At 53.9% G+C, this 121,101-nt stretch overlaps 3 protein-coding genes across 10 annotated transcripts; all 3 read right to left on the bottom strand.

Moving 5' to 3' along the window:
* Positions 1-1,349: 1,349 nt before the first annotated feature.
* LOC311214467 (sulfate transporter-like) lies at positions 1,350-31,044 on the bottom strand. Of its 3 annotated transcripts, XM_084295045.1 has the most exons (8): positions 30,508-31,044; positions 29,805-29,900; positions 28,589-28,822; positions 28,470-28,492; positions 27,901-28,043; positions 22,018-22,246; positions 5,222-5,875; positions 1,350-2,864 (listed from the first exon to the last, which is right to left on the bottom strand). In XM_084295045.1, the coding sequence occupies exons 7-8, from the start codon at positions 5,861-5,863 to the stop codon at positions 1,359-1,361; spliced, it is 2,148 nt and encodes a 715-aa protein (XP_084151171.1). In that variant the 5' UTR covers positions 5,864-5,875; positions 22,018-22,246; positions 27,901-28,043; positions 28,470-28,492; positions 28,589-28,822; positions 29,805-29,900; positions 30,508-31,044; the 3' UTR covers positions 1,350-1,358. The 3 variants fall into 3 exon arrangements, with proteins under 3 accessions (XP_084151171.1, XP_084151172.1, XP_084151173.1); XM_084295046.1 differs by lacking the exons at positions 29,805-29,900; positions 30,508-31,044 and adding an exon at positions 28,955-29,043; XM_084295047.1 differs by lacking the exons at positions 22,018-22,246; positions 27,901-28,043; positions 28,470-28,492; ... (1 more) ...; positions 29,805-29,900; positions 30,508-31,044 and adding an exon at positions 8,660-8,704.
* A 61-nt stretch (positions 31,045-31,105) lies between these two features.
* PPARGC1B (PPARG coactivator 1 beta) lies at positions 31,106-79,848 on the bottom strand. 6 transcript variants are annotated; one of them, XM_084295043.1, is made up of 14 exons: positions 79,718-79,848; positions 51,750-51,923; positions 49,641-49,853; positions 47,670-47,786; positions 46,106-47,255; positions 45,644-45,680; positions 45,266-45,330; positions 44,102-44,861; positions 43,394-43,469; positions 42,531-42,652; positions 42,154-42,308; positions 40,296-40,395; positions 33,707-33,810; positions 31,106-33,415 (listed from the first exon to the last, which is right to left on the bottom strand). In XM_084295043.1, the coding sequence occupies exons 1-14, from the start codon at positions 79,799-79,801 to the stop codon at positions 33,384-33,386; spliced, it is 3,189 nt and encodes a 1,062-aa protein (XP_084151169.1). In that variant the 5' UTR covers positions 79,802-79,848; the 3' UTR covers positions 31,106-33,383. The 6 variants fall into 6 exon arrangements, 2 of the variants coding, with proteins under 2 accessions (XP_084151169.1, XP_084151168.1); XM_084295042.1 differs by having other exon boundaries at positions 31,106-33,810; XR_014618843.1 differs by lacking the exon at positions 31,106-33,415 and having other exon boundaries at positions 33,682-36,335; positions 37,457-40,395.
* A 15,300-nt stretch (positions 79,849-95,148) lies between these two features.
* ARHGEF37 (Rho guanine nucleotide exchange factor 37) lies at positions 95,149-104,346 on the bottom strand (the record flags this gene model as incomplete). Its single annotated transcript, XM_084295117.1, has 12 exons — positions 95,149-96,004; positions 96,361-96,533; positions 96,924-97,119; positions 97,316-97,444; positions 98,276-98,605; positions 98,973-99,083; positions 100,479-100,583; positions 101,125-101,255; positions 102,184-102,383; positions 103,212-103,359; positions 103,568-103,691; positions 104,143-104,346. The coding sequence occupies 12 exons, from the start codon at positions 104,344-104,346 to the stop codon at positions 95,795-95,797; spliced, it is 2,061 nt and encodes a 686-aa protein (XP_084151243.1). The 3' UTR covers positions 95,149-95,794.
* Positions 104,347-121,101: the final 16,755 nt, after the last annotated feature.

Raw genomic sequence — 121,101 nt, 5'->3', positions numbered from 1 at the left:
CAAACTCCCGTGGGAGAAACCACCCTCTTCCAAATGTGTATGGTGTGCTAGGTATAGTTGGCACTCAGTTAAAAAAAAAAAGAAAAAAATTAAAAAAAAAGTTAATCTTTCAATTATACTTTCATAATTGTATTCTATTGCTGTAAGAACAGAGAAGAGCCTTCCTACTCAGTGCTTCTATTTTAGAGTGAACAACAGACACTCTTTACGGTTCTGCATAATTTAAAATCAAAATACAAAGTTTTATTTACACTAACATGGTGAACAGCTTTCAGCAGAATCCTCTCTGGCTCTTTTTCTGTACTTTCTGGCCTACCATCCCCATTCCAAAACGTCCATGACTGAACATGTGTAAAGGGTTTATGGTCCATAAAACCTGTATTCACACATAAAGTCTGTGTGACATAGACAGATGCTGGCTAGTCTATGAGGCCCTTTTCATTTTGGCTCCTGTGACTCTGCCTGGCTTGTAAAACTGGCTATGAAGAGCTACAGTGTGTTGAGACCCATGAATTACAGATCTCCATATCTAATGTTCACAATTCTGAAGTGCTCCTAAACATTAGGAAAATGAATGATTGACCATAAGCATGAATCATACTTCTAAACAATCTTCTCTGAATAAAAACCCTTCCAGATTATCCAAAGAGAACCAAGCTAAAGAGACAATCTTTCCTGGCATGTAAAAACCTGCGTAGAAATTAGAAAATCATGTCCCTGTTGATTTGGCTGCATTAGTCTGTCAGAAGATGACGACAAAGCATTTAGAGGTGATAGGTAGTTATAAGCTATTCGTTAAGACTTTTTTCCTGCTTGTCTAGATTTTACTTACCTAGCTGTCTCAGAATCACCAGCTAAGGACTACACATTACAGACCAGAGCCAACAGTCCCCGTCAGTCATTCCTTAAAAATATAAAGGTGTGATGATATGAAAAAGCAATACCACAACTAGAGACAAAAAATATGTTGCTTTGTAGCACTTTGCTAGACAGGATGCCCAGGCTCCTTCAGGATCTTGTCCCATCCAGACAGACTTCAATGCTGATGATTAAAACTCGGGGGGCGAACAGAAACGGAAATTTGATGACAGAAGAGAAAGGAGATGAAAATCCACATGAAAACTCTTCAGTTCACAGACTGGTCACAATCAAGTTAAGAATTGCCTTCACTCAGTACCACCTATTGAATCATTACACCTGGCAGACAAAGGAAAGCATTAAAACACACTGCACAGTAACCAATGTGTTACCAACAACCCTGCCTCTTTCCATCTGAGTGCACATATGTTTCATACACAAACACACAGACCACACCCATTTTTTTCCAGACTTTGTTCCAATTTCCTGCCTTCCTCCAGCTAGTTTTTAGAAGCAGAGGTCCCACTGTGCTCCTGCACACCCAATGCGAAGTCCACAGCATGGTGCACGCTGTGGAAGAGAAGGTGGTCCTCGCCCTCTTTGAAGAATTCTCCGCGGATCAGGGAACTCCTCACCGAAGGATTGCACTGAGCCAGTAGCACCTGGACATCTATCTCCTTGTAGTCCTTGCAGACCTCTTTGAGCGTGCGTATTCCTGCCGTGTCCAGGAACTGTACTGCACAGCAGTCGATCACTATTGTGTGAAACCCCAAGGGTTCAGAGACAAGCTCCAAGGAGATGCCGGTTTGGTTGCCACCAGAACCCATCTCTTTGTGTCTAAGCATTCTTTTTGCTGCCTTTTTCTTTGCTGCCTTCACCTGGGCTGGGTTGACTCCAGTTTGCTTGTACAGTGTGGATTTGAAGCACTCTTTGTTGATATAGTAGAGGGGTGCTTCGAAACGGAACACCATGACTCCTGGCTTAGTTTGCAAGTTCTTGTAAGCAGACAGGGATTCGTATGTTTCAGACTCTGCCACCCAGCCAAGCAAGGGTGCCTCTGGTTTCTGAGTTCGGAAAATGACACAGAGCATAGAGAAGCAAACGCCAACCAAAAGACCAATCTCAGTACTGATGAGTGCTGAGGACGCCATAGTAACTATCCAGATTATTGTGTCCACCCTGCTCAAATGCCACATTTTTGGCAGGTCTTTGAACTTTCGCAGGGCTCCTCTGAGGTTTACAATAGTTATGACAGCAAGGACACATTTCTGAAGGGAATAAAACAATGGTGCAATCACAAGGAGGACTATTAGGATTAACAAACTAGTCACTATGCCAGAAATCTGGGTCCTACAGCCTGTTGACTCTTTGACAAGAGTCTTGGCAAGAGCTGCACTTGTTGTGAAGCAATGGAAGAAAGAGGGAATGATGTTGCAGAAGCCAATGGCATACATTTCCTGGTTGGCCCTCACGGTATAACCATGCTTCTTGGCAAACATCTCTGAGAGGGAGACTGTGATGGCAAAGCCAATGATGGCTATGGGGATTGCATCCAAAGCCACATTAGGAATCAGGTTCCATTCTGGAGGTCTGGGTGGCAGAAACCCAGTTGGGATCTCTCCAGCAATGCTCGAGCCATATGTTTCTCTCAGCTTCCCTAAGTGAGATGCCAGAGTAGCTGCCACAACCACAGCTAATTCAATTGGTATTGGAGCCTTAAGCCTGGATTTAAAGTGTTCGTTAAGCTCTTTGGTTGGGATAAGAACAAGAAAGCACAAGAAGCTGGTGATGAGATCACAGATGTTGGTTTTGTGTATGTTTCTGAAGATGTTTATCCATGTGGTTATGACGGAGCCAACACCACTGCTCCGTGGAATGTCCAGACCCAGAAGATACTTAGCTTGTGAAGTCAGGATGGTAAAGGAGGCACCCGTGACAAATCCGCTGAGCAACGAATCGGAGAGGTACACTGAGACAAAGCCCACTTGAAAGAAACCCATGGCCACCTGCAAGGAATCAACCACACAAAACAGATTAGGATCCAAACCTTGCACAAGTCATCCCTGTGGGGCTCTGGAGGAAAGTGGGATAAAAAGAGCAGCATATGTGGCCTTGGAGAACAAGGCATGGTGTCAACATGGAGCAGAGAGTCTCCATTGTTCAGCTGCTCTTTTTGCACTGCACTTAAACGAACTGCATTTCCAACACAGAGAAGGCTTTTTTAGAGGTCACGGAGGTCTCCATACTCTGAACATGTGCCTACTGTTTACCCATTGGCTCAATGTACCTCTGCCTGCCTTAGTGGGCAAAAAAGGAACACAAGGGAAAAAGCATTTGAAATACTAGCCACTTTTGCCATTTCTCTCACAAGTTCTTTTGATTTCTATGTACTTTTCAGGGATCCGAAACCTATGCTTTTGTCTGTCTCCCACTCAAGCTCACAACCTGCTATAAAAATACAGCTTATGGCATACCAGCTGCCCCTTGCACTGTATAAAGCTTGGCCCATCTGGCTCAGAAAGTATATGAGCTGCCCTTGTGATGCAGATTATATATGAATATATAAAATATATGAAAATACATATATATGAATAGAGATAATTTTTTGTCATTTGTCATTCATTTTTTATTAATGTTAGTCAAACGGAAAAATCCTTGGTGCTCTTCCACAGGAATGAGTGGTTTTATGGATACCTACCCTGTGTGTCTTCACACCTGGTAAACTTCCCTTCCTTCCCACCACCCTTCATGCAAAACAGAGCACAGACTTTCTCACAGCAGCTACAGAAACTTTTTGAAATCTCAACAGGTTTTTCTAGAAACCTTTTAACTTCCCGAGATGGCCAACAGGGCTGCCTACACTGTTATCTGAAGACAGCAGGCCAGAACTTACACATATTAAACATTAAGCAGTGTCATCTTGATATATTTCATTAGGTAGTTAAGGCTAATCATGGCTGGAAACTTCCTAAGAATCTCAAAACATTACTGAAGAGAAGGCAAGTTTGGAGCATGGACTGAATAGACATGGGTTCAGCTCCAGACCTATAGCAGGCTCCTCCACAGTCTAGGTAATTCATTTAATTCAAGGTTTTCCCAGCTGTAAAACCAAAGTAGTGATAATCATCTTACCTAACTGTGTTGTAGGCAACTGATGTGACCAGGTTTGCTTTTTGTAATTTGATTGTAACGTTATGAATACAAAGAGAATGTGAGTTTGTTTGGAGCTTCCCATTAAAATTAAACTAATAAAAATCGAGTGTGTGAAGATCTATTGGTTGGCAGGCTGAGAGACAGCAAGTAAAATATGCTTAACATTCAGAGTGACTGAAGATAAAATAATTTGACTTTTCAAATAAAGAAACTTAACTGTACCTTCAAAGTTCAGTGCAAATCACAGCTCCAAAACTGCTTACATCCTACAGTGATAAATCCACTGTACACCAAGCGACATAGAACATTTGTGAAATTATTCAACACTATCTTTCAGTACAAGAAAAAGTCCTAGGTAATGCCTAAAAGCAATGGTTTAGAGTATCAAAGGTATGTCTCCTTCTCCTCTCCTCTACAATTTGATTAGCTACCAGCAGGGATGCCACTGCAGGAAGAAATGAATGTGAACTCACGAAATGAAATATCACAGCTCTGCAGTACTGTTAAAATTAAATCCATCCTAGTTAATGCCTGACAGTCTAAAAACAAAGATATCTGCTTTAATTTCAGCAAGCACGCAATTCTATGAAGTAAGCAGAGACAAAATAGTAAAATATTGTTAAATAATGTATTTTGATATGGTAATAACTAAAAGTTTTGTTTCAATACAACACTATTTTATCTCAGTAGCATCCTTTTCATACAATGACATCAATTTGGCTTTGAAAGGGCAGACAGCAAAGTTTTACAAGCACATCAACAAATGAAAAGAAACTGGAAATAGCTTTTCTGTTCAGATTATTTTTCGATAAAAGAAAAGCCAAATGACCCAAGTCTGGAATTAAAAGCTGACACACCACATTTTGGCCCAACAAAATGGAGGCCCAAGATATAAGCCAGTTCCAGGGCAAGGCAAGGAAGGTGGTGAGCAGAAAGCTACAGGAACAGCAGGTGTTGTCAGGCAATGCTCCAGTGCAAGTCCTTACAGTTCCCACTATGGTAACAAAGCAAGCACAAAATGCTGTTTAGAAAAGGAGAGGACAAAGACAAGTTTCTTGCACCACAGTAACTTGAGACCTCCAGCCTACCCTTCGTCCACTCGCCTGAGATGCAGGGAACATGTGCAACCCCAGCAGACAGCCCACAGGAACAATCACTTAGAGAATTAAAACTGTTTCCACAGAATACCTGTTTGTCCTCCTTCTCTCACCTGATAAACTCCAGCTATGAAGGTCATGGTGGCTCCCACTTTTATTGCATAGCAGGTTTTATCACAGAGCAGGATCTGCGACGTCTGGTTCAGAGGCACAATGGTGGTGTTTACCTGCATGACTGTATCCGTGTGGGCACTAACAGTGGCTGCCTCCAAGTCGTAGCCAGCTCTCTGCACTTCACGATCCACTACTTGGCCCACCATCAGGCAAAGTGCACCAAAGATACCAACGGAGATGTGGTGAGAGGTTCCAAATATGGAATAAATAATGCCTGCGAAAAAGGACGTATAAAGGCCGTAGATAGGCTCCTGTCCAGCCAAGAGAGAATAGGCAATTGACTGTGGGACTAGTAAGACTCCCACAATCACACCAGACATTAAGTCTCCCAGAAGGCACTCTTTTAGTTTGTATTTAGGAAGCCATTGCAAGATGGGAAAGAGACTGAAAACACAGTCTTTAACTTTGGCTGGAGTGCAGCTGCAAATTTCCTTTGCTCGCTTAACCATCAGAGCCTTCAAGTCCTTCTTCTCCTCCTGAGGTTCCAAGAACATTCTGTGATGGAAAACATGCTTAGCATCATCTCCCTCTGGCACTTCTGCCACTGACCGGACACTGCTGAATTCTGCCGTGGCTGCCATCTTGAGGACTGCCTAGGAACACAAAGAAGGAACATTTTGACTAAATGAATGTGTTACGTCAGACTTTTTAAATGGAGTCGGATCAGTAGATACGAAAAGCAAGGGCCAATAGTCTTGGTTAAGCACAGAGAAAGCAAGTTCCAATCAAACTTGGAAAGAGCCTCCTCGTTACAACCCCTAAAACAAGGAATCATCTTCTCTAGGAAGGAAGCTGATATCCTGTAGAATAAACCTGCTGCTGGTAAAGTTGTGAAATGGAAAAGAATGCAAGAGCATTCTTAGAGAGGCTTCCTTGATAACAATGCTCTTTGCTGTCTGTTCCACAGTTCAACGACAGACAAGGAGTTTTATTGTGGTACAACAGTCACTTCAATTCAGTTGCTGAAAATTAACTACAATTAGTGTATTTTTTGTATTGCATAGCTTGGTCTAAACCTCATTTATTTACGCATTTATTAATGTATTTAAACACAGTGATTACACTTGCCAAATATTGTAAAGATTTGCCACCTGAAAAGATTTAATGCTTACACAATGACTTTATTTCATCTAATCACATTTTTTAAATGCTAGTTTTCAAGTAAATTACATCTAACCAAAAGAATACAAACAAGTGGAAGGCATATTAAGGGGGACAGTGTAAGGCAGGCAGCACATTTCTGCCAGAACACATGCTCTAATACAGACTGTTTACATACCATAAAGCAAGGTGATTATATCAAAGCACATTTAGGAACAGAAACAAATTGCCTGAATGTGAGAGACCAAATTCTTGATGAGACAAGTCCTAATGAAACTTTACAATCCCAACTGCGATTGCCTGCACTGCTGTGTTGTCATACAGCACTGTCAGTTTCTGGAAAACATCCAGTACGGTCCAGAAAACTCTCTTTCCATCACAATACGTGTTACCACCAGTATGTTGAAGTCATCAAATTTCATCCAGAAACACACTCTGGTGCTGCAAGTCAAGGTCAGACACTGCAGCAGAACTCTGAAAGTCTTTTTGAACACTGCCTTTGTAGTCACTGAGTGCTAATAACAACCTGCCACTTAGGTATTAATTATACCTTCTCTATGCAGTGCAAACATCAACCAAACTAATATTTGATGCAATGTTTACAACTGAATTAACTATCACATCTATCAGAGCTAGCCACACTGAGCATTTTAAGTATACATCTCCAAATTTATTCACTTAATCAACATCTCACAAGTAGCTATGAAACATTTACTGCTACTATCACTTCAGAATGAACCTCTGAAAAATGTATGTGGGAAGAAGTGAGAGAATTTATGTGTGGTGCTTAAACTGCCGGCTTCTCCTGCAGCCTGAAACTGATCTTCAGAGCTGTGCAGAGAGGAAATTACTTCTCTTAGACTTTGTTCTAATCAACTGAGTGTTCAATTTTTCTTCTTCTGTTCTAGGTTTGCACACTGTCACAAGGGGGTATCCAGATGTGGACCACACACATAATGGTTTACAAACAGCCACATCTCTAACAGTCTGTTTGCTCAAGAGATGAACAGCTTTTGGTTCTTCTGGCTAGAAACAGCAACCCAAGTAGTCACTATCTTAAAACACCCAAAGCATAGAATACTAAGCTTATCAAAGGACCCACAAGACAGTAGGAGCAGCTACAGACCCACTTCTCTTTCCAGACAAAAGCATTCAGGGATTTCTATAGTAACCTCCTAATTAGAAAGCAACTCAACCTGACTGATCCAATTCTTCCACATTACGCCACAGCGTACTTCTCCTTAGAGTCTCTGTTTTGCAGTCTATGCCCCAGTTTCCTGGAAGTTCAAGCCTGAGGTACCTGTTTGGTTGCAAAAAAAGCCTGTCAAAACAAAGCTTTACAATTATATTGAACCAGGTCAACCTTCCCCACTGTTCTGAACAGTTATTAGCAGCCCAAATTCCCAAGACTGTCCTACCAGGCTACAGCTTGTACAGGGCTACTTAAAATCAATACACACTACATAATGCGGATAGATAGCCAACAAGAAATACCAGGGGCTGGTATTTTAACCCCAAAAGGTGCTTTCGTTCACTCCAAACCCAGAGACAGAGAGCATCTCTCTGACAGGTAAGCTCCTACATCCTTTCACATAGCCAAACACTGCTCCCTTTTTGCTGGAGGCCCCTGGACGCTACTGAAAGGCAGCTTTGTTTTGAACAGAGACCTCCCTAGCCCCAGAACTGTAAGTAACGCCGTTGTATCAGGAGGGGTGGATTTGCTGCACAAGGTGGGGACTGTATGCTTTCCTGTTATCATGACCTATATAACCCATACTCTGTTATACTTTGGGGCAGACAGAGCAGCATTGCCTGGTCTCAGACACTTCACTAACACCTGGCTCCTGCTCTCCCCACCCAGCAGGTACTTACAGCAAGGTGTCAATGCTTTTCTCCTGCTCCTGCCCTGTTCTGTACTCCCACACCTTCAACTCTATGCCTACCCCATCTGAAAGCCACATGGGGTCTGCAGGGCAGGATCTTCAAACCAGAAAGAAGACTTAGCACAACAACCAAGGAGAGCGTGCCTCTTTGTGGTTGCAGTACTGAGAGCAGGCTGAACAGCAGCTTTGGAAAATTCACATTTAAAAAAAAAAAAAAAAAAGAAGGCTAATGCACTCCTGTGTTAGGTGAGACCTAAGTGGAAAACGTCACAATTTGAACTCAAGTCCTATTTTTGGCATCTATGTCTTTCTATTGGTCCTGACCCTTATAAGTTAAAGAACTGTGAGTTCTGCATCCGAAGATTAGTCCACCCAGAACTGTAATATATTTACATTTCTAGGGGTAAGTTTCCAAATGCACTTATTAGCCTTCTTATCTGCTCCTCTTGGACAAGTCAATCACCTAGTATAATACACAGAAAGAGAAGAAAGCATTAGTTTTGCCTATCTGTGGTCCTAATTATTGCAGAATTCCATCTTAGTGCCGCCTAGCCACAAGGAATTGCTGTACCACATACCTAAATACACCGCATAACGACAAACGTCCTTTGATTAACATCTTACAGTCCACTATCTATAGCATGCTTTAGAATAATTATATGGTTAGCATAGCTGTATGAAGGACTTGGATCTTTACAATGAGAACTTTATGGTGCAAGAAGTGACTTACTCAAGCTCATGCAAGGATCACTTCGAGGACAATGCAAACTCCCAGCACACATCCTCACAATCCAGATATCTAATCTGACCCACCCAATAGTTATTGCAAAGTCCACTTAGGAATTTTTTATAGCACATACAAGAAAAGAGAATAAAATGAATATAGCATGCAAAAGCAAGTGTCTGCAGCACCCAGCACAAGCACATTCTGTATTTGTATTTGCTCAAGCCGTTTTATTCATTTCACAAGCACAGAGTTACAAATCAAAAAGCCTTCATCCAATGCTCAGCATACTGAAAAGCTAGGGGGAAACTCACCTCCACGCTATTTTTTACGTGTAGCAAATTAGTTAGATTATTTCATCTTCTGACATTTTAGTAAAAAAAAAAAAAAAAATAGCAATGAAAAGCCTTCTGATTCCTCTTACCTTACACAGGACTTCCAGACAGCTTACTGAAATCTGAGAATTTTTCTTAATCCACCAGGAAACTCAAACATGAAACCCAGCTAGTTCAATTTAGCTCTGTGTAGTGTCATAAAATGTCTGCACAGTAGATGGTACCTGTTTTTTTTGGTTGTCTCAACCATACAAAAATGCTCTAAGTGAAAATCTTCTTGGCTACCAAATTGCAGGCTTATACTGGATTTTTGTGTTCACCTGCATAACAGCTTTCTGTACGAGGCATGAAAAGGGCCTTTCATCACACAGTCACAGCCTCTCAGGATGTCAGGACACTATGAAATGACACAATTTTCAACACTGTTTCACCCAATTCTGTTTGAAAGCATTACTCCTGAAACCATTTAGCCCAACCACACTGAATAAAAATGGATTTTGTTCTTAAAAAAAAAATAAAAAATAAGATCTGTATGCTGAATGATATTCTGCATATTTAATCTGGAAAAGATACTACTGTGTTTTTTATTTTGAAAATTGCTATTTTCATACAGGTCATTTGTATGCCTAGAATTCACTTTTATCTGCTCCTTTTGGCCTCAGTAAGATCTTCAGGGGTTGTCTGATTGCCATGAAAGCTCTACATAAGCAAAGGATACGGCACAGAACTGTGGAAATTTCCAGTATCTCTCCATCATGTTATCAAGCAACTGCCATAAAATCAAGCTATGGGGACGTACTGCACTCCTGAGATCCAATGACTTTTACAGACTATTTCTGAATCCCATGTGGGCCTCTCTTACTGATCCCTTTATATGTTAGAGGTGAACTAACATCTGCCTAATGCTTGTCTTACTGGAAACTACCTGCAGCACAGGGCTTGGATGCCTGGGACTGTGTCCCAGAACACAGTCACCCTTACAGTAAGAGACTAACGGACTGTGAAGCTCACTCGAGGTCTGGAATAACTTACTTCAAGCTTAAATGTAAGACCTGAGTAATTAAGAGTAGAAAATAAATGAAAATAAAAGCGTCATTTCTATAACACCGATATTAGTTTTCCAGATTATTTCTCTAAATTTCATTTGAATGTATTGCCACTGTATGCTCTCACTATCCAGCCTCATGTACCCACCTGCTAGATGTAAGAAGTTTCAGGCATGCACTTGAAAACTAATGCATAAACACATCATTTGAAGAGGCATGATCATTTTTGAAGAGACGTAGAAGAGAAATGAGTAAATTAGAAATCCAAGCTCAATATGAACTGAACAGGAGCAAGGATACTACCTCAAGGTCCCTGCAAAATTTCACCCTAAGAATATAAGAGGAAAGCATATCACTACATTTTGATAACGAAATCTTCACACTTACTCCTTTTGGACAATAGACTCAGCTGTTAGCAAATAACTTCCTTACTGTTGTGGATCAACAAGGAAATTCAATACTGCCATGATAACGCCAAGATAGGCACCAAAGCAGCACTGCATAATCCTTAACACTTTCAAACAACACGTTCAAGATACAAACATTCATTTCTACTGAGATCTTTCTGAGGAGCGTAAAAAGACATACCACCTTTATCATGCTTAACCAGCACAGCTGGGGACCGAGCTACCAGGATAATCACCAAACTTGAGCTCATGCACAGGAAAACATGCTGCCACACGTGAAGACAGATAATAAAACACTGCTTGCATGAAATATGGGATCTCTTCCTATGTCAACGACAGTTCAGCCAGGTGACAATGCCCCTAGGTGCTGAGCCCACTCTGTGGAGAGAACAGCCACCCATCTCTGCCAGGCAGCTGTGTGTCCCGGGCGAAACACACGCTGCCTGCCCTGCCCTCGCGCCGCAGATCCCCTCGGAGATAGCCAACAGCTGCCTCCCACATAACCCCACCAGCCTTCTACTTTGGCACGGAGCATTTCCAGCAACTCGCTTCTGTGTCGGGACCCTCCGTCTGCCCTTACCATTAGTCTGCGAGGTCAGAGCACCCAGGGGCTGCGCTCAGGGCCAGACATTGAGCTGGGCACGCAGAGGAAGCTCTGCCCCGAAGGAATTTCCGCAGCAGCTAACGCCAGCTCATGAGGAACCCGCTCCCTGCGTGGCTCAGCCTGCAGCCCTGCCACCCCAGCACGGCACGGGAGGCTCCCTGGGCCCGGGCGGACGGTGCAAGTAGCTGAGAGTAAAACTGAAAACCTGTAAAAAAATACTCACTGAAAAAAAAAAAAAAAAAGGAATATCCACGCACTCGTCACACTCCTGAAATTGCGATTTCTGCTGAGAACGCGTGTAGCGGTGTGGAAGCCAAGGAAGGTCTGAGCTGCCAGGATCACGAAGGGAACCGTGCTGTCCCCGGGGGGCTCAGTGCCACCCCCCGACCTCAGCCGCGTTTCGCCTCGCTCTGGCCGCGCTCCCTGCCCCGCTCGCAGCTCCGCGGCTTTCATTTTCTCTTTCCTGCCGCCTCGCATTATTTAAAACCCCGCACCAAGAGATGCTCCGGGAAGCGAGGTTGCGAACACCGAGCCCCCTGGAAGAGCCGGGGCGATCTCACACCGCCAGCCCCCTGCCCTCAACCCTTTGCCCTCAGCCCCTCCGCTGCGCCGCACTCACCACGGGGCCGCCGGCGGCCGCGGGCAGGACGGGCTCGGCTCGGCTCGGCTCGGCTGGGCTCCGGCAGCTGCTGGAGGCTCGGCAGCGCCGGCCCGGCCCCACGCCTCGCCCCCGAGCCGCCTCCCCGCCGAGGGGCCGGGACCGGGAGCCGCCGGCCGGGCAGAGCCGTCCTTGCTGCCAGCGGCGCCCGGCCCCCGGGGCCCCCGGCCGAGGAGAGCCGAGGGGGCGGCGGGGAGGTCGGAGCCGGCCGGGACAGCCGAGTGCCCCGCTCGGCAGGACGGGGCCGCTGAGGGCGAGGAACCCGGACAAAATGGCAGTTGCGAGCCGCGGCCCAGCCCCGCCGGGTGTTAGCAGCGCCCGGGCTGAGCTTCCCACCCCACCCCCGGCTCCCTCCTGCTGCCCTTCGGTCCCACCGTGAGGGCCCTGCCCTGGTGGTCCTGCGTGGGCTGTAGGGATAGTGTGTAGGGACACCGTGTGGGGACATTGGTTGATCCGTGTGGGGGGTTGTTGGAACCCTCACACGCACAAGGCGTGTGGGAAAGCAGAAGTCTTGCTCTTGGAAACAACCAGGGCTATGCTGGCAGCAAGGAGATAAGAGCAGGCCTAGGGGTTGTCAGCATGAGATTTGGGGGCCGCACTGTGGGGCTGTGTGGTTCTGAGCCTCCTGGTGGGATGGCCAGAGGGCCTGAGGTGCGGGAAGACGGCTAGAGGACACGAAGGGGAGAAATTCTGAAACTACAAAGGAGCACGCATAGTGCTAACACAAGACTGGAAGTGGCTGAAAACCTCGTCTTCCAGTGTATTCCACCTGTGGCATAGAGGTAACGGTATTTTGTGTGCTGGGTTACGCTTTAAGAGCCAAGCACCTGCCTGCTCTGCCATGAGTATAAGGAGTTAAAAATGTGCGCTTTTACTTAATTGGCTTTTTCCATGGCAAAGGCACTAGTAATGCTTCAGTTTTTACTTTCTAATTCTTTCCAAGTATGTTCTGAATTATGAGAGGCCTGAAAAAGTCTAGTGCAGAGAGTGACTCATATTAATCCTTTCCACAAAAAGAAAAAAAAAAAAAAACAGAAACAAACAAAAAAGGAATTCTAGTGAAGAATCCATGCTTTAGTTAATTAAGTCACACCAACTTTAAAATTGAAAGATTAATAATCTGTTGGTAACTTCAGGTAAACTGACCTAAAACTTGTCACGGCTATAACTGTTAGGGATACCGTAACAATTTCTTAAGGAGAAAATGACCTCGCTGTGCTTTGGGGTACCACTAATATTCATTAAAAAAATAGCCAGTCTTTTGAAGACCTTCATATTACTTACTTCAGTATCCAGATCTATCTGGGAAGTATGTTCAGCTGCGACGAACACAGGATCTCTGGCCATTTCTGTATTTAAAAGTACTAGTTGTCCAGTCAAATGTTCCATACTCTTTTTTTTTTTTTTCCTTCTGAACTAAAGAGTCATGGTCAGATGAGCTGTACCCAGCCCCGATTACCTTTCCTTCACTGTTTGCACAGAAAAACATACATTATCTGAAATCGAACATTGCCTAATATTTGCATTTCATGTGGAACCTTGATCCACCAAATAGCACATCAGTGTATGACTGGAGAAAGCGACACTAACGTCAAACCTGTAGATTCCATGTGTTTTGGTGCTACACAGATGATAAAAATCTTGTTTTCGAGGGCTGTCATTCTGTAGAAAACAGCATACTTCACATGGTAAACATCTAGTTAAAACAAGATTTTAACTAGAAATGATGGTAAGTGGAAGATGCAAGTTGAAAAGGAAAAAAAAAAAAGTTACCTTCCTCTCCACTAGCTATCTGCTGTCAAAATCATCAGCAGCTCTAACTTCCCAATCTTTTTAGGGATTAACACAGGAGGTTTAATGGAGTTTGAAGTATATGGTGACTCCAATACCATCAGAGCAAACCATTGTGCGGACTGACAGCTATTATAAAAGCATTTAGAGACTGCCTTTGTGTAGGAGCTCTGCAGAAACCTAATACCACAAAACAAAGAGACAGTCTTTATAGCCTTTTCATTGTCTTTAGAGGCATTGGCTGTGGAACAATTTGGATCATCAAATATATCATGTCATCTTGAAAAAAACAAGGCAATAGTAGCTTCATGGAACACAAATAAAAAAAAAAATGTTATTAAAGAAATAATTCCCAAGTACTTTTTTTTTTTTTTTTTTTTTTTTTTCAGAATCATCACTATTGTTATTTTTGTCCTTTTAACTGGATATGGACAATTGTTGGATTGTGTTTTTTCTTCTTTCCTTTTTATTGTACGCTGATTTTCTAAAAAGTGGGTACAAAATTCAACTAAGTATTTAAGATGAGTAACTTCCAACTGCTTTTCTTTTCCTAAGGTATATTAAGTTTTGTGGTTAATTCATTTCTGTGCTTAGGGAACCTTTGGCCTTGGAGAAATGTGTCTGGGGATTTCTCATGCCAAGAATCTTGCCAAGAAACTTGGTCTGAGGCTTGCTGATGTACGAACACCAATATGTGCCACCTCCCCATCCCGCCTAGTCTACATGTCCAACCTGCTGCCTCTGTTTCTCCAATTTGCCCCATCATTTTTGTGATAGCAGATCTCCAGAGAGCAGTTTGTTGGCCTGCTAAATAACCTGAAAAACCCCGGTGGACCACTCCATCTTGTTCCAGCATGCACGTAATCCTGCACAGCCCCGCACACAGCACTCCTGGTCCCCTTTTGCTCAGCAGCTCTCGTATAGTCCTGCTGTATCCTGGTCTCCTCAGCACCCCGCTAGACAGGCTACATGCAAAGACTTTGTCTTCTCTCTCTGCCCTGTAAAAAACAATGCTGTGTAGCAAGTCTCCCAATTCTTTTCAGTCCTTGCTCAGCTTCTAGCTCAGCTCTATCCTCCTGCCACCTCCTCACTCCCTGTCCTGTCCTCAGCAGGCTTGCCATGCCTGCAGCTCCAGTGTGGGACAGGTGGGCTATGGTGAAAGCTGCTAAAAATGTGTCTTCTTTTCTCTCTTTATCCTTGCTTCCTTGTCATTCACTGGGGTTCAGGCCTGCTTTTGCAAAATGTTGATGAAATTTGGAGATGAGGAAGATGGGCAGTGCCAAACTTGCTTCCCAGAGACTTAGGTCTGTATCTGCTTTTCACAGCTTGTGCAGACCTGCCTCCCCACATGGGCAGCCTGTCTGGTCTCCCACAAGAGGACAGGTATTGCTTGTGAGAGACCAGCCGGAGATAAAAGACACAGTTAGCGCCCACCCATGCACCCTCTGCCGTTCTCTTTCAGCAAGGTCTCACTTCCCCTTCACCAGCTTGCTGGTGCAGCAGTGGGTGTAGGATCACAGCGGCAGGGCTCAGCCTCTCCTGCCTCTTTGCTGCCAGGTTGCACAGACACGAACATCAGCCCTGGAGACACTCCCCTGCCTGCAGAGAGTGGAGGAGTTCCTGCAGCAGCTGTGCCACATTGCTCTCTGCTCCTCCCCACAGGATGGGATAGCAGGAGAAGGAGCCGAGGCAGCCAGCTAGGAGCTAGGAGCCAGTCTAACTGGGGACGAGGAGCGTGGCCAAACTACCTGGTTGAGCATCAGGAGCTGAAAGGTGGAGGCTAGGCACAGGGGTGCCAGCAGCTGCTTGCGGGTCTCCAGGCTTGCCAGCAAGGAAGCCCTGTTCAGCAGGCTTTAATTCCTCATTAACTGAACACCACCATGCTGGTGCTACTATAGTAAACATCGGTAGGCAATGGAAAGGAGAATAGGGACAAAAAGCAAAAGTAATGTTAAGTTACCCTGAGCTTCTTGAACATGAGCCTTTTGGGGGAACAACTGAGGGGCTAATAACAACGTTCTGCAAGACAACCTGAATTCTGTGTGCAAAACCCAAGTGGCACCCATGGGGTCTGGTGTCCAACCTGCTGGTCAGAGCAAGCCCTAGTGCCAGACACATGAAGGTGTCAATATGGCATGTCTGACTTGTTTAGAAAACCCATCAGACTAAGTAACAGAAAAATGTGTGTTCTAGCTTTTGAAATGCACTTTATCTATGTATTTGATTATAAATTCAGCCACATCACACAATGCTTGGCAAAACCAAAAAAAGAGCCATAAAATCAGCTACTTCACTCTCCTCTAAAGATTTCCATCAAAAATGTGACAATGCCAAGTAAACTGATGTGGATGGAGTGAAGAGAGCATAATAAATAATCGAAGTTGTAATTAATCAGAGTCTGTAAGTAATCTAAATACTTGGGCCATAAAGATACTAGAAAGAAATTAGCTCTGTCCGTATCTCAGGACTACATATCACACTGTGCTGTGTTGCTATCAAGAGTGTTCTGCACAAATAGCCGTGCAGAACTGCTTCACCCTCAATGTATGCCATAGTCCGATAAGGTCTCCTAGAATCAACAATTAATTAGGTATTCAATTTTTTGCATTGTTGCGGGATAGAAGGCCTAGTTAAATAATTACTGGACTCCAGTGTATTTTCTTACACTGCTTTCATCAAGTCTTTCACTTCTCTTTGCTTCTTCAAGGCTAATCCGAGGAATATTAAAAGTATGACTAGTCTGAAATTCAGAGGAGTCCATTTTTGCTAATCCTATAGCAGGTCAAATATATGGGGAAATAAACTGCAGCATCAGCCTTTTATCTAACTCAGAAAAAATGCATCTCTAAATATTAATTTTCATCCCCAAGCTTTGTGAGCCTGTGGCAGTATCGAAAAATGTAATTTTTTCCAAGCTACTTGAAATCCTTTGCTTTTGCCATATAGCGGCTGTTATAAAGTCCTTATCTCCTCCATCACGTTAATTTAGCCTACGATAGAGCCACCTCTTTCTGCGTCATTTTGGCAACCATTTACATCAGCCACAAATTCGAGTCCAGTAAGCTGAGCAATGAAGAGCTCCATGGACTTTTCCCTTCAAATTAGATGATTTTCAAGTTCCAGAAAACTATTGTCTTTGTTTTGGTCAATAAATCCCATTGGTTTTAGTTAATCTAAGTATTTTAATCTTAGTGGGGTACTGTATTATCTGTGATCAATGCTTCAAAGGCAGCATTAGGACTGCCTAGTGAGGGCTGCAGAGCTCTTCATTGAAGCACAAACAGCTTTTTCCCGGCCTGGTTTGGAAGTACTCGTCTTGGCTTCTGCTCCTAGCTGTTCTGAACACCTCTTGTGAATCTGACTCCACTCGTGAGAACTGGACAGCTGTGTATGGTAAGGGTTTCTGGGAGGACCCTTCTCTAAACAGGTCACAGAAATTTCTACCAGGGGCTTGGAGTTTCTGGAAGCCAACTGCTGGCATTAGAGGAAAGGCAGAGTCAGTGCCTCATCCTTCCTGGGGACAGTAGCATCATTTTTCCTCCAAGACTGTCAGAAATGATGTTTAAAAAATGAGAGCAGCTTGCAAGCGAGGAGGTAGCTATCTATCCTGAACATGCAGGAGAGCAGGAGCTTCTCAGCATCCTGCAGCTAGTTGCCTTTCACTCTGCTAGGGAGGGGAAAAGCTGTACCCTGGCTCTCCCACAGCATCCTGTGGCTGGAGGCATGGGAATATGTGTTTGTAACATGGGTTTATGCCGGGAAAATGCTGAAGTGGTATGGCAGATTGGGATACAGAGGTGCTGACATTTCCTAAGTGTAGCCTACATAAGAGATGCAGAGAGACAAGGAGGGGAGGAGTTACTTCAAATATGGCAGCAAGTAAACCCCTCACTCTGTGCTGATTTGCAGCAGCAGAGGCGGGCTGCATTGGCTGGTCATGGTTCGTTCACCCAGGGTGAAAGCAATAAGTACCTGGCAGTCAGGGAGAAGCCTAGGTAATGAAAGAGCCAAGGAACAGGCTCATTTCTTCTGCTTCATTTGAATGGTTGAGAGCAGCTGTCCTTCGTGTCCCACTGGCTTGAAGCAGTAGGGAATATTTGCAAAGTCACCTTGAGCTGCTGCTGAGCTCCCAAAATGTGGCCATGTGCTTTCTGTTATGCTGACAGCTGAAGTGTGTGGCAGAGCAAGGGCTGCAGATCCACCACAGTTCGGCAGCCCCTTTAAACACTGAGCAGATATGTCACTTTAAATCTGAAATTGGTTTTGCTGCTTTTATTGTTTTTACTACATACAATTAAGTATACATGTATATTGATTATTGCAAGTAGTAAGTTGTACCCATCCCTCCAGTCCAGGATGCTTCAAAAATGTAGTGGTCGTGCAGGAAGAGCACTAGAATCTGAGCCCATTGGGAACTGTGCTGGGAGCTGCACTGTATGTGGGATGTTTGCTGCCAGCCGTGCACTGCCCCACGTACAGCCCCACTGTGGATTCAGCCCCGTGCTGCTCCAGCCAAGTTCCCCACCTTCCAGTCCTTGAAAGAGGCAAAGGAAAGCAAGGCCATGGAAATAATGAAGGGAGTGGCTCTTTACACAGACATTATTACTGTTCCTACAACAACTCCTTGACAAGACCAGGTGCATCTGCTGAGTCCCTTTCCCAAGGCCATTTGTGATGTTAAATGAGTTTCATTCCTTACATGTCAAATTTTATTTTATTTATGCTAAGTGTTCTTATTTTCAGTTATTTATCTTGTGTGAACTCACCAGGCAAACTATTCTCATTTTACTGGGAGTGTTGAGGGCACCGCATATCATTTGTAAACCCTCTAAGTGGAGACCAGCAGCAATGTGGACCATGGTCTGGAAGCCAGCAGCTGTTGCAGATTTTCTTATATTTGTGTTAATCCTTCTTTACAAGATGTGCATGTGCTATGGAATTGCTTTAGTAGGTATGCCGGGGAAGCCAAGGCACTTGGCAGGTACCTGGAATTAGAGGACATTTTAAACAACGTTTAACTTTTCCTTTCCCCCTCAGTTCTGACTTTTTTTGGCTTTTTTTTCCCTGTGGACCATTACCTATGTGAACCATTCATTTTGTTCATGTTTGCCAGTTTGTCCTTTCAGTTGGTTTTATACTGTAGAAGTACATGAGATGGAAAAGATTTACTTAGTGAAACAATAAAGCAATATTTTCTTGCTGTACTAATAACGTATTTGACAAGTTGCCTCCAATTACAGTTTAACATTCCCTTGGAAAAAAAAAAAATCTTCTCCCCCTTCTGTTTTGAGCCTAGTTCTGTACACAACATAGACATTAAAAAATAGTCAGTAAAAGACTAAGCTCACAAGACGAACAAATGGCGATGTACCGTGACTTGAAGATATATCTCTAGATTTGAGGCTGGCTCTCTTAACGTCAAAGCAACTAGCCAAAGTTAAGCTGCACTGTGTAATTCAAACTCCATTTAATAGTGTTGTTGTTTTTGTTTTGTTTTGGTTTGGTTTGTTTTTTTTTGTGGTCTCTTACATGTGTGTGGTAAAACAAATATGTTTGCAGTTAGGGCAAGATGACATTGTCCTCAATCCCCCATTATATAGCTGTTCTCAAACATATCCCTTCCAAAGTAAAATAAAGATTTACCATCAATCATACCATAGGAAATATTTGTCAGAATGGACTTTTTTCCTCTCCAAAAATTAAGTGGAAAAGAAAGCACCACATCTTTTCTGAATTAAAATAAATAAATAAATAAATAAATAAATAAATAAATAAAACTTTTTTGTGAACTGAATTTTAGTTGCAGAAAAACAGCAATTAAGTCTTTCAAATAAGTTCTTAATAGGTTTTCTTCAGAAAAGCTTACAGAAAAAAAAAATGTACCATATCCTACCCAGCAGAAGTCTGAGTCTTACTGATATTTGAAAAGTAATAGTGCTCACAGATTTAACATCTCCTGTAGCATGTGGATTTGTCTGGGAATCCTTTCAGGCACTAGGCTTGCTCAGTGGTAACTCTTCTTTGGTCTTTCCCAGACTCAGGCTTTTACCAAGTACTGAAGCAAAACCAGCCTCTCCCTCAAAATGAAGATAAATGATTTCTCTGGTGAGTTCCCACAGATTTCTGCAGATTTTGTGAACTGTGCCCTGTACCCAGAGGCTGCACTCCCACTGGTCTCACCTCTATCAAGGAGAGGAGAAGCATGCAACAAAATGTTGCTGGCATTTTTAGGTGAGAGATTTTCTCTGCAAGATTCACAGTCTCAGTGCCAGAGACCTGAGGAATAGCTAGTATTTTTGAACACTTCCAATTTGAAGTGATACCAGCAGCTGAAACCCCACTGTAAAGAAACAGCAGTAGATGTTAGTGCCTTGTAACCCATGAATCACATCTTGGGAATAACAAAATAAGAGACACCAGTGGATTTTACTCCCCTCTTTTGAGGTAAAATACAACCTTCTAGGATCTGCCTGGCCCTTCCTGAGACCAAAGCACAGAAGCAGAGGATGTACAGTCCTTAACTGAGCAACTGCTGGAGAAATATTTCATAAATAAAGAAAAGGTTTAACCTGTCCCACTGAATCTGGTTAGTGAGTTGGCCCAGATAAGACTGAGAACAATGTTTCACAAAGCTGGCAATGCATTCACGTGCGGGAATTTGGTACTGTGCACTTGGGTCTCATGGGCAGGGATAAATTTGATGGGGAGGGTGGTAGGCAAACAAAGAGGATGTTTCTCAAAACCGAGATTGGGTATCCAGTGCCTGGCAGGCGGGTGGGAGCAGGGAACTAGGGCAGAGGGAGGAAAAGCTGGCCTTACACAGGTTTGGAGCCCTTATTTTTCAACCCCAGAAATGGTCTTGCTACCCTTTCCATCTCCGTCAACTCACACTGCACTCGAAAACCCCCCAAATCCCACTTGAACTCTCACTCCAAACCCTTGAGGGAAGGAGCCATCAATGGGTGCTGAGGGAAGGGTCTGTGCTAGTGCTTGGCCACATGCTGCCGTTGGGTCAGGGCAGGGCACGGCACTTGCTGTGCCCAGCTTGCAGCAAGTCCAGGCGCTGCAAGCAGCTGGTAGCTGTTGTCTTGGCCTGATCCAGCTGCATCACTGATGTGCCTGTCCTGCGGGTGTTGAAACTCAGACTCTCAATCCTAGGATGCAAACAGGTATTGCACCATGGAAAGCCATATAGCATTGGAAAGTTAACAAACTCCTTCATTAAAGACTCTGCAAAGAGGAGGGTGCTTTGGCAATATGCAGCATGGCCTTTGTTAAGGTCAAATGAGTCACAATCGCTGTAGGTAGCAATTTATTTGGCATTACCTGTCACTTACTCACCAGACTTGCAAAGGAACTTTGAAATGCTGAAAATGAGAAAGGGGGAGCCATTTAGCTAACACTCTTGTGTGAACAGTGCTTTGACCTATTGCAGGTAGGCTGTTACCGTTCTAGCACAATGGCCATCGTGATAGAAAGAAAATGCCAGACATATTAAAAGGTGTCCAGGCTTCTGGAAAATGACTTTAATCCCACAGGCTAGATTTTGACTTGTGGCACAGCTGTGAGTAATGGACTGCACTGCTGCCAGCACAGCCCCTGGGTACATGGTAATTCAAAGTTATCCTTACAATCCAAGTTCAAACGCAGCTTTAATTTGTGCAAGGTACAGAGATGATATCTTAAAATCCAGGTAGCTGTTAGAGTCAGCCCTTTATAAGACTGAGGAGTTTATTGCTGCAGCAAAATCCCTAGTCAACTTGTAAATTATTGTCAGTATGATTTTGCACCATCAAATTAACAGCTGACACACACACATCAATTAGGAAGTGATAAACTGTAAATTAAATGTATCACTTGCAAGAGAAGGCATAATAAATCTGTCAAGCTATTAAGCTTGTCCACAAACAGAACCAAAACTGAGACAGTTTTCTCTGTAGCCAAGGACTCTTCACTGCAACTGAAGTATGGGAGTGTCACAAATACACAGCTGCTTATAAACTGAACCCTATGGTCTTTGTCTCTGAGAAAACAAGTGAACAAATGTTTTCAGGAGGACGATACCTGTTCAGTGCCAGTTTAAATTCCTACAAATAGGATTGAAAAGAAAAAAAAATCTGCAGTGTGATTTCCAGAAAGGGCAGCTAGCTGAGAAATAGGCATATGCATGAAGAACAGCTGCTTACTTTGGGGAAGAGGAAAGTGTCTGGTTGTTGTCTGATCTTCTGCAAGGATTGAAGATGCTGCACAGCCTCACCTCTCTTCTGTTCTGTTTCCTTCTTCAGTTTGACAATATCTGCCAGTTGTGATTCCTCAATGGATTGAATGCCACTGAGGATCTTCTCTTTCTCATTTATCTGTCTTCATCTCTTTGAACAGCTTTTGCAGCTGAGAAGTCCCTCTTTTTGTATTGGTCTAAATGAACAGATAACAAAATGGTGAAGTGGCTCAGGAGCTCAACACTTCAGCTTTGAGCCTATTAATTAGGCATGTCTCTGATCTTTACACTGGCTTTAGAAAGAAGCCTAAAATAAGTGTTTGTTTAGACTATTGGATTAAGCAGAGAGGTATGAATATTATCCTGCTATAGTAACAATATCAGACAAAATTCAGCTAGCAATGTGAGAACTGTATTGGTAAGCACTGAAAAGCCCACTTTATTTATTTTTGTATACTTTTATTTAAAGGATAGAAAACTGTAAAATATATATAATGTTATGTACAAACTGTAAAGTGCAAATAACTGAAGTCAACCACAAAAAAATGGTGTAGTATCCCAGCTGGTTCTTTCTATGGAGCTATTGGGAGGTCATGAGAAACTTGACTTCTGGTAGTTTACTATATCAGTGTTTTCCCTACTTTGGATGGTACCTCTTCCTATTTATCTATTTCTCTAATTGTAGTTATAGTCCAAGAAGCTAGGCATCAAGATGACACTTGAATTTTCCTCCTGATTTGATTGCTGTTCTAGCTAGAAATTTTGATGTTCCTTGCTTAACATATTTATTCTATAGGTCTAATAATAATAATAGTCAGTATTTTTCATAAGGAGCATTCTTCCTAATGAATTAATTATTGTGAGTGAGCCATGCTAGATCCTGAGACCTTAATAAATGTAAGTGAAAATGCAGTAGAGTTGTGGGCTATTGATTTTACTGTTCCCCAGGGGGTTGAGATGGGATGAGGAAGGCAGCCCACAGCAGCGCAGTCAGCGGAGGTCACCTGCTGCCAGTCAGCCTTGCACAGGCAGTCTTTGTCTGCTCCTAACACAGCCACATCACCCCTGTACAGCCCTGGCTTGAAACTGCTGTCACAAAGCAGTCCCAAGACCACCACCAGCTGCACAGACCCATATTGGGCTATGCCTGATAATTTTATCAATTATTGGAGTATCTTTGCAGGTGCATCTCCCAGAACAACTTGCTGAAGGTGGCATCCACTGATTTCTTAGACCATCACTTATTTCTTAGAAAACACAGAGGGAAGATGCTCTGAATTAGCTGTGACCTGGGCTCAAACCTTGAGCTGATTCTCATTTCGCTGAGGCTTCCCAAGGGTGATAGCTAGAGTATTTTTATGTTCCCACAGCTGATTCATAGTGCAAGACAGGACATCCTAGTAGGAGGAAAAAGGAGCACTGAACTTTGTAACATGGAAGCAGCATGAGTAGTTTTAAAACAAACTGGCCATTCATGGAGGTGGTAAAATGGCAAGTGTACTTTTTACCTGTCTGCTTTCTTCAGCACCAGTGTCTTTACAGTGAGCTCTACAATAAACTGTGTTTACTTGCCTCCTCATAAAGATATGGCATAAATGCAAAACCAATATAATTCTTGAAGTCTTTCAAGTCAGTGTTTAATTTTTATGTGCAACTTTGTATGTGGTAGGTTAATAGATAAATAACATTCAATTTGAATAAGTAAATTTCACTTTAAATGAATAAATCAGAGTTTATCCATTTAAATTCTGTTCCTGCTGATCTTCGTGTGTGCTTAATGTGATCCAAATCCTTGGTTTTCATATCTGTCAGCATTTGTGGCATCTGAGGATAAGGTGATAAGCAACCATCTTTTCAGATCAGCAGAATACTGGTACTTACTCACCCAGCTGTTTATTTTAAAAGATATCACAGTCAGTGAGTGCTATTATAATGTATGATAGCAGATTTCAGGGGTGATGTTAGAGCTCGTTCTTCAGGGATGAGACAGTCTGGATATTGCAGCCTGGCTTTGGTGCCTTGGATTCTGGTTACTCCTCACCTGCCTCTAGCAGTGTTTTCATACCTCCAGCACCCATTAATGGCCTCAACAGGCACACATGCCAGATTCAAATGCCTCTTGAATAAAAATGGTATCAGAAAGTTCAGGTTTTCCACAAAATATTTGTCATAGCTGGAAAGTTTTAGCTTTTGAAAAAATTGAAGCCAAATAATCAAATCTAACTAAGGCTCCTTGCACCAAAAACCTTTTGCAAACCTCATCCCATTTCCCATTGGTGGCCAGAAACGTCTCCACGCTGCTGCACAGCTGGAAGTCCTCGTGCAGCTCCAGGATGGGCCCAGCTGGACCTGACGCAGAGGGCTGGGGTATGGGGCCTGGGACTGCTTCTGGGCACCGAGCGCCTCCTGGATGCACTGCTCACAGAAGCTGTGACCACAGTTGCGTGACACAGGGCTCCTGTACAGGCAGATGGGACAGCAGAGTTCCTCCTCCAGGCTGCAACACTTTCTATGTTCTTCCTTAGCTTTTGCCGTGGCCACGCTGACGTGTTTGTCCACCCGTCAGAAATGAAACCGAAAGCCTGGAGGCTGCCAGCCCAGCCTCCTGTGCTGTGAGGGAAGGCCGGCAGCTGCCCTGCTCCATGCTCCTTCCGGGCCAGGGAGGCTTCTGCAGACGTGGCCTGGGACTGACATTTCACCTGCCACCCTCTGCCCAGGTGAACCTGGGATGGGCCGAATCTGGGCCTGTCTGGCGTAGGCCTGGAGTTTCCCGTTTTGTCATGTTCATAGCAGCTGAACGCACTCCCCTGGAAGTAAAAAAGGGAGAACCCAGGGTAAAGTTTTATCCTGGGAGTTGTTGAGGCTGCTCTCCTACCTCCATCTGGCTGGCAGAGGTTCTGAAAGGCACGCTAGGGTAGGAACATCCCTGTGCTGTGCTGCCAGCCTTGTTCTCCTCACATTGCACTTGTATCTCCGAAAAGTTGTCAGAGCATCACAGAGCTGGACACAACCAGTGCAGCTGCATTCAGGAGAAGGGGGCCTCTGAGACACACCTCTACCCATGTGGTTTTCCATATCATTTTGGTGTATACCATGCTTAAGGCAAAAAGGAGTCACTTTCTTCTGAGACTGAACAGGGCTTGTTTTTAGCATGTGTAAAACCCCAGTGTTGCTCAAGGTCCTTCACTTTCCCTGCCAGAGTGGAGGGCTCCTTCCTGGACCTCCTCAAGCAAACACCCTGTCTGAAGTCTGAAGCAGCAGAGCTACTGGCAGCAGGCAGGAATATCACCTCATCCTCTCCAAGGTGTCTGGACAATCCTAAAAACAAGCCAATCCAGACCCCACATGGCACAGACTGAAGGCACTGGATTTTTCCTCTCTATTGCTTCCTTTACTGTGAGACTTTGCACAGGTGAGGACAATATTAAAACTGACGCAAGAAGCAGACAAGCAACACACCAGAGAGCTCACAGGGGCCAGGGGCTGAGAGCGTCAGAGACCACAGGTAGCCAAGGATCCTTGCTTGGGGTCTCTGCTTGTCTCCCAGGCTGGCCATGCTCTTGCTGTGCAGGACAGGGCGAGGAGGTGGAGGTGCATTAGGGCAGAGAAAACATTGCTGCTTGTGAGTGCTGCAGCAGTTAGTGTTGTGCCATATGCTTCTTAATAAACTAGATTACCATTGAGTTTTGCAAACTATGTTACTTTAATAACATCCATCCACCACAGCAATCTATACAGCTGAACTAAAGTACAACTTCACAATATTTTCATCATGATTATCAAAAGTAAGAAGTAAGATAGGAGTTCCTGCAGCAAGCCACAGCATGCTGAAAATCTGAGGAGAAACATGTAGAGGTAGGTTTTCATTTTCTCATTCTCTCTCTCGATTCAGCCCATTGCTGCTGAAGACTAGAACCTGATTATAACTTGGGGACAGGCCGGCCACTCACAGGCCCAGCCCAAAGCCCAGTTTCTGTTGTGCCAAGGTAGGAGAGCCCATACAGCAGCAGCCCTGATACATAGAGAAACAAAGCTTAAAAGGCAAGACAGACCTGCTCCCACATCTCTACCGGAGTCTCAGGGAGCCGCTAGAGATGCTGAAGCCAGCATGGACAGGATAGTTTGCAGGGATGTTTGCCGTCTGTATGAGCTGATGTCTCTTAGCAAGGACTCTAGTCTTGATGTTATAAAATAACACTGTATTTCTTCTGCAGTCCAGCTCTACCCTGACTGTGCTGATAGCTGTAGTAGTAGCCTTTTCTGTGATCTTCGTATTATCTAGGAACACACTGAGATTACTGCCATACATTTGCAGGTAGCAATGAAAACACTGATGAGTGACCCCCAGCTTCCAGTGCCTTGCACAGCTGATGTCAGCCTCCCAGAAGTGCCAGCCCTCTGAGAAGCTCTGGGTGCTGTGCACAGGCAGGAGACCCCTCACTCTGTACATTGATATTTGTTGCTGCATCTAGAGGTTTGCAATGAGTTCATATTCACTTATGTAGAACATGCCCATGCAAGATGGTGCAAAAGTCAGATGTTCATGAACTATATAAAAAAAAAAAAAAGTGAAAACAGTATTTCTAAAATACAGTATTTCTGCTGATGAAAAAAAACTTGAGCTTATCCAAGTTATTAGAAGTATATATAAATTGAAAACACCTTCTGCACCTCTGTCAACTACTCCTATGAAGTGAAAAACACAGTTCAAGATATGCTGATATTTCACAATTTTAACACATCTTTTGCTTTTTGTTTCCAACTAGAGTAACTCCTAGATTTTAGTTTTCATCATTATCCTGCACAGTTTCATTATGCATTTTAAAAAACTCCCCGGATTAAATTTCACACACAGGAGCTGTATGAACAGTAGCACAGCCATTTTATAAATGGTTATTTGCTTAGTACAATGTGAAGCCACTTTATAGAACTTTCAAAACTTCTTAGCATAAACCTTCACAAGCAGTTAATTCTGCCCTCAGGAATTTACTAAATGTTCTTATTCAAACAAATAATGCATTTCAATATTGTGACATTTTCTGCCCTGGAACAGAAACAATGGCAGTGACTTGGGCAACTAACTAAAACTGCTTGAATGGGATAGGCAATTACAAAACCATGGATCCATAGCTTTCTAGCCAGAACAGTTCCGGACAATGCTTACAGGGACCACAGTGACAGTCTGGGAGTGGCGATGCTGTGCTTCTTCATCTGCCGTGGCTGTACGCACGGTGGGTTGGTTAGGTCTGCACATTGCCCACTACCACACACAACCTGCATAAACCTTTCCACCCCAGCTGTTGCTGGGTCCTGACTGCAGGCTCACTGTCAGCAAGGATAACATGAGGTCACGATGGCATGGGAACCAGATTTTTTTTAATTCAGTTAGGCAAGCATCTCACTGTGTACAGTACCAAGACTGTACACAGCATAGAAGAGTAGACTTATTTACATAGAAATAATGTATTGTTTACATTTTAAGACAAACTCCACCTGCTGCTGCTGAGTGCTCACCTTTCCTTGTGCTTTGAATTAAAGTTACACAACCTACTTTGATGCTACTGACAGAAGAGGTGTTGCTATTCTCTTCCATTCATCCTCCTAGAAAATTCCTGGGACCTCTGCACCTCTTCACCTACAGACCATTTTAACAGGGTGCATTCAAATCATATATCAAAGCACTGAGGCTCAGCACAAGCTCCTCTTTTATGCATATATATGCAAAAGCCAAATACAGCATTACTAATCAGTTCTAGATATTCAGTGTATTGCTGTTTTGTTACAGTCCTTTCTCAAATATGTTTTGTTGACTTCTCCACCTTCCCTCTCACTTACTGAACTGGTCACTTACCAGGTGATGCTTCCAGTGAGAGCTTCAAGACCAAGACGAATTGCTGGAAAAGTGTTAGAATAGCCTCTTTTGTTGATTCATCTAAAACAATAGGTGGCTTTGGCAGTTTTACAGCAGCTTCTTCAGGAACTGGCCTCCTTATCCTAAAATATGCAGTAAAACATCAGAAGAGCAGCAAGTCATGGGAAGACCATTCACAATCCCATCCCTGAGCCAACAACTCAGGCAAGCAGAGGGCAATGCAATGTGGAGGATGACTCAGAATAGAAGCTCATCTGTCCTTTGCGTGACCATGCAAGGACCTAAATATTCAAGAATTGCCCTCAGAGTTGGTCTCAAGAACAGGTGCTGATGGGTGGAGGTTCACACATGACCTCAATTAAAATTCTGGGGCTATCTCTGATGAAGTCAGGCATATTGTGTGTGCAGTCAGCGTGCTGAAGAGGTGACCAGTACAAGCCCAGGGCCTGCTGTGTGTGCAAAATATGCCAGCAGCCCAGGACTGACGGAGGATCAGCCATCAGCAGCAGAGTGAAATGCAATAATAGACCATCCAGAGAGGAGCTTACCTGGCTTGTATCTCTGTCAAATCCTGCAGAAGGTATTTTGAAAGCAGAATTAGTATAGTGCAAGCAAAGGCCAACTCAAGAGCTGCAGTATCACTGGGAAGGGAGCGGCTGTTAGGTACCTCAGTGAAAAGTAGTGGGTCTTTCTGATCTCTCAGAGCCTCCATCTCCTGTATATCATGGCTGGTCACATCCTTCCTCTCTTTGTATGTTTGTATCTGTGCCTGAATTTGAGAAAGCTGTTGCTCCTCACCATGACTGAGGGTTTCCAGGAGCTCTCCTTTTCTGCTACCCAGCTGCTTATACATTTCATCAAAGAGATTCTCCAGCCGATTCCTTCGCAAACTCCCCGCAGCCTTTTAAGAAAACATTTTCAAAGCTGTTAGGGACAGAATCTTACATTTTCCTTGAGAACTCTGACTCAGAAGAGAGCCTGCTCATTTCTGTTCTTAAGGAAGTATTCCTACGTTTTCCACATGGCAACATACCAACCCCAGCTCCTCTCTGCTTGGATTTCCAGTGCTGGGAAGTTCACTGCTCTCAGCAGGACCAGAATTGTATTGCAGATGAAAAAGCAGCAGTTCTTGCAGGAAGCTTGCTCAAAGCTTTCCCCTATACATATCTTTCGTTTTTCTGCACTGGTATTTTTCTATGGATCCATTGCCTTTTGTCCTTTTAAGGAAGGGTGAGGAAAAACATTTTATCTGCTTACTGCCTCCACCAAGCTGCCTTCAGTGTTGGCAAACAGCTACACTGCCACAAACAGGACACTGCCAATGGGTACAGTTCTGCCTTCAGACTAGAAAGGAACATTTGCCTTGCCTGGGGCCAGAAGTTCCAATCCCATCATTTCCACTGTTGGAAGAAGTCAAATACCAATTCTGCCTAAGCAGAATGAAGTAAAATTTGGAGATCTGTATTAAACTTCCTGTTCCTTCAGAGTTTTTAGATTCACAGTCTGACCTAATAGGATTCCTCTAAAGAGGATTTAAATCACTATAAAGTTGTCTCCATCTTTCCCCTAAATATTTTATGGTCTGCAATTGGAAGAAGGCTGGAAAAAAAAAAACAAACCTACCACCACCAAACAGGAGGCATGGACTCAACAACAGCTTTCAAGCTTAAAGATCCTTTGTAAACTGAAAATGTATTTCTCAGTCTGATAAGAAATTTGTTCTCCAGACCCCCACAAGGAAGAAACCTTGAAAATACCTGAGAAACCACCCAGGAACTAAGAAACACTGGGATCCATGATCAGGGGAAGACAGAAAGAAAACCTTATCTAATCAGCTACAAGCATAAACCATCCCCTAAGTAATATGGAATCAGGGAACAAACCTTTACTTCCTTCTTTTATTTCAGCAGGTTTTCTAAGCTTCTATTCACTGCAGCTTCATATTTTTTCACTGATTGCAGAGTTTTAGGAAAATCATTCTGTGAAAATAACCAGATGAACAGGACAGACATACATGCACCAGACCAGCAATTTTGTGGAAATGGGTTAAGCTAAACCTGTTGAAAGTTTGTTCACTGCATGCTCTCAACACAAACCAATGCAGAAAGCTTTTACTGGAAGATTTTGTCCCTGAAGAAAAAACATGATTCTGAGTGCGGGAAAGATATTTTCAAAACAAAAACTGCTCATGTGCGAGAGACACACAGAAAGCTACTTTTATTGGTGGCCGATTCCTTTCTGTTACTCCGCCATTAATTTCTGTTGCACAAATGCAATGCAGGATGATTTTCCTGTTTGAAAATGAAACAAGAACTAAAAGCAAAGCCACAAGCACTCATTTCCACCAGTCTGGCTCCTCAGGATGGGAAGAAAGGGTTTATATACACTTGTTTTACATCCCAAGAGGCAAGCCCAGAGTCAGTCTGAGGCAAAACCAGACCCCCAAGAAGGGGGCTTCGCCCCAACCTGAGCCTGCACACCTGAAGCTGAGGAGGTTTCATCCCTGTGCTGCAGGCATCTCTCCATGCCACAGACAACACAGTCTGAACACCCCCTCTCCAGGCAGCTGTCCTGGTAGCCTCTTACCTGCACTTGGCCAAAAGCCTCTTCCACACTGATGATCTTGTGTATCTGGTGGGAGCTGGTGACACAGCACAGTACGCAGATGCAGACTGAGTCTGTCACATGGTAGCACTCCAGCAGCTTGCCATGCTGGGGGCATCTCCTCTCTGCACAAACATCAACATCACAGGGCTCCACCAGGACATGGTCTTTCAGGGAAGCCTTTGTGCTGTGCTTGTCCAGGTGGGCTTGGCACAGGGACGTCTCTCAGCTCAGGTGGCTCTGCACCATTGGCAGGGGCTTCTCAAGGCAGAAATCACATGACCTTCTCGTTTTGGTGGCCTGAATTTTCTCTCATCTCTTCACATTGCACTTTATGCTTTTCTTCCTCTCCACGAGTGCTGTCTTTCTGCAGAAATGTCCATTCTGTCACACGTTTTGCCTTCTTCTTTCCCTAGTACTGTTTCTCCATGTAGCTCATAAGCTGGGCTGAAAAGTTCAAGGCTTTCCTTTTCCTGTCTTCTGAGAAGCTTTGACTACTACTGTCAGTTACTGTCCTACTGTCAGTAACAGCATCCTAGCAAAAGCTGTCCCTGTGAGACCCTTCTGGCAGAGCCCTTTGTGTCCAAGGTGTCTGCAAAGGCTGGTGGTAGTGGGCTGCTCTTGGCTGCTCCTGGATTCCTGAGGTCTTGTGAAAGATGTATTGCTCTAACCAAGACTTCTGAGCCAGTGCCCAGGCAATGTTTTTGTGCTTGATTAAATGCCCTGAGGAGAAAGTTATTTTAGTTATTTTTCAAGAATTTATTTTATAAACCTCTTCCTGATGATATTCACTTCTTGGTCCTATCTGTCGCTGCACCTGCTGGGGAGGGGCACAATCCAAACCACAGAGGGCAAGTTCCTTATTAGCTTGCTGCCCATTGCCTGCTCCCTAATGCTTTCTTATGGCCTTGGCCCACCTAATGCTTCAGAGATTTTCTGTTCTGTTTCTTCTTATTGCCAAGCATCGTGTGTCCTTTACTATTATTTTTATCTCCTCCATGGGGTCTGTGGTTTCACCCTGCAGTACTGCTGACCGCTTTTCCCCAGCTGTGTCAGACACGACAAACACTGCATTCAGTGCTCACCTGGCCTTGCTGTCCGCTTCCCCCAGAATGCAGAAAACTACTGCCTTCTGTTGCCTTTCCTCACCTCCAGTGTGGCAGAACTTGCATTTGCAAATGCTGCCCTTCGTACCTATGGCACCAGCTGACTGCCACATTGCTGCATGCACCTTGAACCAAAAGACCTGGTACTTCTCTGCATGGAGCCCAAGAGGGCTACATTAGGGTTTGCTCCCTGCAGGAGCCCGTGGGTGTTTTGTGGCCGCTGTGGGTTTCTCACTGCACCCTGCAGGCTGAGACAAGCTGGGGCTCCCCATGGCTGCTGTGCACGCTGCTGGGCATGCTGCCTTCAGTCGGACTGGCCAGAAGTCTTGTTTCTTTACCCTTGATTAATTAAAGTTATTAATCCTTTCATTGAAGATGAAAGCCAGAAGGTGCTGGAAGCTGCAGGTAATGACCACTGTAAATAATCTGCTGCTATCTCCTGAGCCATTTGCAGACAGCCTGCGTGGCATAATGGTGTGCTCCCTCAGCCAAACAGGCTTTTTAGTTCTTCCCTTTGGACTCTGTTCCCCTTGGCCATGGCAATGACAGTCCAGGCCCTTGTTTCTTGTCTGTCTCCCAGATCAGCCATGTGTGGAAACATGAGCCAGGCTGGCTGCGGGAGAAATGCTTTTGTACAGGGCACTTTGGTGCCGCAATGCCTTATCCCACCATTCTGTAGGAAGCCTCCTCCTGCACCTGCAGCCCACACCTTTGTGGGGAGTTTGCTGCTGACGGGGGAAGGCCTGATGTTAATTTCCCAGGTTAGATTTTCAATGTTCCAGCTTGAAACACTGCAACCCAGCAGCTCTTCACAAAGTCCCTCATTTTCTCAAGGCTGTGTCCCTGGGTTTGTACCAGCTCACAGTGTGCAGTGAGGTGACCGGCTCTGCCTAACTGTGACAAGAGGCAGCTTCCGTGTCTCCCTTCTTCCTGGAGGGAGGGCTAAACTCAGTAGCAGGGTACAGCTAACATCACAAGAGAGCAATAGCTTAGTTGCCAGCTGGGTTCATTTTTCCACATAATTTTGAAATAAAAATTCAGAGATGGTTGGATTTGACTGATTGCAGAAACCCAGCAGAAGAAAACTGGACTTGTGTTTCCCAGACGTGAGTGTGAAGGACTGAGGATGCTTCCTGAGCCACGTCCCTTCCTCCACTGCCATAGCATCCAATGGAGAGCCCCCAGCACATGGGGCCCACACGAGTTTGCTGTTCTCTTTGGACAGCTGAGTTACTGCCTGGACCTGAAACAAATGCCTCGCAGTGATGACTGGAGATGGTGCTGATGACAAAAGGGCTTTAACCCTAGAGTTTTTCCATTTAGCAGTAGTGAGCTGAATCCTTTCCCTGCCTCTCTCCAGGCAGATGCTGATATCTTGCAAACCCACTGACATGAAGACTCCTTCTGATAGAAAACCAGCATGAGCAGATAAGGAGTGTGCCAAGCTGCAGGTAAACCTAATCCCTCTCTGTGCCCTTCTCCAGCAGGCTCTGCATGGGCAGCAAATCCTCAGTGCTTCAGGGTACTACCGAGAGCCTGGAGCATTGTATACTCCCTTTTTGGCAGGATCAGGTCCTGAGCATGTACGCAGTGCCACAATTTCCCTCTAAAATCATAGGATCATAAGATCACAGAATCCTTTAGGTGTTGGTGGTGGGGAGGTCTCTCCCCTCTTCTCTGCAGGCTGGTGCCCAACGAAGGGCAGCTTCCTGCATGTCTGAGCTCTCTGCCCAGCTGCAATTTCTTCAGTGCTCAGTGCACATGGGGTCCTTGTGGCTGCCAAACTGAAAGGGAAGCAGAGATGCTCAGACATGCAGAGAGCCCCAGAAGGTCTGCAGGAGAGTTCCACCTGCACCTCACCCACTGCAGCTGCTGCACAGCCATTGTGGCTTGCCTGGGGCAGGTCTGCTCCTGCTACAAAGCTCACCAAGGGCTGCTCAGCCCATGCCAAGTGCAGCCCCTTGTGCAACGCAGGCAGCCAGAGCCTGCAGATGAAGGGAGCAAGACACCCTCACTCTGGCTTGGCAGCGGGGTGGGGAGTTGAGGAGGGGATCTGTTGGGGAGTGGTGTCTTACCTGCTGGAGGCTGCTGAGAGACACAAGGGATCCAAGTCTGAGTCTGAAGAGGTACTTGGAGGTACCGACCATATATGGAAAAATAAAATGTATCCAGCCAAGGACTGACGAGAAGAGAAAGAGGGAACAGAGATTGTAGAACCCAAAACTGGTAGCATCTAGAGTAAGCTCTGCACCAGCTCCTAAAGATGTACAGTGAGCACAGAAGGCAGGAGCTGTGTGGAGAGAGCAAAGCTGGGCAGGAAGAGCAACAGCAAGCTGGGAGGAAGTGCCTGCAAGCGAGCCAGGCAGCTGCTGCAGGCAGAGAGGTCGGTGCCGCTGGGCGAGTGGGCAGATGTCCCTGAGCTGGCAGGAGGCAGACACCAAACCTTTCCCCACTCCTCCCTGCAAAGGCACCTGCCAGACCTGGCCAGGGAGCTGGGATGGAGAAATGCTGGGAGTGGGCAAGTGCACATTACATTACATGAAGCCTCCAGAGCTCCTGCCCAGGACCTTGGGCAGTGCTAAGTGCTGACACTGGAGAGCGGGAAGCTCTGAGCTGGTGGCAGCCCTGCATTGGGCTCTGCAGCTGGGACAGCCCCATCCCGGCACAGCCAGCCCCGCAGAGCCAGGGCACGTTAGGCACCAGATGCTGCTGCCCAAGGCACGGATAGATGCTGAAACTAAAAGGGCAGCCCAGGACAGCTGATCAGACAGTGAAATGAATCCCAGGCAGCAGCGGTGGTGCTTCCCAGCACCCCAGGCCCAGTGCTTTGAGACCGGGGGCAGTTGTACTTGCACAGCTTGACCCGAGGCAGAGGCTGCTGGCACCGGGCAGCAAGACGGAGCTGCCCTGCTTACCCAGCAGCGTGGCAGCACTGTGAAGCCTCCAGCGATGTTTGTTCCCTCCCCACCTTCATCCTGGGTGGCTGAAGGGGCTGCTCTCTGCTCTTCTCACTGAGCTGCTGCTTTCCCAATAACGGCAATCCCTGCACTCCTCCACTTCGGGTGTGAGCACCTGGCGCCCAGTCCCTGTGTTCTCGTGTCCCTTGCCCTTGGCACTTCTGAGACCAACCAGCTTCAAACCACACATTTGCTCCATCACACGGGTATCCTCCAGGTGCTGGCACGGAGCCAACAGACCCCCGTGAGGGGGATGCTGTTGAAGGTCAGTCATTTAGAAGATGCTGAAGATGCTCCCTCTTGGACCAAAGGGCAGCCGCCATCTCACCCAGCCCAGCTCTACCTGCGGCTGGGGGCATGGCCACACTACCCTTGTTGCCCACGCTGCCGGCCAGCCAAGGGCAGCAGCAGCAGTTGTCCCTACACCCAAAAGCCAGCTCTTGACTTCTTTTCTCCTACTGTAAAGCATGCTGAGCCTGGTCCAGGAGATAAGGCCGCTTCTGTTTATCCAGGGTGAGCAGGCATGCAAGCTACAACCAGAGCAGCGCCCAGGCTTGTGAAAAGTTGTTTTAGCAGAAAGTTATGCCCAAAGGATGAACTGCCCTGGTATTGTGGCTTTTGGTATCTTTTTTTCAAATGGATGAAACTAATTGTTGGTCTAACAGAGCTGCATCGTGGATTTAGCTATGTATTCACGAGCAGCTCCCCACAACCCTTAGGTCTGCTTGCAAGATACTACAGAACAAACAGCACCAGCCCTTGGTCCCTGGGAGCGCTGGGGTCAGGACAAGCGCTCACCATGGGTGGGTCCTTCCTGTGCCCCCTCCTCAGCCATACCCAGCCTCCTCCAGCCCGAACCTGGCCACCCAGCCACAGCTTTCCATCAGCTCCTCGGCTTTTCATCTGTCCCGGCACTGGCCCAGCCTTAGCAAAACACTCACACAGGGACCATGGCCCTGTGGCCAGTGCACCGTGTGCTGCGCTGCACCCTGACATCCTGCTGCCAGCCGGCCACAAGCGCATTGTGCAGTGCGAAACGCCTCCTCCAGAGCGGGTTTGCACCGGTATCCGAAGCACCAGCAGCACAGACTTGTTACTCTTTTTTTTTTTTTTTTTTCTCCCAGTTTATAGTATATATGTTATTGTTTATTTATAGGCAGATCACTTCACTATTTACAGTACATGAGCGTAGAGATTCTACAGTCTTTGTGATGTAAACAAGTAACTCCACAGCAGGGGAGTCTGGAAAAAGAAGCCAGTTCTGAAGTATTTACACAATTTAAAATAGAACTTTTATACCCACCGGATAGATATAGATAATACATTGAGCGATTTGGTTAAATTATCTATGAAACTATAGAATCTGACAATGTAAAAATACAAGAAAACGTTCTCTCGTTTTAGAAGGTAGACAGTTAAATCACACTAGAAATAAATCTCTTTTTTAAAAATAATAACAATAATAATAAAGGAAAGGCATAAGAATTCATGCCATCTTTTAAGATTAAAGTATATTACATAAATAAGGACACAATGGAACGGAATGAGGGAAAAAAATTAAGTGAAATATAAAAAACCGCTACCAATTAAAAAAAAGAAAACATATTAAAAACTAGATTCTTAATCGCAAAGGGATCAATTCTGCCACTTTTGCTTACCCTGCAAGTAGAAAATCACAGAGTTTAGTAGTACTTACTCAGCGTGAGGAAGGAGGCAGAATTGGCCCCTAGTAATTATTAGCAGTGTCCTTTTATTCAACAAAAAAAAAAAAAGAAAAAAGAAAAAGAAGGAAAGAAAAGAAAAAGAGAGTTTAGCTTTTATTATAAATAACAAAGCAGATGTGCCCCTTTTTAGGTGAAATTCTTGCACCTTTCTCAAGAAATGCATCAGTTTAACCTTTCTCTCTCACACATGCATACACACACTCCCTGCCCCGTCAGTGTGCGCTGGGTTTGGCTCTGCTCAGTAATGCCCTGGCCGTGCCATCCCTGGCTGCGGCTTGAGGAGGGACGAGGAATGTGGCCCAAAGGCTGCATTTGGTTCTCTATTGCTTCAGATTGTCAGGGACGGGCTAAGATAGAACAGAAAGGATTTCAGGGCTCTCTATGAACAATGATGTAGCTCGGTATTCAGTGTAACTCCAAAAAGAAAGAAAAATACAAGAAAAAAAAGAAAAAAAAGAAAAAAAAATGGCTGGTCTGTAATGCTCCTTCGCATGGACCAGTGCTGAAACCAGACATTTGGACTGTAATGTGGTGGCTGAGCTGCTGTTTCCATAGGGAAGACGTGCAGCCCAGCAAGCTGCGCTGGGCAGGAGTTGGGATAAAACTTTCCTTTGGGGCAGCATTGAACCTGACACCAGGGATTGTCCTCTGCATTCAGCCCAGACATTCAGAATCATTTGCTCCTTTCCTACGGAGCCCCAGGATTCTGCCGGATTCCAGCCAGGAAACCTGGTATCCCACCACGAACAATGAGATTTTATGGGGAACTCTGTGCAAAAAAAGCGAACAGGCATTTTATCACCAGACCCTTCATATTTAGCGTTTCCCCACAGTACTTACAGGCAACTATCAGGGGACATTCTATAGTTATATACTTTTTTTAAAAAAATAGATCTCCTCCATACTTATTGCCTACCATAATATACCCTTTTGCTCCCAGTTCCTCTTGGATTGGGGCTCCTACCTGTGGGCAGGGCTGGGCCCCAGTGGTGAGGGGAGCCAGGTTCCCTTCCCTGCATCCAGCCCCCCCAGGCAGGGGGGGCTCTCACCCACCCCTGCCCAGCCCCCCTTGCCCCTAGAGCACTGTGAGCTAATGAAAGCTTTCTACTAAAAAAATAAAAATAAAAGTCAAGTGGGAACTTACTTTTCACCATTAACCCCGCGTGAGCAATTCTGGACCCAGCAGGCAGTCACACCTGTGCTTCTTTAAGCTGAGATATGCCCTCTGCACTCACCAGGTCCTAAAGGCAGGGGTGGGCAGCGTGCCCCTCCAGGCTCTGCTGCTGCTGCAGCGAGGGGCGGGCGGCCACAGGGATGGTGCCTTGGCCCTGCATGGCACATCCTGAGCACCTCTGTGCGTATTGCATCAGTGCAGGAGACATTTCTCAAGGGAGGAGGGAAAAAGAGCTGTCAAAATTTAAAGGGGGGGGGGAGGGAAAACCCCAAACAACAACAAAAATCCATTTATAGGCTTCAGGCAACACGAAGACCACTTATTGCATCTCTTCCTATCCTAAGACTGCGGTACTGATTGGCTCTGTGCATTACAAGACCTCCCTGCTTGGGAGTGCTGTACCCGCTGCACAAGAGCTCTGCGATGGTGGCGGGCTGCTGGCCAGCACGGGAAGCCACAGGAAAGCTATGTCCAATTGCAGATTGGGTACACAGAAACCAACGCTGGCGAAGCGCCTGAGGGCTGCCCTGGGAGAGGGTTCCTCATGGCCCGGGCAGCCCTCGCTGCGCTTGACCCTTCCCCTCCACCACGCTTGATGCATCCTCCAGCTGGGAGCGGCCTGGGGCTCGGTCCCACCGCGGCTGAGCAAGGAGATGGAAGAATTCCACTTGGCATTTTTTTTTCCTTTTTTTTTTTTGATTGATCGTTTTCTGAAAAACATCAGCACAGCACAGGACAGTACTACCCACCCTAAATGTGTCGCTATATACATTCTACGTAAGCTCTATAGCAATCACATGTAAACATCATTGTTGTGAGGAAATACTAGGACAGAAAAAGGCAAAGCTACAATGAGGCAATTGCCAATAGCAGATGCTCAGTCTCGGCCAGGGTTACTCACATATGCTAAGTCGGGGTGGAGGTGGGGAGAGCCTATAGCAGGAGAGACAGTGATCCTTGCTACTGCTCTGGGCTGAGACCGAAGTGGCACAAGGACAGCGACTGGCACCGGCAGCAGATTTGGGAGCTGCCGTTCAACCCACCGGGGCTGTCCCACTGCCTCACCGGTTGCTGTTGGAACCGCAGGTTCCACAAGAGCAGCATGAAATAACCAAGTAATGATGCTGGTGTCGCTGCTGGAACCCCTTCTCCTGCCAGAGATCAGTGTGGGCTGTCAGGGGTGCAAACATGCCCATGGAGCCAAGGGCCGTGTCGGCAGGGTGTGGATTCCTGGAACTGAACCTCATGCAATTTTGGAGGCTTTAGTCATACTCCCTGCAGGATGAAATGGTGTCCGCATGGAGGAATGAGAATAAAATCCCTAAGTCACATACAGGGGAAACCCCAGAAGACTCTAATCTATCTATTGGCATAGTTAAGGCTATAATATTCTATCTACATACAATGGCTGAATCCCTAGTGGTCTCTGTGTCTGGGGAGTAAATGGAGATGATGGAGATGGCTTGAGGAGCCAGCAAGATTTCCTTTCCCTCTGGGAAATGGTGCCTCTGGCCTGCTCTTGGTTGGGGCTCCTTCACCCAGGGGTGGGGGCTCTCCTCCTCCCACCTCTCCCAGAGGCAGGGGGCAAGCTTGCAAGCAAATTTGGCGGGGATGCTGCTTGAGCATGCCTTACATCCAGCGCTGCCAGGAGGCCTGAGGGCCCTGGCGAGAGGCAGGGGGGACGGCACGAGTGGCGGCAGGCCAGCCGGGAGCCGCAAACACACAGCAAAGCCATGACACTTCCTTCACACTGCTGGGCATGAGCTGGGCCGAGGGGGCACGGGCAACGGCAGAGAGCGTGCCGTGCCGACAGGGGGGTGCGGGTCCGCATTGCCAACGAGGTGCTAGGTGAGCATATGGCTTATCAGACACCGGCCAGAGGACAGGCAGAGACAAGAAGGATCCTCATGCCCCGCTCCCTCCACGGGCGCCCCAGGCCTATCAGGGCAGGGCCGCAGCGATGATGGCCGGCAGGCAGCAGAGCCGCAGGCCACCCGGCAGCGGTTCAACGCTGCCTCTTTCCACCACCCCTTTCCCTCGCACCTGTGTGCTGCCAGCTCCATGGCAGGAGCAGCCCACGGGCCTCTGAGCGGGCCTGCTCGGCAGCTGGGTGCCAGGGGCTCGCCCCCCAGTGAGGAAAATGGCTTTGTCAGCAGTGGGGGAGCCCCGCGTGCAGAGGGCCCCAGCGCACTGCTGGGGAGGCCGGCGCTTCTGTGGCTGAATGCTGGCTCTGTGACTCTGCTCTGACCCCCCATTTGCTCAGTGGCAAGTGCCTCATTACAGTGCATAGTTAAAAATCAAGGAAGCGGTACAATAAATCTGAATTACAGTACATCTGAGCCATAAATACATTTTTTTTAAGTATATACTTTTTTTTTCTTCCTTTTCTATTAAAAATTAGTTTATAATCCTGATTCTATTCACAATTAACAATTTCATCATCACACACTACGGACAAAAAATGTTATGGTGAACACAGCTGCAACTTTACGGTGGGAGCGCGGGGTCGGGGCCGGGGCGGGGAGGGGGCAGGGGCTTCAAGGCTCACCCTAAAACAACCAGTCAGAAGCGGGGAGGCTAATGTGTGGCAGTGAGACATCAACACCATGGGGACTCACAGACAGAAGCAGCTTTGTTCAATGTAAACATCAATTGAAAGGGACAGCAGTCTCTCTCTCGCGCGTGCGTGCTCTCGCTCTCTCGCTCTCTCTCGCTTGTCATAGACTGAATAATTTCTTTGAAAACGTAAACATATTGGAAGTGCCTTGACTGAGGTATTGAGGTATTCCTCCAGGGTTAAGGCTGTTACCGATGCAGGCTGAGCTGGGCCTCCTGCAGCAAGCTGTCAAAATCCATGGTCTCGTACTTGCTTTTCACCGGTGCCAGGGAGGACTCCTCCGCGCTGCAATCTGGGGACAGCAGGGACACAGGACAGCATGGTGAGGGATGGCAGGAGGCGGGCAGGGGCACAAGGCGCACTGTGTGCTCCCCGTGCCCGCGCACGGTGTCACGAAGCCCCGGCCACCCCGGCAGTGCTTGCAGGTGATGGCTTTGCTGAGCATTCCCTGAGCTGTGTGCCTGCCCTGGCCTCCTCCTGGGAAGGCACCGATGTTGTCCCATGTCCAAGAACAATATAAAATGGGAAAACGTGCTGTTTCTCCCCATTGAAAAGGAGCAAACTGCTGTTTGGTAGAGGGGCTCTCACCGCTCAGGTCAGAGGGCAGAGATGCCCACTCCCACATTCACAAAAATTGCCAGACCCAGGTGAATTCTGAGCTGCTGAAACACGGCACTTCCCACATGAGCAGCCAGGTCGTGGCAAGCGTGGGTGTCTGCCTGTAGAGCTCCCCAGCTCTTGCATCAGAAGCTGAACAAAGAGTGCCATCACAAAGCCTGTGAAATCTAGCAAATGCCAGAAATAAGACCGCCTAATTGAACAGCAGCTCAACCCCTTTGTGTGTATATTTTTGATAGAGCTGTTAATGGCATGGCTGTATTTCACTTCTTCCTGTAGGCTCTCTGTCTCAACCTGTGCACAGGGCAAGCAGGATTTAGGAACAAACCATGCCATGTAGTCAGGGGCAACTGTTTTCTCGCAGAAACCAGGGGGTGAGGACCTGGGAGCAGTGCTGGGGGTTCCCCTGCAGCTCTGCCCTCCCCACAGTGCTGCACAACTGACATTTTTGTCACAGGGTGCTTGCTGGTTCTTACCTCCTCAGAGCCCAGAATGGCAGATCCTAGCTTACTACATGGATAATGAGCATTTGCACCCACAGCCAAAGTCAGAGAGAACGCTGCTCTGTGCACATGAAATATTGTCAGGTGCTAAGAGACCAGGCAGTACTTGTGTCAGACTTAGCACCTAGAGGTAAATGAAGACTTAGGGCTTTATTTTCTGGGCATGTAGTGGGCTGCCTTATCTTATGCATGAAGTGGGAAAACAGAACCACTTCGCCGCCTGCAGAGGGTGCAAAACTGAAAGCGTGGTGTTCATGAAACACCTGACGATCACAGTGATGAGGGCCAAGTGACACCCCGATCACATTTCTCTTTCAAGACCAGCATAGGATTTCACTCCTGTCCATTATCGAAGGCTGAGAGACAAGGTTGAGTGAGCCCTGGATAAGTTAGCGAGGCAGACCTGTGGAGAGCAGTGTGTGCTAGCAGAAATCCACGTGACACCAGAGTGTCAACTGCAGCGCATCTCAATGTCTTCATTTTGGATGAAAAGTACACATGCAATGCTGGGTAATCTGTCCTGTGGAGCAGCAAACAACCCAGATCACCTCTTGGGCTAATGAGCTGTTGTTGACCGCTTTCTCTAACCATGGGGAAGGGAGTTCTCAGCTGGAAAGCGTCCAGAACCGTGCAGAAATGCAGCTGGGAAACAATGGGCTGTGCCTCCGCTGAAACCCAAAGGCTCTGGGGTAGGATGCTACGCTTCGCAGCCAACATGCTCTGGATCCTCACGCAAGCTGCTTTCCTTCTCTCCCCCCAGTGCCCAAAGCCATCCAGCTAGGCTGGGCTAAGCTGGGAGCAGCTGTGTGAGCCATACAGAGCAGGTGGGCTTTTGCTGCAGGCTGAAAAAAGCTTTTAGATCCTCGCATGTAATGTACCGTTACTGTGCCATGCTGATGAACAGGATGCTTCCAAGGAAGCCTTCTTACCCAAGTCAGCGTATCTGGTCCAGAAGAAGTGCCCGAGGCCACCAGAGCTGAGCTGGAAGGAAGGCTCGTTCCTCTTCCTTAGTGAGGTGCCGTTCTTCAGAGATAAGGCAGCGTGCTCTGAATACCGGTAGGTGATGAAGCCATATTTATCCCCCCTGAGCAACCAAAGAAAGAAGCAGAGATGCATCAGGCTCCACAACCCTGCTCACACAGCTCTGTCCTGTGCCCTGCCACCATTCTGCCGCCCACCCCTGCACCCATGGGGTGGGCTGGGGCAGTGCAGGCTTCACTCCCCCAGCACTGCCCTGTCACTGTCACTCCTAGAGCTGAGGTAGAGGTGACCACACGCCCCACGAGCCCAGCATCTCGCCACCCACCTGTTAGTCCTGGACAGGACCTGGCACTCCACGATCTCACCAAACACCTCAAAGCGTTTCTTCAGCTCGCTGGAGCTCATGTTGCTGGAGAGGTTCCTGATGTACACCACCCGGCCTTCCCCCTGCCAGCACCAAGCGAGAGGTCTCAGGCTCCCGACACGCGCCTCCAGCACTGCCCATGGGTGCTGGACACGTGGGGTGCCCAGGAGCCCTCCACCCTGGCTGCACAGCACTGCCCGGCCCCCAGCCCGTTGCTGTCACGGCCAAGTTAAAGCAGCCACACACCCCTTCCTCCCCTGTCAATGCCTCCCGTGTCCCTGCAGCCTTTGTACCTTATCCCAATGAAGTCACCAGGAAACATTCCTGAGAACTTATGGAGGACAAATTCAACTGTGCTGCAGGTGAAAAATGCCAGATGGGCAGACGTGAGCATGTATGTGTGGACATGGCAGCGGAGAAGAGCTATTTCCCTGCACACGCAGCCCCATGCCACTGTACATGCCGCACCCGTGCTGCCCCTGCAGCAGTGCTGGTGGCTGCGCAGCTCCAGGGATTCCCCAGCTTGCTGCCCCGGCTGCCAGTTCCGCGGATGCGCCGGGCATTTCTGTGCCAAGGACTCTGTATTGCCAATTGCAGATTGCTTCCACTTTGCTTTAGCTTTGCTCTCTCCCACAGTCATGTCCCTGTTTAACACTGGCCTCACACCAAGGGATGCTGAAGCCAGGGCTAATGCTCCACCGCTGCTTTTCTGGAGCAGGGCACTACTGAGGGCTGCGGGTTGCTTTGTCCCAGTGCGCATGCAGGTGCCGGCGGGAGGGAGCGGCTGCTGCCCCCGGGGCCAGCGCTGCTCCCTGCTCACTTACGATGGCCTTTTCCCGTTTCTTCTCCAGCTGGCCCCGGCTCCCACTGCCACCTTGACACTGTTCACCATTCTCACACCTGTGGAGCACGAGAGACGAGGTCAGCCCCAAAAGGGGAACCTGCAGGGAACGCTTCAGCCAGCAAAAGGGAGGTGAGGCAGAGGGTTTCTGCAGAGGCAGGCAAGTGCCTGGCAAATATTGGGAGATGAGGTCATGCAAAGAGCTTCGAGCTTCTCTGGGCCACACCATCTCTCTTGCACCTGCTATGACACTGGAAAGCCCATTCCTTGATGCCAGAAGCAGTCCCTAGCCAATGTGTGCCCTTCTCACAAATGGCTCCAGCCCCTGTCAGTTGCTCCCAGCATGATGGAAACCCACAGCTACTTCCCCAGATGCTGCTTTCTCCGGCCTTGGCTGATGTTTTTGGCAGCTGCTGCTGTAGTACCAATTATTTCGATGGATTTTCTTTAACTAATTAGCATCTTTATACTCAGACCAGAGAGAGCCAATGCTGTCATGCAGTGCCTTTGGACAGAACTGGGAGCGGGGTCCACCCGGGCTCCCACACCACCTCCTAGCAGCAGCAAGGGAGGGGACAGCCACCATGCCATGCCAGGACCGTCCCCTGCAGTGGCCAAAAGCAGGTTTCTACAAGAGTGTGTGCCCCCAGAGCTGCTGCAAGCTGCCAGCCCCTCTGCTGCCCACCCATACCTGAAGGTGCGTCTGCTGGTGGGGGATCGGGACCGGCAGCACGAAGACCCCGAGCTGGACCTGCTCCGGGAACAGTAATGCAAACTGGTCCTGGAAAGGGGGTTTCTCCGCAAGCACAGCTTGGTATCCAATGGGCTGTCACAGTGCTCTTCCTCCTCCTCGTCCTCCTCCTCCTCCACCGGGGAGCCGCTCTCACTGCAGCTGTCATCAAAGACGGTGTCATACTCGGGGGTCTTGCAGAAGGCCATATCCTCGCTATCAAGAGCACTGTCCAGGAAGCCAAAGTGCTTCGTTAAGCTGGCTCTGATCTCCTGGTCTCGCAGCTGCTTGACACCATCCTTCCACACCATCTCGCCGCCCGCCTCCTTGCTGCTGAGGTCCAGCCCCTGGTAGTGTGCGTCCGGGACCCTCCTCTTGTGCTCCATCTCCATCTGGCCCGGGGGCTCCCATGACTTGAGCACCTTCCTCTGCAGGGTGGCCTCCGGCTTCAGCACCTGGCAGTAGTCATGGTCCCCAAAGGAGCATGAGAAGGGCCGCTTGAGCATGCCCGGCTGCTCGGCGGCACGGCTCAGGTGGGCCAAGAGCTCTGTCCTCTCGGGCTGCTTCTTCAGGGTTTTCTGGGAGGCTCCTGTGTCCCCTGTGCTCCCGGCCCCAGGGCTGGGGGCCATGCTGTCCTCGTCGCCAGCCTCCTGGGGGATATCTGGCTTGTACAGGTCCTCCTCGGCGGGCTTGTACGGCGGAGTGGTGGGCGGCGTGAGACCTGAAACCCGAGTGAACAAACAACAGGAGTCAGCTCTGCCCTCCATCACAATTCATCCAATCTCAATGCCTGAGCTGCACCGACACTGCAAGGCAGGGAGGCTGCTCAGCCTCCGCCACCCTACCCACCCACTGGCACTTTGGGGAAAAAGAAGGATGCCTCATCCCCAAGGGGACCCGTCAATTCTCCCTTCCCTCCTGGCCTCCCTCCAAGCAGCAGCCCCTCCAAACAGCCTCCTCACTCCCAAACGCTTTCCCCAGTGCCCATGACGCAGCCCGTGAGCTGCTCATGGTGCTCCAGCACGAAACCAGCACACAGAAAGTGCTCCTGCACCATGGGATGAAGCAGTGGCTTCAAGATTTCCCATCCCAGGGAGAAATGAGAACATTAAGAGCCTGTCCTACCTGCTGTCCCACACAGCTCCACGGTCAGCATTGGCTCAAAGTTTCTCTTCCCAAAGGTCGGGTCACTGAAAGGAGAGGGAAAGTGTGTAGGTGAACACAGAAAATTATAAAAAAGGAAGCTGATAAAAACGCTGCATACAAATGAACCCTCCCAGCATGCCTAGTGCCTGACAGAGATGGGGGCGAGCAGCATGCCCTCGCCACCACCACAGCAGGGATGAGCCTCAGTGAGGTCGCCGGGCACGTCCACCCTGGCACCAACCCTCGCCAAGGGCCTGGAGCTCTCCCAGCGCCTTGCACCTGTGAGCAAGGTGCATGATGTGGCTTTCCAGCCCTAGCACAATTAATTTAGCCCCCACAAATCCCATGTGCACTTACGTTTGCGCCAAGGACAGCATGAGACACCGGGGTGTTTCTGAAAGGCAGGGAGAAGCAGAGTTACAGCGGAGCTGGGCTCCCTCCAGCGCCCACGAGGCAGGCAGGGGACAGCAGGAGCCGGGGCTGGGGACACTGCTGGTGAGGTGGCAGCAGCCACACGAGTGGAGGGATGGCAGGTTGGAGCTGCTCGCACGCACAAAGTGCTGGCCAGTGACAGTATGATGGCAGCTGCGCTTCTGGGGCACTGGTACAGCTGAACTGCAGTGTGTAGGCACAGGGCAAACCCTGAGGGAGGGGGCAGCCCAGTCCTGCCTCCCCATGCTACAAGGATGGGGAAACTGAGGCAGGAGGCACAGGGGGAGTGGATTGGAACAGAACCCCAAAACCAGAACAGCCGCCGGTTCCCCATGCGTGGGACCCCTCAGCCAGGTGGCACCCAGGGGTCACCTCCCGCCCCCTCACCTGCTTGCTGCCAGGGGGCACAGCGCTGGCTCTCAGCACCCTCGCCCTCCTCGCTGCCCCCTGGGGATTCCAGGACGAGGGGCTGAGGCTCTGGTGGCGGTGCCATGCTCCCGACGTCTCCCTCCTCCGTGCCACCCACCTCCACTTCGGCCACAGGCTCCTCAGTGGAGAAGGCCTCCGGCGACGGGCACAGCGTGGGCTCCCTGGAGGCTGGGGCTTCCCGGGGCACAGAAGGCTCGAGCGGTGGCTCATCAAGGAAGGAGAGCCAGTGGCCCAGCTCGGGATTGAGTCTCTTGGACCGGCGGACAGCGTAAATGGTACTCTCTGGCCGCCGGGCTGCCTTCCCTGTGGACACAGCTGAGGCGCCCACGTGCTTCCCAGCCTCCTCCTCCAAACTGCCAGGTTCCTGTGGAGCCTTCGCCTCGGCCCCGAGGCTCTGCCTTGGCTCCGCTTTCTCTGGCACCACTTTGGCTCTGGATTTGCAGGTCCCACCAGTGTCCGCCCCATCCTGCACTAGCATGGCGGGGCAGCTGGCAGCGGGCAGCTGGGCAAAGGAGGCATACACGGGCTTGCCCAGGCGGTAGGGCTTGCTCACATCACACAGCAGGTCCCGTGCCAGCAGCTCCTTCAGGATGGAGAAGGATGCTGCAGGCTTCTTGCAGCCCCCGGCTGCCTGCCAGGTGCAGCCCAGCTGGCTCTCAGCACCACCAGGGTGTCCCGGCTGCGGGGGACAGTCCGGTTTGGCTCTCTTGAAGGGGCTGCTGCAGGGCTTGGGCTTGGCGTCAGTGGCATCGTGGGCGGGCAGCTTCCGCGGCGGCAGGCAGTAGGTGTGCATGTAGCGGATGAGCTCCACCACCGTGTTTATCTCCCCGTCGCAGGAGAACCAGCTGCCGGCGCCATCCTCCGCCAAGGAAGGGGAGGTCATTGCGTCACCGGAGCTCAGCGAGTCCTCGCTGGAGTCGCTGTCGTCCTCGTGGTGGGCGCAGTTGCCTGTGGCAGAGTGGTGGCGGCCACCGGGACACTCCTCTGGTGCGCGGAGGGCTGAGCTCTGTGTCCAGGGGGCCGGTGAGGTGAGGTGCCGGTGCAGCTCAGTGCAGCTGCGGCTCTGCACCTGCGGGATGCTCGCCCTCCGGTCCCGGGGAGCCTCCACCTTGGGAGAGAAGAGGGGAGATGGTGAGCCCCGCGCCTCGCCCTCACACACAGCCCCAGTGCTGAGGGGACAGAGCCGCCCAGGGTAATGGGGCTGCTGGGGATAGCGGGTTTCCCTCAGGCATGCCAGGAGGCAGCTCCTCCTCCCCAGGAAGGATTTGCATCTGTTCCCAGGCAATCTAATTTGCCCAGCCTAACGCACTGCACAATTACCATTAGCCAAGTAGAAAAATCTTTGATGGCAACTTCTGCTGGGATGCAGGAGATTAGTTTAGGATCAGGCTCTGTGGTGCGACAGGCAGCTCTCCCCAGGCCGAGTGATCCCACATTTGGGTGTAAATCATCAGGGTAAGGGGGGGCGAGGGGGCGGCTTTCATGAACTAGCGCCCGGTGAGACAGAGAGGTCTGAAAATACCTTTGTGCAGGGCCTTGAGGGTCGGGACTTAGGGGTCCCCGGGCGCCGGGCACTCCCGTCTCTCTGAGCCTCGCAGCTGGGAGGCGCGTGTGATGGAGAGAGGAGCAACTTCTTCAGCTGCAACGAGAAGCGGCGAGAAAGCGCGTCGGCACCGCAGCGACAGCACCACACCTCTGCCGGGGGCTGCCTGCGCCCCAGGGGCTGCAGGCTGTGCCCACTGCTAAGCGTCCAATTCAAAAACCAGGGGGGTTGATAAAAGGGCACAGAGGGGCTTCACGCTGGGGCTGCGAGCAGGCACCTGTCAGTGCTCAGCAGCGCTCAGCCTCCTTGCCCAGGACCCTGCAGAGGGCAGGGGTGGTGGGGACGGGGGCAGAAGCAGGGGAATGTGCTCCCCAGGGCCATTCCCAGGCTCTGACCAGACTCGTGGGAGCTGTCGTGGCATCCAAACGTCCATCAGCTTTGTCCCTAGGTGCCAGGATTCACGTTTCTATGCGTGACTGATTTGGACAGCTTACTTGGGTCGCCCTGCAAGGCTTGTTCAGCTGCGACATCCAGAAAGGGGCCTCCCTTCGTTAATTAGCTTGCAAAGCATTTTGCAGATGTAAAGCCCGGCGGGACATGCTGAGGGCTGGCTGAGGATCTTCCCAGCCTGCTTCATTCAAAGACTCCCCTGCAGTCCCCCGGGGTGGTCAGAGCAGGGTTTTCCTCAGGTTACACACAGCGCAATCCGTTCTGACAGCGAGGTTAGCAAAACTCTTCCCTTCTACTCAAACACTTTTTTGGTCAGGAAAATATAAAATAAATTTATCCCCCAGCCAGCAAGGATGACGTTTCGTGTCCCACCCGTCACACTATCAACCAGAGGCGACAGTGGCTCAGCAGCAAGGTGACTGCGGAGGGGCTGCATGGAGGACACAGACTGGGGGCTCGGCCCCCCTGTGCTGGCCTGTGAGTTTGGAGACCCCCAGGTCGGGCTGAGGGATTTTTAAGGGGTGATAGGAATGGGGGGGTTCCTGGGTCAGAGGCTGCCAGGAGACATCAGCCGGGATGCCTGCAGCTTTGGGCGTGCAGCTCCTGTCAGTGGAAGCAACCAGCACCTTTCCCCTCCCTGCAACGTATACATCCTGTATATACACATCTGTACTGCGTGTGATATATACACCCACCTGTGCACAGGACTGGGGGCGGTGGAAATGCACGCTCTCACCACTGGATGTCACTCCTCCCCGACACAGCGTGGTTTGGGGAACACCCCGGGCAAGGCTAAGGGGTAAAGGCTAAGGGGGAACCGTGAGCCCCCGGAGGGAGCGGGCTGGGTGCCCCCACCCCAGGGGACCTCCCAGGAGCAGCGGAGGGCTGCAGCGAATGCTGCCCCTTAGCACGGGCCAGGACCAGGAGTGGGGCTGGAGCCCCAGCACCTCAGGGGACCGAGAGGGATGCTCTGGTCACCAAGGCTATTGGGGCCGGAGGCCACATGTGGGGGCATGGGGGTGGTCAACCCTCCTGCGAGGGCAGCAGGGAGCTCAGTCCTGGGGACCCGGGGCAGAGCCAGGCAGGAGCAGGCACCTTCCCTGGGGCTTGGGGCTGAGGCTGGGATGCACTACAGAGAGCCCTAGGCAGCCCCACAGCCTGGCCTTGCGAGAAAAGGAGGTGTGTGGGTCCTGCCAAAGCCACCCCCAGCACTGTGACACCCCCTGCAGGCGGCGCCCGCCCCCTGGGTATATATAGAGATATTTATATACACACAGCAGCAAGCAGCTTGTTCCCGTGAGGATGGCGATGGAGGTGACAGCAATGATGCAGAACATGTATACGTATACAATACAAGTATATGCTTTGGTATTGACGGTTAAAGAGAGTTTTAAGCCTAGAATGAAAAAATTCAGACCTTTGCTTCCTATCATACCCATGCAGCCGGCTTATCAGGGGCTCATCCAAATCCACCTTAAACAGTAGGAAGTGGGTTCTTACTAGAGACAGCTCATCAACCTCGGGGGCCAGGGGCGGCCCCCCCGAGACCGGGGCAGCGGGTTTGGGGGAAGGGGCAGGCGAGGTGTAGGCATGGTTGAGCGTGTCCCCCTCTTCCAGAGCTCGGAAGGCAGCCAGGCCCACGTCAGCTCCCTGAATATCATCCAAAGTCTCGGTGAGGGCCGCCAGCAGCGCTTCATTCTCGCTGTCTATTATCTGAAAGGAGCAAAGAGAGGGAATCAGGCTGAGCGAGGCACCCGTGGTCGCTCCCTCCGGGGGGGCACGTCAGGCTGGCAGGGGGCCATGGGGGGATTTACCCCCCTCTGGGGCAAGGAGATGGGAGCAGGAGAGAATGACTGGGGCAGGGATGTTATCTGCCCACCCACAACCCCGGCAAACCCCACGGGAAAAATAATAGAGAGCATCTTCTGTCCTTAGAAGCAAAGCACAGTGGGAACGGGGGCGGTGATTAAAAGGCTCCTTGACCAAATGATCCCAGCTTTGGGCTGTGAGCCCCCTGGTGCTAGCTGGAGGAGATGGTGGGGGGAAGGAAAGGTGGAGAGCCCAGCCCAGGGCTGCCCAGGGGAAAAGAGAGCGCAGCCCCCTGTGAGGGCAAGGGCGACAGCCCCCATGGCATGGGGAGCATGACCCTAGGCAGGCTCCATGCACGAGGCCCCTTCCTGCTGGCAGTACAGTGCAAACGCCCCAGACAGGGTGCAGAAGCAGAGGAATGGCCCAAGTGAGCCAGGATTTGGCTCATTTTGGTCCTCCTCCTCAATAGGCTCAATGTAAACCATACCCAACAAGAAGCAGGCTACTCTAAGGTATAAAATTAGCACGGGACAAGTTCGGGCTCTCGGTGAGGACTGCGGGCTGCACAGAGCCTCCCTTATTTCTCTCTTCTTGTTTAAAAATTAAATATCTTGAGTTCCATGCCCTAACCTTGCTTGCAGTTACTAGAGCAGGCTCCAGGGAAAGGCAGTAGGATACTCCATTTTTGGCTCCATTTCTTTTTCTCCTGTTATTGGCATGAGACTGCTGTGCACACAAGTTCAGAGGGTACATATCATTATACGCTGCTGCTCCTAACGGGCCTGCCTTTTGCATTTCTTTTCTGTTTATCTTTTCCCCAGGAAGTTCAGCGGAAAATATGCATCTCGTGATGAAGGTCTGTCAGCTGGACTGGACCATTTTCAAGCACAGCAGCAGCACAGCACAAAAGCCAGAGGGCTGTTATTACGGCCAGTTTAGAAAATATTGGGGCTTTTTTTTTTTTTTTTTTCCTCCTTTCTTTAAGAACAAATCCTCTTCCTTCCCAACAAGCAACCTACTGCTTGGTGTCCAGAGAGCCCCAGTGTGCCACAACCAAGCTGGCCTCCTTGTACCAGTAGGAAGCACCTGGCAATGCTCAGCAGTGCACGGCAGCCCCATCCCAGGAGGATGGGGCACATTGAGGCCATGGCACAAGAAGAGGGAGGATTTTGGAAAGGCAGCCCTGCTGCTCCTGGCTCTCCTCCTCTTCCTCCCACACCCAAGGGCTGCCCTGTGCCCTGGAGAGCAGGGAGTGTTTGCTCTCCTTAGGCACAGCTGTCAATGTCAGCGTTGGAGACCAGACATCGTGCAGCTTGCTTTTTTGCACCAGCGCTCAGCAGTTCGGTCACCCCTGCCCCACTGGGGCTCCAGCAGCCCCTGCCTGCCTGCAGCTGCTGCAGTGCATGCCCTGCCGCAGGGTGCATCCACTCCAGGGAGGCAGAGGTGGGTGCTGGGGACACCCCCACCCACGGGTGCTCCCCGGCGTGCACAGAGGTGATGCTGAAGCTGGAGAGCACAGCACAGGTGGGCTGGCACAGCAGCCCTGCTCTGCTCGGCACCTCTTCATTAGCCTTGCTCCGCTAGCTCCATTTAGACCCAGTGCACAAATTAATGGGAGCACTAATCAGCTGGGGAGGAGATATTAATAGCTGTCCCCCCATACCTCCCCTCCCTCCTCTCCCCTCCCCTGCACTCCGCACGCCTCTGCCCTCGGCAGTCGCCCATGGGAAGGTGCAAGTGAGCGGCCTGGGACCAGCAGCCAGAGGGATGTCTCCCCACGTCCCTGTGTCCCCGGGGTACCTGGAAGAGCTCGGAGTCATCGGTGCTGTACTGGCTGGACTCGGTTTCGGAGTGCTCCGCACACCACTGCAACTCGCTGAAGCAGCTGGCGGAGTCCAAGTCGCTGGCGTCCAGCTGGGACAAATCGATCTCGGGGAAGTCAGAGTAGAGGTGCTCCTCGCCAGACACCTCATACTGCAGAGAGAGGAAAAAGGAGGTGAGCTCACAGCCACACCACAGCACGTGGGGCTTTGCAGGGGACACCCAGGCTGGCAGCAACAGACTGCAACCAGCAGCAACAACAGCAGGACGGCTAGGACCTGGGGGAGCCGTGTCCCCACATGCCATTGCCTCTGCTCGAGCACATTACTCAGAGCCCAGACGAAGCTTTTTGGAATAAAACTGGCAAATGGATCAAGGGAGACCAATTACACAGCAGCTGAGAGAGCACGGAGCACCTCCTCACTGTGCTTTTTGCAAACCCGTTTGCGCAGCCTGGCACTGCCATCAGTGGGCACTGAAAGCTGCCCTGCTGCCACCAGCGAGCCCTCGCGGCAGCACCAGGCACGTGTGGAGCCTGCATGGGACGGGCCTCATTGCTCCAGCAAGCAAACAGCTGCCAGTGCCCTCAGACGAACCTCAGCAGCCCTTCCTGCCTTCAATGGTGCAAGGCTGACCTCCAGGCTCGTCGAGCAGCTGCCCCGGCAATCAGCAGCAATGGAGGGGGGCAAAAGGCTTAGGGCACACACAGGATGCAGTGCATGGGGCAAGGCTCTGAGGGGTGGCTTCATGCCGTTCAGCCTGGCTGTTCCCATCCCCATCCCTGTCCCTGCTACATGGCAGTGAAACGCTCGGTGACAATCCTTGGGAAGGTGCACATCCCACGGCACCACAGAGGCACTGCAGCCCCCCACACTTCTTGCACATGGAAGAGAAAATGGCATGGAAAAACATCAACGACCAGGAGCACATGGGGTGACCTGAGCTCTAGGAACCAAGCTAAAAATACCCATTTAATCACCAAAAGCAGCTGAGATCTGCCCTGCTTCCACCTCGCTACTTCACTGCCTCCCCAGCTCTCTGCATGGCCAGCCCCTGCCTGCCCCGTGCCCATCACATAGCTCCCTCCTGGATGCATCCCCAGCAAAAAAACAGGGCTCAGACCCAGAGGTGAAAGGTCTGGTGCAGATCCACCTGGTATTGGCTGCCCAGGGGGAGTTTTCTGGTGATGAGGGAAACAAGTTTATTTACACAGCAAAGGGATTTTGGAGCAGGCAAACATCTGAGCACGTGAGAGGCTGCGGAGGCAGAAAAACACGGTGGCCTCCACTTCTGCTGTGCTAACAGGCTCTCCTCTGACACACAGCAGGGGGAAAGGGGTCTCAAACCGAGCTCCAGGAAGGGCAAAGATAGGGTTTCTGTCTGTATTGTCTTTTTTTTTTTTTTTTTTTTTTTCCCCTTGGGATAATTGAGGATCATAGATGACGAACTTGGTGTCCCCCCAAAGGATGGTCCTGTGCACAGCAAGGCTGGGGTCTTCAACCCCTCCCAGCAAAATTTTTGCTCACCGGGTGCTCAGAGCATGTGCAGTGGGATGAAAGGTCTCAGTTCTCATCGCTGCCAAGTCTGGGGATGCAGATCTCCCTTCAGCCCAGCTCAGCCAGCCCTGCTACTACACGTTCGGTGCCCTCTACTCTCCCAGGCACGTGTGTTACCTGCTGCGCCTCCTTCCTCCCTTCCTTCCCCAGCTCCTGCACCTGCCCCAGAAAACATCCTGCAACAACTTTGGCTCCCCCTTCTCCCCAAATCTTCCTATGGGAACACAGGCAAAGGGTTCTATTTTTAGAAAAGCCATACACATATATAAACGTGTGTGTGTGTGTTCAATTAAAAATAGCAAAGCAGTCAAATCCTCCTGCTCCTTTTGATATGCCACAAGGGAAAAGATCTTGATACTGAGATCACAAGGAGCAGCTGACAGCAGTGCTTGGGACGTCTTTTGATCAACTCCACAGATGTGACACGTCCCCGTTGGCAACAGGGCTGGGTAAAAATAAACTCCTGCAAACCAACGCTGCTGGGCTGCCCTGGCTGGGCACACTGGAGGCAGGCACTGGGGTCAGTGTCCCCACGGTGCCCTGCTGCTCGCGGCGTCCCCAGGCAGTGCCCGGCCGTGGATGCTCCTGGATTCCTGGCTCACATAGGTCAGGAGCACCCCCAGAATCCACCTTCCTGGCAGGGCATCCCCACACCACTTGTTCGGCTGGGAGGATTCATTTCAGGCCAGCAGCACGGGAGGGGAGCACATGCTGACACTGCCGGTGCGGTACCGGTGTGGGGCTGCTGTGGGCACGAGAACTCATCTGCTCCAGTTCTCCGTTTTCCCACCCTTTCCACTTCCTGCTGCCTTGGGAGAGGAGTGAACTTTTGTTCTAATTTTATTCGGGAGTTTGTAGGAAGATCAGCCCTGGGTTCTTGGTGTGCAGCCAGCAAATACCCATGGAGACACGCTCAAAAATTCGGAGGCATCCTCCAGCCCAGACACCTGGCCTGTGCGCGCTGCAGCACGGCTGTGGCCATAGCTGCCGGGGGCTCTGCAGCTTCTCCAACCGACCTTGCTGCCAAGGAGGGCTGCGAGGGGACCCCATGCCCCTCACCTGCACCCTCTGGGGACACGGGAGCTGAAGCCTCCGTTGAGGGTTGCCCCAGGAAGCAGGCAAGCACCCTCACTCACACCGCGGCTTTTTGCTCGTTTTGTGGATTTGTGCTCGTTTCGTGTCCTTGTGGTGCTGGCCATACCCAGGAGCACCTCTATTGCACCTCCAAGGGGACCCGGTAGAGCTCAGCCATGAATTCCTGCTGCCGTGGGGCCAGCGGGTGGGATATCACCCTGGAAAGCTCCCTCTGTGCTGGAGCCACACTAACCCCAGCATGGGCATGTGTAGGTCTTATCTCTGCATAGAAGTGAGCCCAGCTCTAATTCAAATATTGGATTCATGAGACAGGAAATGTTTTCCTCTTTTTCAACATGAACTTGGGCTCCATGGGCTAAACCAGCTGCTGGTGAGCGTGGCTGGGGCCGGGCCGGCATGCCCCCAGGACAGTCCTACCCAGCAGCCGCCCAGCGAGGTGGCTCGGTCTGATGGTGCCTGCGGTGCTCAGCGTAGGTGCTGGCAGATGATGAGCATGAGGACGAGTTCATCTCACCCTGCTCTTCAGTTCAGCTCCCCTCGATGCACAGCGGTGAGCCCTGCAGGTCCCCCGCCTGCTGTGCATGGCACCAGTGAACCATTCCTGCAGCTGGGCTGTGGCAGAGATTTTCCTCATCCCCGGGATGGAGCGGGTAGGAACTGCCCTTCTCTACAAGGCTCCTGCCTCCAGCCCCTTGAAGAAGCAGCCAAGAGCTCTGCAGCCCAGCTCCAGGCACAGGGGACAGGTGGGCAGCCCGTTCCTGTGCTCAGCGAGGCTGCACGAGGGGTGGCCTCTGAAGGCTGCCAGCGCAGAGACGCAGCTGGACGGGGCACAGCAGCCTCTCAATAACTTAATCTCAGGTAAGCCTGTAAGGCCAGATTTGTGCCGCTGCTTGTATCCGTGTCCCTGGGATGCTGTGTGATCAGCCTGCCGCTCACCTGCCACTTCGTTGCTCCCTGCACCCAGCGAACAAAAAGGGAAGGAAAACAGGGGCTGCCTGGGGATGCCAAGGGACAGGGGCAGAGGCCGCATCCTCGTGGAGGAGCAAGGCCGTGACTCACCCCACGAGCAGCCTCCTTCCTCCGCACCACTAAGTGCCTGCTCAAGGCATTAAGGGATAAATGTACATCCACACACAGGAGGCAGAGCCCCAAATTAGCCCATGGCATCCTGGCTGCAGCTCAAACTGGTGAGAAAATGCGGAGAACTCTCAGGGAGTGCTGGCCCCACTGCATGCCAGGTGCAGGTGTGGAGCCTCCCGCTCCATGCCCTCATCCCGAGTCTGTGTCTAAAAAAGAATGAAAATCCTCGGGCAGGGGTATTGGAGGCAGCCATATGGGCTTATCAGGGAAATCCGTAATTACAGACTGCTTGGAATGGGGATTGCAGACAAGCGGGGAGGCAAACACTGTGTGATTGTTTCACTGGGGTGAACTGGGCAGGCAGCAAGGGGCTGCCCCCTGTCCCAGGGCCACCTGTCCCTGGTGCCATGGCCCCTGTAGGACGGTTGTCTGATGCTCCGGTGTGCAGCCCTGGGTCCCAGCATGGAGGCAGGGAGGCGAGGGGGGCTCTGGCCATGCCCCGGCGTGCACCCTGCAGCTCGCACCAAACCCAGCTTCTCCCTGTCCCCAAGCTGCCACCAGCTCCTTGTCACCCGCGGGGATGTGCCGGCTCCCTTGCTGTCCCCCGATAAGAGGTGCCGGCACGGGGTGGGCAGCTCCCCATCGGTGCCAGGAAGGGGGCAGAGGTGGGGATGGATGGAGGAGAGAGCTATAAATAAGCGCAAATACAGCAAGGAGGCACCTGGCCAGAGCTGTGAAGGTCACCGGAGCGTGTGCCTGCAGATAGCAGCCCCCCTCCCCATGGCATTTGACAAAATGTCACTCTGAAGGAGGAGGCACAGTGTCAGGATGTGCCTGCGGCCCAGCCACCCCTTGGCACCCTGAGATATTTATAGGCAGCATGCTGGGGTCCCCATGGGACCTCTCCCTGCAGAGCCCTGGCCCTGGGACAGGGACGAAAGGAGAGCTGCAGGGCAGCGAGATCGGGGACTTTGCAAAACAGCACCTTTGGGGGGGCAAGGAGCGCAGAACCCAGCTTCCCGGTTCTGCACAGGGCTTGCGACACCTCACTGCCCTGCTAGGGTCAGGGGATTTTGCCCTCTGCACTCCCTTTTTTTTTTTTTTTTAATCAATATCGACCTGTTTTATTGATCCAGCCCAGTCGGGAGAAAAACTATGCTGCTGCATGGGGGAGCCCTGGTGCCCCGCACAGCAACCTGCACCAACACCTTGCACTGCACGGTGCACCAGCACCCCGCACAGCACCCCTCTCCCCAGGCAAGGTGCCCAGAAGCTGTGTGGGCAGCACAAGGCACCCGCTGGGCCACTCAGCGCAGGGCCTGGGGCACGGCCGTAGCCAAAAGCACAACGAAAGTGTTCTCATTCACTGACTTTTGTCTTACATTAGAGGGGTATAATTAAGATCAACCACGAGATGCGAGTAGTAGGAAATATTAAACTTTAACTACAAACAATAAACACGAACTTGCCAAGGTGTCTTTGATATGGAGCAAAGATGGAAGAAATTGCAGTAAACTATCCTTGAGTCACAACATGGATCCAGAAGAAAGGAGTCTGAGATAGTGGTGATAATGCCCTGAGTAAACAAAGGTGTACTGGAACATTTCAAACAAAGGTGTGTCGAGTTTAGGAAGAAGGGCAGCAGCAGAGTTCTTACATCGCACCTTGCAGAGCTGCATGCTAATTCCGCACCCACGGCTGTTTATTTGGGCTCAGGGTGCAGATGCCACTTCATTTCTGTGTGGGATAGGCACAGACCTCAAGCCCCTGCCATGCCTGGATGCGCTGCAGGCACTGCAGAGCCCAAAGCCCCACACCACTGCCATCACCCCCTGTGCCACCACCACACCACCAGGCACAAGCAGCAAACCAGGCCGGGAGGTTATTTTGTCCCATGCGATGAAAAGGGGCAGCAGGCAGATGCAGTGGAGGACAGGATGATCCCCAAGAGGGCCTCTCATCTCTCAGCACCAGTTAATGAAGACGCGGCTGCTGCCAAGCGTGCAGGATGCGCTTTGCTGGGCAGAGGCTGCCAGCTGTGCCGGCACAGGCACACACAGCAGGATGCCAGTGGTGCTCAGCACCCAGCTGGGACACAGAAGTCCTGTCCAGGCCAGTGCACTATCAGGCAGCTTTGGCCCCCATCACGACTTTATCCCACACCCACGGAGCAAACCGGCAGAGCGTAGAGCCAGTCCTGAACCCCAGCAGTGTTTTAATGAACTCCATGCTATCTGCCCCAAAACCAAAACTAGGAGCAGCAGATGGCGCGTGCCCAACCGGGTGGCCCAGGTGGTGTGGGTACTGCCACTGAGGATGGCCACGGGGGCAGGGGGCAGTGGGGCCTGCGGGGGTCAGGCTGTGCCACGGGACTGGGCGCGCACCTGACTCAGCGGGGAGCTGCCCCTGAGCCAGGCTGTTTGTCACCAAAATTCCCCACCACGGCAACTCCTGCCTTTTGAAAGGATAATATGAGCAGGCAATTATTTTCAGCCCTTCCTCTTGAGATGCTCTGGCTGCCAGGGGCCACATGACGGTTGTGGGCAGAGGGAGGGCCCTGCTGGGTCGGATGGGGTTGGCGGGGGGGCCAGGAGGAGGAGCGGCCCTGCCTGCCCCTTGGCCACCAGCCACCGCTTCGCTCCTCCAGCCTGCTCTGTCCCCTAGGAACTGCAGATGTCCTCCCCTCGTGTATCCCCCTGTGGCCATCACCAGCTCGGCTCCACAGGCACTGCTCTTTATGGGAACCACGCGCTCACCTGAGCCCCTCACAGATGCTCCAGTTGGGGAAGAGCAAAACCGTGCCAGGAGGCAGCAAGCAACTGTCCTGCGGTTCCCCGCACCACGAATGCCAGAGAGGTTGAACCAGTAATAGCATGGGGAGGAAACCAGAGATGCTTCCCACAGGGAACGTGGTACAAATCCCCGTCCCATGCCACGCCGGGTTCCCGAGCTGCCTCCGGAGCTGCCCACACTACAGGCACAAGCAGAGCCACGTGTCTGTGTTGTTGCTCTCGTGAAGCTCCCCTGGCCATGCCAGCTCCTGTGGTCCTGGGAACCCATGAACTCAGGGACTCGTAAAGGTGGTGTGGAAAAGCCAGGAGGCTTTTGGGGTTCTCTGGGAAATGGCGAGGGACCCAGCTGTCCATCTCTCCATCCAGTGGCACGCCGCAGTGCTTGCTGTCTAGAGGCTGGGAATTGGCAGGAGAAGTGAGGACAGCAGGGGATGAGCTACAATTATTGAAATACACTTCTCTCCTGGCCTAGGACACAACTCACAGCTCCTGAGGGGTGGAAGCGAGCAGGGGGCCCTTCCTCCGTGTGCTGTCCTGCTGTACTGTGGGTGGAGGGCTCAGATTTTCAGCACATTCTGATCTCTGTGCCAGCAGATCCGCAGCCGTGAAATGGAAGCTGAGGCTAATGCCAGCCCAAATCCTGGCCCTTCACACACAGAGCTGAGGAACGGGCAAAGATAATCTGGTGGCTGCTGCACAGCCTGGCCCTGCACTATCACGTTGTTAGGTCTGTGCCCAGCGGTGCAGGATGTTCCTTGTCTCACCCTGTGCAGAGCTGGAATGCTGGGGCAGCCTGTCCCCAGCCCATCCTGCCATGGGGGTGGCAGGCAGGGGACAGAGGGACACATCCCTCCCACCTGCCAGAGGGTTTGGCACAGGAGAATGGCCACTGTTTGTTGCTGTTGGCACCACAAGGAAGCAAAGCACTGACTGAGCACTAATCACCATGAGGCGGGAGACGGGGAAGGTTCAAGCCCAGGTTAAGAAGGCACAGGGAAGATCTTCCCGCATTAGCCTGAGCAGCTCTGGCCCCAACACATCGCTGCCATGGGCACGCTCAGTGCCATGGTCAGGACACCCAGCACCGAAACCGGGCCTCCATGGACCCTTTCTCCTGCTGGTCACCAAAGCCCCCTCTAAGGAGGGGACAATATTATTTCTTGCCCTGTTCCCACTGCCTGCAGGCTCAAACACCCCAGCATCCTCCCAGCACGCTTGCCAGTACGCACTCCAAGCCTTTATACCTGTGGCCAGGACACCCCCTTCCCCTCTCCCCATGCCCAGCCACCCTCAGGGATGGAAGGCGCTGGCTTCCCATGGCATGGCATGGCACAGCACGGCACAACCCAGCCTTTAAGAGCAGGTTTTGGGGGCTGAGCAGGGGCTGGCATGCCCCTGGGAGCACACTGTGCCTCCAAGCCTCACTGTACCCAGCTCCCATGTGGAAAACGAAGCTCTTGCAAAGCATCTAAGGATGAAAACCACTGTGGAGAGAGCAAAACCACTCTGATCTCTGTGCACCCTCCCACCAGACCTGTTCATTCGTGCCCAGGCCTATATCCCAGCGGGGGTGGCAGCGCCTGCATTGCCCAGCCCTCCTTACCCAGCCCCCTGCACCCCTCATTGCATCCCCCAGCTGCAAGGAGCAGGCAGCGCTGCCCATGCTGGCTCCTGCCCCTGCTCTGCGGGATGCCTGTTGCCCTGCCTGCACTGCCAGGCCCCCCACGAGACAAGGAGCAGGGTCCCCATTTGCCCTATCTCCCGAATCGGGGGTTCTCTCCTTACTCTTGCTCATCCCCTCAGCCCTGCACTCTCCCTTTTCAGTTTCTGTCCATTTTCTGCAAAGTGCCCAGCCGGAGCAGATGTGTCACCACCTGACGGGGTCACCGCTTGGTCCTGCTGTGGTACGACCCTGCTGGTGCTCCAGGGAAGTCGTGGGGGGAGCCTGGGCACAGTGTGGGCATCAACACCTCTGGGCTCTGCTGCACCCCAAACTGCAGAGAGCTGGCACCACCGCGTGTGGCTCAAACCAACAACAACAGTGGTGGGAAAGGCACTGGAGAGGGGCTGGTGCTCTCCAGGTGAGCATAAACCCTGCTGGGCAATCAGCTCTGTTAACTGATGGACAGCATCGATACTGTGCCAGCTGGTACCAGGGGAAAGCAAGGCCTGGGAAGGTGAAATGGAGCAGGTTGTAACAGGACTCGTATCCCGTGACTGGACCACAGCTCTGCGAGGCGATGGCGAAGGTGTGATCCCTGACCAGCACTGCGGGGCTGGCTGCGGGTGTACGCCAGCACCACCCAGCCGCACTTTCACTGGCGTAACCTGTTTGGCCCGGGGATTTCCCAGAGCTACACCACCAAACACGTGCAGCCTCTCCTGTGTCTGCACTGTGCTGGTACCCCGGGAGCAGGCAGAATCCCACCTGGGCAAGTGTCTGCCCCATGTTTGGGCTCTGCAGGGAGCGATGCTGGCAGCTGCAGAGGGCGCAGGGCACTGGGGCCAGTGCCGCCAGCCTGGCCGCTCCTGGAGAGCTCCCGTGGGGGGCGGGTGCTCCCCGCTCTGCCCCCCAGAAAAGTGACTCACCCCAGCAAGAAAGTGCTCCGAGATCTGCAGATAGAAAAACCCCTCCAAGGGCAAAATGCTTGTTTGGGAGTGCATGCTAACGAGGCCGATCGCACACAAACACAAAGCTCCGCGCTCCTCAAAATTACCCCCTGCAAGGGACCACACCTCTCCCTTCCCCAAAACCCCAGCCCAAGAGGCACCAGCGGGCATACAGGGAGCTGTAAACGCCAGGTGGGGCCCGGCCGCTCCCCACTGCGGCTGCTGGGGGCTGCTGTGGGCTGCTCCCGTCCCCTCCTCCCTGCCTGGTGCAGACACAGCCCAGAAGCATCACCACTGGTGCCCAACCAGACCTGCCCCTGCCCCTTCTGCTTCATTTCCTGTGCCACCGCCCTCACTGCTGTGTCCGCTCTCAAGCCGTGTCCCCTCCATTTTTGACATTCCCCACATCTAGTGAATTTGGGGATCAGCCTAAAGCTGGGTCCCTGGGGCAGGCTGGCCTTGCGACCCAGCCCTGAAAGCCGAGTCCAGCAGCTCAGTGCCCGGGGGACCAGTGTTAGCCCAGAGCCACCACCAGGCTGGGGTAGTCCTAAGCTCCCTATGAATAACACCGGGAGCATGAGAGCCGAGGGGCCCCTCGTGCAGGCAGCTTGCCCTGCTCACAGCCGCGTGTCCCCACGGTAGGGCTTGCAGGGCTTAAGGTGACTGCTCCAGGTGCCACCTTCATAAAGGCAGAATGGTCCCCGTGCTCGGCAGAGCTCCCCAGCCATGTGAGCAGCTCCAGTTACCCAGCCCCTTTTATCCAATCCACCTCCCGCTCAGAGGAGGCCAGCCGCCTCTCCCTGCTGCCTCCGCTCTGTGTCAGGGCTGTGGGACAGGAGCAGGGCTGGGTGTCCTTGGGCAGAGCTGTCTTCGCCTCCAATGTCACCCTGGGGAGCAGTGCTGTGGCTCCAACCAGCAGGCTGGGCACCCTGCGTGGACCCTGCCTGTGCCGTGGGTAAAACCAGCCTCAAAACCCCAACAATTCTGGGGGCAAACACGCCACCCCTGCAGCAAGCAGCCCCCTCGGTCCCAGCATCCATTGCTCTGGCACAAACAGGGCTCCCAGCCATGGGCACCCAGGTGGAGCCGCTCGTTCCCAGCCCCAGCCATGCCATGCCTGCTTGTGCAAACAGCAGCAGGAGCCGTTTCAACCAGTTGGACGGCTGCCTCGCAGTCAGGTGCCTCCTTCCTCCTCCCCAAACGGCTGCTGGTGCCTCTGTCCCCCCCAGCTCCGCACGCTGTGCCCTGCCACTGAGGTGTCCCCCTCCCTTGGGTGCCCAGGGCAGACCCGGGGGGTCGCCAGCCCCCAGCACGGCATGTTCTTATCTCTCCACATGCTGCATGGAGGCACCAAAAGGCAGCTGTGAAGCAGCCCCGTCAGCAGGTTTCACAGTCCTTGAGGTGTCCTCAGACGTCCCCGTGCTGCCGATGCAGAGTGCACCATGGGGGAGTGGAGGAAAGGTTGTCCATGCGCAGCTGGCACCGGCACAGCACCGGCAGCAAGGAGCTCTGGCTACACACACCCCAGGGCGCAGCGCAGGTGGAAAGGGGCTGCTTGCCACATTGCTGGTGAGTGCTGCCCATCATTACAGCCGTGCTCAGGTCTCCCACCCTGTCTGCATCCTCAGTGGGGTACAGGAACCTGAGCAAACTGTTCCCTGTGACCTGCTGCAGTCGCAGTTTGGAGGGGTGCAGGGAAAAAGAGACATCACAAGCCACAAAGGAGGCATCGCCGCATCTGTCACAAGGTTTCTCAGCCACACTCATGCCCCAAGGGAATGCTTTGGCATTTGGCTCTGCCCCTGCTACCTCCCCAGCCTAGGAGCAGAGAGGACCCCACGTCTGCTCCAAACAACCTCTGCCGCATTGCAAAACGGGGGCAACGCCCAGGATCTGAGCACCACTGTGCAAATCTCGTCCCACCCATCCCAGCACCAATCTCACGCTCCCTCGGGAGGGCAGGAAACCTGGAGCAGCCTGGCTCCATGCAAAGATCTTCCTGCTTTGCACAACACCGCTGCCTCTCCTTATGTTTCAGGATTGCGGGAACTTCACGTGCTGCTGTTTGAGTCAGTGGGGGCCTGGCAGCCCTGGCAGCAGCAGGGAAATTTTCCCTAATCCCCTGGCTGCTCGCACCAGCCCCAGGGCAGAGGCTGCTGGTGCTGCAAGCACCATGTGGCCCAGCACCGCATGGTGTCAGTGGCATGGTGCTGGCACGCCAAGGTGCATGGCTGCACCTGGACCCCGGGCTCCTCCTGCCAAGGGTGTCCAATCTGGGGAGCCCCAGGGGGATGTGGGGAGGGAGAAGTGCTGCAAAGCCAGCCTCTGCAGTGCTTCTCACAAAACACAGCGGGCTCTGCAGCCCAGCCGATGCAAAGGAGACATGGCTGCAGCAGTGGCGGTGCAGGGGGAGGAGCTGATACCGGGCTGGGGTGGCACCAAAGATGGGCTCTATCCCTGCAACGTGTTTCTTTACCATCAACTTCCATGAAAAAAAAAAAAAAATAAGGCTTGTGCCAAAACCAAACAGGCCTTGAGGCAGCTCCTGTGCCAGGCTCCCTGGGAAGCTCAGCTCCACACCTCCCCCCCGGGTGCCGAGCTCCAGAGACAGAGGGTGCTTTGTTTGGGGTGCTTTTCCAGCCCTTGCTGGGTGTCCTTTATGAGCTTTTCTGCAAAGGTGGCATCAAATGGGAGGAGCGGGGAACCCTGCCTGCGCTGAATAGTAAAATCTGCTGGCAACACCGTGACACTTCTCCAGACTGCATCTAAATATAGACTCCTCATTTGTTAGCGTGCCTGCTGCTAGATTTGGTGCAAGGAGCCAGGATGCTGTGCTGACGGCCCGCCAAGGCCACTGTCAGAGCCCAGCCAGGGCTGCAGAGGGAAGAAGGCAACAATGTGGCACCGCCCCACCGCTGGGCACCCCAGCAGCCCCATCAAGCTCAGGCTTCTGCAGCAGAGCCACAAAGGACTGGAGAAAGCTGGGAAATTTGCGTCCCAGGTCATGCAGACAGCAGGATGGAAACGCTGTTCCTTCCTGGGAGGGATGCCCTCTGCAGCACAGCTTGGTCATATGCCCACAATCCCTCCCAGCTGTGCAGGACAAAGCCTGCAGCAGGTGCAGGAGGAGCAGCATGGTTAGACAAACAGGGTGCAAAGCACCACACGTACCACGAGGCTTCTCCCTGCTGTCTCCTGGGATTGGTTTGCTGGCAAAATGCTGCGGGTCCAAATCCCCCACTCTGAATCCTGGAGGTTTGGAGGCGCACGAGCACCTCTTTTAGAGGGCATGGCCTCAGTGGGAAAGGCTTCTGCTGCGAGCAGCGGTGGGACGCAGGGCACCCGGCACAGGATGCTGATCCAGCCCCCAGGAGCAGGGTTTCAGGAGCTCTCCTGCTGATGCAACGCAGGTGTGCTCTGCCAGCCAGCACGGCCAAGGATGCCAGCGCTCAATCTGGCTGCACTCACCATCCTCCTGGGGCTCCGGGCGAGCAGACATTTATGGCAAATGTTTCAGGAAGCCCTGAGGGAAGGAGATGCCCCCCAGCATTTTCTAGAGACCTGCACCCTCCTTGACTTGACTCCCTGGCAGAGAGCACACGGGGTGAAGACCTGGAGGCCATCAAATGCTGGCTGTCACCACACTTTGGGCCCTGCTCCCCTAGCAGCACCCCCAGCCTGCCACGGGGACACTTTCATGTCCCCAGCTGCTGCACAAGAGCAGGGGGCTGCGCTCTGGCCAGCGCCACCAAATGCCACACCAAGGGCTGCCCACTTGCTGCCATGTCCCAACACCTGGGAAAAATGGGGCAGAATGGGGAAGAGACGGGGTGATCTGCAAGCCAGCCCGTCCCTGCCCCGCTGGGATGAGGCGCTGCTGGCTGCCTGCAGCAGCCTCCTCCTCCACTCCTGGCGCCAAGTCCCGTTGAGACAGGGCCAAGGAGGACGGGAACTCCGGGCATCCCGCGCCGCTGCCGGGGCACGCGGGGACGCCTGTGCCCCCAGGCACACCACTGCCAGTATGTCACAGCCATATCTCCTGCCCCGTGACCACAGTGTACGGCCAAAGGACACCTCTGGGTCCCCAGCTCGCCAGGATCCCCCACCAAAACCCCACGGGCTCGGGGTCCCAGACACAAGGACATCACACCCCAGGCTGTTCCCCCATAGGGACAGGCATGACAAGCCACACAGCTCATGCAACGAAGCTGAAAAGCCACCCAGTCAGGGTCCCCTTGGGAACCAGAGACAGGGGATATGCTTTGGCCCTTTTTCCCCTGGTTTTACCATCTTCCAACCAACATACAACCCAGTTCATTTTTTTGAGCCTGCAGGGAAACTTGAAGCCATTGGGTTCTCCCCGCATCCTCCCTCAGGGTGAGGGGGGAGTTTAAATGCTCCATTTCTCAGACAGACCTTGCAGATGGCAGGAGTCCATCTTCTGGGGGAGAGTGGATGCTGGGAAGTAAGCCCCGGCCAGAAGGAACAGCTCGCAGGGCCAGAAGCACATCAGGAAACATCCCTGTGCCTTCACAGGCTGCTCCCCCTGCTTCCCCTGCCCAGGGCCTGTCCCGAGCACAGGCCTGCAACAACCCAAGCAAGCCAGAAACGTGCTCCCTGGGGTGCTCGCCCTTCTCTGCAGCAGGGTCTGCAGAGAGAGGGAGGGACAGGCTGGAGCTCCCGTCCTTCCCCAGCCCCGGGGCCTTTCCCCTGCTTCCCCTGGGCTTGCAGGGCCACAGATCCTCGTGCTGCTGCTGGTATTTGGGTAGCAGGCCACCGAGCGCCAGGGACACGGAGCCAGGAGCAGCTGAGAAACACAGCCCTAAAATAAGAGTTGGCAGGAGGCAGACGCAGCTTGGCAGCCAGGGGACACGCTCGAAGCAGTGATGGGGACGCATCCGGCGGCTCCCTTAGAGGAGAGCAGGACAGGCAGCAAGCAGCACCCCGGCCCTGCTGCGAGGGGCTCCCACCCTTGTGTTCTCACCCCAATTCTCCATCGGTGCACAGGTTTCCCCACCTCGCCCCACCACCATGACCCCCCAGGGCAGGTTTGCTGTGAAAGGCTCCCAAAGCTGCCTGCTCCCCCACTCTGTTATCTCCTCGTGCACTTCCAGCAGCTCCTGACCATGGCCGTGCCTCAGTTTCCCCTGCTGGCCCTTGGGACGGGGACTCAGCCCCCACAGGAGGATGTCACTGCTGCCTGCCAAGGGATTTGCAGCTCGCTGCCATGCCGGCTGGCATCTCTCTTGGCTCCTGGCAGGGACCATCCAGGAGAAACCTCTGCAAAGCTCGCCTCCCGTGCCTGCTGCCCCAGCCTGGCCCAGCCCCGGCACCCCCTGGCACCTCGCCCCTTGCCCTGTCCGCAGCCCCGCGGGGGGAGCGGCACCGGGCAGGCAGCACAGGGACAGCCAAAGAAGGAAAGGAGCAGGACGGGACGGAGGAGCCGGCAGGGCTCCCGGCTGGCACATACTGTAAAAGGGAACGGGACTGCAGGTCTCCAGCTCAGTGGATTTAAGATGGCTGTGAGGCCGGGAGGAGGAGGAGGAGAAGGAGGAGGAGGATATTAACCCTCCCAGCACCGTGCTCGTGCCAGGGGCACTGCGACAGGGATGAGCAGCAGGCTCTGCTCAACATTTGCCCGAGGCTCTGCTCAACATCAGATGCAGAGGGGTTCCCCTGACCCCCACCTGACAAAATGCAGCTGGCCGTGCTGGCAGGGCCTGGGAGATGCTGCCCTAAAGATGGACCGCTGGGAGGAGGAAGAGGAGGAGGAGGCACATGGCAGGCACCTGCAAGATGAAGCCATGGAGGTGGCCCCATTGGGCACATGACGCTCACCCTCGAACCCCGGCTCCCCTGGGAAAGCTGCCCCCAGAGCCCACCCCAGGGGCAAAGCTGGGGGCACTGGGGCTTTGGGGAGCTCAGCAGCACCGGAGGGGCAGGAGAGGGGATCCCCTGGGGCCATCCACTTGGCGCTGCCACCCCGCGGATGGGCAGAGGGGGTGGCTGCTCAGCTGTCCCCCCCTCTGCCTATGCACACACCTTACTGACTGTTTTTTCCTGCTTATTTTTTTCCTTTAAAAACATCAGCTTTGGCCCTCCCTGGGTTTTATTGTTGGATTCATCAAGACTTTGAGGAGCCAGGCACAGTGATTGGAGGAACAAAGGTATCGGCACTTAACTGCAACTTCCTTTCTCTGAAATGTTTATTGGTCATTGACGTCAAGTAATTATTGAGAATTATTAATTAAGAAAGCATTTAAAAGCGTTGCTTTTGTTGAGGTTTTGTCATTACAATCAGTTTATCGTCCATCAGAAAAAACATCAGCCTTTCCAGTTGCTTGGAGTGAAGCAAAGCTCCTCTAATTAATTTCCTTTTCCGCAGCACGTGTTTTGCTTTGACCCACCTCGGGGACTTGCCTTTCTCCAGGTACAACAGCCCCGCCAGCTTGGAGCGAGCCAAGGGGACCTCAGGGAGGCCATCAGACGGGAACATGATGTCCCCTCCAGCTTGGCAAGGACAAGCGTGAGCAGTGGCACTTTTCGGGAAAGCACCCCATGTGCCCCATCTCCCACCGAAGTGCTGCTTCTAATTTCCTGGTGGGGCTGCCCCCTCTGGGGACCAATCCTGCTGGAGAAGTGCCAGCCATGCCCGACCTTCCCTGTCCCGCAGGGCGCAGCCCCCACTTAGCAAGTGGGTCAGCTAAATATAAGCAGTGCCAGCACCAGGCGCCTTCCTCCTTGCATCATCGCCACCCTATAAACCATGGCCCCAACACAGGGGCTGCTCAGCACGTGCTGTGGCAGATGTGAAATGCTGTCACATTGCCAGAGGCACCGCTGAACCCTTTCCTTTGTAGCAACCCTCCCCTTGCCTCAGGCTCCCAGGCTGACTGGGGCAGCCACCATGGAGCTGGGGACCAGATGGCACCGACATCCCCCAGATGGCCTCCCTGAGGAGCCCATTGCCACAAACCACAGGCACTCTGCACAGAGCAGGCCCTTGGGAGGGAGATTTCCATTTCCATTTACCAAAAGCAGCCGCCTAAGGTCCCCAGCACAGTGGCAGCGAGCTGGCACCCTATCACTGAGGTTTGGCAGCGCACCCGCCCAGGCCTGCAGCGCTGAGCATGCCTGGCCCATGGTGCACGCGTGGCTTTGGCTGGCAGGCTCATGCCAGGAGCCCGAGTACGGGATATCAGCAGGTAAGTATATTTGCCTGGGAGACTGCAGACCAGCCTATCTGGGTGGCTGGGCAGTTTGGACCCAGTATACCCAGTCTGGCCACCTGCAGGGCAGATGGCTTTCCCAGTGCAACCTGTGTGCCACCCCCTCTCCTTCCTCCCCACCTGCACCTTGGTGGCTTGGGGCTGGTAAAGCTGGGTGCTTTTGCCACCAGCTGGGAGCAGCTCCTGGGCTGGAATGCAAGGGGGGCAAAGTTTAGGGTGCTTGGGGATGCTGCCCCTCTTCACAGCCTCACTGCAATGCCAAAAAAAGACACAGCACCGTGCCTGGCAGGGAGCAGGCACCAGTGGAGGGGGGTGGTGAGCACCCTGCACCCCAGCAGCACCTGGACAGGCCCTCGGCAGCCTCCAGTTATCCACAAGCGAACATGAGCAGCCTCTCGCCCAACCTGGAGGGGTGGTTATTAGGGAAAGACACTCTAATGAGGCAGCTCATTAAACGCAGGAACGGATTAGGCCAGGAACCAAGGCGCTCTGTGACTGCGGAGTTCAAGAGCAGGACAAAGCTGCCCTGCCCTCTCAGGTGCTGCAAGATCCTGCCACGCCACAGGGGCCGAACAGCACCAAGCCTCAAAGCACCTTCAAAGCCCTCCCAGGACCTGCAGGAGCTCTGAGGATGGATGGTGGAGGGAAAGCAGGACCAGGGCTTGAAAGCGATGAAAACACCCCCTGAGATACAAGCAGAAAACATCTGCTCCATCCCAGGCAGTCAAGCTTGGGCTCTGCCTCCTCCACTGCCAAGCTCAACCCCAGCACTGCTGCGGCTCCCAGCAGGGATACTCCAGGAAGAAAGCCTTTGGCACGGCCCAGCCATGCTGCCTGGGAGCTCAGGCAGGGGTGAAGTGGGAGGAGAGGCAAAGCAGAGTTCACAGCTGCGGTCACCAGGGAAAAATGAGCCCTGAAAGATATCTCTCTCCATCAGCCGTGGCAGGGAGGGCTACCTCCAAGCCACCTGGGCACCCACGAGAAGCATCAGGCCCGTGCAATCACTGTTGTGAATGAAGGTGGGAACGAAGCTGCTAAAGATAACTTTGACAAAAGGAACTATTAATAGCAATACTATAGGGCTTTTCACTTTGTTTCTTTTTGTTGTTTTTGTTGTGTGGGTTTTTTTTGTGCATCCTTCAAAGCTCTCTCCGGGCTTGGCAGGCCCTGATGGATCAGACCCTGCTGCAACTCCAGGAACATGACAGCACAGGCAGGGGCACTGCAGGCGCCCAGCAGCATCCTGCAGCCCGCAGAGATCTGGCACGAGCAGCAGGGGGCTGGCAGCCCTGAGCCAGCCCGGCGCAGGCCAGAGGATCCCGCACGGTTTCTGCGGGTGATGGTGCCGCCACCATGCCTGTTTCCATGGAGACTCCAGCACTTGGTGAGATGGAGATGGCGGGATCAGCTGGGGATCAGCCGGGAAGGGATGGAGCAGAGCTGGCACCTCCAGTTGCTGCAGCCGCTGGCAGGGCCCCGCTGAGCAGCCCACCTGGGGGCATCTGGGTCCCTTCATGCTGCCTGTGGGTTGTCCCCATGCTGCATGGCCTTCCCCGACAGCCAGCCCCGTCCTGGCCAGGCACATAGCCCACACCACGGCACCAGGCTGGTTCTGTGCCCCGGAGCTGCTCGGCCGCTCCTGGTGGCCCTGGGGACAGCTCCCAGTGGCACCACCTCAGAGCATACGTGTGCCACCACAGCCCGGCTTGTGTGACCCAGAACCAGGACCAGCAGGGTGGCAGCAAGCTCCCCCCAACCCAAAAAGTCTCTGGTGCCTGCCAAGAAGCTCTTCTCCAGGGTCACCTGCTGAGCCACCACGTGTGGCGGCTGCTTTCCAGGCCCTGGTGCGGGGACGGGGCAGGATGGGACCCAGGTCCCCCCCCCCAGGTCTCTGCCACCGCCTTCTGGCCGTGTGCGGGACCCTGCCGCACACCCTGTTCCTGCAGCAGTGCAATTAGCCCCGCTGACCCCTGAAATCCTCAGCCTCACTAAGCAGCCATGCATTAAATCCCAGATCCAAGGGTGGAAATAGACTTTGTAAAAGGCTTATGGCCCTATTTATTACATTTTACGCATGAAGGGGTCCAGCAGCGCAGCCACGGCGCTGCGGTCGGTGCTGGCTGCCTGCATGCTGAGGCAGATGGACAGGCGGACAGGGGGAGCTGGGGCAGGCAGCAGAGCCTTGGCGGGTGTCTCCTTATGGCTGGGGTTGGGTTGCCAACTGAGTGCTCCAGCAGACACAGGCAGGCGGGGATATCGATCTAGATGAAAGCTAACACCGCTCTCGGGGATGGGTAACTGTATCTGCCGCGCATTTGTATTCCTCAGAGCAGGGCGCAATGGTTTCAGCCATCTGCCGGAGCAGCACCGACATCCTGGGGCCACTCCAAGCCCTCTGCGCCATGCCACTACCTCCCACCGGGGACATGCAGTTGCAACCTGCCCCGTTTCACCCTGCAGGACCATGTCCGTGGAGCAAGCAGCACCCTGCGGAGCAGGGCATCCCCAAAACAGCGAGAGGCCTTCTCCAAACCCACGCCATCTCCTCCTACCAGGCAGCTCGTGCCCTGGTGGTGGGCACAGAGATGAAGGCTCAAAATCCAAGGGACCCGCTGCTGTCCTGCAGGAGGCAGAAGGCAGCTGCTTGTCCCTCTGAGTGCTGATCAATATGAAGAACCTGGAGCAGCATATGTGTGCCTCGTGCTCCAGGTTCCTGGGACACTGACACAAAGGGCAGCTCCCTGCTCCCTGCAGAGGGACCCCAGGCACCCTCATCGCAGGTGCAGGGAAGGCCACCAGCAGGGCCCTGTGAGGACAGCCCTGACAAGGGGAAATGGTTCTTGGGAGGTGTGCTGGGCTTGGCGTTTCAAAGGGGCAGATCCCACATCCTTCATTAAGCGAGCTCAGAGGACTTTGATGCGTGCAGTGCCCCATACACCTGAGGACAGAAGGACCTTTGCTCCTCTTGCCTTCCCTTCCCACCTGCCCAGCCCCTGTCACGCTCCAGGGCCCTGCTCCAGCGGCCCTGAATTGCCACCCTCAGGTGCCTCAGCCCCCGTCGCGGCACAGGACCAGAGGTTTTTCCTGCAGCCGAGCTCCACTCCACGTGTTTTGCAATCCAGCTCCTTCCTCCAAAGAAAGCTAACAAGCAGCGTGTTGGGGCATAGATGGGCTCCTGCCTCTAAAGGCACGGAGGAGGCATTTAGAGGAAAGCCTGCAGTTGGGGTGCCAGTGGGCTGCCTGCTCCCCACCGCCCGGCGCTGCCCCACGATGCTGCGAGCTATGGCAGCCATGGGGAGAGGTCTGAACTGCCCAGCACAGCCCCACGGAGCTCCCAGCCCCACCACTGCCCTCTCGGGCTATCCTCCCATGGGAGAGGCTCCTATGTTTAGGTATCTAAATGAGCTACAGTGGCTGTTTCCAAAAAGAATTAGTCTGGGTTACGTAAAGACAGAGAGAAACTTCAAAGGTCCTCAAAGTGCTGTAAGTGAGCAGCACAGCCGGGGACAGTCCCCACGTTTCATTTCTGGTGGACTCGGGGATGTGCTGCCAGAGCTGGGCTGGGTCCCTGGGACAGGGACACGCAGGCACGTGGCAGGCAGTGCGGGCTGCTGCAGAGGCAGGAAAGCAGGGGCTGCAGCTGAGGGCACCCACCCTGCCCCAGCGCCCTGCCTGGGACCCACTCTGCTCACCACGTGCCCAAGTGGCACCTTGTGGCTCCAGCATGGCTGCCTGGCCCTGCAGTGAGCAGTAGGTCACCAGGACAGGAACCCATCCCCGTCGGCAGCATGACTGAAAGCACAGGGAGGAGCGAACAGGGGTGAGGAGGCACCCCAAGCACTGCACCTCCAGCAGCAAACAAACCAAGCAGCTCCAGCCCTCCTTTCCCGCGCATGTCCTAATAGCTCCCCGCGACCTCCCACCCGCTCGGCTGCTGGCTTCCTTCCTCCTGCACCGCCTTCCACATCCCGAAGCCTCTCGCCTGGCGAGGAGAGAAGCCGCATGCAGGAGCGTGTCCCGTGCACCCACTGCCTCTCATCCCAAAGCCGCAGGGCTGCAGCTGTCCCTGCTCCACTCTGAGCTGAACCTGGGGCCAGCGCCAGCTCCCGGGGTTTTGTTTGCTGCAGCCACCCAAAAAGCAGCCTCCGTGCCAGTGGGTTTGGTAGCGGGCACAGCGGGAGTTTCTGGGGACACGCATTGAGTACTTTCATTTTCAGTATACATAGAAATAGGCTTCATATTCCTTCCTAAAAGGACACAACAGCAAGAAGAAAAAAAAAAAGAAAAAAAAAAAAAAAAAAAACAGCTCTAGCACCATCAAACCTCTCAGACTGAGAAAACCACACAGTTTTCATAAGACCCGAGTTCTCTTATCTGAGTAATTGGTTTTATCACCCAAAAAAAGCCATGTGCCATTCTCCTGGTGGGGCCCACACATACACAGAAACTTCCTTTTTAAGAAAGGCAGTTACATTTTTTTCTTTTCATTATTAGCACGGTTAGGTCGTGCCTGCTCACAAGGAGACACGTTGCTGGCTGGCTAAAGTCCTCAGCTCCTGCTATGCGGAGCTCCGGGGCAGGTTTAAAAACCCCGCTGGCACCGCGGTGCTGGAGCATGCCTCTGAGCTGCACACACATCCCGTGGGCAGGGCTGGGGAAGGCGAGCAGCTAAGTGGCTGTGGTTTCAAAGGAGCCAGCGGCGCTGCAAAGTTTAACTAGCCGAAAGCAAAGGGCTGTGGAAGTTGCAAACATTTGCACCGAGGCTATGCAAGTCCTAGGAAATCAGGAGACCAGGGCTGGAACAAAGTCCAGCCCTGCGGCACTGGGTGCCAGGTGTGCAACCTGTGCGTGGCAGGACAGGGCAGTGCTGGCTGTGCCGGTACAAATCCCTGCCACGCTCCCCGTGTCCCACTTTGCTCTCTGGCCCCTCGTGCTGAGGTCGGGCAGAAAATCGCCCCACAGGTGGGCTGCACCCAGGCTGCCAGCCTGGAGAGCCCCCGAGGACCGGCCACACCGCGGCTGCTTTCCTTCCAGCAACACCCTGGATGGTGCAGATGGGCAACGGCACTGGTGCTCACAGAGCAGGAAGGAAAGCCAGCTCCTGCCCTGCATGGCCTTCCACAGGAGCCGTGTGAGCGCGACGCTTTACACCTCCGGCTGCATGCTGTCAGCCAGCCACGCATCCAGCCCCAGTGGAATCCTGTGCGCACAAAGAGTCGCTGTGGTGCTTCCTGCAACACCCCACAGCTACATGGGCACTTTCGTCATAAAAGAAAACAACGTAACCTGCTCCCACCTAGGCACTTTGGCAAAAAGCAAAGTGAGGATGAGCTCAGCAAGCAGGCTGCCGCAGCTGGGGGACATGGAGCATACTGCCTGCTCCCAGTGCTGCTCTCCTGCACCCCACCTCTGCCTGCCCAGGGCTGCCCCAGCCCTGGGTCCCCTCGCCAGCTCCACACCTGTCACTTGCAGGCAGTGAAACTCACAGCTCCCCCACCATCCGGGCGGGAGGGGGGAGAAGAAAGGCGACGGGAGGCAGCTGGGCTCCCTGCTGGACGCAGCACACGGCCAACCGCCCATCACGCTGCTCCTGCCATGCTGCAGCCCCAACCCGGATCCCCGCCTGCCTTCTCCCTTCCATCTCCCCCCCCCCCCACAGGATTTCCTTGCTCCTGATGTGCGTGAAAATTAGGAAATGAGGGTTCCTCGGGGACTAGGTGGGGAGAGCAGCTTTTGGCAGGGGGGAAAGGATGAAACATCCCAGCCCCCACTCCCACCGCCCCATCTGCCTGGGTTGAACGGGGTCCCGTAGCCTCCCTGAACAACGGCCAGGGAAGCAAAGCAACAGCAGTGATGAACTTTCTGCAAACTGAAACAGGAACTGAGGTGTCTGACCAGCAGTGCTGGCTCAGCAGAAGGGGCTGCTTCAGGCAGCGTGCTCCCTGTCGCTGCAGGCAGCCCATGCTCAGTGCAGAAGCGGCGCAGAGGAAGAATTCAGAAAATGCATCGCAGTGAAGATCCGCTGCCCTGCAATCACATTTGCTGCAAGAGCTAGAGGCAGTCGCTTCATCCTCAGCCACCTCAGCACAAAAACATCCACATAAAGCATGTAACACTGCATCCCAGGGGAAGAGAGAAGTGTCACATCAGTCCTCGCGGTCACCGGGGTCTCTCCCACCCCAGCCCACAGCCCAGGGTCTCCCCCTCTGCTCCCTGCTAGAGGGGAAACACATGCGTGGCCCCTCACCAGACAGAAAGGGTACACGAGGAAAGGGTGGTGCGCATGGGAGGATGTGAGCAGCCCCTGTGCTGCTTCAGGGTCTTCGCTGGGCTCCTGCAGACCGTGGTGCCGAGGGACATCCTCCCCACAGAGCACTGGTCTCTCCGGGTACAGGCCAGGGAGGTGCCCAGCACCCAGCGCTTTGTCTCAGGACAGCAGGAGGCCAGATAAGCAAAGCATTTTCCCTAAGCCCCACACATCTGCCCAGGAGCCAAGAGTGATCAAAGGTTAGTCTGGCTACTGGATAGGGCCATCACACCGCCCCTGAGGCTGTGCCCGTCTCTGCACCCCCACCAGCAGACACTCAGGATGCTGACACCACATCGGGACCCCCCTGGGGATGTTCCAGCTCTTACAGAACCAAAGGAGATTTCAAGCTTTTATTTTCCCTTGCCTTAATTCTGAGGTGAACCAGCTTAATGCAACAACTCGCAGCAGCAGCTCAGAGCTGGTCGCTGCCTTCCGCCTGGGGAGGCACAGCAAAACAGAGACAGGTGAGGAGAGCACTGCCGAGACCACGAGCACTGCCAGATCCGTGCAAAGTCCTTGGCATTTCTTGGAAGCTCCAATTAATTAAAAAAAATGATAAATAAATAATAATTTGCACAGTCCCATGGCTGGAGCTCGGGAAAAGTGCTGAAAAGCAAAAGAGGTGAGCGATAAGTGGAAGGGAGCGCATTGGCTGAGCCTTTACCTGGGTGCCAACGGCACAGCAGTGTGGCTGATTCTGGAAGTAGGTCAGTGTACCTGTACCTCACCTCCCTGTCCGCGCCATTAACTTTAACCTTTAGTCTTTGGCTCGTTACAGCTCTGGTCGGCGATGATGGGCACTTGCATCCCCGGCACGTGGCGCAGGCAGCAGGGCGCCCGCTCACCTGCACCCATACAGCAGGCGCCCACCAGATCTGCTCTTGGGGATGCCCCCACAGCCCTCCCCATGCAGGCAGCATGCAGAGTTCCCCCTCTGCTCAACTGCTTTCGCTCTGCCAAAGCGTCATGAGAAATATAAGCCTGTGCGGGGTTGCCATGGAGTGGGACTCAGCCATGGAGCAGGGGCCTGAGGGGGTTCCTCTGAGAAATGCAGGCTCCTCTTGCCACTTGCTCAGCAGGGCCTTATCTTTGGGGACAGCCCTTCCCTGGGGTGATTGGGGTGATGGAGAGCCCAGCAGTGCTCTCCTAGGGCGTGCAGGCCCAGGAAGTGCCCCTTGTCTCGGTGAAGCTGTGTCCCCAGATTCACAGACAGGCAGGAGGAGTGGTGCCTGCAGTGGCTGTTGTCCCAGAAGCACGGGAAGTCCCCTCACATCACCTCTGACCTGCCCCGGTGGGTGATGTTCCCAGGCTCCCAGGGGTGCTGCCCTAGGGCAAGCACATCCTTGTCAGCACGCTTTTGCCAGCACACTACCTGCTAGCACAGTCACCGTGGGCTCTCCCATGAGCCCGGTCCCAACCCCACCAACACAGCACGTGCTGTCAGAGCCCCACAGGTGTCCGTGTCCCCAGCCCTGCTCCAGGGGCCACGGAGCCCTGCTCCTCAAAGCGAAGAAGGTCCTGCAGCCCCAGGGACATTTTTCATTTTCAACCGACAGCACTTAAGTGACGGAGCAAGCAGAGTTTCTAACTACAAATAGGCTTTTGACATTGGAAAGGTTAATGTGGGAGAGAAATCTGTGCCTTTCACAAAGCTCCCTTTGCTTAAGGCACGAGGTTAAGACCTTAATTATTCACCTGTTGGAGAGGTGCCTTTCCATTACGGCATGGGACCAGGGAGGGGATGTGCAGGCAGGGCGGAGGCAAGGGACAGCATGGGGTCCTGCCAGGGTGAGAAGGACCCGCTCAGATCCAAGGCTGGAAGCAGCAGGTCTAAACCCAGGCTCTGCCAAGGGGCTGGGTCTGAGGCCAGCCCTCCTTCCTCTGCTTCTCCAGTTCCCGTGGTTCTCAGCAGCACACCACACTCTCCGTCTCCTGTACCCAAAGCTGCAGAGTGCACGGCTGCGGGGGTCCTGCTTTGCAAACAAAACAGCACCAGCAGCCCCTCTCTGTGCCCACCACCATGCTGCAGCCCACCTGCTGCCCCCAGAGAGGAGACCAGCCTCTGTGGAACGGGGCCCTGTGACCCACGCTGCAGCCTTTGCCCAGGCCCTTGGGCTGCCTCCATCGTCCAGATCCCACCACATGCAAAAAAAGCAGAATATCAGTCTGCTCAGTGAGGACTATCGGAAATTAGGGACAGTACCCACATCATTGCTAACAATACCAGGACGCCTGATGCACCTCTGCGCAACCCAGGGCTTTGGCATGCTTTCTGCACTCATCGACGGATCAAGCTGTTAGCAGGAAGCTCGGAACTTAGAGAGGGAATGTAGTATTTCAGTTCATGTGATCTTCAAGCATCTCTCTGAGAAGCAGCCTATTGTTATTTGTTGGTTGTTTTTTTGTTTTGTTTTCCCTGCTGCACTTTGTTTAGGGGTTTAAAACAAATTGAAGCCATGAGTCTAATGCTGATGCCTCTTGCAGGACACGGGGCTGGTGACCCCTCCACGGAGCTGCTGCAGCCCCTTCCAGTGCCTGGTGCCACCGGGCAAAGCAGCCCCAGGCAGCTGTGTGCCTCTGGGCTGTGGTATTGCACAAAATGGATTATACAGACCCAGAAATGACACGTTTCAAGCCGCTGCAAACTAAAATCCCTTCCCGTTGCTGTTAAAATGGAAAAGAGGGTGGCAGGAAAAAGGCAGGCATTGAGTGCAGAACCCTGATTTTCTCTCTGTAGCAATGCACCACGTGAATCATCGCTGCCCTCGATATGTAAATAGAGGTTAGCAGGCATCCTCAGCACAAGCCCAGATAATTAAGGACCTGATGCAAATGCCCACGTTAAACCTCCGTGCGTCTCCACGAGAGCCCTCCCAAGGGGAAGGGACCACCAGGCACCTGCACGCGTCGTGCTGTGCCTTGCACTAACCCTGCTGCGAAAGGAGGCAGCGGGGAGGAGCGCGGGGAGCCAGCAGGAGAGGTGCTGGGGGAAGAAGCAGACTGCTTCAACATTTCCACAGGGGAACCGGGTAACATTCATAATCTTGTGGCCTCCTGACACTGCAGCCTCTTAGGATAATCTGATCCCGTGCTGGAACAGTGGGGACCGTGTGGGAGCAGCTTTGGGGCTTCATTGAGAAGTTAGCAAGGCAGTTGTAAGCAGAGGCTAGTACAGTAGTAATGGGGAGAGACGTCAGAGGGAGCGTGGGACCCGCCTCCCTCTCGTTTATAGTTCTGAAGAAAGCATGTGACAGCGCCAGGGCTGGAGCCACCACTGCAGTTTCATCAGAGGTTAAGGTACAAGCACCAGGCACACTTACAACTTCAGCCCTTTCTAAAGCAAATGCATGCAAATCACACTTTTTTTTGTTTGCTTGTTTGTTTTGTTTTTTTCCCCTCTCTTTTCCTCCCTTTTCACACCAGCCTTTAACCCTTGAGGGCACAGGGGGGACAGGGAGGAAATGCAATTATCTAAAGTGGCCACTGTGCCGTACAACTGTACAACAACCCCAGGCTGCATAGCACTTCTGAGGGAACCCGCAGCAGCCTGCCCAGCTCTGTTTGCTGCTCGTAAGATTACACACCAGCAGGCATCAGAGCAGCACTGACCCTATGCACATATGGACAGTGCCTCCTCCAACATAGTGCAGGTACAGGAGAGGGAGAGGAACGGAGGCAACAAACACAGCCAGCCTTATTCACGAGGTACCATAAAAATGGTCTTATTTCATCGCAAGCCATTTCACAGTCCCAAATTCTGCAGGGTATTCACAACATGGTGGTTTTGCACCAGAGAAGGATGATACTTCTCAAGATTTCTTTTTCAGCCTTACCAGTCCCCTTTTGGAATAAGATTCCTAGACTGAAACGTCAAATGCTGACAAAAAAGCAAAGCAATGCCACCCTTCAGATAGGTGCTGCAGTCACACGAGCTTTCCACTTCACGTTACAGACGTAGACAACTGGCAGGTTATTGCTGGGAAGCAGAGCCAGGAACTTTCACCTGCCTAGAGAGTAATTGGGATGGGGGGAGCTCAGCCTTTCTGAAACACTTTGCGGGGATGACACCTCGCAAAACCAGCCTCCTTTCTCCAGCCGGCATTCCCCCCAGCAATAATAAATCCCTCCGAATCAGAAGGCACAAACCACTTACAAAACCTTCTTGGCCCACTTCTCACCCTTCCTGACCCTTCTTCTGTAATCAGCCTGTCATCGGTTCTTCGTTAGCAGCCCGCGACCCTCCCCGCCGCTCTGCCCCCACCAAGCTGCCTGCGTCCTGTGCCAGGCTGGAGCGCTGGTGCACACCAGGAGCGGCGCCGGGACTCCACCGGTCCAGCTGGTGGCAAGACCTTCCTGGTTCTGGCTGGCACATGCACCAGGGGCAAATCTGATTGACCAAGCCTGGAGATGTTGTTTTGCACCCAAACAGCAGGATTAGAGCCGGCTGTCCCTCCTCGCACACACGCATAACCCCACTGTGTGCAATCCCCAAGTTGGATTGGTGAGAGAGCATGGGTTGGGATGAACGTGCTAGCTGCACAATCGGAGCTATTTTGTAATCTGGGGTTATGAAAGTGAAGGGCTGGAGGGATGATATATAACTACACAAAACTCTTCCCGCTTGCACCAGCCCCGGCAATCTGCCTGCGAAACACCCGCTGGGGAGCTCGGCACCAGCCACGGCTCCGGCTGCCGCCCGGCTCGTTGTGCGGTGCCTTCACCCCCCAAAATGGAAAAGCATGCGAGCCCTATAGCCGGCCCGGCTCGCTCTCGTGATGGTGCGGGAGCTGCCAAGGCGCCTTAAGCCGATTTGCACGCCCGGCTCCGTCCAAAAGGCAGCCGGAGCCCGGCGTGGCCGCGGTGCGGCACGAAGCACCCCCGGCCCCCCCAGCCTGCAGCCCGTGGGCGTGCGGGTGCCGCTGCCCATGACTCAGCCCCCGGCCCGGCTCCCGCCTCCCCCGCACCCCCCCCCCCCGCAGCGGGGGCTGCAGCAGGGCCGGGGGGAGCCGCTCCGGGGTCCCCCGCCTCGACGCCCCCATCCCCGGCTCGGGGCCGGCTCTGCGCCGCAGGGGCTCGCGAGAGGCCGGGGCTGGTAGCGGGGCGCAGGGGGAGTCGCTCCGCGAGACCCCTCCCCAGCAAACCCGACGGCGTCCCGCTGCGGGACCACCTCGGCGCCCTTCCCCCTTACCCCCCTTCCCCTCCCCATCCCCGCAGCGCCCCGGCGGGACCCCCGGCCCGCTCTGCCCTCCCCCCCCCGGCGTCCCCTCCCCCCCACCTGGCTGTCGGCGAGGTAGTTGAAGACGAAGGAGGAGAGCGCCTCGTCGAGCAGGGCGCCGCAGTCCGGCCCCGGCTCCGCCATCTTCCACCGCCGGCAGGGGCTGAGGCGGCTCCGAGCGTGCGGCAGGAGCCGGGCGGCCGCCGGGGCGGAGCCGTTCGCAGCCCCCGCCCGCAGGAGCCGGGGAGGGAACCGGGGGGGTCCGGGGGCTCGCGGGGGGGACGGGGGAAGAGGGGGGCAGGTCGCCGAGCGGCCCCCGAACGGCAGGGGTGAGGGGGGAGCAGCCGCAGCGCTGCTGCCTGCGACGAGGGGGGCCCGACGGCAGGCATCGGGCCGGGGGGGGGAGGCGTGCGGGGAGGGGGACCGCAGGGGGCCGGCTCCGAGAGGTGCCCCGAGGTGCTCGGGGTGGGCTGGGGGTAAGCGGGGAGTGAGGAGCAGCACGGGGGGGCTTCGGGTCCCCTCTGTTGTCTCAGCCCCCCTCCCCCCGCAGCCCGCTCCAGCCAGCAGCTCATGTCACGTGCATCGTTTGCTGTCTCAGGTTTGGAGGCGTGCAGATGCTGAAAGCCCTGTCAGAAATATTGATGGCGGGCCCCAAATCTTGTGGATGCTCTGTGTGCTTACCCGAAGCAATTACAGGGAGAGAGCAGGGCTTGGCAGCACAGCCTGGCTTAGCTGGTGTGCGGCCAGCCGAGTGTACACCTGCAGCCTGATGGGCCCATACCCTCACAGCCCACCCCCTCACAGCCCTCCAGGTGGCTCAGGCAGGCCTGCAGGATCCTGATATGCCCAAACAGCTGAGGAAAACAAAGCGCCCTAGTTGGAGAGGGATGCGCTGGGCTCCGATGGCTGAACAGAAGGGGGTTTTCTTCCAGCACAAAAACCTTGCTGCCCATCAGCTTTCTCGCCTTGTTCTTGTTTCAGAGGCCGTTTCCAAACCCTGCAGTCTCCCTCTGCTTCAGGACCTGCCGTCAGCACTGTGTGATGCAGCAACACTGGGTATTCCCAATGACTCCGAGCCCTGTGCCAAAAGATGTCAGCAGACCATGCGTGTTTGCGTGTTGCTGGGGAGAGATGAGGCAGGGGCGGCTTGGCTGCTGGGGGGTGAGAAAGCAAGGAGAAGCTACCCGCAGCTCTTCCTCAGGCTGCCCTGCCTCATCCCTAATTACTGCCACCAAGCAGTGCAACAGTGCCCCAAGGGAATCTGCTGTGGGCACGTGCAGTGCCTTGCAGACCAGGACTCGGATTCCCCGTTGATGCTGCTGGTGGTGACCTGGGGTTTGTTCCCCCCAGCCCCTCCTGCAAGTGGTACATGTGCTGAACGCTGCAGGGAGCTGAAAATGGGGGGTTTTGCCCCATCGGGGGGGGGGGGGGGGAAGCAGGACAGGAAGGCTTTGCAATAAAAGTAGTCTTTCAGGAGGAATTTGATGAACAAAAAGTGAGGTTCTTGTTCAAGTATGTTGTGATTTCTTTTAAACGAGCTGTACTCAAATGGGAAGTAACTATTTGTGGGAATTGCTTGTAAAAGGTTGTTTGAAATCAGGCCACCATAGCCTTGTGTTTCAGAAACACCTTTTCTATCCTGGTAGTGCAGGCAAGCACAGTTCTTCCCACAGCACCAGGGAGCATTAGCAAAGCAAAGCCCAGCCTGTGCTCGATGATTTCTCCTCTGGCCTAGGGTTCTTTCAGGCAGGCTGATGAAACTGGATAGGGACAGGCTGCCCTTGTGCCAAGGGGGGACCAGAGGACAGCCCAGAGGGGGTGAGACGGGGGCACCTCAGGGAGGTGGACCTGCTGCTGGATCTGTCCCGGGCTTTTGATGGGATCCTGGAGGATGAAGTACAGTAGCTCACGTGGCTGCAAGGCAGTGTTCACACGCTCCTGCTTCTGCTCTTGACTGCTCTGGACTTTTGCAGAGTCCAAGCGCTTTCCTGTGCCGGTTGGTATTTTTCACCTACAGAACAGAGATCACAGCACTTCCCCATGTCCCAGGGCTGCTGAGGGGGTGGCTGAATAAAGTTCATAAAGGGCTTCAAAAGCTGCAGGAGAGGGGCAAAGGAGGTCAAGATGTTACTGCTGGTATTGTTCCCATCTCCTTAGGTCAGTCATGTGGTGGGTGCAGAAATGCCGTGGTGGTGTCGAGCATGTCCTGTCCACAGTACTTCAGTGCAGTGGGGTGAGTGGGATGTTATATTTGCCATACACGGGCACACTTCTCTTGCTGCACACAGAGCACCTGTGCAGTTTCATTATTAATTGCTCATGAGTTTCCTTCTCAATCAAAACCTGAGTTTTGCAAGCAGAAGAGCTGACAGAGCTCAGGATCCTGCTGTGTCTTATGAGCAAAAAGATGTGCAGAAATCACAGAATCACAGAATCACAGAATTTCTAGGTTGGAAGAGACCTCAAGATCACCGAGTCCAACCTCTGACCTAACGCTAACAGTCCCCACTAAACCATATCCCTAAGCTCTACATCTAAATGTCTTTTAAAGACTTCCAGGGATGGTGACTCCACCACTTCCCTGGGCAGCCTGTTCCCGTGTCTAACAACCCTTTCGGTAAAGAAGTTCTCCCTAACATCCAACCTAAAACTCCCCTGGCTCAACTTAAGCCCATTCCCCCTCGTCCTGTCACCAGGCACATGGGAGAACAGGCCAACCCCCACCTCACTACAGCCTCCCTTGAGGTACCTACAGAGAGCAATAAGGTCGCCCCCGAGCCTCCTCTTCTCCAGGCTGAACAAGCCCAGCTCCCTCAGCCGCTCCTCGTAGGACTTGTTCTCCAGGCCCCTCACCAGCTTCGTCACCCTTCTCTGGACCTGCTCAAGCACCTCGATGTCCTTCTTGTAGTGAGGGGCCCAAAACTGAACACAGTACTCGAGGTGCGGCCTCACCAGAGCCGAGTACAGGGGGACGATCACCTCCCTAGCCCTGCTGGTCACACTGTTCCTGATACAAGCCAGGATGGTGTTGGCCTTCTTGGCCACCTGAGCAGATTTGCCTTCCACTGACTGCTGCATCCTGCAGCCCAAGCCAGTTCCCCTGACAGAGCTGAGCAACCCTGAGAAATGAGATTTTCCACCCCGTGACATGGTCAGAGGAGCACCAGCAGCACCCAGGAAGGGAGAGACAAGGGTGCTCTTAGCTGGGAAAGGCATTTTTGGTCCTTGCACCTCTGATAATCAAAGGCAGCAGAGATTTCCTGATTTACCCCAAAGAAAGGGGCACAATCCCATTTGCAAGAGGATGAGCCTCACAACCTTCTGGCAGTGCTGGGCGTGCTGACCCTGCCGCTGCACCCCCCCTGGCTGTCCCCTTGTGCCGGTGTCAGCCCGGGGCTGTCCCCTGCACTGAGCCTGGGGACAATATTCCTTAGGTAAAATATAACAAGGCAAAAATCTGCAAATGCCCTTCCAGAGCAGTGCAGAGGGAGCCATGTCATGGGGCCTGCGGTCAGGAGGGGACGAGGGCTGAGTGTGCCCTGCACCTGCCAAAGGCCAAGTGTGGGACCCGGAGCAGAGCCAATGAGCAGAGCCTGGCCCGGAGACACCCCGTGCTGTGCCAGCACCCGCCTGCGAGCTCGGGTTTCAGCCGCCTCTGTTTGTGGATCTGGAAATGTTGTGGGACCTGGGCTGTGCGGGGTGAGGGGCAGCAGCAAATGGGGCTCCTCCAGGTGAGGGCACGTGGCCCCAGGGGACCTCGCCAGCCCCCCGCCTGGTGACACGCTCTCCTTGTCACCAAAATTCAACGTGGCCCCAAGAGGACTAGCCTAAGGGCTCCCAGCTGGGGGGCAGGGCTGGGTGGCCGTCCTGGTGGGCAGCGGGGAAGGGGCTCTACAGTGGGGCGGTGGGGTAAGCTGGGGGCAGCAAGTGGGAGAGTTCTCCCGGGTTCTGCTGCTGCCCTGCCACGCAGCCAGCTCCATCCACACGGGCTGTGAGCGGCCGGCACTGCTCCCCACGGGGCGGGCAGCGGCTGGCAATGCCGTGCCCCCACTTTGCACTGGGTTTCTTCACTGGGATCCTTTCCACAAGCTCTGCTGCTTTTCCTCCTAAGCCCGGCCGGGCTCTCGGCTTAGTGCTGCACTTCAGCAGGAGGCACCAAGCTCAGGGACCCAGCATCACTTTTCCTCAGAGCTTTCTTTGTCCAATGGCTCCTGAGCAGCTGTGCTTGCCTTGCATTTGCACAGCTTCACGGCCAGCAAGGATTCACTGCTGCAGAAGTGCAGGGGATGATCCGCATGGCTGCGATGTGGCCCCTTACTGCCTGCAAGCCCCCAGCAGCATCAGCATGGAGCGCCGTCAAAGCCCTCGTACAGGCACACAAGGGGCTGATGTCCCTCCTGCCCCATGTCTCTGCGTGCTACAGCTCTTTCCCTGCAGCAGACAAAGGAATGGAGATGCTCTGCGTTTGTCAGAGCCTGGCTCCAGTCAGCCTACTTTTGCATCCTGCTCTTCTCCAAACCTTCATCCTTGCACATGGAGCTGAAGTCAGGCTGTTACTGCAGAGGAAACCTACAGAGAGAGAAACGTTGTGGCAGAGGAACAAGAAGGGCTTGAGGATTAGCTGCTGAAACAGATGGGAATTTCCTGGGGCGAGATGCAGAGCCGAGCAGGGCAGGGAAGGCTCCTGTGTGGTGGCTCATGCTGCCCGCCAGCTGCGTGGGCTGCGCGAGGACACCACAATGCTCATGGCCTCCTCGTGGCGGTGCCGGTGACTCACAGCGCTGCGGGAAGCAGCACGTGCAGCTGGGGCTGAGCCCTGCTCCAGAGCCCTCAGCACCATGCACCGGGGATGGGATGGCAGCTAAATAGGGCTCAGGGCATGCCACTCACCCCGCTGCCCCAGGAAGGTTGACCTCATTGCATCCCGATGCAAGGAGCCAGGCCTTCCCCTTGCCTTTTGGGCTGCAGCTCGCCATGTGTGTCCCCTGCAGCAGCTCGTGGAGCAGTGACACTGGGAATATTTGCTTACCAGTGCCAACAGGAGCTATGCTGTATGGTGCGTGTCCCTCGTGCTTATTGTCTCAATCCCGCCGAACTCCAGCTCTCGCACTGCGTTCAGTGTCTGTCATGTCCCATCAATGTCACCCCCTGTCCCTGCCTCAGCTCTGCCTGCCGGGCTGCCAATGGCCCCAGTGGTGCTCTTTGCCCGGCTGCTGCCTGGCAGGTCCCCATCGCCGTGCCACCAGCCCTGCTGAGCACCTGCACCCCTGCCTTCCTCGCCCCACCTTCTAGCCCTCTGCCTTCCTCCCCCCTGCCTTCCTCCCCAGGGGCCCTTGGAGGGTGGTGGTCAGGGGCTCAGGAGCCAGATGTGGAGGCAGCAGGTACTGATGTGGGCCTGGGGGTCTGCATGACTGGCCCTCCCAGCACCTCAGCACTAGCTCCAGCCAGCTCTATAAATAAAATCAGGCTCTTTTATCCCACCAAATAAGCTTTCATTGATTTTACCGATTCCTCCTCTTCCTCCCTCCCCTGGTCTCTTTGATACATGGAATCAGCTGCAGAGGAGCTCTGTGAGTAGTCAGGCTGGCGGGGAATATGCCACCCCCCTCCCGGAGATAGCTGCTCTCCCCTGGTTTTCGCTCATGCTGCTGGAGAAGCAGCAGCACAGCTCCCTGGTGGAAGTTTGCCGGCTAATGATTTATTCATCTCCTCCTGCCAGTACCATCACTGGCAGTGAGGGAGCCCCAAGCCCTGCGCCACAGGGAGGAGGGTGGGGAGCTTGGGGCTCTCTGTGGCCGAGGGAGCTCGGTGTGAGCTGACACACGGCTCCCTTCTCCGGCTGCTTCACCTGCAGCTGTGCCAGGATAAGGGGCCAGTCCTGGGGCTCCGCATCCCCACCCCAGCCAGGGTGCAGGCTGGTCCCAGGGCGCTGCCTGCTCCCATGCAGGCGATGCTCAGCCCCCCAGCCAGGCTGCGAGCTGCTCACTTTCAGCAGTTCCCATGCACACAGCAGCTCACTGCGCAAAGCCCGCTAGCAACAGAAATAATGCAGCAAAATCACAGCTCGCGCCATCTCCTTGACGCTTGGAAATGCCTGGAGAGCTTCAAAAGCCGCAAGATGCTCTCGTTCCCATCCTTTTCCCTGCTGCTTTCACCACTCGCTGTCTGTGCTTTGGACCCCCCTTTCCGGAGGGGAACGGCTCTTTCTCAGACGGTGACAAATTCAGCGAGGCAAAGGCTGCCCGCATGCTGCAGCGGGAGGCAGGCAGTCGGTGTGCTGCCTGCCCGAGCGGGGCTGTGGGTGACTCATCGCCATGCAGCATGCAATTACAAAGGTGAGTGCAGGCCCCTACTGCTTTGCACAGGTATCTGTGTCAGCTGGGGCTATTTTGATCTCTCCTGCGTGCTCTCGGCTCATTAGGAAGGTAAGGAATACAGCCACGTAGCTAATTTGCCTGCCATGGGGACAGGCACGATATTCCCAGGAGCAAAGAGCTGGGAGTTTGGGTATTGCATCCAAATCCCCCAGTCGCACAACTGGGGTAGGGGGGAGCGGCATGCCCACACGTTTTATGCAGTGAAGGGCATGCACACAAACCGAATGGAGGCATCGTGACTGCACAGCACCATTTCTGTGAACTAAGCGACAGGCAGGGAGAATTTGGGGCTGTTATTATTAGCCGTGCTGATACATATAAGAAGGAAGCATCAGAGCTGGGGTGAAGCTGTGTTTGGGAATGGCCTAGCTGGCAAAGCAGGGGGGGGCAACGGAATAAATGGAGCAAGGCAGAGTGCAGCAGTGCAATTTCTCCTCCTTGCCAAAGCAGGGAACTGTGAGCTCTGAGGGGCCACGTCTCTCTCATGACCCGCATGTTGACTGCACGCTGCCCCCCGTAAACCCACTAAGCTCAGCGGCGCTCGGAGAGTGAGATCTTTTGATTTCCAAAATATTTGCCCAAGACTTCACTCATTACTCTTCCTTCTCTGCAAGCAGGAAGCGGCGGAAGGCTCAGACGTTGAGCGGTTCTTGGCTGGGCTCCAGGCAAAGGGCTGCATCCCTACAGCTGCAAACAGCACTCCCTGCAGGGCTTTCAGCAACCGGGGTTGTCACAGCAGGGCAGCAGCCGCAGCACAGTCCCCTTGGCCATGAGCGGGTGCAGCTCTGTCATTGCACCACAGCTTCGTTCCCCAAAACTTGTCCATGCCAGGATGTACGCACCGTACCCACCTAAGAAGCCCACCTGGGTTGCTGCCTCGCACAGCCTTCAGCAGCTTTCCCAGGGTGCTGGAGGTTCGCTCAGCTTCACCTGGAGGCTGCAAATGCCCCGAAGACAAACAGTGTTCATCTCCTCTTGGGAGGATGGGGCTGCAGGCATGGGAGCAGGGGCAGGGGCAGGGAGTGCAGGACAGGGAGGCTGGGGGCACCTCCCACAGGGCCTGACCAGCGTGGGGCTGTCCTTTAACAGCACAACTTACTTTTAATAAAATCCAAGCTAAGCAGCAGTGTTGTCAGGGTGATAAAAATAAAAAAGCAGCAGGGGTCACAACCCTCAGCATTCCCTGGGAATGGGGCCTGGCAGTGGCCAGGTTGGGCTCCCACTCCAGCCCGATGGTGGCATGGGAAGGGGGGGAAATATCCAGTGTTGGGAAAGGCTCCACATGCCAGAGAAGACAAAACCTGATTTATTATTATTATTATTTTTTTTTTTTATGACAAGTGCACTTCCTACATACACTTGTTATTTTCTAAATATTTAGTAGCTTTAATGTCATTTGTTGCACGCATAAATGAGCAAATAGGACATATACAAATGTTGAAAAGTAAACTAGTTTGTTAAACTTAGTTAAAATAAATTATGGAAATACGTAGATTGGAATGGACTGGTATCACATTAGCAACAGTGATAAGAAATGTTGTTATCCATACAAATCTAGCTCTTTGAGGCATGGCTTTGACAGCGTGCGTAGAGTCAATACACAAACTGTGGCAATTGGTGGCATCTCCATTTGCCCAGAGCCGTGGTCGGTCACAGGACAGAGTTTCCTATCCCAGGCTGATGACCAAGCTGAGATCTTTACCTCGAGGTTGTCCCTGGATGTCTCCTCTCTCTGGCTCACCCCTGCTGGTCATGTGCACAGCACCAGCTCCCCGGGCCCAGCCCCATGATGACAGCACACCGGGGGGTGCAGAGGAGTGGGAGGCTCTTTGGAGAGCCCAGTCTGGCTCCCACATCCCCACATCCCCACAATGTCCCTGTGGCGCTGAGCGTGCCCCCCCCCCTCCCTGAGGCCTTGTCGTGGTTCCGCTCGAGTGGGCAGCCGAGCACCACCACAGCCGCTCTCTCACTCCCCCTCCTCAAAGAGGAATGGGGAGAAAATATGTGAAAAGGGCTCAAGGGTTGAGATAAGGACGAGAAAATCACGCAATAATTATTGTAACGGGCAAAACAGACTCGGCATAAGGAGATAGTAAGATTTATTGCCTATTACTAACAAGCGAGAGAAGTGAGAAAACAAAGGAAAAAAGAAAAAAACAAAAGCACCTTCCCCCTCATCCACCCTCTTCCATCTCCTCCCCCCGAGCGGCGCAGGGGAACGGGGGAATGGGGGTTATGGTCAGTCTACAGCACTTCTTCTCTGCTGCTCCTTCTCGGTCACTCTCGTCCCCTGTGCTGTGGGGTCCCACCCACGGGATGCAGTCCTTGATGAACTGATCTGGCGTGGGCTTCCCACAGGCAGCAGCTCTTTCAGAACTGCTCCAGATATGGGTCCGTACCACGGGGTCCATCCCTCAGGAGAAAACTGCTCCAACCTGGCTCCCCTACGGGCAGCAGCTCCTGCCGGGTCACCTGCTCCTGCGTGGGCTCCTCTCCACGGGCTACAGGTCCGGCCCGGAATCTGCTCCAGCAGGGGTCTTCCACAGGCGGCAGCCTCCGTCGGTGCAGGGCCACCTGCTCCACCGTGGTCTCCTCCACGGGCTGCAGCGTGGAACCCTGCTCCACCGTGGTACTCCATGGGCTGCAGGGGGACATCCTGCTTCACCATGGTCCTCACCACAGGCCGCAGGGGACTTCTGCTCCGGCGCCTGGAGCACCTCTCCCCCTCCTTCTACACTGACCTTGGCACCTGCAAGGCTGTTCTCTCACTCCCGGCTGCTGTGTGGCGCAGCGTTTTTTTCCCTGTCTTAAATATGCTCTCACAGAGGCGCAAACAACATCGCTTATTGGCTCAGATCTGGAAAACAATGGGGCCCTTCCCAAACATGGGGCATCTTCTAGATCTTTCTCACAGAAACCACCCCTATGGCTCCCTGCTACCAAAACCTTGCCATGTAAACCCACTACAGGCCTACTCGCTGTTCCCTGCAGCAGGGCTGCCACTCTTGGCAGGGCCCTGCAGGGGCAGGGTGCCACTCCAGGGCTCCTTTCAAGCTCCATTTCTCCCTGGATTTTCTGGACCAGCTTTATTTGCAGGCGAGAATCCTATGATCAGCTTCATTTGAATGCTGCTTCTCCTGGGCAGAGCATGGCCATGTCTGGGACAGAACAAAACCAGCATTCACAGGCGGGCATTGAAATTCCCAGCAGCCATCCCATCCCCTCACTGCTCTGGGTTTGTCCCTGGGCAGCAGACAAGCCGCATCTTCAGGGAAGCTCACCTGCGAGCAGCATCCCTCCTGCTCCCTGCTGCGAACATGAGATCAGGTCAGGGGCTGCTGGTGCATTCCCAGACTTGTTCCTTCCTCATCATCTGGCCTCATCCCCCAGGGCTGAGCCGTGCTGCAGGGGTGGCCACAAGCCCCAGCACTGCACCTCCTGCTCTGACAGCACAGCCCCAGCCCCAAGCCTGATGCCATGGGGCTTTGGGCCACCAGCAGCCAGGGCACCTGAGCAGTCGCTAAGTGCTGCATTTTCAGATCCCAACGTGGAAGAGGAATGGCTCGCAGGTGGCGTGGCTTGGGTAGGTTTGTCCCTTTGGTTGCACCAAGGTCCCCATCCCCAACAGGGTGCCAGCAGGCGGTGCTGTCCCAGCCAGGGACAGGTAGCTGTGGCACGGGACTGGTGGGGACACGTTGCCTGTGAGCCCAGCAGGGCTGCTGCTGCGAATGAGTTTAGTGGCCTTGATTTAATTCCCACTTGTGCATGTTTAAAAAAGAAAAAAAAAAAGAGAAAAAAAAAAAAAAAAAAAAAAAAAAAGGAGAAAGAGGAGGAGGAGGAGTAAAGGCACAGAAGCACATACCCTCACAGCCCAGCCGGGATGGGCATGCACAGGCCATGTGGGAAGCAGGAGTGGAATGTGCCCAGCCCAGGGGCACTGTGCTGAGGTGGTGGCACACAAGGGTGCTGCAGGGGGCCCAGAGGGACACATCCTGCCCCCATCCCGGAGCCCCAGACGCAGGGGCTCCATTGCCTGTATTTGAGGTCCTTTGCCAGTGCTGCTCAGTGAGTTAATGGCTTGATTTCTGATCTGATGCTCCTGCCCCTGATGACTCAGGCATGAGAACTGCAAGCAGATAAGAGCGCAGAGGCCTGGCCGGAGGGATGCTGGTGGCTGCTCAGCACCAGGAACCCCCCGGGCCCAGAGCCCTCCCAGGGGATTCCAGAAATGCTGCCAGCTGCACGAGCAAGGAGAGGGCAGCAGCTCAGAGAGGCACAGTCAGAAGCAGCAGGCGCTGGTAAGAGCTCGGCTCAGCCCTGGTATGGCTGTGCCATCACCCTGGGAAGGGCACAGGGTGTTTGTGCTCCATGTGAGCCACACGGGCGGCACAGCAGCCCTAGGGAGCCCAAACAAGAGGCTGGGCAAGACACATGTTTTATTAGGTATGGGGCAGCTTTTTCCTCTCCTCAGTCATTTGCTTCCAAGTTCCTGAGCAGAGCTCTCTGCAGCTGGAGGACTAACATTGCAGCTAGTTTAAAAAAAAAAAAAAAAAAAAAAAAGCCCCCCCCCCCCTTTTTCTTTTTTTTTTTTTCTCCTTTCCCCAAATCCAAGCATACAATGTGCTAGGTGCAAGCCACGAATAAATCCCATGTACTCTGAACAAGCTGGGAGATAGAAGCAGGGGAAATGGCTCCTGCCTCCACTGCTCCAACCTGGGGCATGCATCCATCCCTGGGCTTCCCCCTTATGGGATGAAGCAGCAGGGGAGATGCTGGGTGCTGCCAGGCAGCAGTGCTGAGCATCTGCACCCAGGAGCAGCTCCATGAGCTGGAACCCCCTTCTCTCCTACTTCATTTCATTTCATTTCATTTCATTTCATTTCATTTCATTTCATTTCATTTCATTTTTTCCTCAAGGCTTTATTTTTACTGCAGGGAATGATGCCTGGGGGGCTTGTGTGGTCTCTGCATCCCCAGGACCAGAGGCCAGGTGGGAATCCCTGCCTGGGGCTGCTCCGGGCACTCACTGAGTGGAGTGGTACAACATGGCCAACCTTGAACTATTCCTGTCACGTCCCATCTGGAGACAGAAATCTGCCTGCTGGCTTTACAATTAAAATTGAAATGATTTGATTATGGGGCTTCATTAGTAAAAACAAACAGCAGGCAGCCTTCCTCCCCCTCCCCATCCCCCGCCCATCCTTTCCTCCCCAGGGTGTGTTTTAGGTAAATGCTGGCCAGGATGCCAGCTGAGCACACAGAAGGGATTTGTGTCTGCAGCCTGTACCCATGGTCAGGAGCAGTCCACGGGGCACAAACCCCACAGATCACCCCCTTCGGGCAGGGGCACCCCCTGCTCCCCCAGCCCCATTGGGCTTCTGGTTTCCACTTTGGCTTGATTTGCTCTGATTCCTGAATCCCTGCAGTGACTCGCTGCTGCGCCCTCTCTCCAGCCTGGATTTCCCTTTGCCTGGATGTATTTTTCTTGGCCGCAGCTGGCTCCTGCCCGAAGGTGAGAGCAGGCTCTGCGGAGGCTGCCCGGTGGCACATGGAGGTGTTGGAGTCCCCAGAGCTGCGGCAGTGCTGGGGGAAGTAATTCAGTTAACATCCCGGCCTTGGGAACAGGCTGTGCAGGCCCCAGGAGGAGGAATGCTAATGAAGGAGTGCTCACAAGTCCCGGCCGTGTTAAGTACTAAAGGGGAGCTGGGGCTGCAGGTGGTGCTGGGTTTGTCTAGCAGCTGGGATGGCTTGTGGTGATTCGGAAGCGAGGTGGGAATTACGCCGCTCTTTTCTTTTCCTTGAGGTGCCTGTGGCTAGGAGAAGGCTTTGAAATGTCTCCTGGCACTGCACTGGGGTGGTTGGAGGAGGTATGCTGTGCACACACAGCAGGCAACCCGTGAAAAGCCCAGAGCCTGGAAAAGGCAGGGTGACACGGCTGTCCTCAGTCAGGAGGGGCAGGGACATGCCTGGGGATGTTCCCCTCCATGCTGGGATGAGCTTCTCCATCTCCATCTCCCACCATCAGTGTTTGTTCCAGCAGGAAGCTGCACAGCGGATTCCCCCAGCACCAGTGGGAGCAGCCAGCTGAGCAGCCTTTGCACCCTGGGGGCCACCAGCACCCTGAGGACACCCTGAGAGGCATTTAGGTTGCTGCTGCAGCCCCACGTATTGCTGTGACAGCTGTGAGCAGCCACCCAAGGGTGCAGGAGCACCTCAGGCTGTGGGGTCTGCCCTTTTATCAGCTTGGCAGTTGTTGCCAGACGCAGCAGGACCGTGCCCTGCTCATCCTACACCCCTCACCACGTGCGCCAGCCTCTGCTCTCTGGAAAGTCCCAGGAGCTCACCCGCCAGCAAAGTCACCTTGGGGATGGGAGGGCCTGCAGGGCCCTGCCGGTGGCTGCCAGGAGGGTGAAGCACCCACACTGAGGGGCAGGGGAAGCCCAACGTGGGGGGCAGGGGCCATTGACCAGGGGCTCTGTGCCCGGGGATGCTGTGGGGGCACAGCAGGGACAGGGGTGCATGGTGCAGTGCGGTGCGGGGCCGTCGTGCTCGCCACGCAGTGGGCAGTGCTGCCCAGCTGCTCCAGCTGGCTCACGTCATGTCGGGGACAGGCTGGCTTTGTGGTGGCAAGAAGCCTCCCCTCAGCTGGTGGCATTTGGCTGAGCTGCAGCAAGGGGAGGCGGCGTGGGGTATAGGGTTACGTGAAGGTTCAGGGGGAATGGTGGGGACAGCACCCAGGTTAAGATAGGGCTTTGCCTCCTCCACGTCCCATTCCAGGACGAGCACATCCCATCCCAGCTTTCCTTTGGGAGGAAACTTTTAACCAGATCAAGGGTTTAACTTTATCAGTGCCTGGAAAACATTACTTTTTTTTTTTTTTTTCCCTGGGGCAAAGTATCTTGGCTGCCTGGCATTTCCTGCAGGTTGCACATGCACAAATCCCATGCACGACTCCCTCTGGCTCCCACTCAGCAGCTCCTTGGGCACAGGTACCTGGGGGGGCCAAGCTGGGAGCCCCCCGCAGCTCTTGCACAGCCCCATCCTCCCTCCAAAATTGCTGGTTGCAGAGATCCAGGCGGACAGACGTGGAGCAGCTGGCGTGTCCTCTCCCACAGGGGACATGGACTGCCCTCCCAGTGGAAGAAAAGCCACCACAAGACCTCTGTGTCCCCTCCAGGGGACGTCCCCCTGCTATCACTGCAGCCCCCAGCAGCCCCCCCAGCCCCAGAGAGTCTCGCATAGCAGCCAGGCCTGGAGCAGGAGAGCGATGATTGATTATTGCTATTAAGGCCAGCGAATGGTCCCTGCTCACATGCCGGCGGTTCGGTGGTAATCAGTCATTGCACGGTGGGGGGACAGCCCTGCTCTCCTGCAGTGCCAGAGCAAGGGTCCAGCAGGGCTCCAGGCACCTGGCACAGGGAGCACCACCTCCTGGCATCCCCAAGGGCATCCAGAGGGCAGGCAGGGGGAAAGACAGGGTCCGCAGCCCCTGTCCCAGCGCTGTGGCATGGTTTCACGGCCAGCTGGATGCTGGGCGCAATGTTCTGGGCAGGGGCTGAGCAGGAGGCAAGGGTGCTCAGTACTGGCTGAAGGTACCAGCAGGCACAGCACTGCTGCTGGGCTGAGCCAGGCACAGCTCGAGCCCATGGCTCATCTGGCAGAGCCGTGACAGCAGGGACATAGGCAGCAGCCGGCTGCTGGCTGGGAAGGGAGGTGCCTTAATGATGGTCCATCTCAGCAAAGGTAGCAGAGCATGAAAGCAATTTCACACTTTATTAGACAATTCAGGTGCTGGCTGTGCAAGGCAGGAGCCAGAAGCGCTGCTCGTGCCTTCCTTCCCACCTCCCAGCCCCAGGGCCACACTCTGCCGGGCTCAGCCCCCCTCTGGCCCTACAGCCAGCTTTCCTGGCAGGTCCTGGGGGTCCTGCTTCTCCTGGGCCACCCGTCTCCTGCATTCAGCCCCTCTCCCTGCACACCGCTGCATGTTTCCTCCCCTCCTTGCACCCTGGGGTGTGGGGATGGGTCAGGGTTTGGGAACCCCAGCTTGGGACTTCCACGGGTGCTGCTCTCCTCTTCGTGGTGCTGGCTGGACTGGTCTCACGGCCATCCCTGCCTGCCCCCAGTGTGCCCAGATGCAGGCACACTGTGGCTCCTGCCTGCCGAGCCTCCTACTGTGCCCCTGGGGCTGTGCACACCTGGGCACAGAGATAAGGCAGGGGCAGAGCAGAGCCTGAGCAGCCACTGCCTGCCTGTAGGAACATGGCTGTGCTGGCACCCTGCTCCTCAGGGACAGCTAGCTCTCTTGCCTCTCTCCTCCCACCAGAGCAAGGGAATGAGGGATGCTGTTGTCCCTGGGGCCGAAGCAGCGGGCAGAGAGGTAGGGAAGCAGCTCTGTGCCTCCCCAAGTACAGGGCTGGATCCTGCACACCAGGAAGATGGGGCAGGGCACGTCTGCAGCATGCTGCCTGGGGCCACTGTGGGGACAAAGGGAGCTCCTGCTCCGCACACAATTCATGCTCATGAAGCTAATGCAATCCTAGGCCAACATATTGGCTCTGCAGACCCTCCCAGGGCTCTGCACCCCTCTGTGCCAGCAAGAAGTTTAACCCACACCGGCCTTGCCTAGACCACTGTGCACCCCCCAGCACACAAACAAGTAGGCCAGGGGCCAGCAGGTCAGATTTGATCCCTGCTGGCACACCCTGTGTGTGGACACCATCCAAATGCCTCCACATCCGGCATGTGAATCAGCCCTGGTGCTGCACCAGCACCAAACAACTTGCAGGGCAGCGGGCAGGATGCAGGCAGCAGCAGCCACCCCGCAAAGCCCTGGGCATGGCGAGACCCCGGGCTGGGAGCATCTGCCACAGGCATGGCCCTGCTCCAATGCCTAACCTTGGCCCCGGCGCCTGGCCAGGAGCCATCCCTGCCCACCATCCCCCTGTCCCTGGTCACAAGCATGTTCCACCTGCCTGGCCAGAGCATTCCTCCTAGGAGAGCGTGTCCTCACCGTGCTATTTAAAGGCACTCTTGTGCCCTTTATTTTTCCTTGTGGTTAGGCTGGAAGAGACCTGTGCCCTCTGCTCACCCTGAGGGAGCAGCTCGAGGCTTGGGACAGGAATGAGTGCAAAGGGTTTGGGAAATATTCTGGGAGAAGTGAGGGACGTTGGTGCTCCACAGCCTCACACCACGTCCAAGGGTACCTCCTGGGGACAGAGCCTGCAGGTAAGGTCCCATGGCCATTGAGGTTTGGCCCAGGAATAGCTGGTACTGCAGAGCCCAGCTCACCCCTTGGGGCTGGGAGAGAAAATGAGCAGCACCAGCTACCTCCCCTCACCCCTCTGTGGCACTGCAGCCTTTGCAGCTTGGACCTGAACTACCTATAGACAGTTCCATCTCACCACCCGTAGGGACACTTTTCCCACTGACACAAATTTCAACAAACCCCTGCAAACCTGCAGCCACCTGCTGGCACTCCATCCTGAGCCTTCCCTCTATGTCTCCCAGTAGTAAGCAAACACACATGGGACATGTCACCCTCCTGCTTTCCAGCCCTTGTGCCCATTGGCACAAAACACATCTCTCCACCTCCGTGCCTGTGCCCACATCCCCTGGGCCATATCCTGCTGCTTCCCCAGCCCAGGGCCATGCAGCCACCCCCCTCCAGCATCTCTGTGAGGAGCTCCTCGGGTGCCAAGCAGATGGCTCTCATCTAAGAGCAGCACGAAGCCTGCGCCCTGGGGTGCTGGGCTGGTGGTGCTCACACAGGCACGCTCCAGCCCATGGGCTCCTGGACAGGGACTGTCACCAGGTAGCTGGAGGGCACGTAGCCCCTCTGGCCGTTCACCTCCACCAGGCTCCACTCCTTGCTGCCTTTCTTGTCATGTGGCTCCAGCACCACCACGGGCTGCCCAGCCTGCAGGCTGACCTCATGCGGACTCCTGGCGGTGAAGGAGAAGCCAGCGACCATCTGTGGAAAGTGAAGGAGGGGAGGGAGCCCTTGCTGGGAACAGGAGGCAAGAGGGGAAGGGACAGGCAGGGCAGGATCTATAGGGGACACAGAGGCTATTTCCAAGAGGGCAGCACAATCCTGCCATCAGTGGAGGGACGGTGGGGATCCCACCAGGCACAACTTGCTTTGCTCTGTCCACAGCAGGTCCCAGCAAGGCAAATCCCAGCTGTGCCACTCCAGCCAGGCAAACAGCTACACATATATATAATCCCATGTGCTGGAAAAGCAGGTCCACATCCCCACCCACACGCAGGGACAAGCACTGAGCTAGAAGGGTCGTGAGAAACAGCCCAGGGGGTGTCCCCCACTCTCACCTGGAAAGCCGGGGTGAACGTGGCCACCTGGGGCCTGGGAGCCTCGGGTGATGTGTATGAATGTCGCCTTCTGTCTGGGACACTCTCTTGGGTTGGCGTCTGCGTCCCGGTCTGCTGGCCTTGCACTGGGCTATAGGGCTGCAGTTTGCCAGCAGGCACAAACCCTCGGGGACCTGGAGGAAATGCACATACACACTGTTCAAGCAGCCCTGCTGCCTGACACATGTAGGGCTAGCTGGAGGAGAAAGGGAGGATAACCTGGCTATTGCCTTGCATGGCACAAGAGCCCTGCTTAAACTGACCCATTGCTAGGGAACATCAAGCAACGAAACCCCAAAAAAGGGGTTTCAGGATGTTTGCATGCACAGGGTTCCGCTTTCCCACCCACGACAGGGAACAAATGGGGAAACCCAAGGTTTAGAGCTAAAGGCTACATGTGTAGCTGGCAAAGCAGAGCTGTGTTTGGTCTGAGCCAGCTTCATCCAAGCTGAGAAAACGGTTCAGATTTGTTTTCTGACCTTGGTGCCAAGGCAGGGAGAGCCTCCCCGCAGTGCTTGCAGTACCTCCAGCATCCACCAGCCACCTGCTCGTGTTGCCCTTGGTGTCGACGCGTTGCAGCAGAGCCACAATCTGTCCCCTTTGCAAGGTCAGGTCCAAGTCTTTGCTGCCACTGACATTGCTTGTCACTTGGTAAAGTTTGTCTGGGCCGTGTTTGCTCACGAGGGAAAGGACCTTCCGCTCCTCGGCAGCGGTCAGGGGCTAGTGGGGAGCAAGAGACATACGAGCTCTTAGTCAGACACGCAGTAGGCCGAGGTGCTCCGTGTGCATGCTCCATGTGCACACTGTGGCTGCGGTGACCTCCTGTGCTGCTGTCTGAGCCAGCCTCCCCCCGGGAGATGTCCTGCACCATGCAGCCTCAGTCCTGCTGAACCAGGACACCCCTCCCAGCTCCTACCTGTGTCACAGGGCTCGGTGTGACCGTCTCAAATGCCTGGGTGAACGTACGGAGCTGGGCACCAGCTTGCTGCAGAGTGTCCTCCACCAGCCTCCAGAAAGCAGGCAGAGGCATGTGGCCATGGGGCAGCTGTGAAGACAGACCCTGAGGTCAGAGGGGCCTGTAGGGACGCACAGAGCTGTGGGTAGGGTCAGAAGAGAAGGAGCAAGAAGAAAAGAGGTGACAAAGCAAGAGAACGGAGCGCTGAAGATGCACCTTGCAGCTGAGATTCATCCCCTTTCAGCAACAAGAGCTGCTGCCCTCTGGCTGTGAGCCCTTGGGCTGCGCCCAAAGGAGCAGTGCCCAGGTCCTGTCCTGAGCCCCCAGCCTAACACCTTATCCTGAGGGACAAAGGAGGGTCTAGCTCAGGGCTCTGCAGCACAAGCCCCCAGGCCGAGCAAGGGGAACCCAGCCCCACCACTGGGGACATGCCAGCTGCACCACGTCCTCGTCTTGGTCACGGCTCAGGTCAGGGCCATGCTCACCCCTGAGCTGAGCCATCGCTTGCCAACAGCAGGCTCATAGTGCCTGTGGGGTGAGGCCTCCCAGGAGGCATCTCCCAGGGTTTGGGGGCCCAAGCAATGCTCCTTCTCCAGGCCAGGAGCTCTCCTCCTCCTTCCCCTTCCCAGCAGAGAGCTCTCCGGCGCTCAGAGTGAGCACTGATTCTCCCAGCACCACATCAGTGAATTACTAGTGCTACCCTCCAACAGAGAACAGGACAGCTCCTGGCAGCGAGGAATAGAAAATTTGGCTTTCCCTGGCTGATGGGGAGGAGGGATCGCTTACAAGTGCTGTGCAGGGAGCTGCGTGCCTGCAGGGCAGGCTGGGGATGCAGCAAGCCCTCAGAGCCCTCACGGCCCAAAGGGAGGTCAGGCTCAGTGCGTACACCAGCATGTGCCCCCACGCCAAAGCCTCTCCCACCTGCTTCAGCTCTTTTTCTGCCTCGTGCAGGACCTCCGCAGCCAGGTCCTGGTGCAGGACGCAGAGGGAGCCCAGCACCTGCCCCAGGAGCTGCACAACCAGCTGGTTGAACCGCGGGAGCTCGGCCACGAGCAGGGCATTGATGGCGAGGTAGGTGTTCATGGCAGCCTCCTCATCGTACGTCACACTGCCCAGCTCGCTCTTGCGCTCCTGGATCTCCTCGTAGTCCAGCAGCTTGTCCAGGCGCTTCTTGACCAGCTGCTGTGGCCCCACCAGCATCTCTGAGAGGCTGCAGAGGGGCTGCCAGACCAGCCTGTCCAGGCGTTGCTTCTGTGGGGCAAGAGGACCCAAGTCTCCATGTGAACCCCAGCAGGCCCAGCAGTCTGCATGGGGCACTGTCCTGTGCATTAGGAAAGGCCTGGGGGACTGGGTGGAGGGCTTGTGTGGAGTGTGGAGCTCCCGAGGTGTCCTTCCCATCCACGTGGGATGCCTGCCAAAGCAGCCCCTTGGTAGAGCAGTCACCCTGGCCACCACACAAAACCAGGGCTTCACAGGCACCCCGGGGCTGCGCCTGCTGCTGAGGACACTCCCTGCACTGGGGCCACCCTCAATTTCTGGCTCCCCTGCCCCTGGGGAGCAGCCAGCCCTGGCACTGCTTGCTTGTGACCCTGAAGACCTGCAGGGAAGGAGCACTCACAAACTCAGGGAAAACAGCGCGGTGGAGGTGCTCTGCGAGGTGCTGGTACTGCTGGGCAGGGCCCTCCTCCATCTGCAGCTCTTGCTTGTGTGGGGCCGGCACCAGGAACGCCTGAAAGGAAGGGAGCGATGGGGGCTGGCCTCCAGGCACTGCCCAGCACCAGCCCACCACCTTCACCTACACCCACGTTCCCAAAGGCACGCCACCCTGACATGTGGGTTTGGTGCTCCAGCAGCTTTGGGGCTTCCTTTTGTTTGTGTGCAAAGCATTTATGGAGAGCACGAGGGGTGGGATGGGAAAGGTGACCTCTCCTTTGCGGCCCTCCCTGCCACAGAAGGGACTGGAGATGGAAATACAAAAGGGACTGACCCTGTGAGTAGGAGGTGGCAGCTCTGACCACTGCTCTGTGTGCTGCTCCCCAGCCCTGCAGAGGTGCTCCTGGCAATGTCTGAAGCAAGGTTTGCCTCTGCATTGTGCTGGGGGCACAGGCATACACAGAGCCCTGCCAGCCAGTGTGGAGAGAGGCCAGGCCACCCCTGCGGTACGGGAATGTCTTCATTGACTCCCTGGGATGGCTGCAAGAAGCTTTCTGAGGGAAAGAGACATGGCACAAATACAGCAGGCACCTTCCCCAACATCCAATCCCAGCATGACTCCTACCCCAGCTTTTTTCCCAGGCTGCCAGGCCTGTCTGCAGACCTCTAATGCCCTGCTTGAAGCCAGGCAGGTGACTTATGGAGATGCAGCTCCCCAAGGGGCAGTGCCAGGCAGGTTTCCAGGCACACCCAATGTCCTGGGGAACAGTCAGACCCTGCCACATCTCACTGGTGTGCAGATTGCCATCCTCTTGTTTTCTGTCCTTTTTACCCACTCTTTGGGCTCCAGGGAGTCTTCCTGTCCCATTTTCCTCTGTCCCCATCCAACCTGGGGAACCTTTCTCAATATTTTCATGACAAGATCTTTCCACCCCTCGCATTTCTGCTCTCTGAACCCTCTGCAATTTCCTGAGATTTTCCTGATAATAGTGTCTGGGGACTGCAAGCTTTGCCATCACTCATACTTTCATTTCTTTCAGATGCCCTGAGGGATTTCAATGAGAAAATCATAGCAATTATTGACCCAGGGCACCTCCAAAAGGAAGTCTGCTGTCGTGCCTGATTTGGGGACACTTCTGCCTTCTGCCTCTTAATGCAAGAGTTTCCAGGCTGAACAACATTTAGCACTTTCAGCTGTTTGATACCTTGCAGTAATGATCAGCATAAGGACTGATTGCTCCCAGTAGACACCCAACTCTGCTGACAATGTCTTTGTTTTAACCTCCCCTGGACAGGAGCGATCCTCAGATATTGTGCAAGCCCCCAGCACAACAATTCATTTTAGCTGAGAGCTGAAAGTCCCTGAACACCTCCAACTGCTGTTTCCTTGCTTGGAAGTGTTCTGCAACCCTCTGAAATGCATTCTGAGGCCTGGATGGGGCCATTCCCCTGCAAGTGGTCAGGGTTTTACCTCTAAATGTGCCATGTAGGATGCCACGTTCTCCTTCAGCGCAGCCACACTGGATGCCACGCTCTGGAACTTCTCCTCCAGGTTGTCATATTCCTTGTCCTCCGTCTGCAAGACACAGGGCAGCTTGTCCCTAGCTCAGGCAGGCCAGGGAAGGGTTCAGGCAGGGGTAATGAAGCTGGGGGATGAGGAGGGGGAGACCCTAAGGGGCTGCAGGAGTTTGAAAAGGGCCAAGGTCTGGGGTGTGTGGGATGCACACGGGAACAGGGCACTGCATGGGGTTGTGGTGCTGCTGGGGAAAATGCCACAGCTGCAAGCAGTGGTCCCTGCCACTGGGTTTGTTTGCTTTTGCTGGGATGCCCAAGGATCTCCAGGGCTTCTGGAGGTCAAGGTGCTCCCCTTTAACATCTGCAGCTCCCACAGAGGCAGGCAGGAAGCTCTGTACCTGCATTCCTGACCCTTGCAATGGGGCAGCAGGAGCCACCCTTAGGTCACTTGGCAGTGGGACAGAGGCTCGTATGGCAGCACGGGCCACTGGGAGTCAGCATTGGCCAGGCTCGGCTCTCCCCACCTTGGGGACGGGAGGAAAGTGCCAGAAGCAGCCAGGGAAGGGGCAGCGGGTGCTGGCCACGGACAGGCAGGTTCGCACCTTGCTCACAAAGCCGGCCTCGTGCATGAAGAGCCGGCTCAGACGCGTGGTCTTCTTGGCGATGGAGTGGGTGTTGAGGCGAGCCAGGCGGTCCCGCAGCGTCAGGTGCTCGGCCTTGTTGTATTTGGTCGCTGCAGACATGATGTGGGGAGGGAAAAAAGTTGGTGAGGGGCCAGGCGTCCCCGGGGGCCCAGCATTGGCTCTGCAGGGGAACGGGCAAAGGGGCTGCTCACACAACTGCCCTCCCCTACAGCACCCACAGGACCCTGAGGGTGCTTTGTTCATTGTTCATAGGACAGCAGGGACCCAAAATCCTGCCCACAGCCCGGGCAGATACAGATCTAACCCAGCACAGCAGACCTGGCTCATGCTGGGTTTGATGAAGCACTGTGTGCTGGCAGTTTGGCTGCAGGCAGATGTGTCCCTTGTCCTGGCCCTGCCTCGCAGCCTGAGGGGCCTCGGTGCATGCTGGGGCAGCTGGTTGGAAGCTGCTGGAATGAGGGGAAAATGAGACACGGCTGGAAAAGTTGTAAGAGCATCCTTGGCAGCCTGGCAAAGCAGGGAAACTGCGAGGTGCAAACAGCAGCGAGGCTGGGGCTGATCAACAGGATAAGCACAACCCACATCAAAGAAGGGCAGCCCCAGGGAAATTACCATGAAAACCAGAAAGAAAAGCAAGTTCATGTTTGTGGGGAGCTTGATTTCTCCTGTCCCAAGGACAGGACTGTTCCTCCCAATTCCCCAGCTCAGGGAATGCAGGCAGACCAGTTCTGTGCTCCCCCCGGGTTGCCACCCTGCTCCTGCAGCTTGGCCAGGGTGGCATTTGTCTGAGCAGCACCAGCGGTGCCTTGCAGCCCCCTTAATGAGCACAGTGCCAAGAGCTGCCGGCACACCGCCCCTGCTGCAGCTCCACCAAAGGGCAAGAGGAAGGGAGAGCTTGGACTTGAGCAGGAATTAACGCAAAAACACCAGGACACAACTAAGGTTGGACTGAGGCTTCCCGGGCACCAAGTCCATTGCCAGTGCCATGTATCCTGCCCTAACCGTGCCCCCACTCACCCACTTCCCGCTGCCGCTTGTACTCGTTGATGTTGGCATTGGCCTGGGCCATGGCGCTGACGGCCGCGGCGAGGGCCTGGTGGGCACTGGTGCCAGCGGGGGTGTTCTCCAGGATCTTGCCCAGCAGCAGTGGGTATTTGGTGACCCTCTGCACCGGCATCACCAGGAAGAAGCTGAGGTCCGAGGCGCTCGTGTGAGGCCTGGCGGAGAGGGGAATTTCATGAGGCCGATGGGAAAGAGCAGCCCTCCTGCCCTGCTGCTTCTCCACGCTTCTCTGCAAGCATTTTGGGGAGAAAATGGAGCCTCTCCAGCACCAGGAGAGATTTGCTGCCTTGAACCTGCAGGTGAGCTGTGCCTGCAGCCCCAGTGGGGTTTCTGGCCATGAACCCCAGCTCCCCGCCACCTGTGCCCCCCTGGGCAGTGCTGGCAAGGGGCTGCTGTCCCCCCCATCCCGGAGGCAGTGCCAGCCCCAGGAGGGTTCCTGGCCTCCCCGAAGAGTGCTGGGCTTGTCCAGCTGCCAGGCATGGGGTGTGCAGGCAGTGCCCCTCCTTCCTGCACAACCAGCCTGAGGAGTCATGTCAGCAGTGCTCCAAGCAGCAGGAAACCCCAGCGGCTCCTCCGCTGCCATGTCTGCTGCTGGCAGTGCTCATGACCGTGCTGACAGGGCAGCAGCAGTCCCCTAGGGCCAGCCTGTCTCTCTGGTGATGCCGGGGAGTCCGTGCCCTCTGTGGGCACAGCCCTTTGGATGGGAGCAATGTGGGGGTGAGGAGCAGGCAGGGGCTGTGTGTGCCACCCCATCCCTTGCTTTGGGGTCTGCCATAAAAGACCCCCAGGCTGTAGCGCCAGTTTGGCAGGTCCCAGAGGATGCAGGAGAGGCTGCCAGCAACTACAGCAGGCAATGCCATGACGGTCCTGCACTCAGCATGGGTGCATGCTCCTGGGCACCGAGAAGGCGGCTTATTTAGAAGGGCAAGGCCAGGAGGCAAACCACGGAGAGGGAGGTGGTGGCCTCGGCAGCAGGTACCTACACCGTTGCATTCAGGGTATCCATGATCTCCTCCTGCAGCCTGGGGTCCTTGCGGTAGCTCTCCACAAGCAGGAGGGCATTGTCATAGCTGGTGCAGTAGATCTTGTAGACAGTCTCCATCTCCTCTTTGAACTCCTGGAACAGGGTGCCTGGGGAAGGAGGGCCGGGCTGGAGAGGCTGCTCCTTTCCCATGGGAAGGAGTCTTGTCCCACACACTGAGCCAGCTCTGCACCCCTGCTGGGCTGAGCCTGACGCTGCCCCCAAGCACTCGCTTTCTGCAGGTCAGAAATCCAGCAGAGACCCCTGGCTGCAGAGGGGCTGCTGGCATGAATCTGCTCTTGGCACCGCCCTACTTACTGATGCCCAGCAGCTGATCGTGCTCCTGCGCAGCTGTGGCCTCGAGTCCCCTGAGGAACCGTCTGGAGAGGTGAAGGATGTCGTCAATGTTGGAGAAGAGTCCTTCCAGGTCAAGATCAGGCAGCTGAAGGGAACAAAGTTGCCCCAGAACAAGCCAAATAAATGAGGTGAAGGTGGACCTTGCATCCTGGAATCACACCCACCCTCCCAAGCACCAGCATCCTTCCAGCTGCCTCTCATGACATTTGAGGAGCTGGAAATGCTCCATTCCAGGAGGCATTTGGAGATACTGAGAGCTGGCTTTGCTCCCAAGCAGGACAATGAGGCCTTTCTAACATTACAGAGGTACTACTTAGTGCCTTAGGATGGCTGTACTGGGTCAGACCTGATGACCGTCCAACCCAGGACCTTGGCTGATGGAGGCATTTCAGGAGGCTGGAACAACAGGGTGAGCAGGCGGTGACCTCGGAGCCATGCTCAGCACTGGCCTTGCCAGGATTCAGGTACCTCACTGCTCTTGATGGGCTCACCCTACAGTCCCCAGCCTCAGCACAGGTGCCAACAGCCCCCCTCACCTGCTTCTGCTGGAGGTGTGCCCGGATGTCCGACAGGCACAGCTGGAGGTTGTGCACATAGCTGGCCTCGGTAGTGATCAGCTCCTCCACAGCCAGGCGCTGGCTGAGCTCCATCCTCTCGCAGAGCGTCACCTCCTCGTAGATGTGTGCGTCGGGGTCGGCTGTGCCCTCGGCGGGCAGCTCTTCAGCATGGGGGCTCGCCATGCCAGCGGGATGCTCTGCAAGGGCAGGTGTGTCCAGGTCACGGGCTGAGCAGGGACTGCTCTACGGGGTCTGGCTTGGTGCCCACGCTCGGTCGCCCTGTACCAGGGCAGGGAGCACATCCCCGGGCACGTCTCTGGGATGCACGCTTGTTGCACAGGACACACAAGCTGCAGTGCCATACTCCAAAACCATAAAACCATAAAAACACTGCGGGTGAGGAGCAGGCTGGCTGTCAAGGGCAGGCACCCACATGAGGCAGGCGAGGACTTGCCAAGCACCCGTGCCCAAATTCCAGCAGCTGGGAGCAGACAGGGGCAGCCCCGGCTGCAGGCAGGGGGCCGCACCGCACCCCTAGCACCAGTTCTGCCCCCCTGCCCCGAGAGCAGTCTGGGGCTTTAATGCCTCCATGTCCACGCTGGCACCACCCGGGCTGGCTGATACTGCTGTGGCAGCGCCTGGCGTGCTGCCTCGCATTCAAGAGTCCTATTCAAAGTACAAAGAGTGTTTTTGCAGTGCCTGAACAACAGGCGTTTCTGTGCTAGGCAGAGCTGATTTACTGATTTACTGGGGGGGGAGAGGAGGGGAGGGAGGAAGTGGGCGAAGGCATGGATGCCTTTGCCAGAGGCACTGGAAGCCCCTGGTGCTTTGCACCGTGGTGCCTGCTCCAGCTTCCTCTGCCCACAGAGAACAAGAAAAGTGGAAGCTGATTCATGGCATTTCCCTTCCTGGGGAACGTCCTCTCTTCGTGCCAAGGCCAAGGAGGAAGGTGCAGCTCTCAAGGCAGCACAGATAGTGCTGTGACCTGGCAGTGCAAGGCACAAGGCCTTGAGAGAGAGAGAAACAGCCCAGTCCACACCAGCATGGCCCCCGGCATGCAGCTGCAGGACACTGTGGCCCCAAGGGTGCGGAAAGCCCCAGGCACCTGCAGGGGAGCAGGGGGCTGTAGGCAAACTGGAGCCTCTGCTCAGGGTCTGCTCTAGCAAACAGCGGGTGCTGTGGCTGTGAGCACTGGGTAGCGTGGATGCCCCTGCCTAGCAAACCTAGAGCTACTGTGGAGGAGCCCTGGGCTTGGCAGCGGACATACGCTGAGGGAAGGCATGGCACCTCTGCCCACCTTACAGAACTGCACCCCGTGAGCAGGCATCTCTGCCCCCTGTGTATCGGGTACACCTGCATGTGGGCTGCAGGGGGGCATGGGGAGCAGGGTCCTGCATCCTTCTGGGTGCCACGGAGGTGCCCAGTCAGAGGGATGCTGCCAAACATCGTTAAACAAGCGAATGGCTGGGGCTGGCAGAGCTGGCTGCGAGCTCTGTGTGGTGCTGGCCACGCAGGTGTGGGAACTGAGACGAGGGCAGAGCTGAGGGTCCAGCCCCACTCCCCGACCCCCCACTGCTGCCCTGTGCTAGTTTCCCTGGGGCTTTGGGGCGTCACTGGTCCCTATACCAGCATCCCCGGGGATCATTCCCAGGCTGAGGAAACCTCTCCCCTCCACTCCATCTGACACCCCGGAGGACGCACAAAATCCAAACTCAGCAGCGAGCAGACTGCCAGCAGGCTGATCCCCCGCTCCCCGCCTCCCCCAGCGCCCCGCCGGCCCGCGGCATCCTTGACCGCAGCGCCCGGGGCCGGCAACACCCCGGGCCCGGCACCCTAAATGCCCCCCTGCCCCCGGGGGGCAGAGCAGAGCCGGTGGGAGCCCCCGGCTGCCCCCGGCTCCCCCCGCCTCTTACCTGCGGCCGAGGCAAGGGCTGGCGCCGGGCTCCGCGCTGCCGCTGCCGGGGGGGCGTTAATGATAAACCCGCTGCGTCACGGCGGGGGGGCCGCGGGCGGCCAGGGCCGGCCCCCGGCAGGGCCGAGGGTGCGCGGCAGGGTCCCGGCTTCCCCAGGAGCTGGGGGCTTCGGGGGGCCGGGGGCAGAGCCCCCAGGCAGCAGCTGTGCCCGCGGTAGGCGCAGGCTTCCCCCCGCCGCCTCCGCTCCTGCAGCCCCGTGTGCCCGGCTCCCAGCTCGCTGCCGGCGCCCGGCCCCCGCCCCAGAGCCCCCCCCCCAGAGCCCCCCCTGGCCTGGGGCATCCCCTCGGCTCCCTGCCCGTGCCCCGTTGCTCAGCCGCAGGGAGGGCTTGGAGCAAACAGAAGCGAAGGAAGTGGTGCCGCAGACTGCGCAGCTGGCCACCACAGGCGTTTGGTGTTCATTTTGTATGTGTACGTATTTATTTTTTGCTCGCACCGTGCTTGCAGCCCTGCAAACAAGCTAGGAGAAGGCAGAGCCTAATGCACGGCCAGCTCCCGCAGCCTTGTGCTCATCCCCAGCCCAGCCGCGGGGAGCTGACAGCCGCACCGGGACTTCTCCAGGTTGGCACACGGAGTCGCAAAAGCTGCACGGCAGAAAGGGCTCACGCAACGCCCCACCGAGGGGTGCACCCGGGGGGGGACACGGACACGGGAGCACACAACTGACCACATGCAGACAGGCAGCGAGGGCTTTACCTGGCTGGGACTTCGGGGACACAGGTGCTCCTCCTCCCCTGCAGCAGCGACTCTAGCCTTGCCCAGGTAGCTGTGAAGCAGGGAGGTGCCCATCCAGGTACCTTTGGGCCAGCATTGCGGCGCTGTCACGAGTTTCCCAGCTCCATCCTTGGGCAGATGCAATGATACCACGTCCAACAGAGCCGTTGCCCCTCGAGGCACTTCACCACCTCTCTGCCCACATCAGCACTGGCTGCCTCATCACACCAGGGCCTGGCACAGGCTCTCCCAGGTGCGGATGGCGCCCTGGCCAGGCAGTGCTCTCCTCCTGGCTACGTCCCTTGCCCTGATGGGCCAGGACAGCAGGGCAGCATTCCTGGCTGACCGCTCCGCCCCGACTGGCTCACACAGTGGGCGTTCCCCCTGGCACGTTTTCAATTCCACTCCATTTTTTCAGAGGCTTGGTAACACGGCTCAGGTGTTTTCCTTGCAAGACCACCATGCTGCCGAGTTGTTTTCCCTGGTGTGAGCAGTTTCCTTCTTGCTTTCCTCCCATCCAGCCCAGGACTGGGGCTGTGTGGCTCCATGTGGGTGGCTCTGTGACAGGTGTCACAGCTCTGTCACCACCCCAGGGCTCCCTGGGGAGCCAGGAAGGCGAGGGAGCGGGCTAGCTGACACTGTTGGGCTCTGGGTACAAGGGAAAAGCAAATAGGTGAGGGCTAGCCCAGCACAAGTGTGTTCCCAGGTTTGGCGCTCCCATTAAGCCGATCTGCAGGAGCCCCGTGTGTTCTGTCCTCATGGCCAGCCAGCCTTCAGACCCTGGAAACACCGCACCCAGTGAGCTTGGAGGGGGAGACGCATGGGAGAGCACAGTACGGCAGGAGCAGCAGGGCAGGGCTGCCTTCTGCTGCTGCGCACCAGGTCGCTGCAGCCTCGCTGCACGCCTGTTTTTCCAGGAAGCTTCTCCTAGAGCCACCTCCAGCACTGCCTGGCCCTGTCACACCCTCTGCTACCTGGGAGCTCAGTGGCTGCTCTGGGACAGGGTGATGCCCCCACGCAGGGTGATGACAGCCCGCTGACATCTCGCTCCAAGGCTGTTTGCTGCCGACAGCTCAGAGTGCAGGGATTTTTGCAGCTATGCAAAACCTTAAAGCTCAGGCTGATCAGTGAATGCCAAAGCCATCAGGGGGCTCTCTGGGAACGCAGCAGACGCAGTGTGAGTTAGCCAGGGCTTGCTCTGAAAACAGACACAGCTTCTAGCCATGCAAAGCATGACAGCTCTGGATATGTCCAATACCGGCAGGCAGGAGGTTCTGCTTGGAGCAGTGTGTTCGCACAGGAAGGTTGTGTTTCCTTTATTCAATCTTTCTCCATTATTATTGCTCTTCTTTGGATTTCTTTCCCGTCTTGAAAGGACTTCACAACCACACACTGCTATCAGCCAGCCATTCATGTTGGAAACAAAAACACTTGGAAAAAAATAGCTTTCTCAAGAATGTGCTGGCAGGTGTGTCCTACTCACAGAGCTTCCTCCCACACTGCAGGGTTAGGAAGTGGACTTTGCCTCCAACACCACTGTGTGTGTATGCTGTGTAAGCAGGGGATTCGAGCCAAGGTGCTAGGAAGAGAAGAAAAATGACGTGAAGCTAAAGGTCTTCGTATCTAGCTGGTCATCAGAAAAAGCACCACCTGAAAAACCACATAGATGCCATTCCATATAGATGTCATTTCGTTTCCTGCCTCTTCCCCTTCCAGTTGACACTACCAGTACTTAAATCCACCATGGGAGCAAGGAGGGCTGGGCACACCTTCTGCTGGTACTGACACCCACATGGCTCACCAGGCTGCACCGAGCAGGCAGTGATTGCCTTAGCTCCAGCGGTCAGAAAGGAGCTGTAGGCTCCAGCCTCATGCCAGCAGGGCACTGCCTCCACCATGAGGCAGAGGAGAGGCTAAAAATAAGCAGATACAGAACTTGATCCGAGCAGAATAAACTGAGACAGCTCTTTATTTCTAAGGGGGTTGTTAATGGGCTGTAGGCCTCTGTTTGTCTTAGCTGCATGATATGCTCCTTCCGTGCTCTGCGTGAGGGTGTCTTTGGTGACAGAGGCAGAAATCTCCATTGCTGCTCTGCCCCCAGCTGTGCCATCACCTCCCTGCTCTCATCTCCCCACAGCACGTGCCTGGTGCCCGCAGGAAAAGAAGCACGATGATGGCTGGATGACAGTTCCCTGCGCACAGACTGCTGCCACTGCCCCTCCTGCTTCCTCCCAGGCTGTGGGCTTCAGCCTCCATTCCTGTGGGTTTTTCCTCCCCCACTGCAGGCAACCCCATGAGGCAATCCTCCTGAGGAAGGTGAAGGTCAGACAGACCTGCTTCATGGAGGAAGTTTCAGCTCCTCTCTGCCTCTCCAAGGCTGCAGCTCCCGTCTCCTGTACCAACATTTTCGTGCCTGAAGCTTCATGTCCACTTGCCTCTGTGGTCCTTCCCTCACCCCACCACACCCCTAATGCCCTGCATTGCTTTCCCTGCTCTGAGATCCCCTGTGCCCTCCCAAGGCCAGTGATTCTGGGCCTTTTCTTGCTGGTACCTCTGTGGTGGAGGGTAGCAGTTTGCTGGGGAGCACGGTCAGCCAGGTAGCAAGTGGGTTGTTTTGTAAGGGCCATGGTTTGCATCCCATTCCTGCCCATCAAGAATGCTGACACTGGGTCCCTCCTGGGTTCTGGTGGCCCCACAGCCGTGCAGGATGTGTTTGCAGGGCCATAGCTCCCTCCTCTGGCCTGGCCACATGCAGAACTGTGCATGGTGCTTGGGGACAGGGCGGCTCGCAGAGAGCTCTGTCCCACCGAGCCCTGCCGTCCTTCTGCTGGCTGTGAGGAGGCACGAGAAGAGGAAGAAGAAAATTTGGCTAATTTATGCTGATCCATCAGCAACACTGATCAAACTGATATCTTCTCCCTGCCTGACTTTGTACAGTTTCCTGCTCCACCCACTGCAGGATCGGAGCCCCACGCTGCCATCGTGGGGCCAGAGCACACCGTGCCTTCACTCAGCACCCTGCAGTCAGCACCCCACCCCAGGGTGCAGTTGCTGTCCTGCACAAGGTGAGGGCACGAGAAGATCAGTAGAGGCACGCCCCTACAGGATTCACCTTCTCCTTTGGGATCAGCTGCCTCTGGAGTCCCACCAGCATCCGCTCCTCAGGCAAGCTCCTGCAGGAGCGGTTACCCCACAGCCACTGCAGTAGCTGCTTCCTGCATTGCAGGAGGTGACTCTTCTTGCTCATTAGAGGCACAGAGGGTGGGTGGAAGGCAGGAGCAGCCTTTGAAGCTGCCAAGCCAGTTTGTGTACCAGCTCTCCATCCATTTTTCCACTGACACAGCTGGGAGTGTCTCTGATGTGACAGGGCTTGTGTCTGCGCCACAGGCAAGCACAGCAGCTTCCCCTTGGAAATGGGGCGTTGAGTGCTACTGGGGGCACAGCCCCGCCCATGAATCTCAGCCACGTGCTGTGTCCCAGAGCACGGTACAGGGGGCTGAAGGGAAGACTTTGCAGTAGGCCACCAGCTCCGTGCCCTGCCATGAAGGAGGGATGGGGTGGGCAGCCCCCAGGCTTTCTGCAGTGGGCTGAGGAAGCCCACGGAGCCTTTTCAGGAGAAAAACCCAATACCTGGGCTTCCCCTTTGGATCTTGAGCAGATAAATGCCCAGTCAGGAAGAAACAGGCATCTCCACTGGGGGCACTTCCAGCTCCACTGACGCACTGCTCCCTGCCTAAGTGGCAGTGCCCGCTGTCAGTCTCTTGGCTGTGAGCGAGGCCCCTCATGCGTCAGCAGCAATTACCTCACTGCCTCCCTGAGGCCACGTGATGATGGCAGCGTCAGGAGGGATGTCGCCATTGCTAACCCAGGTACCTGGTGCCAGCTGTAGCTCTTCCACCCACCTTGACTCACCAGCCTACGCCCCAGCTGGAAAACTCTTTGCCAAGCCTCGGATCCCGCTCTTGGCCAAGGAGGGTCATGGGGTTCTCCAGGGCTCTCCAGAATCCCCAGACATCTGCCTGAGCTGGAGAGGAGACAAAGCCCATCCAGGCTCCAGGGTGGACTGGCATGGACTCTGATGCTCCTCATAGGACAGCTGGCCTTGGAGTAGCCTTTGGATTGTGCCAACCACCCCATGGCTGGTAGGAAACCAGCACGTCCCAGGTTTTGGGAAGGGGCCCTTTGGCAGGGGATGTGTCCTTCTGCCATCGCACACTGCAGCAGGCAGCCTGCTGTTGCCCCATGGGGAAGCACACCAGAGGTCTGCCCCCAGGTATTTCTGTGCTGGGAGAGCAGATCTGAAGCACACAAAAGGTCAGCAGCATTGAGCAGGGAGCCGCCACTCACAGTGTGCCCTTCTTTCCTCCAGGAGCCCCAATGCATAATGAGGGATACATTTTCTTTCTGCTCACTATCAGGTTTCAAGTCAACAGGTTTTCCTGGCTGCCAGCCTTGCAGGGCTTCTCGTGCTCAGTCCGTGCTCCACGCTGCAGCTGAGATCCTCTCCAAAGGGCTGTCAGCAGGGTCTCCTTCCTCCTGTACCACTGCATCCATCGCTGGAGGACTGATGCTGCATGCTACCTCACACCCAAATCCCGTAGGCAATCTGCCCTTATCCACGAGCCACGGAGAAGCTCTGTGGACAGAAGTCCCAGGTCAGGCCGGGGTAAATGCAGCACTGGGGCAGGCTCGCTGGTGTGAGAGCAGCCTGTAAGAGAAAACAAACTGGTAACAGGAGCTCTCGGCTTCCCGTGGGTCTGCCACACACCGTGCTGGCATATGATACTGCAGTTATGTTTTCAGGACTTTTTTCAGGAGTATTTTGCTCAGGACTGTTCAAGGAGCAGGCAAGAAGAAGAACAATCATTGATTTGGCAATGAGCAATTTCCAGAGCCTGGCTGATCGGTTACTGTTGAAAAGCCACTGCTTATGAGAAATTGCTGCATGCCCAGAGTCCACAGTGCTGCAGGCAACAATGGCCCAAACGTGCCTGATTTAGGATTTTCAGAAAAAAAAAAAAAAAAAAGAATCGCCTGAGAAAGGGGAGGAACAGCAAAGTGACCATGATTGCCAACAGTTTAGGAGGCTGTGTGCAGGTCTGGCTATCCCCACTGTCTGCATCCCACAGGGGACATGGAGCAGGGAAGGAACTGCAGCCTCTGTATGAGGAATGCTCCATGGCCAGGAGCAGGAATGAGTGGGAGGCTGTGATGCAGACATGGGAGGGACTGTGCACCGCCTCTTCTGATGCAGGAATAGGGGCTCCAGCTAACACTACCTGCAGGGAGTTTAGCACAAGGAAAAGGAAGTGGTTCTTCCTTCAACGCGTAGTTAAACCATGGAGCTCCTGGCCACAGGATGTGACAGATGCAAAGCATTTAAACAGGATGAATTCATGGGGAAAAACTCTACTCAGTTATTAAACACAGAGAGCCATCACCAATTCCTGAAGGCTGCACGACTGTTGGAAGCTGAGACTGCACTGGGAAGTATTGCTGCACCCTGACTGTGCTCCTCCATCACCTGATGGTGGCCATAGCTGGAGCCAGGGCACTGGCCTGGAGGAGCTGCCCCATGGCTCTTGGATTTGCCACACTGGGCACTGAGGTGAAGCCACGCACAAGGCAGCTCCCCGGGAACACCATGCACTGATGTCCTTGCCTTCAGGACGTGCTGGGCTGCCTGGGGGCAGAGCCACCACAGGGAGGCTGCTCCTCACCGCGGGCTCAGCCCTGCTCATGCCGTGCTCCTGATCAGCTCCAGACCACCACAAGGTGTTTCCCTTGCCTTTGGGTTTAACAGAGCAGAGTTACAACAAGAGTTGGTAATAATGAACTGGAGTTATTTTTCTGGAAGCGTTTTTTGGAATGCCTCATGACACGGAGCATCCCTCTGTGCTCTCTCTGGATTCTCAGGCAACATACAGCCTAGCAGAAGCAACAAATTTGCTGTTAACAGTCATCTTGTGATGTCCTTGAGACAGGGGAGGGGGAAAGAGTCCAGGAATTCATGGAAACCACAACATGTATTCTGGTCACAAAAGATAATTTTTAAAAAAGTTATTTTGCTAGGGCTCACTTCCGCCTCTGTCTCCAGCCTGCATCTGTGCATCTCCTCTCCTCACCTCCTGCTGCACCCCAGATCCAGCCTTGGGTGCACATCAAACCCTCATTTCTCCTCCTCTAAGCTTTCATTTCCCCCTCCCTCCCTGCAGAGGGGAGGCAGGTCCCACACTTGTGGATTCTCCCAGGAAGCTTCGGTTGGTGCACGTCGCTTATCTCAGCTCACGGCTGGGTGCCAGCCCCAAGGAGCCTTGCTCCTTCAGGCTGAGCAGCAGGGCTTGCTGCAGGGCCCAGCACCATGCTGCCTCCCCTCTGGCAGCCCTGGAGGGCTCCGCACCCCACTGGGAGCAGGGGCACCGGGGACCTTACCAGAGCCACAGGGACGTCACCTGGAGAGGTGACAAGTCTCAGGCCTGCGTCACACCTACACTGCGATCTGCTCCCCAGGCACTGCTGGGCTTTGCACCAGGCTAGCGGCACAGCCAAGCAGGGTGAGCAGACCCTTGCCATGTGGCATTCCTGCAGCAGGATAATAAAAATACCTGTGTTTTTGCTCAGCCTGAGTGCAAACAGACCAGGTGCAGAGCAGATTAGCAGAGCTGACTGGCTCAATGAACCTGAGGAGGGTTCCAGGCTGGCGGAGCTGCCCCGTGCTCTGCAGCAGGGACCTGTCCCTGCCCCCCATCGGCACAGGATGGTGCAGAGGATGATGTGGGCTGCTCTTGCAAGAGCTGTGCTCACTGCAGAGCAGCAGGAAGAGATGCACCTCGCTGGTGCTGCTCCCAGGTTGGCATTGTGGACATCAGTGAAGTGCCTTGCTCTTCTAGGCACCCAGCTACTTTCAGAGCAAATGAATGGCTCAGTGCCTCTGAGCAGCAGGCAGCAATTCAGTGTATTGCTAGAAGACATGGTGGCCAAAAACTACATTAATGTGCCACTGAGCCTGAGTTGAGCTGTGCCCTCAGGGTCTCAGTGCCACCGAGCTCTGGGCTTGAAGCTGGCATGTGTCTGGCTGGTTTGGAGCATGGGCACAGAGAGTGCAGTGCATGTGAGATCCTGCACAAACATTTCTGTGCCTTTCTGTGTCACCTGCAACATCTAACATGGACACCTGTCTTTGAAAACTATGGCCCCGCTCCCCCGAGCTGTGCTAAAATTCTGTTCATTGGTGCTAAAATTAGCCAGAGGCCCATCAATAAAGGAGCCCTTGAAGGAACTTGCTCTCAGAGGCACCAAAGTGGGACAACCTGCATGAACTCAGCCCCGCATGGTAAAGTGGAACCCACGTAGCACGAGTGCTGCTCCAGAGATGCGGAGCAGGGCTGTGTAATCAGGGGCTGATTGATTTGTTAGCGATATTTCCTGCACTGTGGCAGCAACAACATGTGATGAGCCTTTCCCCTTACCTGGCACTTTCCACCCTGCACTTTTCACAAGTGCAAATGAACTGGAGCTCATGATGATTGTTGGAGGAGGCGAGAGAAAAATTCAGGCATAATCAAACAGCATCTCTCAGCCCCTGCTTTTCTAATCTACACAAGAAGTAGCTTTTGAATGATGTGAAAAGCTGCTCCATTGAGCAGAGAAGATGTTTGGGCCTGCAGGTGACTGCTGTACGTGATGAGATATGAGCAGATCCTGCACTGGGAGGGCACACTCACAATGGGCCTGCAGCCCCAGAGTCCAGCCCCAGTTTGCCTGGAATTGGGTTCTCCAGCCCAAGTCCAAATCCTGAGACTTTGTCCAGCAGCACCCCACTGCCGTGCTCTGCGCATGGCATGCAGGACATGGGCCAGCGCTCAGCATCCCTCAGGAGCTGGTCAGCTGCGAATCTCGCAAGGACCAAGTAATCGGGATATCCTAGGAAGTAAGAGTGCATCAAAATCTCAGAGACATTTACACCAAGCCCTTGCAGGGGGGGGCTCTCCTGTTCTGCGGGCTCTGGAATGCTCTCAATTGTGTTTTATTTCCAACCCTGGGAGGAAGCAATTTGCTCCAAAAATATGGAAGGAACTACAATGCCCTGGCTGCCCAGGACTGGCTCCCTGACACCTGTGGAGGTGCTGATAAAAGCCACCATAAGATGTGCTGTGAGCAATAAAACCATGAGGCTCAGCAGCCCTTTGCTTCGTCCCTCCTCTGCAATCTGCTCGAGTGCCAGCTCCTGCTCCGGGGACAGCCTGTGAGCGTTTTTAGATGCAGGAGATGGGAGACAGCAGAAATGTCCCTGCTTGGAGGGCCCTGGGGACAGGGAGGCACTTGGGTCTGCTCTTGGCTCAGGATTGCTCCTCCCAAAATGCGCAGAGAAACCCAGAGCACGCAGAGAGGTGGTGGGGAACCTGCAGGGATGGGCAGCGCTCAGCTGGCTCCTGCCACCAGGAAGGAGATGTGTCCATGCAGCGTGACTAAAGCCTGTGCTGAGCAGGCAGGGCTGAGCCAGCCACGTCCTTCTCTAGGATGATGGCTCTGGCCCCGCTGCAGCAGCAGGCAGTCTGCATCACCTCCTCCGCTCCTCCTGTCTTCCCCCAGCATCCTACACCATGACACACAGCATGTATGAAAGCCATGCTCCTGAAAATGACTCAAGAAATCATACTCGGGGGAAAGACTAATGGAAGCCCTAGGTGTATCAGCTGTCGTCCACAAGCTGAATTATTTTGCGTTGGAGGAGACTTGCCTTGGTGATTTGCACCTGACTGATCTCAGTAGTGGAAATGTGCCTGGGATGCCAAGTACCAGCACTCTTCACTATCAGCGTAATAAATTCACAAGCACCAGAAAAACTGCTGCTGAAGACTTGACTTATCTACAGGTGTGACAAGCAATGAATCAGCCGTGCTGCCATTTACATCTTTTTGTTCCATAACTTCCCAGGAGTCTGTCATCTCACCTCACAAGGCACTCATTGAAGTACTTGAAGCAATTTCAGGTCTGACATCACGGCAAAGTTCAACCTCAGCTTCACCCTCCTGCAGCAAATTGTCTCTGGGGATTTTGCCAAACAAAAGGACCTGTGGCTCCTCCATCTGAGTACAAACCTAAAGGAGAGCAGATGAGCCCCATCAAGAAAATGTTAGGGCTCCTGTTTATTGACCTTTCTGCCTGGATCAAAGCCCTGCACCAAGGCCTGGGTGACCCAGCAACACCCTCACTGGGGAAACTTCAGGAGAGTCTTTCAGAGAACAAGTGCATTGGTAGCATCAACTGTGCAGTAATGACATTTGCTATAAATCACCAAAATTAGCTGAAAATCCCCATTTTCCTGCTGTACTTAAAAAAATCTCACTCCAAACAGCCAAGAACATCCCATTCCCCATCTAGCTTCTCATGAGGCTTGGAAATGGTGCTGTAGGTTCATGGGCATCTCCCCAGGGATGTCAACACTGTGGGGCCCTGGTCCCTCCTGCCCATCTTGGCCAGGAGCAGGGCTGCCTTCTGCTAACCCCTAAACCTATATCACCAGTGGTGAATCCCTGGGCTCTGGGTGTCTTTTCTTACGCGATGAGACCTTCCCTGTCCTGGCAGTAACCCCAACGGGAAGGGATGGCAGCTCACTGAGGGTTATGTGCAAACTCCTGATACAGGCACCGTTGACAGAAATCTTGGCGCCTCCTGTCACGTGCCAGCACTGGCGTTGAAGCCCTGTGCTGAGAGCCAGCCTGGCAAGCACAGCCTGTGTCAGACTGCTCTGGAAAAGCTGAGTTATTTTATAACCTGGACAGGTTCCCCAGGCTGGTTCCCACAGCCTGTGCCTGGCCGTGCCAGCACAGGGGGGCAAGAACCAGTGGGCCCTGTCAGGGGCCAGGAGCACCTCGGAGGTGCCCGTGGGTGCTCTTGGTGTCAGGGCGAGAGATGTGGAGAGACCAGGAAACTGGATCTGTGGGAGATGCTCTGAGGCCCAGCATTTGTAGATGCTCTACCTCACGTTGGGTCCCAGTACCTCACCACCAAAAGCCTGATTTGGCTCCTCATGGCACAAGTTGCTCCTCTCCAGCCTTTCTCCCAGGTGCTGTAGGCCCTGCTAAACATAGTGTGTTGGGGGCCAGCTAAGGTTGGAGCGAAGCCACAGCCTGTGGTGTTGGGTAGGGAGGACAAAACCTGGTGTGAAGGACATGCTGTGGGCAGACACCCGGCATGAAGCATATGCTGCCAACAGGGCTGCGTGGGCCTGGGGAGTGAAAAGAGATGCTTGAGCAGAATGGGTGTCCCGAGACAACCTGCTGTGTTTACAGACCTGTCACCCAGATCTAGTTTAAAAGCCAAATCCCTCAGCCATGGGAAGTGACAGAAACTCAGCTGCCCCTACTGCTGAAGAGCAAAGAGATACTGAGGTGATTTTGACTGTCCAGGACTCAGGGAAACCCACTGGTGGTGTTCCAGTTTGCACTTCTGCACCTGGATTTTGATCACTGACATGAAAATTGAGGGCAAAGCCACTATGAGTTCTCCCTATCTCTGGGACAATAAACACTTCAGAGAGAAGATGGGACCTTGGGTTGGAGGGCTGGACCTCACTCATTCTTAGCTAGGGAAAAAATTCTTAGCTTAGAGAAAATATGCCCCTCTGGAGTAGGGCTGATGCTGAGTGGCAGGACTGATGAGGCAGAAGGCAGAAGATAATGGTTTTATTTCTGAAGATTTTATTTTTTCCGTGCACCCCCCTGTCCTACCTGCAGCAGTGCGAGCAGAGCCCTGGGAAGTGGCACATCCACCCTGGGCAGTCTTGGAAATTACAACTTGAGCTGAACGTGAGCTGACTGCTCCAGGGGAGAGGTTCTGCATGGCCTTTGACTTTTTCAGTCATACCTTTGCTTGACTTGCCATTTCAATGCTCCTCTCGCCCACTGAGCCTTTCGATGGCAGCCTGGGGTATCCCTGCTGCCTGCGAGGACGAGCAGCTCCCTTCTGCCCCAACTTCACAGCAGCGAGTACTTGCTGACTCAGTGCTGCATCAAGCAGCTGGTTTATTGCACTGCAAACATTCCATTCCTTTGCTGGGATCAAATTAAGAGGTTTGGGGGTGCTCAGTCACAAAGCAGGCACAAACTAAGGATGAGCAATGCTGAGGTCAAGGAGGGCCAGTCTCACTGGAGGCCGGGCCATGCAGCAGGGTTCCTGGCCCATCCCCTGGAAAAGGAGGAGAGAGGATTTATTCCTTTCACTTTATCAAGTGGTGCAGCTATAAACACTCTCTCAATGCCTCAGTGTCTCTGAAAGATGTGGAAAATAGTAATGAACAGGAGCCGAAGAGTAGCTTGTGGGAGGCTCTAAGCAGCCAGATTCACTCCATCTGATTTTGGTGCAGGGGCTGGTGTTATCCCTATCAGCAGAGAAATCAACAGTTCTTGTGTTCCCTCCTGGGTGTTCGCAGAGCACCTTTCCAGACAGCAGGGGATCTTTTTCCAGTTTTCCAACCTGACCGCTCCCGTCTAGAGTTCTGGCTGACAGCATGTCACTGCCAAGAGGGGACAACCCCAGGGCCCCCTGGGGATCCTCGAGCCATTTGAGTCACTAATCTGGCAAAACATTAACTCAGAAATAAAATCACGGGGAGGAAGCATCCAGGCAATTTTCTAAGGGCTTGGGGAGATGAAGCAACCTGCAGAAGGTCTGAATGAGGCGCTGGGAGCAGGGCAAGCAAGAGGGGAGGACGCAGAATTGAGTCACAATTGGGCCAGCTGCTGCAAAACCACAGCCTACAGTTCTCTCAACTTACAGGTTCAGAGTTTTTACTTTATATTGATTTAAATACAATCAGTATCTCCATGGCATGTACATTTGTACACATCTACTGTTTGTGTTTGTCTTCCCCGACATCTATGTATTCCTAAAGACTCAGGGCACAAGCCCAGGACAGAGGCTGTGGTAGGATTGTTACAAGGCTGGGATTGCTTTAGGACTGTCAGTATCTCTGTTGTTCAGCAAGGCAAACCCCACACGTGGTGGCACAGGATGTGGTGTGCCATGAGGGGCTGGGAGGGGAACAAAGACAGAACAGATCTGTGGACCAAAATAGAGAAGAGCAAAAGGTCTGGCATGAGAGGACTTCGGAGCTGTCCTGCCACAAATGGGGACAACCCACCAGATGAGACATCTAGGATCCTTCAGGCAGGCTGTGAGTCTCCTCCTACATCACGCCTGAATAGAGCTGTTCATTCACCAGGCTAAATTCTGCCTACCCAGAAATACACACGCACCTTTCCCCTTCATCAAAAATAAATAGACCTCTACTTGTTCCTGTGGAGACACAAGGAGAGCCCTGGGGTGGCCAAGATGTAAATGTGAAAGGTGGGCTCCACTGTGGTGCCCTCAGCCCACAGACAGGCGTGGGCTGCAGCCACCGAGAGCATGCAAACAGGAAGAGGGTTGAGGTCACCCTGGCGTCATACGGTGGGATGCTGGCCCCAGGGCTCTCCAGCTTTTCCTTCACCTGCCCGATAGACGTCAGGAGCTGCCAGGGCGGGCGGGGGGCTGGAGGCTTTCCCCACACTACTGGTCCCAGAGCAGAAGGGTGTTCCCAGGCACCTTCCTTGCTCTGGCCAGGGGTGATGGAGCTGCAGCTGGGCTGGTAAGTCTTTCTTCTCCTCTGTATCCTGGTGTTACTCTGCTTTATACTGGCTGACTTCTCCCATCTCTACATATCCTCCAGCCTGTCCTGCAGCCCTTCCCAAATTGCCTAGACTGATCTGCTTTTCAATCCCACAGTTCCTAACATGACCATGGGGCCCATTAGGGAATGTACGTTAAGAATGACCAAGAAAAAAAATATCAGATGATGATTGCTGGTCTCTTTCTCTCTCTTTTCCTTTCTGTTTTTTTTTTTTTTTTTTTTTTTTTCATTGCAGACGTTTGGGAGATGATGAGCGCCTGGACATTTATTTTTGTACTGAGCTCAGCTCGGCCAGTCCCCATGCTGTGTGATATATGTCCCCAGGCCCCGACACCGTCCCCTGGAGGCAGAGATGTCCCCCATAAGTCAGGAGGTGGCAGCATTGCATAGCCCAGGAGATGCTGCACTCCTGCATACCCACGCATAGTCTCGTTACTGCCCAGGAGCTGCAGGCCTGTTTTTCCAGCTCTCCCAGAGGTACGTGACTCAAGCCAAACGCTTCCAGACTGCTCAAATCCCACCCAGAGCAACCATTCAAAACAACCAAACCCCAAAGGCCTCTAAGTGCACATCAGTCCTGAGCTGTTTGCAAATCACGATGAACAGTAATATGAGGGCAGCTGAGGACACAAAGGCTCTGTATTTAGAAATGAGCTTGATGTTTAAATATACCTCATTTGCCCTTGAAACTCCAGCCCCCTTAAGTGCTGAGCTCCTCCGCACAAAATCCACATTCCCTTTGAGTGACAAGAGTGCAGATATTCTTACTTGTACAAACGCTCCATTACAACATTGAGGTGGGAACAAGTTGGAGGCTAGCTTGCTCTCTCAACATCGCTTTCATTCTGTTACAGTGTGAGCTGATTTGGACTCTTCTGCATTTTATTTTTATTAAAGAGACAGAGGGACTTGTAGAAAAAAAAAGGGTCTAAATTCTCTGAAACACAACAGGAATTTGGAGCTTTGATTTGCAGTGCAGGGCATTGCTGCTTGCCAGTTTTCCCTCTCCTTTCTTCCTGGTCTCTCACCATGGAGTCATCCTGTAGCTAAGCGAGTCCACTACAGGAAGAAACACAGGCAAGTCACAGACTTCCCTCACTGGGTAACAGCCACATGTACATGACCCAGACTTTTTTGCACTTGTGCAGACAGAAAGTGTTTGTACCACAGTAACTTCACCAAGTTAGAAAGCAATATGGTGAGTGCAATAAAAGCCTCTATCACCATGTAGATGCTGTTATGCTAAGAGGACGCCTCTATCTTTGTATGAACAGCTTCCTACCGATACAGCAGTGTCCTAACCTGGACCTCTTCATCTCAATTTTATTAAGTGTTAGCTATTTAAAACCATCTGTGCATAGACAAGTCTTAAAATAAAACCTTTTGTTATTCACACGGCTCCAAGTGCACCAGGAGAGCTGGAAAGCAGTTTCTCTGAATGCCCCCTTTACAAGAAGATATCCTGAGTAGACATTCCATCTATACATAAGCTACATTACTGTAGGAGCTTTATCTTTCCTGAGGACTGAATCATTTCCCAAATGTAGGCTTGCACAGCAGAAGACGCTGCTCTGATAGGGA

The sequence above is a fragment of the Netta rufina genome, assembly GCF_964035555.1.
Source record: "Netta rufina genome assembly, chromosome: 14".
Lineage (NCBI taxonomy): Eukaryota > Metazoa > Chordata > Aves > Anseriformes > Anatidae > Netta > Netta rufina.
The sequence above is the reverse complement of the archived record's forward strand: the minus strand, read 5'-3'. Positions and strand labels throughout refer to the sequence as shown.

Coding starts and splice junctions, on each gene's coding strand:
- LOC311214467 (XM_084295045.1), bottom strand. CDS start 5,863: ATGGCAGCCACGGCAGAATTCAGCAGTGTCCGGTCAGTGGCAGAAGTG. Junction 2,865..5,221: donor TCATAGCTGGAGTTTATCAG/GTGAGAGAAGGA, acceptor GATTCCTTGCAG/GTGGCCATGGGTTTCTTTCA.
- PPARGC1B (XM_084295042.1), bottom strand. CDS start 79,801: ATGGCGGAGCCGGGGCCGGACTGCGGCGCCCTGCTCGACGAGGCGCTC. Junction 45,331..45,643: donor ATGCTGTCCTTGGCGCAAAC/GTAAGTGCACAT, acceptor CTCTCCTTTCAG/TGACCCGACCTTTGGGAAGA. Junction 33,811..40,295: donor GCCCAGCTCAGCCTGCATCG/GTAACAGCCTTA, acceptor TCTTCTCGTCAG/TCCTTGGCTGGATACATTTT.